The sequence below is a fragment of the Capra hircus genome, assembly GCF_001704415.2.
Source record: "Capra hircus breed San Clemente chromosome X unlocalized genomic scaffold, ASM170441v1, whole genome shotgun sequence".
Classification (NCBI taxonomy): Eukaryota; Metazoa; Chordata; class Mammalia; order Artiodactyla; family Bovidae; genus Capra; species Capra hircus.
Window position 1 is genome coordinate 11,364,119 of NW_017189516.1, and position 144,179 is coordinate 11,508,297.

A 144,179-nucleotide genomic window follows, 5' to 3' on the forward strand; every position below is an offset into this window, starting at 1 on the left:
CTTCAGTTTTCCCGGTGCCACTAGACTCTGTGGGGCTAAAAACTGATCAGTCTGAAGAAGAATAGTTTATTGGCTGCAGATTCTCTGATGCCTAAGTACCTTCAAGGGATTTTAACTCACAAGTCAAGGCAGAGGTTACAGGCAATTATCTCATACTTTATATTCCTGATACAGTCATTAACCTCACGGGCCCCTTGATGTTGCTGGAAAATTTTCCTTTCCTATCCTTTTCACCTTTGATGCCAGAGAGTCATATAGACTCATTGATTTCTTCCTCTTATCTTCTAGGAGAAACTAGCTGGCGTGGCTAGACTTTTTCAAGGCCCCACCTTTATCTCATAATGTGTAGTGCACTTGCTGAAATTTTTATAACTGCTGGGAGGAGGGTGAAGAGGACTTCCCTCCCTATTGCAGGGTAGTGGGGAATTACATTAGCTTGTATTGTCCTCTCCTAAAAACCAAACTTCACATATGGTTTGTTCAGCCTGTGGGAATGGCCAAACCAGCCATGTACATGCAGGAGACAAGGAGATGCAAGAGGGACCAAGACCTACAAGCTGAACTACGAGTTGCAAACTCAAATGTCTCTAGGTACCAGATGTACTAGAAATGAGGGAACAGGCTAAAGAGTTATAATAGAGAATGGTGTGAATTATGGTGAATTAGAGAAAGCATGTTTCTTCTAAAGGACTTCAAAGTTAGTTTTTCCAGTTAAAAAAATTCAAGCATACAGGACAGTTGAAAGAATAGTATAATACACATTTGTATATCATCTATCTCTTCAAGTCAGTAGTTGTCAGTATTTTGCATGTTTATTCTGTCTCTCTCTATAGGAATATATAGGGCTTTCCTGGTTGCTCAGATGGTAAAGAGTCCGCCTGCAATGCAGGAGGCCTGGGTTCGATCTCTGGGTTAGGAAGATCCCCTGGAGAAGGGAATGGTAACACACCCCAATATTCTTGCCTGGAGAATTCCATGGACAGAGGAGCCTGGTGGGCTACAATTCATGGGGTCACAAAGAGTTGGACACTACTGAGTACTCACAGACTTTTGTGTATACACACACACACACACACTCACACACACACACACTTATATATGGTATTTCTCTCTAACTTGACTGTTTCCACTCAACCACTAAGATTTTGAGTTTCATCTTTGTTGACATATGTAGCTCTGCTTTTTTGTATTCTATTCTATGAATATGGATAGATGTACTGTGGTTTATTTATCCATGGTCTTATTTGATGGACATTTGGTTTGTTTCCAGCTTATTTTTGCTATCATAAACCTTGTTTCTAGGACATTCTTATCCATGTATTGTAGTGCTCATGTGTAAAAGTTTCTCTAGGGCATATGCGTAGGAGTGGTACTGCTGAATCATAGGTTTGGGTCAGATTCTGTTTTACTAGGACATGCTAGATTGTTTCCCAAAGTGATTACATCATATGCTTTCAGCAGGGTGTGGGTTCATGTTGTTCCATATCCTAACACTTGGCTTTAACTTTAAAGTTTTTGCCAATTTAGTGTCAAATGCTACCTTTTGCAGTTTGAATTTGTATTTCCCTATTTACTAAAGAGGTTGAGCATTGGTTCTTAAACTTATGGGTCACATTTCTTCTGGAAACTCCTTGTTTACATCTTTTACTCATTTTCCTAATAGTTATCTTTTACTTGTTGATATGTAGGATCTCTTGACAAATTAGTATTTACCAATACTAATCCTTTGTCAGTTGGGTGCTGTGAATGTCAGTATAGTCTCTGGAACCAGATTAGGTTCAACTCCCAGCTCCTCCCTTCAATAACTGTGTGATCTCCGGCAGTAAATCTCTGTGCCGCAGTTTCCTTAACCTCTTTGATCTACATTTTTCTCATCTGTGGAGTACTTAACTCATAGACTTGTCATAGACACACATATACATGTGTGTGTGCCAATTAAAGGAGTTAATATATATATAAAGTACTTAGGATAGTACCTGGGCCCTTTTGCTCAACATATTATGCATTTCAATAGAATGCTCCTTAAAGGCAGAAATTTTGTTTTGACTTGTCTACTAATTTATCCTAAGGACCATTACTGTCCTGTTATTGGTGCTCAATAATATCTGTTGAATGGATGATCTTTATCCTTGTTTGTAGACTGTCTTTTCTCTTTTTTAAGAGATTTTTTTAAAGTTCTTAATTTTAATGTGAATGTATCCATCCTTTCCTTTAAGGTTTGCATGTTTGAGTGTTGTTTTAATAAAAATTTCCCTGAGATTATGAAGAATTTTTTTCTATACTTTATTCCAAAATTTGAAAACTTTGTTGTTTTTAAAAAATTTTTATACCTTTGGGAAAAAGAAATGCAAAAATGACAGGTTTAGTTAGTTACAGAAAACATTAAAATCACCACAAAGTTGATTTGAGTGCTTTTCAGTCTATAAATGGGATTGAGCTAAGCTTCTTAGCTCCTTTTCAAGCTCATTCTTCCATGCTCTTTGCCTCAGGGCTGACCATTCCATCCTAGGCCTTCCCTCCTCACCTTTTTTTTTTTTAAGAAATTAATTTTTACTGGAGTATTCCTCCCTGCAAAATCCCATGGACAGAGGAGCCTGGCAGGCCACGGTCCGTGGTGTCACAAAGAGTCAGACATGACTAAGTATACACACACATACATATAGCTGCTTTACCATGTTGTGTTAGTTTCTGCTATACAGCAAAGGGAATCAGCCACACGTATGCATATATCCCCCCTCTTTTTTGGATTTCCTTCACATTTAGGTCACCATAGAGCACTGGCCTTCCTCACCTCTTTTGCCTCATGTTTTCTCTAAAAATTTTTAAAGTCAGTTACTAGGATAAGGGCTTAAGTAAATCTATTTTACTTAATCTCATTAATTCATTCATTCAACAAATATTTATTGTGTGCCAACTATTGTATGCAGTGTTCTATGTACTGGGGTTTCAGCACTAAACTAAACAAGGTCCTTGTCCACATGATGCTTATATTCTAGGGAGGGATGACAACAACAAAGGAATATATTATGCCAAATCGTGAAGGGAGATGGGAGAGGGGTGCCATTTTAGGTAGATTGGTCAGGGAATGTATATAGATATCAAAGGGAAGAGCCATTCTAGACAGAGAGATCAGCAAGCACAAAGGCCCTGAAGTAGGAGCATATTTGTTCAAGGAATTTAGTTCAGTTCAGTTCAGTTCAGTTCAGTTGCTCAGTTGTGTCCGACTCTTTGTGACCCCGTGAATCGCAGCATGCCAGGCCTCCCTGTCCATTACCAACTCCCGGAGTTCACTCAGACTCACGTCCATCGAGTCAGTGATGCCATCCAGCCATCTCATCCTCTGTTGCTCCCTTCTCCTCCTGCCCCCAATCCCTCCCAGCATCAGAGTCTTTTCCAGTGAGTCAACTCTTCACATCAGGTGGCCAAAGTACTGGAGTTTCAGCTTCAGCATCATTCCTTCCAAAGAAATCCCAGGGCTGATTTCCTTGAGGATGGACTGGTTGGATCTCCTTGCAGTCCAAGGGACTCTCAAGAGTCTTCTCCAACACCACAGTTCAAAAGCATCAATTCTGTGGTGCTCAGCCTTCTTCACAGTCCAACTCTCACATCCATACATGACCACTGGAAAAACCATAGCCTTGACCAGACGGACCTTAGTCGGCAAAGTAATGTCTCTGCTTTTCAATATGCTATCTAGGTTGGTCATAACTTTTCTTGAAAGGAGTAAGCATCTTTTAATTTCATGGCTGCAGTCACCATCTGCAGTGATTTTGGAGCCCCAGAAAATAAAGACTGACACTGTTTCCACAGTTCAGTTCAGTCGCTGGAAAAAACATAGCTTTGACTATGCCACATTTGTTGGCAAAGTAATGTCTCTGCTCTTTAATATGCTGTCTAGGTGTGTCATAGATTTTCTTCCAAGGAGCAAGCATCTTTTAATTTCATGGCTGCAGTCACCATCTGCAGTGCTTTTGGAGCCCAAGAAAATGAGGTCTGTCACTGTTTCCATTGTTTCCCCATCTATTTGCCATGAAGTGATGGGACTGGATACCATGATCTTAGTTTTTTGAATGTTGAGTCTTAAGCCAGCTTTTTCACTCTCCTCTTTCACTTTTATCAAGAGGCTCCTCAGTTCCTAACTTTATGCCATAAGTGTGGTGTCATCTTCATATCTGAGGCTATTAATATTTCTCCCAGCGATCTTGATTCCATCTTGTGTTTCATCTAGCCTGGCATTTTGCATGATGTACTCCGCATATAAGTTAAATAAGCAGGGTGACGATATACAGCCTTGACGTACTCCTTTCCCGATTTGGAACCAGTCCCTTGTTCCATGTCCAGTTCTAACTGTTGCTTCTTGACCTGCATACAGATTTCTCAGGAGGCCGGTAAGATGGTCTGGCTTTCACATCTCTTGAAGAATTTTCCACAGTTTGTTGGGATCTACACAGTCAAAGGCTTTGGTGTAGTCAATAAAGCAGAAGTAGATGTTTTTCTGGAACTCTCTTGCTTTTTCTAGGATCCAACGAATGTTGGCAATTTGATCTCTGCTTCTTCTACCTTTTCTAAATCCAACTTGAACATCTGGAAATTCATGGTTCACATACTGTTGAAGCCTGGCTTGGAGAATTTTGAGAATTCCTTTACTAGAGTGTGAGATGAGTACAATTGTGCAGTAGTTTGAACAGTCTTTGGCATTGCCCTTCTTTGGGACTGCAGTGAAAACTGACCTTTTCCAGTCCTGTGGCCACTGCTGAGTTTTCCAAATTTGCTGGCATACTGAGTATAGCACTTTCACAGCATCATCTTTTAGGATTTGAAATAGCTCAACTGGAATTCCATCACCTCCACTAGCTTTGTTCATAGTGATGCTTCCTAAGGCCCACTTGACTTCGCATTCTAGGATGTCTGGCTCTAGGTGAGTGATCACACTGTCGTGGTTATTTGGGTCATCAAAGTCTTTTTTGTACAGTTCTTCTGTGTATTCTTGCCACCTCTTCTTACTATCTTCTGCTTCTGTTAGGTCCATACTGTTTCTGGACTTTCTTGTGCCCATCTTTGCATGAAGTGTTATGCAAAGATACCTTGGTACCTCAATTTTCTTGAAGAGATCTCTAGTCTTTCCCATTCTATTGTTTTCCTCTATTTCTTTGCATTGGTTGCTGAGGAAGTCTTTCTTTTCTCTCCTTGCTATTCTTTGGAACTCTGCATTCAAATGGGTCTATCTTTCCTTTTCTCCTTTGCTTTTCCCTTCTCTTCTTTTCATAGCTCTTTGTAAGGTCTCCTCAGGCAAACATTTTGCCTTTTTGCATTTCTTTTTCTTGGGGAAAAAGAAATTATACTGCCTCCTATACAATGTCACGAACCTCCATCCATAGTTCTTCAGGCACTCTATCAGATCTAATCCCTTGAATCTATTTGTCACTTCCACTGTATAATCGTAAGGGATTTGATTTAGGTCATACCTGAATGGTCTAGTGGTTTTTCCCTACTTTCTTCAATTTAAGTCTGAATTTGGCAATAAAGAGTTCATGATCTGAGCCACAGTTAGCTCCCGGTCTTGTTTTTGCTGACTGTTTGGAGCTTCTCCATCTTTGGCTGCAGAGAATATAATCAATCTGTATTATTATACTCAATCTGTATTTTTGGTATTGACCATCTGGTGATGTCCATGAATAGAATCTTCTCTTGTGTTGTTGGAAGAGGGTGTTTGGTATGACCAGTGCATTCTCTTGGCAAAACTCTGTTAGCCTTTGCCCTGCTTCATTCTGTACACCAAGGCCAAATTTACCTGTTACTCCAGGTATCTCTTGACTTCCTACTTTTGGATTCCAGTCCCCTATAAGACATCTTTTTTGGGTATTAGTTCTAGAAGGTCTTGTAGGTCTTCATAGAACCATTTGGCTTCAGCTTCTTCAGCATTACTGGCTGGGCATAGACTTGAATTACTGTGATATTGAATGGAACTCCATAAGCATTTGTTAAAATAGTAAAAGAATAGTGTTGTGATAGCTTGAGTGCCCTGAGTGATGCAGCACAGATAGCAATTCATGCTGACACATTTGCTGAACTGCTAATCCTCTAGAAACAGTGTGTCCTGTGATGCTCTGTATATGTCATATGGTGGGAGAGATCTTGGGGATAAGGAGTGAGGCAGCTCCCAGACTCTGCATATCCTCAGGGAGGACGTGTTTGCACAGATGCTTTGGGGCTGTGTCTCCAGACTGTTGGGTTTGTCAAGGGGGTGGAGTTCCCCTCCAGCTAGCTATAGGCGTGACTGCTCTGTCTTCAGAGAATGCAATGGCACCCCACTCCAGTACTCTTGCCTGGAAAATCCCATGGACGGAGGAACGTGGTAGGCTGCAGTCCATGGGGTCGTGAAGAGTGAGCAACTTCACTTTCACTTTTCACTTTCATGCATTGGACAAGGAAATGGCAACCCACTCCAGTGTTCTTGCCTGGAGAATCCCAGGGGTGGGGGAGCCAGGTGGGCTGCCGTCTATGGGGTCACACAGAGTCAGACACGACTGAAGCGACTTAGCAGTAGCAGCAGCAGCTCTGTCTTCCGACTCACCAGTTCCCAGTTCTGGGTCATCCCTAAACTCAGTTTTCTGTCAGTTACTGGGGTGGGGGTGGATAGTAGGGGGTGGAAATCAAACTGGTTATTGAAAAGCAATATTGGAAAGCAAACTGGTTATTGGAAGTTTGGAAAGCAAACTGGTTATCAGGTCATCAGAGCCAGAGATTAAGCTCTAAAAACTTCTTAGTTTTTCCTCAGACGTTATGCCTTGAGACTGTGGTGGTTTCTATGTGTGTGTGTGGGTGCTCAGTCATGGAGGGTAGCCCGCCAGGTTCCTCTGTTCATGGGATTCTCCAGGCAAGAATTCTGGAGTGGGCTGCCATTTTCTTCTCCAGGGGCTTTTCCCAACCCAGTGGTCAAACCTGTGTCTGCTGTGTCTCCTGCACTGGCAGGTGGATTCTTTTCCACTAGCACCACCTGGGAAAGTGGTGGCTTCTGTGTGTGTTCAGTTCAGTTCAGTTCAGTTCAGTTGCTCAGTTGTGTCTGACTCTTTGCAACCCCATGGACTGCAGTACGCCAGGCTTCCCTGTCCATCACCAACTCCTGGAGCCTGCTCAAACTCGTGTCCATTGAGTCGGTAATGTCATCCAACCATCTCATCCTCTGTCGCCCCCTTCTCCTCCCACCTTCCATCTTTCCCAGCATCAGGGTCTTTTCAAATGAATCAGTTCTTCGCACCAGGTGGCCAAAGTATTGGAGTTTCAGCATCAGTCCTTCCAATGAATATTCAGGAGTGATCTCCTTGAGGATGGACTGGTTGGATCTCCTTGCAGTCCAAGGGACTCTCCAGAGTCTTCTCCAACACCACAGTTGAAACATCAATTCTCCAGCCCTCAGCTTTCTTTATAGTTCAGCTCTCACATTCATATATGACTACTGGAAAAATCATAGCTTTGACTAGATGGACTTTGTTGACAAAGTAATGTCTCTGCTTTTTAATATGCTGTCTAGGTTGGTCATAACTTTTCTTCCAAGGAGCAAACATCTTTTAATTTCATGGCTGCAGCCACCATCTGCAGTGCTTTTGGAGCCCAAGAAAATGAAGTCTGTCACTGTTTCCATTGTTTCCCCATCTATTTGCCATGAAGTGATGAGACCAGATGCCATGATCTTAGTTTTCTGAATGTTGAGTTTTAAGCCAACTTTTTCACTCTCCTCTTTCACTTTCATCAAGAGGCTCTTTAGTTCTTTGCTTTCTGCCATAAGGGTGGTGTCATCTGTGTGTGTGTGTGGGCGGGGGGGGGGGGTGTCTAAAAAAGGGGGGTTTCCCTGTGACAGCCTTGGACCTTGGGGTAGCAGTGAGTCTGAAGATCTCTTCCAACCCCTAACAAGGCACTGTCCTCCTCATCTGTATCCCTTCAGACCTCTTTGCTTTGTCCCTCTTGATACCCTCTTGTTAAGCAGCCATTGTAAAGAAGTGAACGAGGGCCTGTGGCACACTTGAGCAAAGCCTTTTCAGAGATGTCTGTGCACAGATCCTATTCAATTCTTCAGTTGAACAAGTTCTGAGGGACCTTGGCCACTAATTTTGCTGTGCACTCAGATAATACTGTTGTGCTATTGGGTTGAGGTCCTGTTTTGGTCTAGAAAACACCAGGGTCAAGGATAAATCTTTCTAGGTGCTGAGGAAGCCCTCTCCCATTTTCTCCAGAGGGAAGAATCCATAAAGGAACTGTAAGCAGAGAGACTCAATCCTGTCAAAAGCCGAAATTCAACTGAGTTAATTTGAAAATCTAATTTGCTTTATTTACTAGACAATTCATTATTCAGTCAGCATTCCGCCTAACAACTAGAAGGACCCTCCCAGTAGCAGTACAAAATGGAAGGTTTTTAAAGAAAGTTGGGGAGAGGAAGTTATTAGCAAAATAAAAGTAAGGGTTATTTTAGGCCAAGACATCTTTTTATGGGAAAGGGAATTAGGAGATTGCCTCTTCCTACTCTTAGGGAGGGGAAGTGGGCAAATAGAGCAGTCCCAAGTGACAGGTTACCTCCTTGGTACTGACTAAAAATTTCAGATTGGTTGATTAGATCACATTTCTGGGGAAGGTCAAAACTGCTATCTTGGGCTTAGGATTGGCATCATGGGTTTTAGCACAAGTAATGCCATTTTGGCCTCACTTTTTCTCTTTAATATTTCTCATTGGTTATTAATAGTATACAGGAAAATTTGATTTTTGCATATACTATCTTATATTTAGCCACTTGATTGAACTCTCTTATTAAGTCTAACAATTAGTTTATTCTCTTGAGTTTTTATTTTTAAAATTAACTAATTTACTTATGGCTGCATGAGGGCTTTCTCTAGGGTCTACTCTCTAGTTGTGGTGCGTGGGCTTCTCATTGTGGTGGCTTCTCTTGTTACCGACAGAGCACAGGCTCTAGGTACACAGGCTTCATCAGTAGTTGTAGCACATGGACCCTAGAGTGCTCAGGCTTCAGTAGTTGTGGCACATGGGCTTAGTTGCCCGGTGGCACGTGGGATCTTCCCGGACCAGGGGTTGAATCAGTGTTCCCTGCGTAGGCAGGCAGATTCTTTTACTGTCTGAGCCACTAGGGAACCCCTGACAGGCAGATTCTTAACCACTGGACCATCAAAGAAGTCCCTCTCTTGAGTTTTTAAATTAAGCAATCATATTGTTTGCAAAGAACTTGTAACCTATTGGTTCCCAAACCAAATTCAGGCATTGAGCTATTATAAGGTAAATTCATATCCTAGTGCAATATAATACATTCTAATTTGTTCCTTAAAACTCATTTGATACTTAAAATACCAAAATTGATAGTGAAAATAAATGAACAAGGAAAGAAAATCCAAATATATGCTTTCAAAAGATCCTTATTAATTATGTAATAAAAATATTAAATAGAAATGCTACAGCATAAATGCTTCTTTTGGGGAGAGGTTATTTTTCCTCATGGGCTGACCTAAGATGACCACTGTGAATATATGAAAGACCACTAAATGGTACACTTTAAAAGGATAATTATGTGGTATGTAAAGTACATCTGAATATTTTAAAAAGAATAAATATAGTTCTTGAAGTTTGGGATGGCGATGTCATATTTTTTGCTAAATATTCCTCAAGTGAACATAGGCATTCTTTATTACTCTTAGGACCTTCCAAGTGCATTTTAAAATAAGATCATCTCTCTGGAAAGTTTTCATTGCCAATGAGCTGAGTATATATTGGTAAATATTTGAAGAGGGATAATTTCTATGGCAACTTGAGTAGTGACCCCTTGCTCTCCTATTTCAATAAAGTCTTCATGGCTGAGTTCCTCTGAGAATCTAACAATCTAACAGTTCAACCACCTCTGCTTTATAGCCAGGTCTTGATTTATATTTCTTGACAGCAGAGATTTATGACAACTGTAGATTACAAAAATTCCTGCTTTATTGATATTAGACACCTGTATGGAAATAGTAACCTTCCTCTTCAATGATTTCAGTTAACTTTTCCAGGAACTCCTTCAATGCTTTTGTACCAGGACTTGCAGATATTCCCTCCCCTGATTCTGATTTTGTAGCAAAATTTATTTCTCTCTTGAAAAAAAAGATGCATCTAGTCAAAGCTATGGTTTTTCCAGTAGTCATGTATGGATGTGAGAGTTGGACTACAAAGAAAGCTGAGCACCGAAGAATTGATGCTTTTGAACTGTAGTGTTGGAGAAGACTCTGGAGAGTCCCTTGGACTGCAAGGAGATACAACTAGTCCATCCTCAAGGAAATCAGTTCTGAATATTCATTGGAAGGACTGATGCTGAAGCTGAAACTCCAATACTTTGGCCACCTGGTGCGAAGAACTGATTCATTTGAAAAGACCCTGATGCTGGGAAAGATGGAAGGTGGGAGGAGAAGGGGGTGACAGAGGATGAGATGGTTGGATGGCATCACCAACTCAATGGCCATGTGTTTGAGTAAACTCTGGGAGTTGGTGATGGACAAGGAGGCCTGGCGTGCTACAGTCCATAGGGTCACAAAGAGTCAGACATGACTGAGTGACTGAACTGAACTGAACTGAAACAGAAGTATACTTTGGTCAGGATGAAATGCTTTCTTTTAATCACTCACTCTATTTTTATGTGTCCTTAAGAGAGATAATGTTTTTGTCAAAAATTATTGCTTGGCTCATTATGCATTAATGGAGTTAAAGTATCTTATTTATTTATTTATTTTTGGCTGTGCTATGTGGCTTGTGGAATCTTAGTTCCCCAACCAAGGATTGACCCTGGCCATGGCAGTGGGAGCCCTGAGTCCTAGACCACCAGGTCATTCCCTAAAATATTATTTTTAAGTTATAGTCTTTCTTGATTCTTTATTGATTTGCCATTACTTTTCTCATATATTGGGGAAAGTGAAAATTTTTTTCAAATTTGAAGAAAACTGATCAAAAAAAGTGATGAGTAAAGGGGATCAGATATTGTCACTTCCTTATTCAAAACTTTTCAGTGCTTTCCCATCTCACTCAGACTAACATCCAAAATATTTACCATGACCTCCAAGACCTTATGTAATTGAATCCTTGCCTAACTCTCCCACTCTGTTTTTATTCTTCTCCTTTTCACTCATACCTCAGCTTATTATCAATTGATGTTGTTGTTGTTCAGTTGCTAAATCGTGTCTGACTCTTTGCAAACCCATGGACTGTAGCATGCCAGGCTCCTCTGTCCTTCCCCATCTCCTGGAGTTTGCTCAAACTCATGTCCATTGAGTTGGTGATGCTATCTAACCATTTCATCTTCTGCTGCCCACTTCTTTTGCCTTCAGTTTTTCCTAGCATCAGGGTCTTTTCCAATAAGTCAGTTCTTCGCATCAGGTACTCAAAGTATTGGAGCTTCAGTTTCAGCATCAGTCCTTCCAATGAATATTGGAAGGGTTGATTTCCTTTAGGATTGACTGATTTGATCTCCTTGCAGTCCAAGGGACTCTCAAGAGTCCTCTCCAGCACCACGATTCAAAAGCATCAGTTCTTTGGTGCTCAGCCTTCTTTATGGTCCAACTCTCACATCCGTAAATTACTACTGGAAAAATCATAGCTTTGGGTGCACAAACTTTTGTTTGCAAAGTGATCTCTCCTTTGTCATATTCTGTCTAGGTTTGTCATAGCTTTACTTCTAAGGAGCAAGCATCTTTTAATTTCATGGCTGCAGTTACCATCCGCAGTGATTTTAGAGCCCAAGAAAGAATATCTGTCACTGTTTCCACTTTTTCTCCATCTATTTGCCATGAAGTGATGGGACCATATGACATGATCTTAGTTTTATGAATGTTGAGTTTTAAGCTAGCTTTTTCAACACTATTTTTCAACATCATTAGCCATTAGGAAAATTGTAGTGTAAGTGCCTGACAATTAGCTTTTTTATTATAATGTAAATGCCTGTCATCAAGCTTTTGATTACTGAAGTGTCCATTTCAAAAACATTCATCTCGAATAAACACATTGCCAGCTACACAAAGAGATAAAGAGCCAGGCTGTCCCACTCCTGAAGTTCCCCTTTTAGAAAGCTCTGGACGACCTAGATAACTGAAAGCATGAGTGACCCTGTTTTTTCCTTCCTGTACTTTGATCCACACTTTTAAGTTTTAAATTCACCAATAAAGAATGAGCTTGTGAAATCCTGAGTACTCCGTCCTTGATCCCAATAAGGGCAGAACTCCAGATTCACATTCTGTCTCCCCATCCTCCACTCCCCATGACCTCTCTGTGTGGCTGTTATGTGCTATGTACCATCCAGGACTTATGAGTAATGAACCCTGTTTTTCTAAAGTTCCCTGATGGTTCTTGCTAAGATTCATCTTACAATCATAATAAGAACCACAAGAGCTGGTCCAGTCTAGCCACATCAGCTCTGCTTAGGGAAATGTTCTTGTGGGCTCGTCCTCAATAGTAGGGCCTAGGTGAGTGCCCCTAGACATTTTAATTGAAAACATCACCATTGGTGTGCTGAAACTGATCCTCCCAATTTCAAATTAAAACTGCAGTGAGATATCACTACATATGTATCAGAATGGCTAAGACAAAAACAGTAACAATACCAAATACTGGCTAAGATGCAGAGAACCTTACTCCTTCATATATTGCTGAGGGGAATGTAAAAATTATATAGTCACTTTAGAAAATCGTGTGACAATTTCTTATAAAACTAAATACACAATTACTTATATAGCCCATGATTGCACTCCTAGGCATTTATGACAGAAAAATAAAACATGTTCCCTCAAAAACTTGTACATGGTTGTTTATAGAAAGTTTACTGATAATACCCCAAACTGGAAGCAATCCAAATATTTTTCATTGGGTGAGTGGTTAAACTTTTGCACATTCAGACCATGGAATACAACTCAGCAATAAAAAGGAATGAACTGTTGATATATGACACCTTGGATGAATGTTAAGGGCATTGGCTTCAGGACCACTCCCCACTTCATCCCCTTGCAAATATCCAAATCTGCAAATATTTAAGCCCCCTTATGTAAAATGATGTAGTATTTGCATATAACCTATGCATGTGTGTGTGTGTTAATTACTCAGTTGTGTCTGATTCTTTGCAACCCCATGGACTGTAGCCTGCCAGGATCCTCTGTCCATGGAATTCTCCAGGCAAGAATACTGGAGTGGGTTGCCATTCCCTTCTCCAGGGAATCTTCCCAACCTAGGGATTGAACCCACGTCTCCTATGTTGCAGGCAGATTCTTTACCATCTGAGCTGCCAGGGAAGCCCAACATATGCATATCCTCCTTTATATATTATTTTAAATTTTATTTTATTTATTTTATTGAGGTATAGTTGATTTATAATATTATATTAGTTCCTGGTGTACAACATATTGATTCAAAATTTTTATGGATCATATTATTTTTATAGTTATTATGAAATATTGGCTATATTCCTTGTGATGTACAATATATCCTTGTTTTTTTTTTTACTGTGGATGCATTTTATTATTTTTTATTATAAACTTATTTATTCTAATTGGAGGCTAGTTACTTTACAATATTGTATTGATTTTGCCATACATCAGCATGAATCTGCCATGGGTATATACGTGTTCCCCATCCTGAACCCCCCTCCCACCTCCCTCCCCAACCCATCCCTCTATCCTTGTAGTTAATTTATTTTATGCACAGTAATTTGTATCTCTTAATCCTCTACTTCTATCTTTTCCCTCCCCTCTACTCTCTTCCTATGGTAACCACTAGTTTGTTCTCTATATCTGTGAATCTGTTTCTTTTTGTTATATTCACTAGTCTGTTGTAGTTTTAAGATTCCACATACAGGTGGTAACATACAATGTTTGTCTTTCTCTGTTTATTTCACTAAGCATAATACCCTCCAGGCCCATCCATGTTGTTGTAAATGGCAAAATTTCATTATTTTTTATGGCTGAGTAGTATTCCATTGTGTATATATACATATATGTAGGCTTCCCTGGTTGTTCAGTTGGTAAAGCATCCACCTGCAATGTGAGACTTGGGTTCAATCCCTGAGTTGGGAAGATCCCCTAGAGGAGGGAATGGCAACCCACCCCAGTATTCTTGCCTGGAGAATCCCCATGGATAGAGGAACCTGGCAGGCTACAGTCCATGGGGCTGCAAAGAGTTGGACATGACTGAACGACTACGCATAGCACTATTTGCATACACACACACTATATGTTTGACTTCACTGGTGGTTCAGCACTAAAGAATCTGCCTACCAATGCAGGAAACATGGGTTTGATCTATGGGTTTGTTGGGAAGATCCCCTAGAGGAGGGCATGGCAACCCACTCCAGTATTCTTGCTTGGGAAATCTCATGGACAGAGACTCCTGGAGGTCTACAGTCCCTGGGATCGCAGAGTCTGACAGGACTGAAGCCACTTTGTGTGCATGCACATGGCAGTTCTATTTTTAGTTTTTTGAGGAAAATTCATACTATTGATACTTTTCCATAGTGTGTTAGTCGCTCAGTCGTGCCTGACTCTTTGCGACCCCATGGACTGCAATCCACCAGGTTCCTCTGTCCATGAGATTTTCCAGGCAAGGATACTGGAGTGGGTTGCCATTTCCTTCTCCAGGGGATCTTCCCAGCCCAGGGATCGAACCCGGGTCTCTTGCACTGCAGGCAAATTCTTTACCGACTGAGCTACAAGGGAAGCCCAAATTACATTCCCACTAACAGTGTACAAGGATTCCCATTTCTCCACATCTTTGCTGATGTTTGTTATTTGTATTCTTTTTGAGGATAGCCAGAGAGTTGGACTGTGAAGAAGGATGAGCGCCGAAGAATTGATGCTTTTCAACTGTGGTGTTGGAGAAGACTCTTGAGAGTCCCTTGGACTGCAAGGAGATCCAACCAGTCCATTCTGAAGGAGATCAACCCTGGGATTTCTTTGGAAGGAATGAAGCTAAAACTGAAACTCCAGTACTTTGGCCACCTCATGAGAAGAGTTGACTCATTGGAAAAAACTCTGATGCTGGGAGGGATTGGGGGCAAGAGGAGAAGGGGACGACCGAGGATGAGATGGCTGGATGGCATCACCGACTCGATGGATGTGAGTCTGAGTGAACTCCGGGAGATGGTGATGGACAGGGAGGCCTGACGTGCTGCGATTCATGAGGTCGCAAAGAGTCGGAGACGACTGAGCGACTGAACTGAACTGAACTGATACTGACAGGAGTGAGGTGATATCTCATTGTGGTTTTTATTTGCATTTCTCTAATGATTAGCCATGTTGAACACCTTTTCATGCACCTGATACATCAGTTCAGTTCAGTCGCTCAGTCTTGTCTGACTCTTTTGAGACCCCATGACTGCAGCACACCAGGCTTCCCTGTCCATCACCAATTCCCAGAAGTTACTCAAAGTCATGTCCATCGAGTCAGTGATGCCATCCAACCATCTCATCCTCTGTCATCCCCTTCTCCTCCCACCTTCAATCTTTCCTAGCATCAGGGTCTTTTTCAGTGAGTCAGTTCTTTGCATCAGGTGGCCAAAACATTGGAGTTTCAGCTTCAGCATCAGTCCTTCCAATGAATATTCAGGACTGATTTCCTTGGGGATGGACTGGTTGGATCTCCTTGCAGTCCAAGGGATTCTCCAGAGTCTTCTCCAACACCACAGTTCAAAAGTATCAATTCTTCAGCATTCAGCTTTCTCTACAGTCCAACTCTCACATCCATACATGACTATGGAAAAACTGTAGCTTTGACTAGACAGACCTTTGTTGGCAAAGTAATGTCTCTGCTTTCCAGTATGGTGTCTAGGTTGGTCATAACTTTTCTTCCAAGGAGCAAACATCTTTTAGTTTCATGGCTGTAATCACCATCTGCAGTGATTTTGGAGCCCCCACTCCAAATAAAGTCTGTCACTGTTTCCATTGTTTCCCCATCTATTTGCCATGAAGTGATGAGACCAGATGCCATGATCTTAGTTTTCTGAACGTTGAGTTTTTAGCAAACTTTTTCACTCTCCTCTTTCACTTTCATCAAGAGGCTTTTCAGTTCTTCTTTGCTTTCTACCGTAATAAACCTGATACATAATACCTAATACATAATACCTAATATAATGCCATGTAAGTAGTTTTTGGCTTGTGGCTAATTCAAGTTTTTCCTTTTGGAACTTTCTGGAATTTTTCTCTGACTGTTTCAAATATTTTTGACCTGACAATACTCTTGATCTGTGGTTGAATCTGTGGATGCAGAAATCTTGGATACAGAAGGCTGACTGTAACATCCTTGAAATGACAAAGCAATATAAATGGAGAACAGGTCAGTCATTGCCAAGAGACAGGCATGAAAGTGGAGGTGTGTGATTATACAGGTGTATTATGAGGGAGTTCCTCTATGGTGATGAAGCAATTCTATATCCTGATGATCATGGGGTTACACAAATGTATATATGGGATCAAACTGTGTAGATACACATACACACACACAAATGAGTATGTATAAAAATTGTGAAAACTGAATAAGGCCTGTAGTCTAACACGTGTGTCAATTTCCTGTTTTGATGTTGTCCTACAATTATATGAGATTACCATTGTGGGAGGCTGAGTAAAGGGCTAAATGGACTCTATTTTTTGCAGCTTCCTGTGAATCTACAGTCATTTCAAAATAATAACTGTTAACATTTTTAACTGTGATTTTCAAACTTTAATACAGCTCATACTTTTCCCCTTAAACTAAAAGGTTACTTTTTTGAGGTATAATTCCTATTACAACCAAGCAGGACTGTGTGAGGCCCTCTTGGGAACAGACCCTCCCTTCTGCCAGTGTCCCCTGCCTGCATCATGTTTGTAGGAGAAACTTGGCACCTCTGACTCCATAATGTAACTATGTTTTCTGCTGCTTAAATCCCTGAGTCATAAAACTCTGCTTAGCCCTGCATGTAGACATGTTAATCACTAAAGGAATTTTGCTTACAGCTTAGGATTTGTGCAAACATTGTCTTACCTGAAACTTGTCTCTCACAGGGAACTAAGAAAGTATGAACAAAAATTGTCTTATCAAGATTTACAGGAACATCATGACCAGACTTACATCAACCAAAGTCAACTGGCTAAGAGCAAAGAGTTTTCACAACCATCCTTGGACCCTTCTTGGCTCCTGGATGTCACTTATTGATCTTAATCCCCTCTGCGTCCCCTTTCTTGAGAATAAAAAATGTTTGAATTCAACCATGAATTGAGATGGTTCTTTAAGACATCAATTAGCCACCTTTTTGGTTTGCTAGTTTTCTGAATAAAATAGTTTTTCCTTGCCCCAGCACCTTGTCTCAATTTACTGGCCTGTTGAGTTGTATGTAACTTGGTTATAATATATCATAAAATACACCATTTTAAAGTGTGAAATTTAATGAATTTTAGCATGTTCGCAAGGTTGTGCAGCCATTGTGCATGTGTGCTCAGTCGCTTCAGACATGTCCGACTCTGTGACCCTGTGGACTGTGGCCTGCCAGGCTCCTCTTTCCATGGGATTCTCCAGGCAAGAATACTCGAGTGGGTTTCCCGGCTCTCCTCCAGGAGATCTTCCCAACCCGGGGATCGAACCTGAGTCTCTTAGGTCTCCTGCATTGGCAGGCGAATTCTTTACCCAATGAGCCACCTAGGAAGCCCTGTGCAACCATCACTTCTATCTAATTGCACAATATTTTCATTAGCAGTCACTCCCCATCACTTCTTTGTCCAGTCCCTGACAATGACTCTCTGTTTCTCTTTCTGTCTCTCACTGTATCTGTATATTTTGCCTACTCTGAACATTTCATGGAAATGGAAATATGCAATATATAGCTTTATTTTTCTGGCTTCTTTTTCTTAGTATAATGTTTGTAAGGCTCATCTTGTGGCATGTATCAGTACTTCATCCCTTTTATGGCTGAATGATATTTCATTGTATAGCTATACCACATTTTGTTTCTCCATCCATCAACTAATGAACCTATGTGTTGTTTCCACTTTTTTGCTATTAGAGGCTCATGTTGGAGATGTTGTGGGTTCAGTTCCATACCACTACAATAAACCAAATGTTGCAATAAGGTAAGTCACATTAAATTTTTGGTTTCCCAGTGCATGTAAAAGTAATGTTACACAATTTATTAAGTGTGAGGTAGCATTATGTCTAAAAAAATGTACATACCTTAATTAAGAAATACTTTATTGATGAAAAAGACTATTATCTGAGCCTTCAACGAGTTATAGTAGTAACATCAAAGATCACTGACCGCAGATCACCATAACAAGCATAATAATGAAGAAAAAGCTTGAGGTATTGCAAGAATTACCAAAATGTGACACAGAGACAGGAGTGAGCAAATACTGTTGGGAAAATTGTGCTGATAGATTTGTTCCATATAGTGTTGCCACAAACTTTCAATTTCTAAAAATTGCATTATCCACAAAGCACAATAAATTGAAACACAATAAAATGAGACATGCCTGTGTAAATAGTTGTGCTGTAATCATCCATATACAAATGTTTGTGTGACCATGTGTTTTCAGTTCTTTGAGTATATGTGTGGGAGTGGAATTGATGGATCATATGATGGACATGAGTTTGAGTAAGCTCCGGGAGTTGGTGATGGACATGGAAGCCTGACGTGCTGCAGTCCATGGGGTCACAAAGAGTCAGACACAATTGAGCGACTGAACTGACTGATGATAAATTTGTTTAAATTTTTGACAAACTGCCAAGCTGTTTTCCAAAGGGGCTGTACTATTTTATGTTTCTATCAGCAATGCCTTAAAGGCTCCAGTTTCTCCATATCCTCACAAACACTTGTTACTGTCTCTTTTTTTTTATTAAAGTCATCCTGACCCTCTTACACTGTTGGTGGGAATGCAAACTAGTACAGCCATTATGGAGAACAGTGTAGAGATTCCTTAAAAAACTGGAACTAGAACTGCCATACAACCGAACAATCCCACTGCTGGGCATACACGTCGAGGAAAACAGAATTGAAAGAGACACACGTACCCCAGTGTTCATCGCAGCACTGTTTACAATAGCCAGGACATGGAAGCAACCTCGATGTCCATCAGCAGATGAATGGATAAGAAAGCTGTGGTACATATATGCAATGGAATATTACTCAGCCATTAAAAAGAATGCATTTGAATCAGTTCTAATAAGGTGGATGAAACTGAGTAAGTCAGAAAGAAAAACACCAATACAGTATACTAATGCATATATATGGAATTTAGAAAGATAGTAATGATAACCCTGTATGCGAGACAGCAAAAGAGACACAGATGTAAAGAACAGTCTTTTGGACTCTGTGGGAGAAGGCGAGGATGGGATGATTTGAGAGGGCAGTGTTGAAACGTGTATATTATCATTTGTGAAGCAGATCTCTGGTCCAGGTTCGATGCATGAGACAGGGTACTCAGGGCTAGTGCACTGGGATGACCCTGGGGGATGGGATAGGGAAGGAGGTGGGAAGGGGATTCTGAATGGGGAACACATGTACACCCGTGGCTGACTCATGTCGATATATGGCGAAAACCACTACAATATTGTAATTAGCCTTCTATTAAAATAAATAAATTAATTTAAACAAGTAAAGTTATCCTGAAGTAAAGAAGTGAAGTGAAGTGAAGTCGGTTAGTCATGTCCGATGAGGATGTGAAATGGTATCTCATTGTGGTTTTGTATTGGCTATGTGAAAGTCACTTAGTCGTGTCCAACTCTTTGCAACCCCATGAACTGTACAGTCCATGGAATTCTCTGGGCCAGAATACTGGAGTGGGTAGCCATTCCTTTCTCCAGGGGATCTTCCCAACCCAGGGATTGAACCCAGATCTCCCACATTGTAGGCAGATTCTTTATTGTCTGAGCCACCGGGGATGCAAAAAGCCCAAGTTTTGTATTACCTGTCTCTAATAGTTATTAATAAGTGAGCATCTTTGTATGGGCTTCCCTGGTGGCTCAGCAAGTAAAGAATCCCCCTACAATGTGGGAGACCTAGGTTCAAGACCTGGGTTCGAGACCTGGGTTTGATCCCTGGGTTGGAAGGATCCCCTGGAAAAGGGAAAGGCTACCTACTCTAGTATTCTGGCCTGGAGAATTCCGTGGACTGTATAATCCATGGGGTCACAAAGAGTTGGACACGACTGAGTGACTTTCACTTCTTTCATTTGTTTATCTTCCTTGGAAGAATATGTCTATTCAAATACTTTGCCCATTTTTTTCCTTTGCCCATTTTTAATTGGATTGTCATTTGTTGTTGAGTTGTAAGCTATTTACATGTTCTGGATACTAGATTCTCATCAGATACATTATTTGCAAATTTCTCCCATTCTGTGTATTGACTTTTCACTTTCTTGATAGTGTCCTTTGAAGCATAAAAGTGTCCATTTTTATATAATTTTATTTATTTATTTTTGGCTGTGCTGGGCCTTCGTTGCTATGTGGGCTTTTCTCTGGTTGCAGAGAGTGGGGGCCACTCTCTAGTTGTGGTGTATGGGCTTCTCATTGCTATGGCTTTTCTTGTTGTGAAGCATGGGCGTAGGGTGCACAGGCTTCAGTAGTTGCAGCGTGTGGGCTAAATAGTTGTGGCTCCTGGGGTCTAGAGCACACATTCAATAGTTGTGGCACACGGGCTTAGTTGCTCCGAGGCATGTGGGATTTTCCTGGATCAGGGATTGAACCCGTGTCTCCTGCACCGGCAGTTGGATTCTTTACCACTGAGTCACCAGAGAAGCCCTAATTTAAATTTTAATGAAGTTCAACTTATCTGTTTTTTTTTTTCTTTTACTGTTTGCGTTTTTCATGTCATATATAAGAAACCATTGCCAAATCCAAGGCCAGCAAACTACCCTAGGTTTTCTTCCAAGAGTTACAGTTTAAGTTCTCACTGTAATCCTTTTTGAGTTAATTTTCATATATGGTATGAGGTAGGGTTCCAACTTCATCCTTTTCAATGTGAATATCCAGTTGTACCTGCATCATTTATTAAAAAGACTACTCTCCCGGCACCATTGAATTTTCTTGGCACCCTTGGCAAAAATTGACCATAAATGTAGAGTTTGTTTCTGGACTCTCAATTCCATTCTGTTGTTATTAAAAGTTTATTTAATTAACACATTATTTTCCATGAGGCTTAACCTGGGACCACTTGGAGTAGAATCCATGTCATTTTACCCACACTTATGATCTAATTTAAGTAGGGTGCAGTTCAGTTCAGTTCAGTTGCTCAGTCGTGTCCGACTCTGCGACTCCATGAATTGCAGCACGCCAGGCCTCCCTGTCCATCACCAACTCCCGGAGTTCACTCAGACTCACATCCATCGAGTCAGTGATGCCATCCAGCCATCTCATCCTCAGTCGTCCCCTTCTCCTCCAGCCCCCAATCCCTCCCAGCATCAGAGTCTTTTCCAATGAGTCAACTCTTCGCATGAGGTGTCCAAAGTACTGGAGTTTCAGTTTTAGCATCATTCCTTCCAAAGAAATCCAGGGCTGATCTTCAGAATGGACTGGTTGGATCTCCTTGCAGTCCAAGGGACTCTCAAGAGTCTTCTCCAACACCACAGTTGAAAAGCATCAATTCTTTGGCGCTCAGCCTTCTTCACAGTCCAACTCTCACATCCATACATGACCACAGGAAAAACCATAGCCTTGACTAGACGGACCTTAGTCGGCAAAGTAATGTCTCTGCTTTTGAATATACTATCTAGGTTGGTCATAACTTTTCTTGAAAGGAGTAAGCGTCTTTTAATCTCATGGCTGCAGTCACCACCTGCAGTGATTTTGGAGCCTAGAAAAATAAAGCCTGACACTGTTTCCACTGTTTCCCCATCTATTTGCCATGAAGTGATGGGACCGGATGCCATGATCTTTGTTTTCTGAATGTTGAGCTTTAAGCCAACTTTTTCGCTCTCCTCTTTCACTTTCATCAAGAGGCTTTGTAGTTCCTCTTCACTTTCTGCCATAAGGGTGGTGTCATCTACATATCTGAGGTTATTGATATTTCTCCCAGCAATCTTGATTCCAGCTTGTGCTTCTTCCAGTCCAGCGTTTCTCATGATGTACTCTGCATATAAATTAAATAAGCAGAGTGACAATATACAGCCTTGACGTACTCCTTTTCCTTTTTGGAACCAGTCTGTTGTTCCATGTCCAGTCCTAAATGTTGCTTCTTGACCTACATATAGGTTTCTCAAGAGGCAGGTCAGGTGGTCTGGTATTCCCAAGTCTTTCAGAATTTTCCACAGTTTATTGTGATCCACACAGTCAAAGGCTTTGGCATAGTCAATAAAGCAGAAATAGATGTTTTTCTGGAACTCTCTTGCTTTTTTCATGATCCAGCGGATGTTGGCAATTTGATCTCTGGTTCCTCTGCCTTTTCTAAAACCAGCTTGAACATCAGGAAGTTCACGGTTCATGTATTGCTGAATCCTGGCTTGGAGAATTTTGAGCATTACTTAGCATGTGAGATGAGTGCAACTGTGTGGTAGTTTGGAGCATTCTTTGGCATTGCCTTTCTTTGGGATTGGAATGAAAACTGACCTTTTCCAGTCCTGTGGCCACTGCTGAGTTTCCCAAATTTGCTGGCATATTGAGTGCAGCACTTTCACAGCATCATTTTTCAGGATTTGAAATAGTTCAACTGGAATTCCATCACCTCCACTAGCTTTGTTCGTAGTGATGCTTTCTAAGGCCCACTTGAATTCACATTCCAGGATGTCTGGCTCTAGATTAGTGATCACACCATCGTGATTATCTGGGTTGTGAAGATCTTTTTTGTATAGTTCTTCTGTGTAATCTTGCCACCTCTTCTTAATATCTTCTGCTTCTGTTAGGTCCAGACTATTTCTGTCCTTTATCGAGCCCATCTTTGCATGAAATGTTCCCTTGGCATCTCTAATTTTCTTGAAGAGATCTCTAGTCTTTCCCATTCTGTTCTTTTCCTCTATTTTTTTGCATTGATCACTGAAGAAGGCTTTCTTATCTCTTCTTGCTGATAAGTTCCAGAGTTCTCTGGAACTCTGCATTCAGATACTTATATCTTTCCTTTTCTCCTTTGCTTTTCGCTTCTCTTCTTTTCACAGCTATTTGTAAGGCCTCCCCAGACAGCCATTTTGCTTTTTTGCATTTCTTTTCCATAGGGATGATCTTGATCCCTGTCTCCTGTACAATGTCACGAACCTCATTCCATAGTTCATCAGGCACTCTATCTATCAGATCTAGGCCCTTAAATCTATTTCTCACTTCCACTGTATAATCATAAGGGATTTGATTTAGGTCATACCTGAATGGTCTAGTGGTTTTCCCTACTTTCTTCAATTTGAGGCTGAATTTGGTAATAAGGAGTTCATGATCTGAGCCACAGTCAGCTCCTGGTCTTGTTTTTGTTGACTGTATAGAGCTTCTCCATCTTTGGGTGCAAAGAATATAATCAATCTGATTTCAGTGTTGACCATCTGGTGATGTCCATGTGTAGAGTCTTCTCTTGTGTTGTTGGAAGAGGGTGTTTGCTATGACCAGTGCATTTGCTTGGCAAAACTCTATTAGTCTTTGCCCTGCTTCATTCCATATTCCAAAGCTGAATTTGCCTGTTACTCCAGGTGTTTCTTGATTTCCTACTTTTGCATTCCAGTCCCCTATAATGAAAAGGACATCTTTTTTTGGGTGTTAGTTCTAGAAGGTCTTGTAGGTCTTCATAAAACCGTTCAACTACAGCTTCTTCAGCATTACTGATTGGGGCATAGACTTGGATTACTGTGATATTCAATGGTTTGCCTTGGAGACGAACAGAGATCATTCTGTCGTTTTTGAGATTGCATCCAAGTACTGCATTTCAGACTCTTTTGTTGACCATGATGGCTACTCCATTTCTTCTAAGGGATTCCTGCCCACAGTAGTAGATATAATGGTCATCTGAGGTAAATTCACCCATTCCAGTCCATTTTAGTTCACTGATTCCTAGAATGTCAACGTTCACTCTTGCCATCTCTTGTTTGAATTTGCCTTGATTCATGGACCTGACATTCCAGGTACCTATGCAATATTGCTCTTTACAGCATCGGATCTTGCTTCTATCACCAGTCACATCCACAACTGGGTATTGTTTTTGCTTTGGCTCCATCCCTTCATTCTTTCTGGAGTTATTTCTCCACTGATCTCCAGTAGCATATTGGGCACCTACTGACCTGGGGAGTTCCTCTTTCAGTATCCTATCATTTTGCCTTTTCATACTGTTCATGGGGTTCTCAAGGCAAGAATACTGAAATGGTTTGCCATTCCCTTCTCCAGTGGACCACATTCTGTCAGACCTCTCCACCATGACCCACCCATCTTGGGTTGCCCCGCAGGCATGGCTTGGTTTCATTGAGTTAGACAAGGCTGTGGTCCTAGTGTGATTAGATTGACTAGTTTTCTGTGAGTATGGTTTCAGTGTGTCTGCCCTCTGATGCCCTCTTGCAACACCTACCATCTTACTTGGGTTTCTCTTACCTTGGGTGTGGGGTATCTCTTCACGGCTGCTCTAGCAAAGCACAGCCGCTGCTCCCTACCTTGGACGAGGGGTATCTCCTTACTGCCGCCCTTCCTGACCTTCAACGTGGGATAGCTCCTCTAGGCCCTCCTGTGTCCGTGCAGCAGATGGGTTGCTGCGGGTTGCTCCTCCCGGCCGCCAACCCTGGCCTCGGGTGCAGGGTGGCTCCTCAGGGCCACCGCCCCTGGCCTCCGGCGCAAGGTGGCTTCTCCCGGCCGCCCCTGGCCTCAGACGCAGGGTAGCTCCTCTCGGCCATTCCTGCACCGTCATAGCCTGGCACTCTCGGCTGCTGCCCCTGACCTCGAACGTGGGGTAACTCCTCTCGGCCGCGCTTAGTGTGCCGGGTCGCGGCCGCCCACGCTTAGTGCACCATACCTAATTTAGGGAAATGAAGCTGATTGATTAATAGGTCTCCAGGAAATGAGGAATGGGAGGTATGGTGGGTTTTCTATTAGAAACAGCTTTAGAGTGGCTTTGGGCAAATTACTTCACCTCTAGGAGTTTTGTGTGTGTGTGTGTGAGTCACTCAACCATGTCCAACTCTTTGCGACCCCATGGACTGTGTAGCCCACCAGGCTCCTCTGTCCATGAGATTCTCCAGGCAAGAATACTGGAGTGGATTTCCATTTCCATCTCCAGGGGATCGTCCCAACCCAGGGATTGAACTTGGGTCTCCCACACTGAGGGCAGATTCTCTACTGTCTGAGCCACCTGGGAAGCCCCAGCTACTGTGAAATGGAGATGGTGGCAATCTTGAGGGGTGTTAGCATTCAGAGACAGAGGCTGTGAAAATGATGGCATAGTCTCTGGTACATGGTAGGTTCTTTACTATTACTTTTTTTTTGGCTATGCCACGTGGCTCATGGGATCTTATTTTCCCAACCAAGGATTGAAACTGGGCCCTAGACAGTGAAAGGGCTGAGTACTAACCACTGGACCACCAAGGAATTCCTCTTAGTAGGTTCTTGACATAAAGTACACTCACAGCTGGTACGTGGTCTTGTAAGTGCCCTCCCTCCTGACCCAGGGTGGTTATGTGGGATCAGGAGAGATGGGCTACTCAGGTTCTCATGGTTCTGCCTGTGTCCTACACTGTGCAGCAGTTTTGATTCCATCCCGCCACCTTTCTACCAGGTGCAGAATAAAATGCGCTTCCCAGGCAGCGCGGTAGTAAAGAATCCACCTGCCAGTGCAGGAGATGCGAGCGACGCAGGTTCAATCCCTGGGTCGGGAAGATCCCCTGGAGAAGGAAATGGCAACCCACTCCGGTATTCTTGCCTGGAAAATCCCATGCACAGAGGAGCCGGGTGGGCTACAGTCCATAGGATCGCCAAGTGTCAGACATGACTGAGTGACTGAGAACATGCACACATACAGAAGAGGAAAAGTGTTCTCCACAGACCGGCTTTCTGGTTGGGTTTCAGGGAATCCCAGTAGTGAACCATACACAGTAATTAAGAAATAATTACATCTAGATTTATATATCTAGAGCTTTATTTCATAGAAGAAACAGCATATTTTTTTATTTTAAAATTTATTTTTATTATTTTTTTACCGAGTGGCACAGCACGTAGGATCTTAGTTCCTTAACCAGGGATTGAACCCATGCCCCCTGCATTGGACGCATGGAGTCTTAACCATTGGACTCCCAGGGAAGTTCAAGAAGTGGTATAATTTTCAAGAAACTTTTTGCCAGTGTAGAAATGTATCATAGCTGAGGGAATCATGCCTGCTTGGATTAGGAACTCACAGCTCAGTTCACCGGTTTACCTTGTGGTAGCCCCTAAATTGTAAGGAAAGGGCCTAAAAGGAAACAAACCATCCCTGTTCTTAAGAAGGTTTCTCAGTGGATTGCCACAAAATATCATGGAGGACAAATGCAAGTTTCAGAAAAGTATTCTTCATATGATCCCATCATCCCTTATTTTAACTAAAACAATGACAAAACTATTGGCATGTAAATGTATATGTATATGTTTAAAATTCACAGACAAATACAAAATAGCCAAACATAAAAATAGGAAACAAGATTGACAATGATGGGAAAAAGTATTTATTGACATAAATGAGATGGTTTTTAATTAATGAAAATAAAAGTAAAAATCTAAAAAAAAAAAAAAAAGCTTCTAAGCCTCAACCTAAACAGTGATGGTGTGGTGTTATTAAGGCTGAGGAGGAAGAACATGGTATTCTTTGGCTTCTTATTCCTCTGATCCAGAGTTGGTTGGAATTAGGAAGCCAAAATAACTGGCACACAGAGCCTTACAAGACTCTGTGTACTCACAAGAGACTGCTTGCTAAACTGGGTTGTTGCCCAGTCTTCCCCATAACTCTGGTTCCTTCCTCAGACTGACTCATTAAGTACTTTCTGGCTTGGCTGGCCTCATCATTCAACCCCAAGATCCTCCCCTCTTCCCAGATTCTCCTTTCCTTGTGGCCCTTCTTGGATCCCTCAATGCTTTGGGAGTTCAATAATGGGGAAATCCAACTCCTGTTAGACGATTGTCAGCTCCTGGGTCTCAGACAGACCATACTGAACTTTGTGCTCATCAAACAGCTTCCGAAGGGCATTGATGTAGAGTGCATGGTACTTGTCCACTGTCTCCTTGTTTGGCTTCTTTATCCTGGGAATTGGCAGGGGCTCCCCAACTGTGGGGCAGGAGAAGAGACAAGCATCAGACCTTCCCCTTTCAACTCAAACTACCATCCCTCAGAGGAAGTTACATACTGATACTCGGTATCTTTGGTCCCCTCTACCTCCTTTATTCTTTCTCCCCGCTCCAACCCCACCCTGTCCCATGTTCTCCAAATACCTAATCTCATGCATGCTTAAGAGAATGAGAGTAAACTTAGGAGAGTGCTGAAGGCACGTGTGTGAATAATGATGCCCTCATGGCAGCAGTTGAACTCTGTCCTCCTGTCCCTCCTGCCACAACTCCTTATCTGCGTAGTTGTCCTCCCTACCCTGCTCTCAACCACAACCACCGGAATTCCCATTGCCCATCCAGCTGTGTGCCAGGCCCCCTGGGACTTGAGGGCTGGATGGGGGGAATCAAGGACCAGGGTGGTCCAAAGATGCTGGAAAAGCTTACCAACTGTGGTAATGGGATGATTGAAAGGCAGGAATCCCCAGGATCCTCGAATGAGGCCCGGCCATGGAAGGTACAGAAATTTAGTCCCAGGATTTTTTTTGAATGTGTTCTGCAAGGTTTTTGGGAACCTTTTCCACGTGCCCTCAGGGAAGGTCTCTTGATTGTGAACTTCATTCTGTCCAAAGGAATAGGAAGGACAAGGTATGCTCTGCAAAGAGACAGGCAGAAGTGTGAGTTCTTCCAGGAAGCTCCCCACAGTGAAACCCTCTCCAAGGTAGGAAAGCTTTACAATGGCCCCATTATAGGACAAGAGTCCAAGCACCCAAGCATCTCCAGCCTTGTGTATTATCCTTGCTATGCTCCACATCCCTCCAACTGAACATTTTGAGGGGAGTTGCTGCACTTTGTCCTGTGATTGGAGGAAATGAATCACTAATCTCAGGAAATCTAATTGCCTAAATTGTACACATCCAGAGGATCTTCCTAAACTGTGTGTCTGGACATGTCACTCCTCTCTTGAAAACTCTTCCCAGAGCTCCTCACTTTGTACCAGGCACTTAGTGTGGCCTACACGCTCTCTCTGCTTTTTTCATGATCTCAGCGGCATTTTGGCAATTTGATCTCTGGTTCCTCTGCCTTTTCTAATAACCAGCTTGTGAACATCAGGAAGTTCACGTTCATGTATTGCTGAATCCTGGCTTGGAGAATTTTGAGCATTACTTAGCATGTGAATGGAGTTGCAACTGTGTGGTAGTTTGGAGCATTCTTTGGCATTGCCTTTCTTTGGGATGGAATGAAAACTGACCTTTTCCAGTCCTGTGGCCACTGCTGAGTTTCCCAAATTTGCTGGCAATATTGAGTGCAGCACTTTCACAGCATCATTTTGCAGGATTTTGAAATAGTTCTAACTGGAATTCCATCACCTCCACTAGCTTGTTCGTAGTGATGCTTTCTAAGGCCCCACTTGAATTCACATTCCAGGATGTCTGGCTCTAGATTAGTGATCACACCATCGTGATTATCTGGGTTGTGAAGATCTTTTTTGTATAGTTCTTCTGTGTAATCTTGCCACCTCTTCTTAATATTCTTTCTGCTTCTGTTAGGTCCAGACTATTTTCTGTCCTTTTATCGAGCCCATCTTTTGCATGAAATGTTCCCTTGGCATCTCTAATTTTCTTGAAGAGATCTCTAGTCTTTCCCATTCTGTTCTTTTCCTCTATTTTTTTTGCATTGATCACTGAAGAAGGCTTTCTTATCTCTTCTGTGCTGATAAGTTCCAGAGTTCTCTGGAACTCTGCATTCAGATACTTAATCTTTCCTTTTCTCCTTTGCTTTTCGCTTCTCTTTTTCTCACAGCTATTTGTAAGGCTCCCCAGACAGCCATTTTGCTTTTTTGCATTTCTTTTCCATGGGATGATCTTGATCCCTGTCTCCTGTACAATGTCCGAACCTCATTCATAGTTCATCAGGCACACTCTACTCTATCAAGATCTAGGCCTTAAATCTATTTCTCACTTCCACGTATAATCATAAGGGATTTGATTTAGGTCATACCTGAATGGTCTAGTGGTTTTTCCCTTACTTTCTTCATTTGAGGCTGAATTTGGTAATAAGGAGTTCATGATCTGAGCCAGCAGTCAGCTCCTGGTCTTGTTTTTGTTGACTGTATAGAGCTTCTCCATCTTTGGGCAAAGAATATAATCAATCTGATTTCAGTGTTGACCATCTGGTGATGTCCATGTGTAGAGTCTTCTCTGTGTTGTTGAAAGAGGTGTTTGCTATGACCAGTGCATTTTGCTTGGCAAAAACTCTATTAGTCTTCTGCCTGCTTCATTCCATATTCCAAAGCTGAATTGCCTGTTACTCCAGTGTTTCTTGATTTCCTACTTTTGCATTCAGTCCCTATAATGAAAAGGCACTCTTTTTTTGGGTGTTAGTTCTAGAAGGTCTTGTAGTCTTCATAAAACGCGTTCAATCTACAGCTTCTTCATGCATTACTGATTGGGGCATAGACTTGGAATTAGTGATATTCAATGGTTTGCCTGGAGACAACAGAGATCATTCTGTCGTTTTTGAGATTGCATCCAAGTACTGATTTCAGACTCTTTTGTTGACCATAGGTGCTACTCCATTTCTTCTAAGGGATTCCTGCCCAAGTAGTAGATATAATGGTCATCTGAGGTAAATTCAACCCATTCCAGTCCATTTTAGTTCACTGATTCCTAGAATGTCAACGTTCACTCTTGCCATCTCTTGTTTGAATTTGCCTTGATTCATGACCTGACATTCCAGGTACCTATGCAAATTGCTCTTTACAGCATCGGATCTTGCTTCTATCACCAGTCACATCCACACTGGGATAACTGTTTTTGCTTTGGCTCCATCCTTCATTCTTTCTGGAGTTATTCTCCACTATCTCCAGTAGCATATTGGGCACATACTGACCTGGGGAGTTCCTCTTTCAGTATCCTATCATTTTGCCTTTTCATACTGTTCATGGGGTTCTCAAGGCAAGAATACTGAAATGGTTTGCCATTCCCTTCTCCAGTGGACCACATTCTGTCAGACCTCTCCACCATGACCCACCCATTTGGTGCCCCGCGGCATTGCTTGGTTTCATTGAGTTAGACAAGGCTGTGGTCCTAGTGTGATTAGATTGACTAGTTTTTCTGTGGTATGGTTTCAGTGTGTCTGCCCTCTGATGCCTCTTGCAAACACCTACCATCTTACTTGGGTTTCTCTTACTTGGTGTGGGGTATCTCTTCACGCTGCTCTAGCAAAGCACAGCCGCTGCTCCCTACGCTTGGACGAGGGTATCTCCTTCTGCCGCCCTTCCTGACCTTCAACGTGGGATAGCTCCTCTAGGCCCTCCTGTGTCCGTGCAGCAGATGGGTTGCTGCGGGTTTGCTCCTCCCGCGCCAACCCTGCCCTCGGGTGCAGGGTGGCTCTCCAGGGCCCCCGCCCCGGCTCCGGCGCAAGGTGGCTTCTCTCCGCGCCGCCCACTGGGCCTCAGACGCAGGGTAGCTCCTCATCGCCATTCCTGCACCGTCATAGCCTGCACTCTCGGCTGCTGGTGCCTCCTGACTCGAACGTGGGGTAACTCCTCTCGGGCCCGCTTAGTGTGCCGGGTCGCGGCGCCGCCACGCTTAGTGCACCATACCTAATTAGGGAAATGAAGCTGATTGATAATAGGGTCTCCAGGAAATGAGGAATGAGGAGGTATGTGGGGTTTTTCTATTAGAAACAGCTTTAGAGTGGCTTTGGGCAATTACTTCACCTCTAGGAGTTTTGTGGTGTGTGTGTGAGTCACTCAACCATTGTCAACTCTTTGCGACCCCAATGGACTGTGTAGCCCACCAGGCTCCTCTGTCCATGAGATTCTCCAGGCAAGAATACTGGAGTGGATTTCCATTTCCATCTCCAGGGGATCGTCCCAACCGGGGATTGAACTTGGGTCTCCCACACTGAGGGCAGATTCTCTACTGTCTGAGCCACCTGGGAAGCCCCAGCTACTGTGAAATGGAGATGGTGGCAATCTTGAGGGTGTTAGCATTCAGAGACAGAGGCTGTGAAAATGATGGCATAGTCTCTGGTACATGGTAGGTTCTTTACTATTACTTTTTTTTGGCTATGCACGTGGCTCATGGAATCTTATTTTCCCAACCAAGGATTGAAACTGGGCCCTAGACAGTGAAAGGGCTGAGTACTAACCACTGGACCACCAAGGAATTTCCTCTTAGTAGGTTCTTGACATAAAGTACACTCACAGAGCTGGTACGTGGTCTTGTAAGTGCCCTCCCTCCTGACGCCAGGGTGGTTATGTGGGATCGGAGAGATGGGCTACTCAGGTTCTCATGGTTCTGCCTGTGTCCTACACTCGTGCAGCAGTTTTGATTACCATCCCGCCACCTTTCTACCAGGTGGCAGAATAAAATGCGCTTCCCAGGCAGCGGGCGATCTCCTTGCTGTCCAAGGGGACTTTCAAGAGTCTTCTCCAACACTGCAGTTCAAAAGCATCAGTTCTTCAGCTTTCAGCTTTTTTATGGTTCATTTCTCACATCCATACATGACTACTGGAAAAATCATAACTTTGACTAGATAGAACTTTGTTGTCAAGGTAATGTCTCTGCTTTTTAATATGCTGGTTCGATTTGTCATGCCTTTTCTTCTAAGGAGCAAGCATCTTTTAATTGCATGGTTTTAGTCACCATCTGCAGTGACTTTGGAGCCCAAGAAAATAAAGTCACTCAGTTTCCACTGTTTCCCAGACTCTTTGCCATGAAGTGATGGGACTGGATGCCATGATTTTTGAATGTTGAGCTTTAAGCCAACTTTTTCACTCTCCTCTTTCACTTTCATCAAGAGGCTCTTTAGTTCTTTGCGTTCTTCCATAAAGATGGAATCATCTGCATATCTGAAGTTACTGATATTTCTCCAACAGCTTTGATTCTAGCTTGTGCTTTATCGAGCCTAGGATGTTGCATGATGTACCCTGCATATGTCAAATAAATAGGGTGACAATATACAGCCTTGACGTACTCCTTTCCCAATTTTGAACCAATCCGTTATTCCATGTTTGGCTCTAATTGTTGCTCTTGACTTGCATACAGATTTCTCAGGAGGCAGGTAAGTTGGTTGGTATTCCCACCTCTTTAAGAATTGTCCACAGTGTGTTGTGATCCACACAGTCAAAAAGCTTTAGCATAGTCAATAAAGCAGAAGTAGATGTTTTCTCTGGAATTTTGGTCTTGCTTCTTGAGTAACCATTAACTTACAGGAGTCTCCCACATTTTTTTCCTACTTACAATCCCAGAGTGGGATTAACTGTTTAATCACTTACTTTGTCCCTTTGCTCTGTCCCTTTCGAAACCAGCCTTCTTACATGACCACTCACTATCTTATCTTGCAAAACATAAACTGGGAGTGCTGAAACATCATGGAAATTATGTAGTTATTAATGGAACTCACCGAACAATATCTTCCATTTCTTTCTTACCTGTTTTTTTTCTCTATCAACAAAAACTTCCTTTTAAATTGACAACCTCCTGCTAATGGAAAAATCAGGGAGTGAAAAATTATTTAACATATTAAATATCCTTGTTAAAGTATCAAATATAATAGGGAGAAAGGAGTCCTGGGATATAAAAACTCACAGCAAGATTGTTTCTTCTTTTTTTGGGTTTTCACCAAGGTACTATGGAAAGGCTTGATTTTAAAACAAATCATCAAGTAGTTCTCAATTGTATTTTTAAAAAATTTAGATATAAAATTCTCTGAGAGCTGCAAAAAAAATATACACACACACACACACACACACACACACACACACACACACACACACACACACACACAAAACCTGTTCAACAGCCAGACTCAGTTTCTCTATTCCTAGAAAGGCAGTTGATTCAACTCTCTGAAGTGTTTTGATACTTAATTAGTTTTATACTTGAAAAGCACTTTCAGTGTGAAGGTCTCATTCAAGAGCCACAGTATTATTAATCAGTGAATGCCAGATTCAGCAATTTTCTTGCACATTATAAATTCTTAGCAACTCTTTCAGCAAAATGCTAAATTAATGTGTCCTTATTTTCTTTCTTGGAAATCTCTTTTGTACACATTTCCAACCTGCTTTTAAAACATATCTGACAAACCATTCTTTTATCTCTCTTTCACAAAGAATGCAGCCTAAAAGTTCATGACCATGTTTTCTTAAGTATGTTTTTCTCTTATTAACACCATTTCCCAGTCTGTGTTCTTTGCAGTATCATTGTAACATAACTGATGGCATTTAATAAAATAGTCAAATGGGAAATAAAATAGTAACCTTTTGAATTGTAACTCTATTACTAATAGATTTAAATGAGAACTACATCATTTGTAAGCACATTTTATAATATAATATAACTATTGTAATTCATTGTAAAGTTTCAAATTTATACAAATGCTGTTTTCAGTGAAAAGGGAAAATGTGAAGATCATGCTTTTGGCTCCACCATGGAGCTAAGATAAGTAACTGCAAGCTTTAGAACTGATGTCTCAAATGATACGAATCCAATGAGAAAGAATGGCCAAATTTATAATTCTTGTCTCTCCACTATACGTGTAATGAAATCTTTATAACAATATAAAAAGCAGATAAATATATAAGCATGCATCTCTTCAAAAGATGGCTTGTTGCATGTTAATTAGTCTTCAGATTTTTATTTCAAAAGCAAATATAGGGGAAGGGATGATTGCTTTTTAGGTACACTCTGCTAAGAGCTCCTATTAAGCAAAGAACGGTAGTTCATTTATCTAGTTACCTGGCTCCTGATGAGTCCTGGCTCTTGCCCCTTACTACCTCTGAGAGTTTTAGCAGGATATGTGACACCTGCCTCAGCCAGAAACAGGGTTTGAGTAAAGTTAGATAAGTGAATGTATTCAGAATCTAAGTATAGTGGCTGGCACAGTGGAATTCAGAGTTCAAGTGAATGCAAATTGATATGTGATGCTATTCTTACCATGATATTTTTTCTGCACCTATCAGTGTGTGATTCATGAAAGATATTCAGTATTGTTGAATTTAAATGACAGAGCAAGACGTTTTAATTATTCATGAAAGCAAGCAACGATCACCAACATTATCATCATCATTATCACCTTCAAACATTCAAAATGTGGAAAATATGTTAACTAAATAAATAACCGGGCTGCACAAGCATGGCTGAGAGGAGCTAGCCCCCACCCAAGGCCAGGGGCAGGGGCCGAGAGGAGCAACCCCACGTCCAAGGAGCAGTGGCTATGTGGGCGAAGGAGGGCCTAGAGGAGCTAACCCACATTCAAGGTCAGGAGGGGCAGCAATGAGGGGATACCCTTTGTCCAAAGTAAGGAGCAGCAGCTGTGCTTTGCTGGAGCAGCCATGAAGAGATACCCCACGTCCAAGGTAAGAGAAACCCAAGTAAGATGGTAGGTGCTGCAAGAGGGCATCAGAGGGCAGAAACACTGAAACCATACTCACAGAAAACTAGTCAATCTAATCACACTAGGACCACAGCCTTGTCTAACTCAATGAAATCAAGCCATGCCTGCAGGGCAACCCAAGACAGGTGGGTCATGGTGGAGAGGTCTGACAGAATGTGGTCCACTGGAGAAGGGAATGGCAAGCCACTTCAGTATTCTTGCCTTGAGAACCCCATGAACAGTATGAAAAGGCAAAATGATAGGATACTAAAGGAGGAACTCCCCAGGTCACTGGGTGCCCAATATGCTACTGGAGATCAGTGGAGAAATAACTCCAGAAAGAATGAAGGGATGGAGTCAAAGCAAAAACAATACCCAGTTGTGGATGTGACTGGTGATAGAAGCAAGATCTGATGCTGTAAAGAGCAATATTGCATAGGAACCTGGAATGTCAGGTCCATGAATCAAGGCAAATTGGAAGTGGTCAAACAAGAGATGGCAAGAGTGAACATCGACATTCTAGGAATCAGCAAACTAAAATGGACTGGAATGGGTGAATTTAACTCAGATGACCATTATATCTACTACTGCGGGCAAGAATCCCTCAGAAGAAATGGAGTAGCCATCATGGTCAACAAAAGACTCTGAAATGCAGTACTTGGATGCAATTTCAAAAACGACAGAATGATATCTGTTCATCTCCAAGGCAAATCATTCAATATCACAGTAATCCAAGTCTATGCCCCAACCAGTAACACTGAAGAAACTGAAGTTGAACAATTTTATGAAGACCTACAAGACCTTTTAGAACTAACACCCCAAAAAGATGTCCTTTTCATTATAGGGGACTGGAATGCAAAAGTAGGAAGTCAAGAAACACCTGGAGTAACAGGCAAATTTGGCCTTGGAATGCGGAATGGAGCAGGGCAAAGACTAATAGAGTTTTGCAAAGAAAATGCACTGGTCATAGCAAACACCCTCTTCCAACAACACAAGAGAAGACTCTACATATGGACATCACCAGATGGTCAACACCGAAATCAGATTGATTATATTCTTTGCAGCCAAAGATGGAGAAGCTCTATACAGTCAACAAAAACAAGACTGGGAGCTGACTGTGGCTCAGATCATGAACTCCTTATTACCAAATTCAGACTCAAACTGAAGAAAATAGGGAAAACCACTTGATCATTCAGGTATGACCTAAATCAAATCCCTATGATATACAGTGGAAGTGAGAAATCATTGATCATTTAGGTATCCTAAATCTATTTCTCACTTCCACTGTATAATCATAAGGGATTTGATTTAGGTCATACCTGAATGATCAAGTGGTTTTCCCTATTTTCTTCAGTTTGAGTCTGAATTTGGTAATAAGGAGTTCATGATCTGAGCCACAGTCAGCTCCCAGTCTTGTTTTTGTTGACTGTATAGAGCTTCTCCATCTTTGGCTGCAAAGAATATAATCAATCTGATTTCGGTGTTGACCATCTGGTGATGTCCATGTGTAGTGTCTTCTCTTGTGTTGTTGGAAGAGGGTGTTTGCTATGACCAGTGCATTTTCTTTGCAAAACTCTATTAGTCTTTGCCCTGCTCCATTCCGCATTCCAAGGCCAAATTTGCCTGTTACTCCAGGTGTTTCTTGACTTCCTACTTTTGCATTCCAGTCCCCTATAATGAAAAGGACATCTTTTTGGGGTGTTAGTTCTAAAAGGTCTTGTAGGTCTTCATAAAATTGTTCAACTTCAGTTTCTTCAGTGTTACTGGTTGGGGCATAGACTTGGATTACTGTGATATTGAATGATTTGCCTTGGAGATGAACAGATATCATTCTGTCGTTTTTGAAATTGCATCCAAGTACTGCATTTCAGAGTCTTTTGTTGACCATGATGGCTACTCCATTTCTTCTGAGGGATTCTTGCCCGCAGTAGTAGATATAATGGTCATCTGAGTTAAATTCACCCATTCCAGTCCATTTTAGTTTGCTGATTCCTAGAATGTCGATGTTCACTCTTGCCATCTCTTGTTTGACCACTTCCAATTTGCCTTGATTCATGGACCTGACATTCCAGGTTCCTATGCAATATTGCTCTTTACAGCATCAGATCTTGCTTCTATCACCAGTCACATCCACAACTGGGTATTGTTTTTGCTTTGACTCCATCCCTTCATTCTTTCTGGAGTTTTTCTCCACTGATCTCCAGTAGCATATTGGGCACCCAGTGACCTGGGGAGTTCCTCCTTTAGTATCCTATCATTTTGCCTTTTCATACTGTTCATGGGGTTCTCAAGGCAAGAATACTGAAGTGGCTTTGCCATTCCCTTCTCCAGTGGACCACATTCTGTCAGACCTCTCCACCATGACCCACCTGTCTTGGGTTGCCCCTGCAGGCATGGCTTGATTTCATTGAGTTAGACAAGGCTGTGGTCCTAGTGTGATTAGATTGACTAGTTTTCTGTGAGTATGGTTTCAGTGTTTCTGCCCTCTGATGCCCTCTTGCAGACACCTACCATCTTACTTGGGTTTCTCTTACCTTGGGTGTGGGGTATCTCTTCACGGCTGCTCTAGGCAAAGCACAGCCGCTGCCTCCCTACCTTGGACGAGGGTATCTCCTTACTGCCGCCCCTTCCTGACCTTCAACGTGGGATAGCTCCTCTAGGCCCTCCTGTGTCCGTGCAGCAGATGGGTTGCTGCGGGTTGCTCCTCCCGGCCGCCAAACCTGGCCTCGGGTGCAGGGTGGCTCCTCAGGGCCACCGCCCCTGGCCTCCGCGCAAGGTGGCTTCTCCCGGCCGCCCCTGCCTCAGACGCAGGGTAGCTCCTCTCGGCCATTCCTGCACCGTCATAGCCTGGCACTTTCCGGCTGCTGCCCCTGACCTCGAACGTGGGGTAACTCTCTCGGCCGCGCGCTTAGTGTGCCGGGTCGCGGCCGCCCACGCTTAGTGCACCATACCTAATTTAGGGAAATGAAGCTGATTGATTAATAGGTCTCCAGGAAATGAGGAATGGGAGGTATGGTGGGTTTTCTATTAGAAACAGCTTTAGAGTGGCTTTGGGCAAATTACTTCACCTCTAGGAGTTTTGTGTGTGTGTGTGTGTGAGTCACTCAACCATGTCCAACTCTTTGCGACCCCATGGACTGTGTAGCCCACCAGGCTCCTCTGGTCCATGAGATTCTCCAGGCAAGAATACTGGAGTGGATTTCCATTTCCATCTCCAGGGGATCGTCCCAACCCAGGGATTGAACTTGGGTCTCCCACACTGAGGGCAGATTCTCTACTGTCTGAGCCACCTGGGAAGCCCCAGCTACTGTGAAATGGAGATGGTGGCAATCTTGAGGGGTGTTAGCATTCAGAGACAGAGGCTGTGAAAATGATGGCATAGTCTCTGGTACATGGTAGTTCTTTACTATTACTTTTTTTTTGGCTATGCCACGTGGCTCATGGGATCTTATTTTCCCAACAAGGATTGAAACTGGGGCCTAGACAGTGAAAGGGCTGAGTACTAACCACTGGACCACCAAGGAATTCCTCTTAGTAGGTTCTTGACATAAAGTACACTCACAGCTGGTACGTGGTCTTGTAAGTGCCCTCCCTCCTGACCCAGGGTGGTTATGTGGGATCAGGAGAGATGGGCTACTCAGGTTCTCATGGTTCTGCCCTGTGTCCTACACTGTGCAGCAGTTTTGATTCCATCCCGCCACCTTTCTACCAGGTGCAGAATAAAATGCGCTTCCCAGGCAGCGCGGTAGTAAAGAATCCACCTGCCAGTGCAGGAGATGCGAGCGACGCAGGTTCAATCCCTGGGTCGGGAAGATCCCCTGGAGAAGGAAATGGCAAACCCACTCCGGTATTCTTGCCTGGAAAATCCCATGCACAGAGGAGCCGGGTGGGCTACAGTCCATAGGATCGCCAAGTGTCAGACATGACTGAGTGACTGAGAACATGCACACATACAGAAGAGGAAAAGTGTTCTCCACAGACCGGCTTTCTGGTTGGGTTTCAGGGAATCCCAGTAGTGAACCATACACAGTAATTAAGAAATAATTACATCTAGATTTATATATCTAGAGCTTTATTTCATAGAAGAAACAGCATATTTTTTTATTTAAAATTTATTTTTATTATTTTTTTACCGAGTGGCACAGCACGTAGGATCTTAGTTCCTTAACCAGGGATTGAACCCATGCCCCCTGCATTGGACGCATGGAGTCTTAACCATTGGACTCCCAGGGAAGTTCAAGAAGTGGTATAATTTTCAAGAAACTTTTTGCCAGTGTAGAAAATGTATCATAGCTGAGGGAATCATGCCTGCTTGGATTAGGAACTCACAGCTCAGTTCACCGGTTTACCTTGTGGTAGCCCCTAAATTGTAAGGAAAGGGCCTAAAAGGAAACAAACCATCCCTGTTCTTAAGAAGGTTTCTCAGTGGATTGCCACAAAATATCATGGAGGACAAATGCAAGTTTCAGAAAAGTATTCTTCATATGATCCCATCATCCTTATTTTAACTAAAACAATGACAAAACTATTGGCATGTAAATGTATATGTATATGTTTAAAATTCACAGACAAATACAAAATAGCCAAACATAAAAATAGGAAACAAGATTGACAATGATGGGAAAAAGTATTTATTGACATAAATGAGATGGTTTTAATTAATGAAAATAAAAGTAAAAATCTAAAAAAAAAAAAAAAAAAGCTTCTAAGCCTCAACCTAAACAGTGATGGTGTGGTGTTATTAAGGCTGAGGAGGAAGAACATGGTATTCTTTGGCTTCTTATTCCTCTGATCAGAGTTGGTTGGAATTAGGAAGCCAAAATAACTGGCACACAGAGCCTTACAAGACTCTGTGTACTCACAAGAGACTGCTTGCTAAACTGGGTTGTTGCCCAGTCTTCCCCATAACTCTGGTTCCTTCCTCAGACTGACTCATTAAGTACTTTCTGGCTTGGCTGGCCTCATCATTCAACCCCAAGATCCTCCCCTCTTCCCAGATTCTCCTTTCCTTGTGGCCCTTCTTGGATCCCTCAATGCTTTGGGAGTTCAATAATGGGGAAATCCAACTCCTGTTAGACGATTGTCAGCTCCTGGGTCTCAGACAGACCATACTGAACTTTGTGCTCATCAAACAGCTTCCGAAGGGCATTGATGTAGAGTGCATGGTACTTGTCCACTGTCTCCTTGTTTGGCTTCTTTATCCTGGGAATTGGCAGGGGCTCCCCAACTGTGGGGCAGGAGAAGAGACAAGCATCAGACCTTCCCCTTCAACTCAAACTACCATCCCTCAGAGGAAGTTACATACTGATACTCGGTATCTTGGTCCCCTCTACCTCCTTTATTCTTTCTCCCCGCTCCAACCCCACCCTGTCCCATGTTCTCCAAATACCTAATCTCATGCATGCTTAAGAGAATGAGAGTAAACTTAGGAGAGTGCTGAAGGCACGTGTGTGAATAATGATGCCCTCATGGCAGCAGTTGAACTCTGTCCCTCCTGTCCCTCCTGCCACAACTCTTATCTGCGTAGTTGTCCTCCCTACCCTGCTCTCAACCACAACCACCGGAATTCCCATTGCCCATCCCAGCTGTGTGCCAGGCCCCCTGGGACTTGAGGGCTGGATGGGGGGAATCAAGGACCAGGGTGGTCCAAAGATGCTGGAAAGCTTACCAACTGTGGTAATGGGATGATTGAAAGGCAGGAATCCCCAGGATCCTCGAATGAGGCCCCGGCCATGGAAGGTACAGAAATTTAGTCCCAGGATTTTTTTGAATGTGTTCTGCAAGGTTTTTTGGAAGAACCTTTTCCACGTGCCCTCAGGGAAGGTCTCTTGATTGTGAACTTCATTCTGTCCAAAGGAATAGGAAGGGACAAGGTATGCTCTGCAAAGAGACAGGCAGAAGTGTGAGTTCTTCCAGGAAGCTCCCCACAGTGAAACCCTCTCCAAGGTAGGAAAGCTTTACAATGGCCCCATTATAGGACAAGAGTCCAAGCACCCAAGCATCTCCAGCCTTGTGTATTATCCTTGCTATGCTCCACATCCCTCCAACTGAACATTTTGAGGGGAGTTGCTGCACTTTGTCCTGTGATTGGAGGAAATGAATCACTAATCTCAGGAAATCTAATTGCCTAAATTGTACACATCCAGAGGATCTTCCTAAACTGTGTGTCTGGACATGTCACTCCTCTCTTGAAAACTCTTCCCAGAGCTCCTCACTTTGTACCAGGCACTTAGTGTGGCCTACACGCTCCAGCCTTGCCTACCTGGCTAGCTTCTTCTCTCCCCAACGCTTTGTCACAGTCTGCTTAGCCATACTAAGTGTGCTAAGTTCGCACTCGTCTATGAGTCTTTGTACATCCCACTCCCTCTGCCAAAAATGCCTTCCCCCTGTCTTCACATGGCTTATTCTATTTCACCCTTCACTACTCAGCTCTAGTTTCATCCACTTGAACGAGCTCCAGTTCTTTGACCTCCTCCAACTTCTCCCACCCCCAACCCCTGCATCTAGTGCTTGCTTCTTTGCTATACTAACACTACCCCAACTCTGTACTCCTTCCTGGCTGACTCCCAGTAGACAGCAAGCCATTTGAAAATGTCTTATCGATCTCTGAACTCCTAGGGCCTGGCATAGTGCCTGACATATTGTCATAGGTCCTTGCTAAATACCAGAGTTATTTCTCCCCTTTGGTCGGACTGACAACTCCTACTAATATTTCAATTCACAATTCAGATGTCACCCACTTATGAAACTTCTACTTTGGGTGGAAGGCTTTCCATCAATTGGTGCTCTCATAGTGCTTTGTACATATGTCCATCATGACACATCTTTCATTCAATATTGATTGAGTTCCTTCTATGTGCCAGTGCTTTTTTCAAGCCCTCAGGATACATAAGTGAACACAGTGGATTAAAAAAATAATCTCTGTCATCATGGAACTTATCTTTTATTAAGGGAAGACAGACAATAAATAATAATGAACAAATAAAAAGCCATATATGTAAAGAAATAAAACTGATGACATATGAAAAGATAATACGTACAATGGGAAAAAACAGAGCAGCATGATCAGGATAGACTTTATTGAGAATAGACATTTGAGCAAAGACCTGAAGGAGGTAAAAGAATGAGCCAAACAGCTATTTGGAGGAATAATGTCTTAGACAGGGGAAACAGCTGGAGCAAAGACCCTAAGAGAGGAGCATGTGGCTTGTTTGAGGAACAGCAAGGAACAGCTCTAATGGAGGGAGCAAGGGGGATAGCAGTGGGTGAACAGATCAAAGATGTGGCTAAGGACCAGATCATTTAGGGTCTTGCAGGCCCTTTAAAGACTTTGGTTTTGCTCAGAGTGAAATGGGAGCCATCGGAGCACTTGGAGTAGTGACATGATCTCATCTGACTCATGGTGGATAGGATCATGCTGGCCACAGTTAAGAACAGACTCTGGAATGTGAGGGAGGCAAGGATAGAAGCAGGGAGAGCTCTTAGGAGACTTGCAATAATCCAGGGGAGAGACGATGGGGTGGAAAACCAGGGGGTGATAGTTGAGATGCTAAGGGGTTGACTTCTGGATATATTATGTAATTATACATGACTATGTCTGTTTTCCATTGGACCAGGAGACCTTTAGGGCAAGGACCAAGTCTTATTTAGTTTTACATCCTCAATGCTTAGTACCATGCCTGACACAAAATAGCTGTTCAATAACTGCCTTCTACTTTTCAAACCAGATTATGTGCTGTTTGGGGGCTGTATCCATATCTTCTGCATCTTTGCAAACCCCACAGCATCAAGTTCAGTGCCTTCCTTCCCCTGGATAGTTTCTCTGGGCCTCACAGTGCATGGGGTGATATAGTCTAAAGTCCCACTTCCCCAGACCCCCAGCCTACCAGGTAATGTGCAGAAGATAAAGGTCTTTTACTGTTCTTTCTCCAACTTCAAGTTTTAACAGAACCCATCAGAATGTGTCTGAAGGCCCAAACACCCTTAAGGCGCAGTGTGAGGGAGTAGAAAGAAGCAATGAGAGTGAAGAGGGAGCCCCTTCTAACACATTTCCAAGAGAGGGCACCATTTTGGAGAGGTGCTACAGAGTACTTAGGATGCCCTGACGATAGGGCACTAGAACCTGGGGACCCACCCTGTCTTTAGTGCCACCTTCACAAAACCTTTACGCTGTTTAAGGAAGACAGTAGAGGCTCCTGGGTGGCACAAGAGGGCTTCAGCAGCTCCACCCACCACAATAACCACAGCATTGCCTGAGCCTTTCTGGGTCAGCAAATACTTCAAGGCCAACTCACTCACTGGGCACACACCTGCAAAACCAAAGAGCCAAATGACATACCGATGTGGTGCTTGAGGAGGGGTAAGGTGTTCCTTGGGGCTCTTCCTGCTCGAAATAGTTCTGTCTCCTGGCTGTGATTGTTTCCAATCTTCTGTCTTTGACCTGCCCTCCACATCTTGGGTTAGCCCTAGCCTGAGGTCGGTCCTTAGGGCCAGCTGCTTGCCTTGGGGCTCTGTGCTACTTCAGTGGGAGCTACATTGAGTTCTTCTGCCTGCTTTCTCTTAGTTCTATAGCTTGTAAGCCCATCCTTTCTTCTCTACCCCGGGAACCATAGTGGTCTCCCACTCTCCCCAGGCTGATGTCACTTGAGACTCTAGAGTTCTCTTTCCTGAGGGTAATCAGGAATGGCCACCACCAAACTGCTTCCTTCTTAGAGTAACCTGGTAAAGGTAAGCCATTCCCTGGGGTTTCTAGAGAGTAGGCAGACCCAGGATCCTGTCCAAGCCAAACTGGCATGTAGATGAACTGTGGAATGAGGATGACATCCTGTTGCTCAACAACAGTCACAGAGTCTTTCCTTACCTCTGCTTCCCATCTCTGCCCTGTGCTTACTTTCTGTTCTCTCCTGGGATGGCAGACATTGGCTCCAGGCCACAGTCCTTAAGATCCAGATTCATGCCAACCTGAGAGGTGAGCAGAATTATCCCCTGGGACTCCAGTGGTCCCACTTGGCCCCTCCAGAGATAAATGTATCTTACCTTTTTGTTTGGCTTCTGTTGTTTTCTGGTGTCCAGAGGATGGATATTCACCCAGAGAGAAGGACATTTGGCACAATACCCTGGCTTGAAGCCTGGCGTGAGGAAGTTGCCCTGGATTCTGATGGATGCCTATCCTTTTATCCCTTGATATCTTATACAAATTCGAAGGGGTTCTCAGGAAATGAAGGTCATGGGCCAGGAGGGTACCAGCTAGTGTGAAAGTCTCAAAAATGTTTTTGAGTTGCTCCTGGATGAGACTTGCTATATAAATGACTGCCCCAAAGAAGCCAATTGACATCCCAGAAACAGTCTAGCAAAGTATATCTGAGCTGTTCCATTCATGCCTGATTTTCCGTACATTTGGTTTTGATATTTGACTTTTGCCTTTTCCTTTCCACTTTGGCTTTGATCCCGAACCCCAGGCTTCTGCTTCCTCCTCTGAAAGGATTTTTGGCAACTCTTATGAATGCCTATAACTTACCCTCCTACCTAATCAAACCCTGCCTCCCGGATTAAACCTGAGGCTCAGCCACATATTCCTGTCACTGGCCCAGTGTGCTCGGGACTCATTTTCTACTAAGTGTTCTTCCAGCAGAGAGTGAGTACTGGACTGACTGTCAAGGCTTATTAAAGTTGGAGCCCCAAGGTAGGTCAGAGAATGGAATGATCTCTTATACTCACCCATTGACATCACATATTCTCGCACAATTGGGATCCAGAAGATCCCTTCCAAGGTCGCTATATAAGGAGTGATGGCTGGGAAAATCCGAGCAAAGCCAGTGGTCTCAGTGGCAAAGTTGATGAAGATACCATAAGGGAGTATGCCATGGGGGTGGCTGGCAATGATATAGTTTTGTCTGGGAGAGAGGTCATGAGTCTTCACCAGCTGTTAGTGGGAGATTGAGTCAGAGCAGTAGATAGAAGGAAGAGAGGACATGTGGACTCAGAGGCCAGCAGGTAGCCTGTGTTTCCCTTGGGGAGCCCCTAATCCCTATTCACTGGGATATTGTCACTCTCATAGAATTGCCAGGGTTATGATGCTCGGTGAGGCTGACCTGAGTTTGCCACTGTGAGGCAAGGTGCTATTCATTCATTTCCCCACCTGCCCATCCATCTTGGGACCATACTCTATATTATGCCTCTGGGCTTTGACCTCCACTGTTGGCCACAAAAGCCTTTGAAAATATGGGGCTGAGTGGGGAGGGAGAATCTGGGCAACAGGGAATGAGGCCCTTCAAAGAGGAAGGGTCATTACCATTACTGGGAAGTAATTTCGGAAATATTTCCAGATTGTCCAGTTTCGTACCCAAGCTGAACGTCTACCACCTGCAAGTACAGAGGGAAGGGAAGAGTGGGTGAGGTCTTGCCAATCCCTCTACTTCTTCTGGAGGTGGAGGGATCTTCCTAATGTCCTCGGGTCAGGAGGGGGTTCCTTCTCACATTTCCATGTTTCTTGGACATAGAGCTATAAGGTCTATCCCTGAATCCAATCCCCAAGAAGACACAGGCAGCCCCTGCTCTTCTGGAGCTGCCAGAAAGGTGAGAGAGAAATAGCATGAAGCTGGGAGCACCCGCTCAGAAACCAGCCTCTTAATTCTTCCTGGGCAGCCTGGCCGAGCCCTCTGTTCCTGCTGAGCTTTGCACCCCTGCCTCTCTTCTCTTCCCTCTCTCCTTTGCCCTTCCTCCTCTCTCCCTCACTTCCACTCCCTGCCCTCCTTTCCCTTTCCCCTTCTTTCCTCTCCTCACCTCTTCTCCCCCTGCCTCTCTCACTCTTCCCTTCCACCCTCACTCCGTCCCTGTGGTTTCCTCCTTGGCACAGACAGGGATCACTGCTCTTCCCCTGTTTCTTACCTTGACTGTGGGTGTTCCAGTCATAGGCGAGCCAGGCTAAGGCGAGCACAGACACCATCCAGAACTTAGTGAACACCAGAAAGTAGGGTATAAGGATAATAGGAATAGCTCCTGAGGGGACACAAGGGGTTCATGCCCTTTAGTTCCCTTCAAGTTTAATACACATCTCATTACCCCAGTCTCTGCTCTGTAGTGAAGAAGCAGGTCAAGGCCAGTGTGAGACTGTTTTTCCCTCATCCCCCCACCCCCCATCTCCCTCTTAGCTCTGCTGCAGTCCAGGATGACCTCTGAGTCCCTGAATCTGGGCCCCCTTGATGGCTGCGATCTTAACTGAGGAAATGGCAGAACCATGGCATTCTCAGAGTAGGTCCTCACCTGGGGTCAAAGGACAGCACTACTTGGCAACTGAAAGGAACAGCATCTTGTGCCAATGGCTGACATCCCCATTCTGAGACCTCAAGAAGTCCTCAACCCTCCTTCCTTTGTCACACTGCTCTGTCAGCACATTCCAGTGGAGAGGGGCTGCCTGCACTGTATAGGCTGTTTGATGCTGAGAGGAAAATACATATTAGAAACTGCTTTACTGTGTTCAATTTCATCCCATTCAAAATGGGTCAAAAGTTCAGAAGGGGGAAAAATCATTTCTGTTAGCAAAGGGTCACAGCAGATTGTGAAATGTGAATGTGATACATCTTACAGCCGTGGGAGTTGAATTCCATTTTAAAATCTGCATCCATGAGACAGAGGGGCTCGTACCCATATTGTGAATTTTAAAAAATTCGGCTAAAGGAATCACTTCATTGACCAGATAACCATATCACAGTAGATAAAAAGTTTCAGAGAAGGGGAAGAAACTCAAGAGTTACCAAACAGTGGATATGTCTCTTGCATCTTGTATTCTGATGGAAATAACAAGAAAAAGATGGAATGGGCATTTCAAAAAAAAGTCATGTTGTGGGGTAGAAGAAATCTTAGTGATAGGCTGAATTCCCCTTATAAGATCTGGCTGAGATGGCTGTTGTAAGCATGCTAATTAAATAAGAAATAGTAGGGGGAGGAATTTTATGGGAAGCTTGCCATGGATAAAAATCCTGCTACCTCTGACCCTCATAAAAGATGAGAGTAAATTTGCTGGGTAAGCCTCAGAAGAAAACTTAGATAAAATTAAATATGAATCATTATTAATTAAAGGGAGCCTAGGTATATAATTTCTTTTATATCTTACTTCTAATAAATTTAGTTTGTATCACCAGCAATTAGAAGAGTGCTTTGCATGCAGTAAGTATTCAACAAATATCTATAGATTGACTGAAAGATGAAGAAATGTTTTCTCTTTTCAATATTAGGTAAACTTAAATGATTAGTGTTTAGTCAGCATTTGTGTTGTTTAAATCCAATGTTGTTTTGAAAGTATAGATGGGTTAATTTCATGCCTTATATCTAATCATTTTCAGTAATCCACCAGTCCTAAAAGTAGTCTACTGAACTGGTCTATTCCAGTTGAGCTATTTCAAATCCTAAAAGATGATGCTGTGAAAATGTTGCACTCAATATGCTGGCAAATTTGGAAAACTCAGCAGTGGCCACAGGACTGGAAGAGGACTGGAGTTTTCATTCCTATCCCAAAGAAAGGCAATGCCAAAGAATGCTCAAACTATTGCACAATTGCACTCATCTCACATGCTAGTAAAGTAATGCTCAAAATTCTCCAAGCCAGGCTTCAACAGTCTGTGAACTGTGACCTTCCAGATGTTCAAGCTGGATTTAGAAAAGGCAGAGGAACCAGAGATCAAATTGCCAACATGCACTGGATCATCAAAAAAGCAAGAGAGTTCTAGAAAAACATCTACTTCTGCTTGATTGACTATGCCAAAGCCTTTGACTGTGGATCACAACAAACTGTGGAAAATTCATAAAGAGATGGGACTACCAGACCACCTGACCTGCCTCTTGAGAAACCTGTATGCAGGTCAGGAAGCAACAGTTAGAACTGGACATGGAACAACAGACTGATTCCAAATAGGGAAAGAGTACATCAAGGCTGTATATTGTCACCCTGCTTATTTAACTTCTATGCAGAGTACATCATGAGAAATGCTGGGCTGGAGGAAGCACAAGCTGGAATCAAGATTGCCAGGAGAAATATCAATAACCTCAGATATGCAGATGACACCACCCTTATGGCAGAAAGCAAAGATCTAAAGAGCCTCTTGATGAAAGTGAAAGATGAGAGTGAAAAAGTTGGCTTAAAACTCAACATTCAAAAAAAACACAAAAAACAAAAAACTCAACATTCAGAAAACTAAGATCATGGCATCCGGTCCCATCACTTCATGGCAAATAGATGGGGAAACAGTGGAAACAGTGACAGACTATTTTGGGGGCTCCAAAATCACTGGAGATGGTGATTGCAGCCATGAAATTAAAAGACGCTTGCTCCTTGGAAGAAAAGTTGTGACCAACCTAGACAGCATATTCAAAAGCAGAGACATTACTTTGCCAACATAGGTCCATCTAGTCAAGGCTTTAGTTTTTCTAGTAGTCATGTATGGATGTGAGGGTTGGACTATAAAGAAAGCTGAGTGCTGAAGAATTGATGCTTTTGAACTGTGGTATTGGAGAAGACTCTTGAGAGTTCCTTGGACTGCAGGGAGATCCTACCAGTCAATCCTCAAGGAAATCAACTGGAAGGACTGATGCTGAAGCTGAAACTCCAATACTTTAGCTACCTGTTGTGAAGAACTGACTCATTTGAAAAGACCCTGATGCTGGGAAAGATTGAAGGCAAGAGAAGTGGACGACAGAGGATGAGATGGTTGGATGGCATCACAGACTCAATGGACATGAGTTTGAGTAAACTCTGGGAATTGGTGATGGACAAGGACGCATGGCGTGCTGCAGTCCATGGGGTCACAAAGAGTCAGACACGACTGAGCAACTGAACTGGACTGAGAGCCATATCTCAATAAACATCACTCCCCTTGTGAAATCTGTTAGAACTGCAGATGTGGCACCTCAGAGGACCATAAGTGTCCTTTGAGGGCAATCTTGCCAGACCCAACCTGTTTGAATATCATCGGTGTCACTTATGGTGACAAAAGGGAGATTTAAAGAGATAGGAGAAACACAGGCCAAACATGGAAGGGCTTGACTTTGTGAAACAAGGAGTTCCGTGAAAGAAAGCAAGGGTGTCTGAGGCAAGAATAAAGGACACATTTGTGTATGTGTATGTGTGGCACTATCTTAGACATTATGGCCTTGACACAGAGATGCTTCCAACCTGTTATCCATGTTCAAGTGAGTAGTTTTGGAGTGGATTATCAAGGAAGAAGTTCACATAAGGCAGGCTCTTAATTTAGTTTGTACTGAAGATGGCTAAACCATTCTAATAGATATGTAGCACGGTATCTCATCATCGTTTTTATTTTGTTTCTCTTATACCTAATCATGCTTAACAGTTTTTTATGTGTTTAACTGTCTTTTGTATATCCATTTTAGTGCAGTGTCTATTAAAATATTTGGCTCATTTTTCAACTAGATTGTTTGTTTTCTTTGTGAGTTTCTTTATACGATCTGGATACAATTTCTTTTATTTGGATACAAGTCTTTTATCAGATATGTGATTTGCAAACATTTTCTCCAGTTTGTGTTTATCTTAAAAAAAAATTTTTTTTTTGGCCATGCAACAAGGCTTGTGAGATCTTAGTTCCCAGACCAGGGATTGAACTCAGGTCCTCAGTGAAGCACAGAGTCCTAAGCACTGGGATGCCAGGAAATTCCCTGTGTTTATATTTTTATTTATTTATTTATTTTTTAATTTTTTTAATTTTAAAATCTTTAATTCTTACATGCGTTCCCAAACATGAACCCCCCTCCCACTTCCCTCCCCATAACATCTCTGTGGGTCATCCCCATGCACCAGCCCCAAGCATGCTGTATCCTGCGTGAGACATAGACTGGCGATTCAATTCTTACATGATAGTATACATGTTAGAATGCCATTCTCCCAAATCATCCCACCCTCTCCCTCTCCCTCTGAGTCCAAAAGTCCGTTATACACATCTGTGTCTTTTTCCCTGTCTTGCATACAGGGTCGTCATTGCCATCTTTCTAAATTCCATATATATGTGTTAGTATACTGTATTGGTGTTTTTCTCTCTGGCTTACTGTGTTTATATTTTTATTCTGTTAACAGAGTCTTTCTTAGAGCAAAAACTTTTAATTTTGATGAAGTCCAATTTATCATTTATTTTTCTTTTACGGATTGTGCTTTTGATATTAAATCTAAGAACACTTTACTTAACCTCAGGTCATGAAGATTTTCTCTTACGTTTTTACTACAAGTTTTATGTTTTACTTTTTAGATCTGTGATCCATTTTGAGTTAATCTTATAAGGTGTGAGGTTTTGGTCAAGATCCATTTACTACATATGGATAACCAATTGTCCCAGCATTGTTTGTTGAAAATACTATCTTTCCTCCGTTTAATTGCTTTTGCATGTTTGTCAGATATCAATTGGCCATGTTTGTGCAGATCTGTCTGGACTCTATTCTTCTTTTCGTGTTTTTTTTTTTTTTTCCTGTTGTGTGTGTTTTTTTTTTTCTGGACTCTGTTCTGTTCCATTGATCCATGTGCTGATCTCTTCACAAATACATCACTGTCTTAATTACTATAGTTTTCCACTAAGTCTAAAAACCAGATAGTGTGATCCCCTAAATATTCTTTTTTCAAAATGGCTTTAGATATTATAGTTCTTTTGTTTTTCTATATAAATTTTACAATCATCTCGTCGATGTTTATACAAACACCTGATGAGGCTTTTCAAATTAAACCTTTTATTTTGAAAAAGACTTAAATAGAAAATTTGCAAGAATATTTTAATAAAATCCCACATAAGCTTCATCTAGCTCTCTTTATTGTTACCATTTTGCATTTGACTTATTCCTAAATATAAGTATATAAATATATGTTTGTATTTATAGTCCATTGCAGAGATCACAGTGCTTTGCTCCTAAGTAACTGTGTATTTTCTAAAAATTAAGGCACTCACAGTGCCATTATCAAATTTGGGATATTTAGTTTTAGTATTTAGGAAAAACTGTTATCAAATGCACTCTGTTGGGATTTTTATTTGAGCTGTGTTACATTTATAGATCAGTTTTGGGGAGAACTGACATCTTTGACGGAGAAGGCAATGGCACCCCACTACAGTACTCTTGCCTGGAAAATCCCATGGATGGAGGAGCGTGGAAGGCTTAAGTCCATGGGGTTGCTGAGGGTTGGACATGACTGAGCGACTTCACTTTCATTTTTCACTTTCATGCATTGGAGAAGGAAATGGCAACCTACTCCAGTATTCTTGCCTGGAGAATCCCAGGGATGGGGGAGCCTGGTGGGCTGCCGTCTATGGGGTCACACAGAGTCGGACACGACTGAAGTGACTTAGCAGCAGCAGCAGCAGACATCTTTGAGTTTTCCAATCCATGAACACAGTACGTCTCCATTTAGGTCTTTAATTTTATTAGCATGTTATAGTTTTCAGCCTACAGATGCTGTACAGGTTTTATTAAATATATTCATAAGTATTTTATTTTTGAAGGCATTTAAATGGTATTGTTTTTAAATTTTTATTTTCAATCATTCTCTGCTAGTATATAGAAACATGGTTGATTTTTATGTGAGATCTTGTGACCTGGGACTTTGTTAACCTCATTTGTTAGTTCTTAGAGGGATATTTTTTAGTACATTTTTAAAATAGACTTAGAAATATGTAATCGAACGGGATTTTCTACACAGATGATCATGTCATCTGTTAATTAGTACAGTTTATTTCTTACTTTTCAATCTGTATGGTTTTCTTTCTTTTTCTTCTTGCTTTATGGCTAGGACTTTTAGCATGATGTTGAATACAAATGGTGAGTGTGGACATCCTTGCTTTGCTCCCCATATTAGGGAGAAAGCTTTCAGTTTTTCACCATTAAGTAGCTGCAGGGTTTTTTTTTTTTTAATAGATGCTGTTTATCAAGTTGAGAAAGTTGCCTTCTATTCCTAGTTTGCTGGGAGATTTTGTCATGGATTAAATTTTGTCAAGTGCCTTCTCTTTCTTTTTTGCTTAAATCCAAGATAGCAAATTTTATTAAGAAAAAAATTTTTTTCAAATGTTTTTTCTACAACAATTGATATAATTGTGTATTTTTCTCCCTTAGGTGGTTAATATGGTTAAAATTGTTTTTCAAATATTTACTTTTGCATTCCCGGAATAAAGCCTACTTGGTCATGGTATATTACTCTTTGTAATATATTGCTGAATTTGATTTGCTAGTATTTTGTTGAGGATTTTTGCATCTATATTCATGAGGGATATTGGTCTGTAGTTTTCTTTTTTGTATTGTTTTGTCTGGTTTTGGTATCAGGGTCTGGCCTCATAAATGAGTCATTAAGTGTTCCTCCCTCTTTGATTTTCTGGAAAAGATGATGTAGAATTTGTGATATATCATCTTTAAAATGTTTGGAAGAATATGCCACTAAAACCATCTAGGTCTGCAGATTTCTGTTTTGGAAGTTTACAATGTTCCAAAATTAAAATTTAATTTAATTAGTAGTTATAGGTTACCTGTTTCATTTTGGGTAAGTTTTGGTTGTTTGTAGTTTTCAAAGAAGTCATCAAATATAATTGTTAACTTGTTTATTTATTTTTTCAGTTTCAGAAGTTTTCACTTTGAAGCTCCATTGATAGGTACATAGACATTTAGGATAGTTAAGTCTTCTTGGTGAATTGACCCTTTTACCATCTACTTTACCTTGGTTGTGACTTTAAAAAGATAAACACATGGAGCCTCAAATTACTAATGATTACTAGCTTTGGTTAAAGATGGTACCAGTATGAATCTAAGTGGGTCCTTTCTTCAAATCATCTCTGATTCACCTTTCTTACTAACTTTCTCATATAGTAACAGCAACATTTATTGTATACTCATTGTGTAAAGCTAAGTATTACACATGTGTATTTTATTTAATCTTCATAAAGACCCCATCAGGACAATAAGCATTCTCATTTTGTGGACGAGGGACCCAGGTTCAGAGAGGTTCAATAACTACTTTAGGTCACACAGCTAGCTGGTGGGTGAGCCAGAGTTGAGAACTCACACTCTTCCTCCAGAGACTGAGCTCTCCCAAAGGCCTCCATCTCAACACTAAGACCAGGAGACTGTACTCTTAACTACTGAGCTCGAATCATTGCTTTCCTTTAGTCAATTATTACTTTCTGTCAGTTCTGTCCTTCAAACGTCTTTCAAATTATTCTGTTCCATACCTCCGTGCTACCACCAGTCCAAGTTACCACCTCTCTTTCTAAGCCAACTGCCAATGTCTTGTAATAGGTTCCCTGCATCCATTTGAGTCATGATGCAACCAGAAGGCTAAATGCAGATCTCTGTCCTTCTACAGCATATAACCAAGAACATGGCTGGCTTGTGAAAGAGACATTTCTGCGGCTCAGTGATTACTTAATGTATCAAAAGTGGTGATAAATATGAGAACTGATGGGGTTGGTGGTAATTTAATAATTCAATAACTCACATGGCTTCTGGTGACTCTTAGGATTAAGTCCAGTCTTGTAACCTTGGTTCTGAAGGTCCTCCGTGAGGGAGCGCCTGGCCACCCCCTTGCGCTCTGCATGCCACCAAACTGTGCTATTGTAGATTTCTTCTACCTATTCTGTTCTCCAGCCTCCAGGCTTCTGTGCATGTTGTCCCTTTTGCCTGGAAGACTCTTCCCTCAGCTTTTTGCCTGGCTAGTTCTTATTCATATTTCAGGCCTCAGGATAAATGTCAGTTTCAACATTTTGGAGATATCTTCAACTTCTCTCCCTTTCCAAAAAAAAAAAGAAAATCTCTCCCATTCATCCTTCTGCCTCTGTCTCCATTGCTACTGCTGTGGTCCAGAATTTGATCTCCTCTGGTCTAGACTGCAGTCTTTTGTCTATTCTTGCCTGCTGATCTCTTCCCCCTACTCTGTTTTCCATGCTTCTGCCAGATTTATTTTTAACTAAGCACAGTTGTAGTGTTGTTTGCCTCCTATGAAACCTTCAGTACTGTCCCACTGCTAACAGGATAAAGTCTGAACATGTTAGTCAGGCATTTAAGGCCCTCCATGGACCGGCCCCACTCACCTTCCTAGCCTCATCTCTCAGCACCAGGACTCATACCCCATATGATCTAGCATGCGGTCCCCAAACAACTGTAGGGACATGGGGTGATCTGAAGTGGTTCATAGATGGAAAGTTATTTTAATATGTAGTGAATCAAAGTGAGTTCATGGTAGTGGTATAAAGTTTCCTATTAAAATATATTAATTTAGGTTATAGGAGTGAATCAGTTTGGGGAAAATGTTAAGTAATAATAGGATAGGTGGTACTCAGCTGTGGAAAGAACCAGAAGGTGGGATGCAAATGACTGAAGAATGGGAAACAGAGGTTCAACCACCTTAGTCTACTCTTCATTCCCTCAACCCACCATGCAATTTCACATCTCCATGTCTTTGGTGATGCTGTTCCTTGTTTCATTTGCTGTTTGTTTGGTTAGCAACTTACCACACAGTAGGCCCTCTGCCTACTAGACAGTAAGTTTTTTGAAAACAGCCTTTAGCACCGTGCCAAGCACAGGGAGATGACTCATGATAAATATATTTGTAACATTCAATTGAAGTGCACAGAAGTTTGATTTCAAAATTCTCCTAGTAGCAAGTGAATGTTAACCGGGAGAGAAACCACCAGTGCCCTTGTTCTAAATTAGGAAAGGAGCTTCTGATGTTCCAGGGTGTGCGTGAGTGTGTAAGGTTATGGAAGCCTGTCATTTCCAGAATAAAATGAAAACTAAGATTTTTAATCAGTTGGCTCAAACAAAGCCTTCAGAAATCCAAGAACATGACTGGTTTGTCAAAGGCGAATTCTGTGGCTTTACAATCACTACATTGCATTTGTATAAGAACCAACGGGAGTGAAGAAGATAACTTGATTCAACACACATAGACTGAGCACACATCACATGAAGTCCCTGTGCTAGAAGCAGTGGGGGCAGGGTTGAGGCACTGAAGGAGGAGGATGGAGAATACGGAAGTGATGAAAAGAATGTCAGTATGGTCACCGATGCCTTGTATGGAGGGAGCATTTATTGTCAATAAGCACTCTGTTCAGCACCTAATGTGTGTTATTTCATTTAATACTCTCACGACCCTGAGAAGTAGATAATTTTATTATCTCCATTTTACATATGAAGAAACTGAGGCTCAGAGAGGTCATGTATCTTCACTCCATGCTTTGGGAGAAAAAATAGGTAGTATTTGTTGAGTCTTTAAGAACCAAAAACTATTTTAAGCACTTTAAATATGCTTGATTAATTTTAAGTCATATTAAAACATAAAAATAAAGTTCCTGCCTTCCAGAAACTCATAGTCTAGAGGGGAAAATTGATACCATAAATAACAGATATATCCCAGAGGGTGAGAATGATACAGTCAGGGTTCAAATGTCATTATACGAGAACCATTCTTTACTACAACCTAGAAAGGTTTATGGGCAATCTAGAAAGGTTTCTTGCAGAAGGTACGACTTAAATTGAATCTTGAAGGAAAAGTAGGATTTTGACAGATGGATTAGTGGCAAAAGGGCCTTCCACAAGCAAAGAAGAGCTCCAACAAAGGCCTAGATAGGGAAGAGTTCAAGGTCTGTGAGTAACATCATAACTTGCAAAAGTACAGGGAGTATGGGAAACCATGGAATAGCAGATGATGCTGGGAAAGAAGCAGAGGAGCTCAGGTCTGATGCTTAAGGGAATGAGAACCCAGATTCTCATGAGAGAAAGAGCATGATCATATTTGTCCATCAGAAAGATTGTTTGAAATGACTTTGGGAGCAGGAGAAACTGAGGGAGGGAGGTCAGCTAAGAGCTGCAGTGTCTTAGATGAGAGATAGTGAGAACCTGAAATAGGCTACTATTTCTGAAATCAATTTGAAAGATACTATGGAGGCAGAATTTTCAGGGTTTGGCAGTTGATTGTATGCAGGGGAGTGAAGAAGAGGTAATAGGGAGTGATGCCTTGAAGGGGCCTGTTTAAATGCTGGGAAGGTATCAAAATTTCTATTTGCCTCATTTTCTAGGATCTGGTTACTCATTATTCTTCTTGAAGGTGCAATGAAATCAGAGTCTAGGGTGCTTGTCTGAGAAGTGGTAGTCACTCTTCTGTTGATCAAATTGATACATGGCAGAAACCAATACAATATTATAAAGCAATTATCCTTCTATTAAAAATAAATACATTTTAAAATGACCAATAAACACATAAAAACATTAAAAAATGTCTTATGAGGTGGAGTAGTTGGGCTCCAAGTAATGTCAATTCCTATAACCCCCCAAAATAAAATGAACACCTGTTGAGGGTTTTCTTTGATTATCAGAGTGGTCTTGGGAGCTCTGTTCTACAGTGGTGGAGGGTGAATAACTTACTTGCACAAGGTCACATAATAAGTAAAAGGCAGACTTAGTCTGTTTGACTCCCAAGACTATGTTCTATTTTTTGTAGTATCAGCAACCAGAGAAAGGAGGCAGGTCCATGAAAAAAAGGATTTCCAGGAGAGGGAGAAACGAATAAGAGGTAGACTTGTTTTACTGAGGAGAGGTCTTTACTGAGGAGAAGAAATGTGGAAGAATCAACTGTGTCAAGCCTGGTCTTGCAAGAAATATAATATTGACAAGGCATGACTCCTGTTTTCATGAAGCCTATTGGGTAGAGGAGACAAAGGGTGTAAAGGCTGCTGCTGCTAAGTCACTTCAGTCGTGTCCGACTCTGTGTGACCCCATAGACGGCAGCCCACCAGGTTCCTCTGTCCCTGGGATTCTCCAGGCAAGAACACTGGAGTGGGTTGCCATTTCCTTCTCCAATGCATGAAAGTGAAGGCTGCTACTCAACCAATTTTTACAAAGTGCAGAGATTTTCAGAGACAATGTAGTCTCAGGTTACCAGGAAAGGGTTGCAGAGAAGGTATGACTTGAGCAATATTTCAAAGAAGGGATTGTCCATAGATAGTCAGGAAGGGTGATCAGGAAATTTTTTAAGTGGAGGAAATAGAGCAAAAGTAAAGGAGTGGGAGAGTAAGTATCCTTCCCACTTGTTCTAGGAAAAAGATACCTGGAATACAAGCTTCAAGTAGGGGGATGAGCTGGCAAAGAGTTAAAACCAGAGAGTGGAGGAGGTCCTCAAATGCCCCGGATGACACATTTTTACTTCATCAAGTAGGCAAGGGAAAATCAGTGACTATTTTTGAGCAGTAGAGGGCTGTAATCAAAGACACATTTGAAGGACTCTTCTGGATGTAAGCAGTGGAATATATTGGGGAGGATGGAGAGTAGAGGGCCAGGAAAGAGGATATTGCAATAGTTTAGATAGCTGGTGATACAAGCCCAGAAAAAGAGAGACAGATGGAGAGCCATCCTTTAACTGGAAGCTGGGCCTCAGAGAGGCTCTCAGGAGCATTGCTGAGTTCCAAAGGTCATGAACATTTGTTTTCCCCCAGACCATCTTTTTTTTTTTTTTAATTTTTATTTTTACTTTATTTTGCTTTACAATACTGTATTGGTTTGCCATACATTGACATGAATCAGCCACGGGTGTACATGAGTTCCCAATCCTGAACCCCCCTCCCACCTCCCACCCCATATCATCTCTCTGGATCATCCCCGTGCACCAGCCCCAAGCATCCTGTATCCTGTATCGAACATAGACTGGCGATTCGTTTCTTACATGATAGTATACATGCTTCAATGCCATTTTCCCAAATCATCCCACCCTCTCCCTCTCCCACAGAGTCCAAAAGTCCGTTCTATACAGCTGTCTCTTTTGCTGTCTCGCATACAGGGTCATCATTACCATCTTTCTAAATTCCATATACTGTATACTAACACAGACCATCTTTTCATTCCTCTCTTCTCACTTCTTTCCTCCTTCTTGTCCCTCTGCCTTTTCTCGTTCTCTCTTCCCTACTTCCTCCCCCACCCCATTGCAAGTCATCAGTCACGATTCTGACCATCATTCAGGAAGGAGAGGTGCTGAGGACGACTCTGAGCAAGACAGAAAGAATGAAGGAAAGAGTGAGAAGGAGAAGACAGAAGGGAATTAGGAAGGAAGAAGGGAGGGAGGAAGGAAGGACACTTTTTTTGTATGGAGCATTTATTGTGAACCAGCCTTGAGAGGATGGGGATATGGAGGCTTAGAAGGGTTACAGTACCTGTCTAAATTCACACAGCTAGTTGTTAACCAAGTTTGACAAACTGCAGAACCCATGTCCTGTTTACTGTGACATTGCTGCCCTTTCCTGCCTTCCCTGATCCTGTTAACCTTGTGTAATATTCTCTAGTGGCTTCATTGTGTCTGTTCATTTCACTTAACACAATCTTACAGTGTAATGATTCACTTATGTATTCAGCACTGACACCTGGAATGGTAGAATGGTGGAATGAATGATTATTTTCTCTTTGTTACTAGATAGAAAGAGCCTATACTGGACTCATTGTTGTAGTGTCACAAGGACAGCCAAAACCTTATACTTTGTAATTGCTCTGTAACTGTTGGACAGATTTGACTGTCTTAGGCATCTCTGTGGGTATCATACACTGTTACATGTTTTAGCTACCTTGATAACCTCCAAGATCCAGGATTTGTGTTGTAATTTCTAGCATAATCACTAGAAGAAGGGAAAGAGGATGTATAGTAACCTAAACTAACAGAAGACAAGTGGAATGATAATCGATTTAAAAGAAGTCAAGACAAATGGCCACTGAGTACATGAAAAGATGCTAAAGTTCACTAGTCATTATGGAAATACAAATCAAAACCACAATGAGATATCATCTCATTTCATTAGGATGACTACCAAAAAAAATAGACAATAAAGTAGTGTTGGTGAGGATGTGGAAAAATTGAAACTCATGCACACTGTCGGTGGAAATGTGAAATGATGTAGCTGCTATGGAAAACAGTATGACAATTCCACAACAATTTAAAAAATGGAATTACCATATGACCCAGCAATTCTACTTCTGGGTATATAGCCAAAAGAATTGAAAGCAGGCTCTCAAGGAGATATTTGAACACCCATGTTCATAGAGCATTATTCACAATAGCCAGGAGGTAGGAAAAACCAGAGTCCATTAATGGATAATGAATAAACAAAAAAATGGTATATACATATAATACAATATTATTCAGCTTTAAAAAGGGAGGAAATTCTGTCACAACATGGATGAATCTTGAAAACATTGTGTTAAGTGAAAGAAGGCGATCACAAAAGGACAAATAGTACATGATCCCACTCATATGAAATGGGACAGAGAGTTTTTCATTCAAGACACATAGGTGCCATAGCTCTTCTAGGATGGCTGGAAGCTGGTGAGATTGGAGGAAGGGGGTGTTACCAGGAGGCTAGTCCTTATCGTTGTGGATCTTTATGTATTCAGTGCTGAACATACCCTTTATCCTAGCTCATGTCCTTTGAGAGGGGAAAAGGAAGAAGGAGGAAAAATACTCAAGAAATGTGATTTTCTGGGAGAAAAATGAACATTATATTGAGAAGCTCTCTCCAGAAGAGCCAGAACAATCTAGGCACTTGTGTTCGAATACCATACAGAGGTTTTCCAGGATGGGACTGATCCCACACCTAAAAGGCTCAGCTCATACAGCTCTTCTCTGGGCCTCTTTTCCTTGCTCTCTCTGCCCATCTTTGCCCACTCTTTTTGGGGTCCAGACTTGAAATGACAGATGCCACCACGATGTCAAGTCTCTTAGGACATTCCGGTGACCCCCACTTTCCTAACTAAGGGCTGGAACTTGTTAAGGGGTCTTTTTGAGGAAGTTAAACATAGATGCAAAGGACAGCAACAATAAAAAATGAAACACTAGAAACATAAATTTATAGAAAAATCACTTCCTTCTCTTAATGCAACTAGAATCAAGTTATTGATAGGCTAAGGGCTTAGTGTGATTTGATTTCAATAAGGCTCACTAAGTCTTTATCTTTGGGTGGCCATGGACTCCTTTGTTAGTCTGGTGAAACCTATAGATCACTTTTCTGAATATTATTTTTAAATGCACAAAACAAAATACACAGACTCACAAAGGAAACTCATCATAGTGAAACACAGTTATCGAAATATTGCAAAAAATGTGGTACAGTAACATGAATTCTTGATTTGTGCAGTAGATAACCACACCTAATGGTAGTTCCAATAACTATTGGAATTCAGAAGTGGTAACAAGCATAAATGAACTTTTGAGATGCCTGCAACAACTGGCATGTGAAATTTAAATCTCTATGATGTCTGTTACCAACAAATTGTGGTTTGCTGCCTACATTCATCTATTCAATATGAAGTTAGTGAAAATAAAGAGGTAATTTTTTCCTTCCAAATTCAACATTGTCCCTCCGCATCTCATTCTATGTCTATGTGCATGCTAAGTTGCTTCAGCTGTGTCCGGCTCTTTGCAACCCCGTGGACTGTAGCCTGCCAGGTTCCTCTGTCCATAGGATTCTCCAGGCAAGAATACTGGAGTGGTTGCCATTTCCTTCTCCAGGGGATCTTCCTGACCCAGGGATCGAACCCGTGTCTCTTAACTCTCCTGCATTGGCAGGTGGGTTCTTTACCACTAGTGTGACCTGGAAGGCACTAGTGTCTGTAGGTCTCTATTTAAGAACCTCAGCTCTACGAGGACATATATCCTCCCATAAATTGGACTGGTCAGCCTCCTATCCTGTCCCATCCTTCAGGATGAAATTTTTCCATGCCCAGTTTCCAAACTTGGCCCCGTAATCGGCTGCCCGCAAAGACCTGGTTTCTGACTGGGAAGGGCTTGGAACTCTCAGCCCATTTGCCCAGCACTGATGACTGTGATTTTTTGAGTCTGTTGAAGAACTGGCCCCTTCTCAAAATTCCATCTAATGAGTCACTCAGGCAACCCCCAGCTTTTCCATAATTCTCTCATCGTAATAAAGAAAATCACCTTACATCTGCCCAGTACCAATTCTGCCCCTGTCCCCAAACAAGACTCTTTTCAGCTAGTTCACAGAGGGGCGGTCCTGAGAGAAGGCTGGGGTGGACTTTAAACCAGAACAACTGCGGCTTCACTCCTGGCCTTTGTGTTCCTCGGTTGGGAGGAGAGATACCTAGTGAACTCAACAATGGCCATCTCTCTGGGTGGAGAGGCACAGTCCTTCCCAGAGAGAGGAGACCGACCAAATGATCTCTTTAGAACCCTCTCAATCATCTGGAGATTCCTGCTCTCTTTCTTCATCTGTTCTCTGTGCTCTCAAGGCCCTAGGGTTCACTCACCTAAAAAGATGTAGACTGGCACCCACTGCAAAACAGAGAGGGTCTGGAGGATTTCCTGAAGATTCAGCTGGGAGAGGAAGGCCATGGCCATAGTGCTGTTCTGTTGTGGCAGGAAGCCCAAACAGAAGGCCAGTGCCTCTAAAGCTGAGCTGATTACAGGTGCTTTGCTTTAATCTCATTACTGAGTCCTTTTATCTGCTGGAGGTTTTAGTCTTGACCTAACCTTTTCTCCAGTCTTCCCTGTTCTCAGCCCCACCCTGATATCCTTACACACACATTCATCTCCCTAATATGCATCCTTTCCCCACGGGTACTCAATTGCCTTGCCTTGGGGTGGTTCTAGCTCTGTGTGTGTGGGAGGGGTTCCCCGATAAATTAGTGCAGGAAAAGGGAATGGCTTAGGCCTCAGACAGGATCTCTGAAAAGGAGTCTGCTACTTTTCCTGCTTAAGGAAAAGCACCTGGTGATCACACTTGTTTCTGCCCTGGTGGATGTGCTTTGACTCTGCCTGGCTTCCGCTGAGAGCTACCTAGTTGACTAGAGCCTTTTTCTGAGTGAATATCTAGACTTCTCAGATTCCTCCTTGCGCCTCTGTTCCCAGGGTCTCTGTACCAGCAATCAGTGGGAGAAACACTGCACAGAATGCAGACCTGGCTTCCAGTCCAGGTTCCACCAAGTTCCTCCCAAGACACTAGGGGGAATCATGCCATCTCTCTGTTGTTGGAAGGCAACCCAGCAGTTAAGGGCATGGACTTTAGAGCCAGATTGTTGGCGTTCAGGTCTCAGCTCTTCCGCTTACAAGTTGGCGAACCTCCGTGCTTCGGTTTCCCTACCTGTAAAATGGGGATAATAATAGTACCTACTTCATCAGGTTGTTCTGAGGATTGAGTGAGTGAATGTAAAGCACTTAGCACAGGGCCTGGCACACGATAAGTACTATTATGTTTCCTGTTATTAATATTCTCATTAAATTAATGTCTATTAAATATCTATTATGTTTCAGGCTAAAAGAGTTAGTTAGAATTAAAGATTGTCTCCAGATCCCAGATCCGTGGATCATTTTTTTTTTTGGTAACTTAAGTGATTATTGTTAGCCAGGTGCTGTTCTATGTGTTGAGGATTCAGTGTGGAAGAAGATGGGCATCATTCCTGCCTTTATGGAACTCACAGTCTAGTGGAGGAAACACATTAAAAAATCATGAAACTGTCTATACACTTGAATTTGTGATAAGTGTCCTACTGGAAAAGGCCAGTATTTCTCAACAGGAGGCTTTGAATGTAGGCTCTCAAAAATATCTTTGTATGTAATTAAAAAGGTTACTGGGAATACCAAATACAAAGATAGTATCAAGTGTCCTATCAGTGCAAGAAAATGTTAATTCCTTAGCCTTGTCCAGAAAGGTTAGTGAAACTGTGTCTCCTTCCCCATATCCCACTCTGGTTTGGGGTCCTTGATTAGACTGACTAATATCAGTCTTCAGAGTTGGGCTTAGGGAATGTCTTTGATGCACTGTGGGATGCACTGGCCTTTCCCAATGCACTCTCTATGGCCATGTTCCCCAATGTACCCTCTATACCCCTCCTCCTCTTTCTTTTTTCCCTCTCTGTCTAGCTGAGGTTTTCAAGCTGCTTCTTGGGGCTATTAATACTTGGCCACATACAGAGTGAGATGTGTTAGAGCACATCTGCTCAGAATTTGTAGGGGAGGAGGGAGCAAGGTACAATGCGGGGCTGGGCTCTTCTGGGGGAAAGCACAAATGTGGGGAAGGTGAGAGCAACCTGTATAGATGAGTTCCCAATGTTGATTGATAAGGCTGCTTACAAATCAGGTCTCTACCCCGCTTTACTTTCAGATGGGCAAATGAAAGAGACCTAGAAAAGGCTCACATGAGGTGCTAGAGGCAGGGCAAGGACACACAATTTCCATCTCTGTCTCTCTAATGTCTGGCTCAGGGCCTGGTACCATGTAGTCATTCAAGTAAACACTCTTGCAACAAATAATGAGGTCTAGTCTCTTGGTTTCCTAGGCAAGATGGACTGGCAGGGCTGGGGCATGACCTTGATTGGCTACACTTTCCCCCACAAAACAAAGAGCATAGTGTCTGAGCTGGAACCTTCTGAGCCAAATGGATAAGCACAACATAAACACCAGTGTATGTAGTAAAAGCAAGAAGAGGAGAAGTAGGTGAGTGACAAATCCTGAACAACAAGCACTCATGATTTCCCAATGACAATCCAACCAACAAACAAGCAAAACCTTAGCTGTCTTGGAGTAAGCAAAGGAGAGGCAGCTGAGAAGCACAAAATGGCCTATAAATTCCATTCATAAACATTTAGGGCTGATATGATTCTAACCATCAAGAAACACACAGTCCAGCATGTGAGGTGGGCGTAATCACAGACACCTATATGGGGAGCTGTGGGGTATGCGAATGCAGGTGAGGGAAGCATCCAGCAGCCTGAGGAGGGCAGGGAAGTCTCTGTGGAAGCGATGGTGGTGGGATTGTTGCAGTGAGGAGAAAGGGCAAAAAAGGCATGGGGAAGGGTAGTCCAGCAAAGACTGCAGTTAGTGTGCCAAACCAGAAGCTAAGAAGCTTTGTAGGAACAACAGGAAAACAAAGCAGACTGGAAGGAAAAGAAGACCAAGGGGACCAGGTAGCTCAGAAGGGGAGGAGTGGAAGCCAGGGAATCTGTGAGAAAGAAGCAACAGCTCTAGGGTTCTTCTTCCTGATTTCTGAAGTTTCACCCTCAGCCTTCAGAATGACTCATTTCTAGAAAGCTTTGGACAGCTGAGGTTTTGTCATAACAGGCTCTCTTCTGATTGCTTCCCTTCAGTCACGCCCTCATTTGGTGCGGTCCTGCAATTTCAGCAATATCGGAATTGCTGTTTGGTCACTCAGTCAGTCAGAGTCTTTGCGACTCCACGGACTGCAGTATGCCAAGCTTCCCTGTCCTTCACCATCTCCTGGAGCTTGCTCAAACTCATGTCCATTGAGTCGGTGATACCATCCAACCACCTCATCCTTTGTCGTCCCCTTCTCCTCCTGCCCTCAATCTTTCCCAGTATCAGGGTCTTTTCCAATGATCTGGCTCTTTGCATCAGGTGGCCAAAGTATGAGAGCTTTAGCGTCAGCATCAGTCCTTCCAATGAATATTCAAGACTGATTTCCTTTAGGATTGGCCGGCTTGATCTCTTTGCAGTCCAAAGGACTCTCCAGAGTCTTGTCTAGCACCACAGTTTGAAAGCATCAGTTCTTCAGTGCTCAGGCTTTATGGTCCAACTCTCACATGTGTACATGACTACTGGAAAAACCATAGCTTTGACTATTATGCACCCATGTTGGCCATGTGATGTCTCTGCTTTTATATATGATGTCTAGGTTTGTCATAGCTTTCCTTCTGAAGAGCATCTTTTAATTTCGTGGGGGCAGTCACCCACCATCTGCAGTGATTTTGGAGCCCCCCAAAATAAAGTCTGTCACTGTTTCCATTGTTTCCCCATCTATTTGCCATGAAGTGATGGGACTGGATGCCATGATCTTAGTTTTTTGATGTTGAACTTTAAGCCAGCTTTTTCATTCTCCTCTTTTACCCTCATCAAGAGGCTCTTTATGTCAGCTTCCAAAATGTTTACTGATTTTTATATTTCTATTATTATTTTAAAATTTTGAACAACTTTTGGTTCTGCATTTTCTATACCTTATGATTTTTATTTTATGGATGTGATAGCTTTGCACATATCTTTGAGTATAGTATTTATAATTTTTTGATTCTTCTATTCTCGATATCCTTGCAATTATTTCTGCATTGTAATATGTGTTTACTTTGGTTATTGCTTTTCATAATGAAAATTTTACAAAAATATCTGGTGATGAGTATTTTGATTTCATAAAGACTTCATAAAATTCTTATTACAAAAAAAAAAAGAGGCTCTTTAGTTCCTCTTTGCTTTCTGCCACTAGAGTGGTATCATCTGCATATCTGAAGTTGTTGATATTTCTCTTGATTTCAGCTTGTGATTCTTCCAGCCCAGCATTTCGCATGATGTACTTTCATAGAAGTTAAATAAGCAGGGTGATAATATATAGCATTGACATATTCCTTTCCCAATTTTAAGCCAGCCTGTTGTTCCACGTCCAGTTCTACCTGTTGCTTCATGACCTGCATACAGGTTTCTTAGGAAACAGGTAAGGTGATATGGTATTCCCATCTCTTGAAGAGTTTTCCACATTTTTTTGTGATCCACACGGTCAAACTTCATTTAGTGTAGTCAATGAAGCTGAAATAGACGTTTTTCTGGAATTCTCTTGCTTTTTCTTTGCTGAATAGGAGATCCTATCTAATACCAGGCATTGTGTTAGGTACTACACAAGGGACATATCGATACATAGTCCCTTCTTTCACCAACTTTTTATTGGGGTTCTACTACAAGCGTGGAATTGTTCTAGGTTGACAGTTGTGTGTCTGGTGGGTCATGGGGCTGGCAGGGTGTGAGAGAAATGCACACAGCATCAATACAAGGATTAGGGCCATCAGAGAACTATGAAGAAGACAGAGGGGAAGGCTAGTAGCTGTGTGACCCTGGACAAGACATTTCCCCTCTCTGAGTCTCCTCTGGAAAAAGGGACTAATCATATTTATTTGCTGTGAGGACTAGTGGTAATGTTTGAAAAGTTCTCAGGCAGTGTGTGACACCCAGGAGCTGCTTCATGGTACTGGCATTCAGCTATGGAGAGGTGCTCTGACAAGCAGAGATTCATGTTGATGTATGGCAAAACCAATACAATATTGTAAAGTAATTAGCTTCCAATTAAATAAATTTAAATTTAAAAAAATAAAAATAAACTCTGCCCAATCAAGCAGAGAAGCAGAGAGCATGATCTGTCTTGAGGTGGCCTGGGAGACCAAGAAGTCTGCAACTTTGCTTTGGCACAGGGACTACTTTCATTTGGTGGGAGCCTCAGGTTTGTGGAGGGGAACAGAAGGACAGAAGACTGGACTTTGGTGAATGGGGATGTTTTCCTTATAAATCACTTTATGTCTGGAGATCAGCAGCTCTATAAAGAACCTATATGTGTGTTGGTCGCTCAGTTGTATCCAACTCCTCCTGACCCCATGGACTATGGCCCACCAGGCTCCTCTGTCCATAGTATTCTCCAGGCAAGAATACTGGAGTGGGTTGCCATTCCCTTCTCCAGGGATCTTCCTGACCCAGGAATCAAACCGGGGTCTCCTGCACTGTGGGTAGATCCTTTACCATCTGAGCCACCTGGGAAGCCCAGAAAGAACCTACTGAAAGTAAATGAACCCAAGAGTAGTGGCTGGAGAAGGGGACAGAGGGGGCCAGAAATTGATATTTCAAAATGTCTTGGAAGTCGTGAGATCATTTCTCAGAGCAGGCAGGCTGGGGAGAATGCAGTATCAAGTGTCTTGATTCAGGCTAGAATGACCTAACATGTCTATTTGCCAGAGACTGAGGAGTTGCCCAGGACACAGGACCTTCAGTGCTAAAACAAAGGCTCACTGGGACAGCTGGTCTCCTACATCAGGCCTTGGTCACTGTCTCCTGGACTTCAGCAGGCTGCTCCCTGCTGCCCTCCTTTCCTTTGGTCCTTTGCTGCCAGAGGATTGCTGTCAAACAGAGCTCTTACCCTCTGCCCTATTTCCAACCCTCCAAAGGCTCCCATGGCCTCTGGGATCAAGTTTGAACCCCAAAGCCTGGCCTCCAGAGCTCTTTCTACACTGGTTTCTGCCCTCCTTGAAAGACTCATTTCCGGTAACTTTCACAACACACCGGATACAGTCTCTTTTCCCCAACCAGGAAGTGCCCTTTGCTATTCTGGGCCTTGGCCCATGGTGGTCTATTTATTAGCCTAACTCTTACCCATGCTTCAAGGTTCAGTGAAAATGTCATTGTCTGAAATTCTCCACCCTGTTCTCTCCTCTGGATTCCCAAGGTACATTATACATATTTTTAGGAGAACACATATTAGGAAGTTAGTGTAGATTCCAGTGCTATATCAAGCTTCTAGTGGGATGCTCCATGTACAGTAAGTTTTTGGCATATATATCTTGGATTATCAGCATATTCACATGATTCAAAATTTAAAAGCGCCTATTGGAAAATTCAATGAAAAGTCTCCTTCCCACTCCTGGCCTCTAACAACCCCACATCCCTCCTCCTCCGGGGATATTTTGTGTGAATCCAAGCAAATAAGGTAATTTGCTTTGTTAAATGAATAAAGGAAATAGCAGGAGAAACCTGGAAACAATCCAAATGTTCAAAATCTGGGCCTGGCTAAGTAAGCTATTATATAGCAATCTTATAGACTAATCAGCAGTCATTAAAATTATTATAAGGCAGACTCTATAGTATATGATACACTAAGATTTCAAAGTCAAGTATAAAGCAGACCTCTTCACTGATTATACTTTGTGAAAATGTGGTCCCTTCAGTGATAGGATGAAAGTAGGTCTGAGAGAGAAATGATTGCTGCTTTAAGGTGAAGGGATACTAGGTTTTCTTTTATGGAAAGTTGTTTGAATATGAAAAGAAAGAGGCTGCATTATGGTGAATCTGCCTGACAAAGAAGCATGATTCATGATGGGATTCATTCATTCTGCAATTCATTCTGCAGACACTGAATGCCGGCTTTGTGAAGGGGAGAAGGCCAGACACAGTGCCGAGCTTCTCAGGAAGAGAACTAAATAGGCGAAGGGGCCCTAAGAAGCTCTAATGGAGCCAGAAGGGTGGGGAATGAGGAGTGGGATGAGTTCATTGCCAGGCTGTTGAATTTGCATTTTTGTTCATCAAGAGGCACTGTGTGGTAGATGATAGGATATAGGTCAGGGAGCTCAGCAGAAAGATCAGGGCCATCAGCACACATGTGGTCAGTCACGGAGAGTGGAGGTGGGGTGAGCTCACCTAGACAGAAGGTAGACAAGGAAAGGAAAAGACAGGTTCCATAAAGCTGGTGACGAGCCTTTCTGCCAATCTCTCAATGTCTGAGCCCAGGACAAGGGCAGCAGGATAGCAGACGTGCTATCTATCGCTGAGTGTGGAAGGGCCTCAGAATTCAGGCAGAAATCTGCCCTCCCGGCCCCTGGCTGAAAAGTCATGTGCTCATGGCCTGGGACTGGTCTCAGTTGTCCAGGAGGGCCTGGTAGATCAAAAAGGGGAGGGGGCTTTGACTGGCTTAGAAAATATGTAGGAACCCCTAGGTGAGAGGGTGGAACAGAGGGTTTGAAAGATTTACTTGTACCAACATCAGTTAGGGCTGGGAGGGGAGAGCAGGTGGGCCTGGCCTTGGGAGCAGGAATATTCTACAGGCTGAGGGATGTGGGGCCCCAGGAAGGGGAGATTTATGAGTCAGGGATGTTCCCTTGGTGTGCAGGTCTCAAATGTACCCTTGAAGGGCCTGGCAGGCAAAACTGATGGAATTGTTGCTCAAAATTTAGAGAGAGGAGGGGAGTGGTTATCACTAGAGCAGGGTGTCTCACCCACCTTCATATGTCCTCCCTGCTTTGTACTTCCTAGGGAGCATGGTGGACTGGAAGGATGTGGCCTGTGGAGTCAGGCCCACCTGGAATCCAGGCCCAGCTCAACTCTGAGGACCAAGTGATCTTCGAGAAATCCCGTCTCTGAGCTTCAAGTTCCTCATTTACAGATTGAGGCAATAATATGATCTACCATGGGCTTTTGTTGTATTAACTCCTTGTATACAGTAGGTACTCAATACATGGCAGCTATTTTTATTCATGCTCCCACACAGGAATAGGCTAGCCTAAATCATTGCTGTGTTGTACTCTCTTGGAGGGACTTATTGCCAGGTGGAGCGAGAAACTGAAATTAAGACTTGGTTTACCATCCTTTCACATACATTTGTCAAGGGTGACCTGGTGGGCAGATAAGCAAAATCCAGTTCTCAATTTCTACTGCATGTAACAATTCTTTCCTATGCTGGTCATCTCCAGCACACGAAGAAAAGCATGTCACAAACCTTTTTGCTGGTGGTGATATATGTGTGCTCTGTCACTCAGTCATGTCCAACTCTTTGTGGCCCCATGGACCATAGCCCACAAGGCTCCTCTGTCCATGGGATTTCCCAGGCAAGAATACTGGAGTGGGTTGCCATTTCCTCCTCCAGGGGATCTTCCCGACCCAGGGATCGAAACTGCATCTCCTGTGGCTCCTGAATTGGCAGGCTTCCCTTGTCACTCAGCTGGTAAAGAATCTGCCTGCAATGTGGGAGACCTGGGTTCTATCCCTGGGTTGGGAAGATCCCCTGGAGAAGGGAAAGGCTACCCACTCCAGAATTCTGGCCTGGCCTGAAGAACCCCATGGACTTATAGTCCATTGGGTCGCAAAGAGTTGGACATGACTGAGTGACTTTCACCTCACTTCACTTCACTTTACTTCTTTACCACTGAGCCACCTGGGGAACCCCAAAGCAATGGGGGCATAGGGGTTATAGTTGTGAAACACTGAATAAAAAAAAATACATCCCCTCCTCTGGCTTCCAAACTTACAAATAATTGTGCCATGTTTTATAATTGTTCAAAGTGCTTTTCCATATTTGATTTCATTAACTCCTCATTCTGGCCTGTGAGATAAGTAGGCCAGATACTGTTAGCATCTGACCAAACACACATCTCCTTTCTATGGAGTGTGAGGGAACTGAACCAAGGTTAAACTGTACCTTGGATGAATGGGTGAAAAGTAATATGAGGAAACGACATGCAGGTGTAGGAAGGAGCTGTTTTGCAAGGAGGCAGTGGTCACAGTGCTATCTTGGGTGTCCGACAGAACCAGGTGGCAGTGAGTGTGTCTATTGTGCTGATGAGCAAACTGGAGGCCCACAGCAAGCAGAGGAGGATTTTGACTTTCAGAAGACACAGAGAGGTGGATCAAGTTTCAAAAGCTTTATCCTTTACATGTTGTTTTAAATGACAGCAGTGACCCTGGTGACCTGGGTGGCCTGGGTCACCTGGCTAGGGAGCAGCAGAGCCCAGAGGATAGACTCTAACTCAGAACACTTAACTCCAATTTCTTGAGCTTGGAATCTGCTCACTCAGTCCCCTGCCCTGTATTTCTTACAGGGATGTTGAAAAGAATGAGTGGAAAGGACAAATCACCACATAATGGCTTTAAAAGAAATAGTGCTCAGTATTCACCTTTTCTAAATAATTGTCCTCCATGTGAGAGCTACAGAGGGCAGATACTTTGGCTGCACTGATATTTGCACAGTCCATGTATTTATTTAGCTGTGTTACTGAACTAAGTCACTCACTGTATTTCCCCACGCTGGTTTCCCTCCCTGTAAAATGAAGGCATCATCTCCTGCCCGACAGACTATGAGAATGAAATAAGCAGCATAGATGAAATAAACATAGTGCAACCTACTATTATTAATATCTGTGGAATGCTCTGAGTCCTGGCTTCCTGGAGTGCACCAAACAGAACTCACTCTAGGACCCTGAAATGCCTTGTTATGGTGAGAAGGTGTTTTTTGTTTGTTTGTTTGTTTTTAGCAACCCAGTTGGCAGTAGCAGAGGACTGGGGAGGAAAATGGAGGAAGATGGGTTTGCTCACCGCCTCTGTCTTCTTATCCTTCATCTGAGGGGGAAATGGCAGGGGGGAGGCAGGCTGGCATAACCTTTTGTTTGGTGAGTCAGCTAAAAAGGAATTTCTAGAGTTCCAATAACGTGTAAGTGGTGGTTTGGGCTTGAATTTTTAAAGCTGCTCCCTTTTTAAGCCCTTTTAAGATGCCTAACAAAAGCACAAGCAATTGGGAAGCACATGGAAAATGATAGAAGCAGAGCTTCTTACTCATGTGAACTTGAAGAGATCATTCAGCTTCTCCGGGCTTGTTTTCTCACCTGTAAAATGGGGACAATGCCACCTATTTTGCAGGGTCACTGTGAGTGTTAATAGCATGTGAAAGTGCTGGCTCCAGTACCTGGCACAGAACAGAGTTCCCCATATTTATCTGTCCCATTTCCTTTCCCGTCCTAGTGGACAGATTGTAGTCACTGGGCTCAGATGAAAACACTTCAGTCTGTTATACATTGAACTCTTACAACAATCCCATGAAACAGCTCACCTGCAAATGTAAGAAAACAGAGGAGCAGTTCAGAGATTATATTGCCCAAGGTCACACAGCTTTCAACTTTAAAGCCAGGATTCAAAACCACCTTGTCTAGTTTGCCTCTTAGATATCAGAATGTGAGGGGGCTTAATCAAGCTGATCTTCTGAAAAGACCATCTTTAAATAGACTCGGACCAAGGGGAAAACCCTAACCTGGCCCATTTGGGGAATGAGCTCAGGGTGGAGTTTGGAGGGCAGGAAATAGGCCATTGCTAGAGGCAGCCTGGCAATAATTGGAAGAGAACTAAAAAAATGAATGTTTGCTTCCCACATCCTTGGAGAAGTTAATCTGTGCTCCACCAGTTTCAGGAGCTTATGTTGTGAGGGTGACATGAACCCTTTATTAAGCAATTTACAAATGTATTATTGGTAGTTTTCTGTCATCTGCCACTAAACACAACCTCCTACTCATCGCCTGACAGCACTCCACATAACACCCTGCAAAGGAAAGGGAACTAAGTCTCCTTTTCAAACCCCTCTCCTAAGCTAGACTGCAGGAGCTAGAATAGGAAGGCTGAGTCATCTTCTTAACAGAAAATCTAAGTGTACCAAAGCCACATAGAACAAAAGTATGTTTTCTATACAGATCATTTGTTTCAACACATGGTTGCTGTTCTAGGGTATCAACTCAGGAGCTGAGGGTGTCTTCTCTTTACTGCAGAAAGCAGGTACTTTTCCTTGTCATCGTTGCCGTCCCCTCTTGTCCACTCCGTTATTGGCATGACTGCAGGCACCTTATTACCAGCAAAATGACCACCACAGCACATTGACTGCTTGGGACCATGCCAGGTATGCATAGAACAGGCAAAGAGGGCCAAAATGATCTTCTAGCAGCCCGCTTAAGAGTTAGGCTATAGCCTCAACTATTCTTTACCCTAAGGGTTTCAGATAATTCTAGAGTAAAGGCCCCAGTCTCAGATGCACACACAAGGATGGCTCTCATAGTGCTTTATCTGTTTCCTCATTTCTCATGGCTGAGGCAAGGAAGACTGGGTAGATAGGATTATTATGATCAGTTCGTTTATAGCTAAAATTCCTGAAAACAGGGTCATATGACAGGAAAAGTCCTGGCTTTTGTGCTCATTCCTATAAAGCAAGTGTTGGGTTAGTTCACAGTACCAGGGCAGGAAGGAGAAAGCAAGCTCCAGCTAGCCTGGGCAGCTCTGATGCTGGGTAACTCACGGCCTATGTCGAAGAGAGATGACCAGGATCTTGCCATAAGCACAGGGACCCATAGCTGACCCCCTTCCCCCAAGTCTCCCAAAAAAGCAGCTGATACCATTATTTCTGCACAGGTGCATGTGATAGAAGGGAACCTTTATTTCATTATTTTTTTTCAAGATAATTCATACAGCCTTGATTGATTATACAGAGTCATTTCTCAGTCTTTTCTTTCCACTTAAGAAAATTAAAATATACCATGATGAGAATGATTAATGCCAAAACAAGATTTCTGGCTTATCATTTAGGGTACAAATACACACTTCATTGCTTGACATTTTATTGAACACTAAGCAAGACTAAGCATCTCTGCCTTCGTTGTACACAGCTGAAGCAGAAGACCAGGGATGGGGAGACGGCATAGTTGTCCTTGGCAGGCAAGATGTAAGCCCCTGTTGTCCTGTCTTGTTGTGGGGAGGCTAACCCATGTTCTGCCGGTTGCCATAACCTCTAGGATGGGTGTCCTTCCAGTCATCCCACTCTCGAGCTTTGCGGACTGCCTGATCATCCTCTTCCTCCTCATGCTCCTGATCTTCTTGTTGCTGAGCTGCTCTTTTAAACTCTGCCCAATCAAAAATGAGAAAGCAGGGGTGAGGAAAGGAGGGACTGTCATGGGCCCCAGCTCCACTCTGAATGCGACCACATAACATGAAGACAAGGAAAATATAGCTAGCTGTCTACCCTGGGACAAGCAGAATTGGGGACAGTACTTAATATTACTTAACAGGTGACATGTAAGACAAAATTCTCTGAGCTGTTTTCATAAGAAGGCAAACACATAAAAGTTGCCCCTCAAAATGAATTATATTTTGGGAAAGAATTCTTGCTAAAATGGCTAAGCCCTCACAACAGAAAACAAATGCCAACTGACCAACAAAACCCCAGCAAACCAAAAACACTGAAGTATTTCCGTAGTATAGTGGTTATCCCACTAGCATGACAAAACATTAAAGTAAAAAATATTTGATTTTATGATTTGTGATTTGACTATAGGTGACTGCTCCTCCTCCTTCCATTTCCTTTATTACAGTTCAACAATTTTATGTGTAAAACTGGATATCACAGGGCAGTTGAACCCACCAGAAAATAATGTATGTTATTTTGCACATGTTTGGAACAGGGTGTGAGGTCCAAATGGCACTTGTCATGCAGTGTACACTCAAAAGAAATGAAACTAAATGCTCCATTTCTCTTTTGCACTGAATTTTTCTTTCTGCTGTAAGGGGAACATTTCCTAGCTACCTTGAATTTGCCCATGAGAAATACTCTCATCAATATGATAAAGAATGAAATATGTAGGGAACCTGATCTCTTTTAAGAGTCTTGTGTTCTATTTAACCCTTTTATTGTAAAATAAAAGATACTGGAAATCACACAAAAAATACATATAACTTAAACTTTCATAAGGAGGCTATACCTTTATAGCCTCCTCTTGGGTCAAGAAATAGATTTTCTGTACCCATCCACAAGGCTTCTCTATGAGCATCCAAATCATATCCTCGCCCTCCAAAGGTAACCACTATATTACCTTTTATAGTAATAACTTCTTCGAGTTTATTATCCAAGCATGCATCCCTAGACCCCAGAGTTGTCCATTTCTACACTGATTTTTTACTCAAAGATCTTTGGTACAGAGTTGTGCAGCCATCACTACAATCCAATTTTTAAAATTTTTATCACCCCGGGACTTTCCTGGTGGTCCAGAAGCTAAGACTCCATGCTCCCAGTGCAGGGAGCCCAGGTTCGTTCCCTGGTCAGAGAACTAGATCTCACATGCTTCAATTAAGACCCAACACAGCCAAATAAATATTAAAAATTGCTGTCTCAAAAAAATTTTCTATCACCCCTAAAAGATTCCTTGTACTCATTTGCAGTTAATTCTCATTACTTCCTTCCCTGGAAATCATTAATCTACCTTCTATCTCTACAGATTTGCTTATTCTGAAGATTTCACATAAATGGAATCAAGTAACATGTGGTCTTTTGTGTCTGACTTCTCTCACTTAGCATTATGTTTCTGAGGTTAGTTTTACCCATTTAAAAATATTTTGATATATTTTTAATTTACAGGTTTCTTCTTCAATCCCTTTCTTTCTTTACAAGTTATCTATCGAAGAGGCTGGAGCATTTGACCTGTAGTTTCTGAAAAAATCTGGATTTTGCTGACTACATAGTAGTGATGGAGTCCAACATGTTTTTCTGTATTTTTGCAGATTGGCAAGTGGTTACAGAGCTTGATGTGACTCAGGGTTGATTCCTTCCACATGAAAATAGGTGGTGTTGGCACACAGTATTTGTGTCTCACATGCTGTGATGTTAGCAGCTGTTGATGCTCAATGTCTATATTCATTAATTTTCCTGGGGTTTCAAAAAGGTGATACTCTTAACTTTAAAATTTTTTTTTTTTACTAAGTAGAATGCTTTTATAAAGACAGGCTTCCCCTCATCTACTACTATTTAGTCACCCAGAAAAAAAGGACAAGATAAATGCCTGATTCTTTCACTTTAATTTACCATTTCTCAAGGCACTAAATTAGCTCCTTACCATCCTTTGAAATTGAACAATTATTCTTTTTAAATACAGTTATGGACCCATGGATTTGGTGGGACTCATATTTGGTGGGTTTCAATGAATTGCAATGACTTCTAAAAGATGTTCCAACTTTTAAATTTTAGAATAGTTTTAATTTACAGAAAAATTGTGATAGTACAGAGTTCTTATATATCTGTACCCCATTTCCCTTTATTGTTAACATCTTACAGTACTATGGTTTGTGTGTCATAACTAATGAACCAATACTGATACATACATAATTAACAACTAAAGCTCATACTTTATTCAAATTTCCTTAGGTTTCACCTAATGTCCTTTTTTTTTTTTCCTCTTGGTTCCAGGATTGCATCAAATATTCCATATTACATTTAGTCCCCTGTCTCCTTAGTCTGCTCTTGGCTGTGACAATTTCTCCCTTTCCTAGTTTTTGATGACTTGGACAGTTTTGAGGTATACTCAGGTATTTTGCAGAATGTTCCTCAACCTGGCATTGCCTGATGTTTTTCTCATAATTAGACTAGGGTTATGACTTGGAGGAGAATAACACAGACAGGCTCCCTCCTCATCACAGCAAATCAAGGCTATATACCTTATTACATGACTTATTACTGCTGATGTTAACTAGGATCACTTAAGGTAGTGTTTGTAGGGTTCCCAACTGTGAAGTTACTGCTCCTCCCTTCTTCTACATTATAGTCTTTGGAAGCAAGTAACTAAACACAGCCTACTTATGAAGTGAGGAGTTATGCTTCACCTCCTTGAGACAGGTGTAGACAGGTATATACACACAAATTTTGAATTTTTCTGTACAGTTTAGTCATTTATTTCTATCACTATACACTCATGGATACTTGTTTTATAATTTTTGTTATAATCCAATACTGTTATTTTCCTGCTCACATTCTTCCAGTTTTGGCCAGTGACAATTCTTTCAGCAGGCTCTGTGTCACATTAAAACCTCGATAGTTTGTTTGCTCTTGTTTTTTCAGAGTTTCTTCATTTTCTAGAGTACAAGATATTTCAGGTTCATCTTTTACGTTCCCTGCTCCAACACTAGAATTACCCATTTCTCTAAAGAGCCCTTGGTTCCTTTAATTGGAAAATGGTATTAGAACCCAAGTTTTGGGTACTAGATGTACTCGTTGCTACTGGCAATTATCCTTTTGGAAGCCAAATTGTCTGGCCTGTGGAAACATCTTCAAATTGGCTTCTGAGACTTTTTGATATGACTGTGGTAGTCTTTTAAAGCTTCTTTCCTATCTTCTATGACAAGATGTTCCAAGTTAATCTTATTTCCAGACCTGGAATTAGCTATCTCTCTAATACATCCTGGTTTCTTTGAATGGGAATGGTATTTCAAGAACACAAACTGAGTTACTAGGTGTGCTCACTGCTTCTGGGCTGTTCATTATTTCTAAGTCTTTTCAGTGGATAAAGCAAAAGTGTGTCTGTGTATGTTTACTTTTAAATAAAATTCCTTATGAGTTCATATTCAAGACTACAGGGCTGTTTTGTTTCTAACTTAAATTCTTTTGAAGTACATCTGTATTCTTCCACACTAAAAGTCTTAGCCCTCAAAAGACAGACGATGATGGAATTTGAATAATTACTCATAATTACTCAGTTATATTATCTCACAGTACACAGTCTTGGAATAACAATAATACTGCTACCAATATAACTGCTGAGAATAGTTCATTTTTTTTCGCATGTGCTTTCCCCATTTCTTCATTAAAAAAAGTTATGCTATATCTATGTTATCAGAGCCCAGGGTATATAGGTATTAATACTCTACTCCCTCCCTTTTAAATCTCATTTAGTCTTAGTTCTATATGTAACTATTTATTTAATGTTAACCACCAGTCCTGATATCAGTGTCTTTTATTTTGGTTGTCTTATGTTCATTCTTCAGCAAGTTTCTCAGTAAGGGATTATGGAACCAATATTTCCTGAGTTCTAGCATGTTGATAAATACCTGTGCCATTTATACCTAAAAGTCATTTTTACCAGATATAATGTCCTTGACTTACATTTTTTCCCCTTGAATATCTTAAATGTTACTCCATTTTCTTCTAGTACAAAGTATTGGTGTCAAAAAGTTTGAAGATGATCTAATTTTCCTTCCTTTACAAACTACCTACTGTTTTTGCTGAAGTATCCAAGACATTTCTTCTCTTTAAAAAGAAAAATCTAGTAATTTTATTAGAATGTGAATTTTGTTGTTGGTCATTCTGGGTCAAAATTCTCAGGTATTGTGCTTTTTAAAATCAAATGTTTTTTTTTTTAGTTCCAGGAAAGTTTCCTCAATATTACTTTTAAGCATTTATTTCCTTTCCTTGCTTTAGTTTTCTTTTTCAGATAATCTTATTCCATATGTCTCTGCTAACTTTTCATGTTTCACTTTTTCTAGAATTCTGTTTATCTTTGTTTCTTCTTGATTTAAAAGTTTCTTACTTTAGAAAGGTATTTTCTGTTGTGTTCACTCACTCGTTTTGTTTCTTTTTTCTTATTCAAATTGAAGTATAGGTGATTTACAATATTATATTAGTTTCAGGAGTTTAGTTCAATCACTCAGTTGTGTCTGACTCTTTTTGATCCCATGGACTACAGCACGCCAGGCCTCCCTGTCCATCACCAACTCCCGGAGTTTACTCAAACTCATGTCCATTGAGTTGGTGATGCCATCCAACCATCTCATTCTCTGTCATCCCCTTCTCTTGCTTTCAATCTTTCCCAGTATCAGGGTCTTTTCAAATGAGTCAGTTTCAGGAGTACAAAATAGTAATTCAGTATTTTATAGATTATACTCTATTTATAGTTTAAAAATATTGGCTGTATTTCCTGTGCTATGCAATATATTCCTATAGCTTATTTGTTTTATCCATAGTAGCTTGTACCTCTTAATCCCCTACCACCTTGCCGTTCCCTCCCTTTCCTCTCCTCACTTGTTACTACCTGTTTGTTCTCTATATCCCTGACTCTAGTTCTCATAGATATATTTATTATTGGATTATTTATGTTATTAGATTATTTATTAATATATATTTAGATTCCACATATAAGTGATATCATACAGTATTTGTCTTTCTCGACTTTTTTCACCAAGCATATTACCCTCTAGGGGCCATCCATGTTGTTGCAAATGGCAATATTTCATTCTTTTTAATGGCACTGCATATATATATACATTGCATATATATATCATATCTAATTGCATATAAGATATAATACATTGCATATATATACCACATCTTATCTATTCACTTATTGAGACTTTAGGTTGCTTCCATATACTGGACAATGTAAACAATGCTGCTATGAACATTGGGGTGCAAGTATTTTTTTTGAATTAGTGTTTTCATTTTCTATGGATTAAAAATCCAGGAGTGGTAGCCATAAAAAGGAATGAATCTGAGTCAGTTCTCATGAGCTGGATGAACTGAGAGCCTGTTACACAGAGTGAAGTCAGAAAGAGAGAAACAAATATCATATATTAATGTAGATATATGGAATCTAGAAAAACGGTACTGATTAACCTATTTGCAAGGCAGGAATAGAGACGCAGACATAGAGAACTGACTTGTGGACACAGTGGGGGAAGGAGAGGGTGGACGAATTGAGAATAGCACTGAAACATATATATTACTGTATGTAAAAACATATTTAAAACAGCTAGCTAGTCTGAAAGAGATGGGCATACCAGAGCACTTGACCTGCCTCTTGAGAAACCTGTATGCAGGTCAGGAAGCAAGTTAGATCTGGACGTGGAACAACAGACTCGTTCCAAATAAGAAAAGGAGTACGTCAAGGCTGTATATTGTCACCCTGCTTATTTAACTTATATGCAGAGTACATCATGAGAAACGCTGGGCTGGAGAAAGCACAAGCTGGAATCAAGATTGCCGGGAGAAATATCAATAACCTCAGACATGCAGATGACACCACCCTTGTGGCAAAGTGAAGAGAAACTAAAAAGCCTCTTGATGAGAGTGAAAGTGAAAAAGTTGGCTTAAAGCTCAACATTCAGAAAACTAAGATCACGGCACCTGGTCCCATCACTTCATGGCAAACAGATGCAGAAACAGTGGCTGACTATTTTTCTGGGCTCCAAAATCACTGCAGGCAGTGATTGCAGCCATGAAATTAAAAGACACTTACTCCTTGGAAGGAAAGTTATGACCAACCTAGACAGCATATTCAAAAGCAGAGACATTACTTTGCCAACAAAGGTCCTTCTAATCAAAGCTATTGTTTTTCCAGTGGTCATGTATGGATGTGAGAGTTGGACTATAAAGAAAGGTGAGCACTGAAGAATTGATGCTTTTGAACTGTGGTGTTGGAGAAGACTCTTGAGAGTCCCTTGGACTGCAAGGAGATCCAACCAGTCCACCCGAAAGGAAATCAGTCCTGGGTGTTCATTGGAAGGACTGATTTTGAAGCTGAAACTCCAATACTGTGGCCACCTGATGCGAAGAGCTGACTCATTGGAAAAGACCCTGATGCTAGGAGGGATTGAGGGCAGGAGAAGGGGACGACAGAGGATGAGATGGTTGGATGGCATCACTGACTCGATGGACATGGGTTTGGGTGGACTCCGGGAGTTGGTGATGGACAGGGAGGCCTGGTGTGCTACGGTTCATGGGGTCGCAAAGAGTCGTACACGACTGAGCAACTGAACTGAACTGAACTGAATGGGAAGTTGCTGTACAACCCAGGGAGCTCAACCTGGTGCTCTGTAACAACCTAGAGGGATGGGATGGGGTGGAGGTAGAGTAGGAGGGAGGTTCAAGAGGGAGGGGACATAGATATATACTTATGGCTGATTCATACTGCTGTGTGGCAGAAACCAAAACAATGTAAAGCAATTATCCTCCAGTTTAAAAAAATGAAATTAAAAATCCAGGAGTGGAATTTCTGTATCATATGGTAGTTCTACTTTAATTTTTGAGGAACCACTACACTGCCTTCCATAATAGCTGCACCGATTTATATTCTTACCAACAGTGTACTGGGCTTCCCTGATGGCTCAGCAGTAAAGAACCTGCCTATAGTGCAGGAAACCGGGTTTGATCCCTGGGTTGGGAAGATCCCCTGGAGGAGGGCAGGGCAACCCACCCCAGTATTCTTGCCTGGAGAATCCCATGGACAGAGAAGCCTGGCAGGCTGTAGTCCGTAGGGTCTCACAGAGTCAGATACGACTGAACCAACTAAGCAGCAGTAGCAACAGTATACTAGAGTTCCCACTTCTACACATCCTTACCAACACTTGTTATTTGTAGACTTCTTGATGATAGGCATTCTGACAAGTGTGAGAGGGTATTTCATTATGGTTTTGACTTGCCTTTCTCAGATGATTAGCAATGCTGAGCATCTTCTCATGTACCTGTTTGTTAACTGTATATCTTCTTTGGAAAAATGTCTCAGGTCTTCTGTCCATTTTTTTTAACAGGCAGATAATTGCTTTAGTGTTGTATTGATTTCTGCCATACAGCTATGTGAATCAGCCATAAGTATATATATATCCCCTCCCTCTTGAACTTCCCTCCCACTTCCCACGCCAGCCCACCCCTCTAGGCCATCACAGTGCCGGGCTGAGCTCCCTGTGTTACACAGCAGGGAGCTGTCTATTTTACACATGGGGGTGTATATATGTCAGTGCCACTCTCTCAACTAGCCCCATCCTCTCCCTCCCCTGCTGTTTCCCCAAGTCAGTTCTCTACATCCGCGTCTCTATTCCTGTCCTGCAAATAGGTTCATCAGTACCATTTTTCTATATTCTGGAAGTACGGGTTAATATAAATATTTGTTTTCCCCCTTCCGACTTCCCTCTGTATAGTTCCTTACTTCTTTTTTTAAAATTTATTTAATTGGAGGATAATTGACTTATAATATTGTGTTGGTTTCCACCATCCATCAACATGAATCAGCCATAGGTACACATGTCTCCTCCCTCTTGAAAACTCCCTCCCACCTCCCACCCCTCTAAGTTGTCACAGAGCACTGGGTTTGAGCTCCTTGCATCTTCTGTCTATTCTTAAATTATTTTTTCCATATCGATTATATGAGCTGTCTATGTAGCCTGGATATTAACCCCTTATTGGGCATATCATTTACAAATATTTTCTCCCATTCTGTAGGCTGTTGATTCATTTTGTTGTTGGTTTCCTTTGTGGTGCAGAAGTCTTTAAATTTAAATCAGTTTCGTTTGTTTATTTCTGCTTTTGTTTCCTCTGCCTGAGGAGACAGAGCTTTAAAAATATTGCTATGATTTATGTCAGAGAGTGTGCTGCCTTAGCCTTCATTTCTGAAATGATTCTTTCCTCTTATTGCCCCAAGTTGTCACTACATTTCTGAATTTTTCTAATCCTGCTATGTATTGTTCTTCTATGTCTTCTTTAATTTTATTAATGTCTTCGAACTAATTTTTAAACAGTATATTTTAGATTTGTTGTTCTTTGAGTGTGTCTTTCTGGAATGCTTTTTTTCCCTTTTTAAAAAATTGAAATATAGTTGATTAACAAAATTGTTAGTTTTAGGTGTACAGCAAAGTGATTCATTTACATATATCTGTATTTTTTCAGATTATATTCCTTTATATAACTTACATGTGGAATCTAAAAAATAATACAAATGAATCTACATACAGAACAGAAACTGACTTACAGACAGAAAACAAACTTATGGTTACCAAAGGGGAGAGGGAGGGAGGGACAAATGAGGAATATGGGATTAACATATACATACTACTTACATAAAACAGATAAGCAACATGGAATGCTTTTGATTATTTTTTCTCCTTATAATAATTTTGTGTGGCATTTGATCTTGGTAATCTCCCATTCATTTTTCCTACAGCTTTCTTGAGATATTATTCACATACCATAAAATTCACCCATTTAAAGTACACAATTCAGTGGTTTTTAGTATATTCAGAGTTGTGCAACCATCATCACAATCTGTTGCTCATTCTTCAGTGTGCTAAGCTTTCCTGAACTTTCAGAAAGAAGTATGGTTCAGAGTGGCTTTTCTAACTTCACAGAGGCACACTTTCTGTTTTGAATGTATGTTAAAGGAATATAATGACTTACTTGATTAGAGTCTTGGTTGTGGTCCTCTCTCCCATTCTCAGACCTTCTCTTTCCTCCTCCTTTATTGTCCCTGTTCTGCTCATCTGAATTCTATTCTCAACAATTTCTCCTCAGTGTGGGACTGTGTGAGTAGGGAGATCCGGTGCCTCATTTTCAAGAGTTCATTAAAGGTTAGACAGCTCCATCCCTTTCAGACCTTCTGACAAAAGATTCCTTGTATTCATTCAGTTTTTATTGGAGGGTAAAACCCCTCCCATTTCAACTACTGTTCTTAAAATGAACTGCCACACTTATTTTTTTTTAATTAAAAATTTTTAATTCAAGTATAGGTGACTTACAATATTTGTTTCAGATGTACAACACAGTGATTCTATATTTGTACAGGTTATGCATCATACAAAGGTATTATAATATTATTGACTATATTCTTGGTACCATAAGTTACATCCTTGTGCCTTATTTATTTTATAACTGGTAAATTGTATCTTTTAATCCCCTTCACCTATTGCACTCTTCCTCCCATTCTTCTCCCTTCTGGCAACCACTAGTTTGTTCTCTGTATCTCTGAGTCTGTTTCTGGGTTTTGGGGCGCTCATTTTTTTTTTATATTTTAGATTCCACATATAAGTGAAAACATACAGTATTCATCTTTCTTTGACTTATTTCACTTAGCATAATACCCTCCAGATCCACCCATACTGTCACAAATTGCAAGATTTCATTCTTTTTTATGGCTAAGTGGTGTTAGGAAAACAAGATAGCTATATGTAAAATAAAACTAGACCATTTTTTCACATTGTTTACAAAAATAAAGTCAAAATGAATTAAAGACTTAAATATAAGACCTAAAACCATAAAACATCTAGAAGAAAACATAGGCAGTATGTTCTTTGAAGTCAGTCTTAGCAATATTTTCTTTTTTGATAAATCTCCTCAGGCAAGGACAACAAAAACAAAAGTAAACAAATGGGACCATATGAAACTAAAAAGCTTTTGCACAGCAAAGGAAACCATCAGCAAAACAAAAAACTACTGAATGGGAGAAGATATTGGCAAATGATATGTCTGATAAGGGGTTAATATCCAAAATATATTAAGAACTCAGACAACTCAATACAATTTGATTACAAAATGGGCAGAAGATCTAAACAGACATTTTCCAAAGAAGACAAACAGATGACCAACAGGCACATGAAAAGATGCTCAACATCACTAATCATGAGGGAAATGTGAATCAAAACCACCTCAAATGCAATGAAACAGCACCTGTCAGAATGCCACACTTATTAGCGAATACTGTTTGCTGTTTTGGAATTCTCCCGTTTTCAGGTCTTTCAGATGGTCAACTCTTTCTGCTTACACAGATGCCCATTACTAGCTGATCTTGTGGTTATGATGATCTTCCCTTACCTGTTTTTGAATTTCATGGGAACACACTGTCACTTAGTTTTGTTATAAATATATCTATGAATTTTTTCTTTTGTGTTTTTATTGAAGTATAATAACATACATGCAGAAAAATACACAAACACAGGATAGCTAAATCAGTTTTCACATCTGAACATATCCATATAATCAGTGCCCAAATTAAGATACAAAACACTACTAACTCCTCAGAAGTTGCCCTCAGGTCCAATTTCACTCATAATCTCCCACTAAGGGTGAACATCATACTGGCTTTTAACCAGCATACACAAGTTTCACCTGGGTCTGAACTCTATGCTCTTCTGTGTTTTTTTTCCCCTCAAATTATGTTTGTAAAATTTAACAAATTAATATTTGTTATTACTTATAACTGAAGAACTATAGTCTGTTTAACTTTATTGTTAACAGTATTTCACTGTGCAGATATGCCAAAATTTATTTATCCATTCTATAATGTATGGGCATTTAGAGTAGTGTTCACTCTGGGGTATTACAAATAATGGTGCTATGAGCATTCTTGTACAAACCTTTTGAAGATAGAAGGCTCTCATCCCTCTTAGGTATATACTTGGGAGTGAAACTGTCATGGGAGTATATATATGTTCAACTTTTGTGCAGCACTACTACCACCAACCCTGATACCCAGGCTGTCTTTATTGTTTCCTTTCTTTTATATACTTTAGGCTTATTTTGTTCTTGTTTTCTCCAACTTCTTAAGGTAGTATCTTAGTAACTGATTTTACCTTTTTTCTAATATAACTACTGAAAGTTATACACTTCCCTCTCAGCACTGCTTCAGTTGTATCTCACAAGTTTTCATGTATTTCACTATTATTCAGTTACAAATACTTCCTAATTTTCTTTGTGATTTCTTTTTTGATGGGTTATTTAGAAGTATGTTGTTTAACTTTAAAAAATTTAGGGACTTCCTAGGTACGTTGTTGTTTAGTCACTAAGTTGTGTCCGACTCTTATGACCCCATGGACTGTAGCCCACCAGGCTCCTCTGCTCATGGGATTTCCCAGGCAAGAATACTGGGGTGGGTTGCCATTTCCTTCTCCAGGGGATCTTTCTGACCCTTGGATTGAACCCATGCCTCCTGCTTGGCAGGTGAATTCTTTATCACTGAGCTAGCTACCTGGGAAGCCTGGTTTAGTCGCTAAGTTGTGTCTGACTCTCCCGCAACACCACAGACCATAGCCTGCCAGGCTCCTCTGTCTCTGGGATTTCCCAGGCAAGAATACTGGAGTGGGCTGCCATTTTTTTCTCCAGGGGATCTTCCCGACTCAGGGATTGAACCTGCATCTCCTGCATTGGCAGGTAGATTCTTTACCACTCCAGGGAAGTCCCAGGTATGCTGTTATTGACTGCTAATTAAATTAGATTGTAGTCAGAGAACACAGTGTAATTTCTATCTTTGAAAATTTATGGACACTTATTCGGTTGCCTACAGCATAGTCTAAGTTGGTGAACATACCATGTGCACTTGAAAAAAAGTGTATCTTGCAGTTATTGGATATATTTTTCTGTAAATGTCAAAGAGGTTAAGGTGGCTGCCAGTGCTGTCCAGATCTTCTATGTCCTTACTGATTTTCTGTCCAGAAATTTTTCAGTTACTGAAAGAAAAGTATGAAAATCTCCAACTATGGTTGTAGATTTGTCTATTTCTCCATTTAATTCTGTCAATTTTTCCTTCATGTAATTTGAAAGTTGTTATTAGACACAAACACATTTAGGATTCCTGTGTCTTCCAGATAAATTGACCCTTTTATTAGCACTAAATGTCCTTTTGAAAGTCCAGTAACACCTTTTGTCTTGAAGTCTACCTTATCTGGCATTACTATAGCTATTGCAACTTTCTTATGTCTATTGTTAGCATGGTATTATTTTTTTAATCATTTTATGTTTGACCAATCTGTACCTTTATATTTAAAATGTATCTCTTGATAGGAGATCAAGAGGGTGGAGAAAGATGTGGAGCTCACCTTTCCCCATGAAAACATCAAAAATAAATCTACACGTGGAACAATTCTCACTAAAAACTGGAAATTGGCAGAAAGATTCCTGTACAATCAAGGTTGTAAGAAAAGATAAACGGAAGTCCATAGAGAAGCCTGGGCTCCACTCATGAGTAGAGCACAGGTGGACTTCCCCCAGGCAGGACAGAGAAAAGTTTGGCTTAGGCTACTGCTTTCCTGCAACACACTGTGCACAGCCATGCTATGCTCTCCAGCCAGAGCTGAAAGAATGCTCCAGCCCTGTTCACTTCATGCCACAAGTATGGTACTGGAACTAGGGCGGCCAGGATCTGGGAAAAACTTGACCTTGAGATGGAGAGGTGACCTGGTCCTGAGGCAGAGCCCAGGCTGGGCAGCAGTGGCAGGATTTACTCAAGAGGCATCCCAGAAGCACCCTAGACTTCTGATGGCAACATAGCTGCTGGGTTGCCCACAACCACTTTGCCGCATGGGTGCCCCACTCCAAGCTGAGAGAATGCTCTGGCCATGCCCACTCCATGTCACAGTGTGGCACTAGCCCTAGGGTAGCCACAACTGGGGAAAAGACACAACCATTGGCTGCATCTTAAGGAAGCTGCAGACCTCTACAAAGGCAGAACATTGGATCTCTGTAGGCACACAAGCCCTACTTGGCTTGGCATTCTCCTCCTTTATGGCAATGGTCCCAAGTATGGGGAGCAGGGAAAACACAAACTTAATGGGAATGGAGCCAGCTCAAGCTCATCCCTCAGGACTTCCACTCCCACAACTTGGGATCAGACTCAGTCCCTGACAGGGTGGTGACAGACACTGAGCAGAGAGGAAGTCCCACTTCCCACCCTGTGCTAGCACCTCCATCTCCAGCCACACCCTCTATCAAGGTGATAGCTGTGAGCATACCCTGAGGAAAGACATGACTGGTGTCCACATCAAATCCATCTCCCATGAAAGGCACTGGGCATACACAGTCTGCAAAGGGATGCTCCCACATAGGAACACCCCTTCCAGACCATAGAAGTACCTGTTTATCTAAATTCAGAGGCACAGAAAGTTAGGTAAAATGAAAAGGCAGAATAATTGCTCTCAATTGAAAGAAGAAGAGAAAATCCCCAAATAAATAATGAAATAGAAACAATTTACCAGAAAAAGAATTTGAAACATTGGCAATAAAAAATATTAACTGAAATAGGGCAAATAACTGATCTGAACACTGATCATTTTAACAAGGAATGATCATATATTAATGACCACAGATTATATTTAAAAGATTCAATCAAAAAACAGATAATTTCATATCTGAAATAAAAACACTACAAGGAATGAATATCAGACTAAGTGATACACAAGAAAACACAAAGGATCTGGAAGACAGAATAATGGAAATCACCCAATCAGAAGAGCAGAAACACAAATGAAAAAAAAAAGAAATGTAAGGAATCTATAAGATCTTTGGGATAACACTAAGCTCACCAATATTCACATTATAGGAGTTCAAGAAAGAGAGGAGAGAGAAGGGGATCAAAAATGTACTTGAAGAAAAGTATGGCTGAAAATGTCCCCAACCTGAAAAAGGAAACATATTCAGGTACAGGAAGCAGAGAAGGTCCCCCCTACAATGAAACCATACAGACCCACACCAAGACATATCATAATTAAAATAGCAAAAGTTAAAGATAAAGCAAGAATTTTAAAGGCAGCAGCAAGAGAATAACAGAGTCACATACAAGGGAATCCCCAAAAGGCTATCAACTGATTTCTCCACAGAAGCTTTGCAAACCAGCAGGGAATGGCATTATATATTCTAAGCCTTGAAAGGGAAAAAACTGCAACCTAGGACACCCTACCCAGCAAGATTATTCCACTTATAATTATTCCATTTACAAGGAGAAAGAACTTCTTAGACAAGTAAAAACTTAAAAGAATTCATCAATATTAAACCTACCCTAAAAGAAATAGTGAAAGGTCTCTCTAAATGGAAAAGAAGAATCTATAGGAAAGAGAAAACCCCACTAGGAAAGACAATATATAGTAAAGATCAAAGATAATGAGCCAGTGTGTAGATTAAAAGACAAAAAAATTGTAAAAGCAACTATAACTACAATAAACAGATAAGTATGAAGATGAAAAATATGACATCAAAAACACAAAAGGTAAGGGAGGACAGTAGAAATGTAGATCTTTAAGAATGCATTTAAACTTAAATGACTACCAGTTTAAAACATGTAGATATAATTACATGTTAACTAACATATATGGTAATCACAAATAAAAAATCTACAACAGATACACAGAAACCAAAAAGAAGGAACCCAAGCATACTACAAAAGAAATTGAAACCACAACAGTAGAAACAAAAAGAAGAAATGAATAGAGAAGAACTACCAAAAAAAAAAAAAAAACCCCTGGAAAATAAGTAATAAAATGGCAATGAAGTACATACCATAATCATAGGACTAAATGCTCCTACCAAAAGACATAGGCTGACTGGTTAAAAAAACAAGACATTTCAATATGCTCCATGTGAGAGACTCGCTTCAGGGCTAAATACATACATAGACAGAAAGTGAGGGGATGGAAATAGATACTTCATGTGAATGGAAATGATAAGAGGGAAGCAAGACTCATTTCAGACAAAATAGACTTTAAAATAAAGCTATACCAAAAGAGAAATAGCAGCATTATAAAATGCTAAAGGGATTAATAAAAGAAGCTATTACACTCGTTAACATATATGCACCCAGTACAGAAGCACCTATATATATGAAGCAAATACTAACAGACGTAAAGGAAGAAAATAACAATAATACAGTAATAGTAAGAGACTTTCACAACCCACTCACATCAAATGGACAGAGCATCCAGACAGAAAATCAATAGGGAAACGGTAGTTTTAAATGACACAATATACCAGTTAAACTTAATAGATATCTATAGGACATTATATCCAAAATCAGTAGAATATACATTCAAATACACATGGAATGTCCTCCAGGAGAGATCACATACAAGGAGAGGTCACAAAACAAGTTTCAACAAATTGAAGAGGACAGGGGACTTCTCTGGTGGTCCAGCAGTTAAGAACCCACCTTCCAATGCAGGGGGTGCAGGTTTGATTCCTGGTCAGGGAACTAAGATCCCACATGCTGCAGGGCAACTAAGCCTACATGCTGCAATTACTGAGCCTGCTGCGTGCCACAACTACTGAGCCCACACACTATAGGGCCTATGTGCCACAACTAGAAAGAAGTCCATGCCCCACAACAAAGGGTCCATGAGCCACAAAGAAGAGCCTTCGTGCCGCAATGAAAGATCCTGTGTGCTGCAACGAAAGATCCCACATGTTGCAACTAAGATCCGATGCAGCCAAATAAATAAATATGTTTTAAAATTTAAGAGGACAGAAATTAAATCAACCATTTCTTTCATCACTACAGTATGAAACCAGAATCAATCACAGAAAGAAAAATGGGAAGAGAACAAATACGTGGAGGCTAAACAACATACTACTAAAAAAACAAATGGGTCAACGATGAAATCAAAGTGGAAATCATAAAATACTTTGAGGCAAATAAAAATGGAAACACGACTTTTCAAAATCTATGTGATATAGCAAAAGCAGTTCCAAGAGGGATGTTTAAAGCTATACAGGTCTTCCTCAAGAATAAGAAAAATCTCAAACAACCTAACCTATGACCTGAAAGAATTAGAAAAAGAAGAATAAAGCCCAAAGTCAGCAAAAGGAAGGAAATGATAAAGATCAGAAAGGAAATATATAAAACAGAGACCAAAAGAGCAGAAAAGATCAATGAAACCAAGAGCTAGTTTTCTAAAAAGATAAAATTGATAAAACTTTATCCAGGCTCATTAAGAAGAAAAGAGAAAGGACCCAAATAAACAAAATAAGAAAACAGGAGAAATGAAAACCAAAACCACATATATACCAAAAGTCTTAAGACGATACTGTGAACAGTTAAATGCCAACAAATTGGACAACTGACAAGAAATGAACAGATTTCTAGAAACTCTACACCTGCCAAAACTGAAACAAGAAGAAACAGGCAATCTGAACAGACCTATCATGAGACGTGAAGTTGAATCTGTAATTTAAAAACTCCCAGCAAGCAAAAGTCCAGGACCAGATGACTTCATGGGGGAATTCTACTGAACATAAGGAAGAACTAATACCTGTCCTCAAACTTTTCAAGAAATTGAAAAGGAAGGAACACTCTCAAATTCATTCTACGAGGCTACCAACACCCTGATACCAAAACCAAAGACACTACAGAAAAAGGCCACAGGCCAGTATTATTTGATGAAAATAAATGTAAAAATCTTCAACAAAATATTAGCAAATCAAATCTAAAAATATATAAAAAGGATCATACACCATGGTCAAGCTGAATTTATTCCACGATCACAAGGATAATTCAATATATGCAAATTAATATGATATACCACATTAACAAAAGGAAGGCTAAAAATCACATGATCATCTCAATAGATGCAGAAAAGCCATTTGACAAAACTTAACATTAATAATAATAACTCTGAAAGTGGGTATCAAGGAAACATATCTCAACATAATAAAGGCCATTTAAGACAAACTCACAACCAATGTCATACTCAGTGGTGAAAAGGTGGAAGCTTTCCCACTAAATTCTGGATCAGGACAAGTATACCCATTCTTGCCACTTCTGTTCAACATAGTATTGGAAGTCCTAGTCACACCAATCAGACAAGAAAAATTTTTTAAAAGTATCCAAGTTGGAAGGGAAGAAGTAAAATTGTCACTATTTGCAGATGACATATCATATCTAGAAAACCCTAAAGTCTTCACCCATTAGAACTAATAAAACTATTAGAACTAATAAAGGAATTCAACAAGGTTGTCAGATACAAGATCAATACACAGAAATCTTTTGTGTTTCTATACACTAATAATAAAATATCATAAAGAGAAAGCAAAAAAAAATACTGTTTAAAATTGCATCAAAATGAATAAAATATCAAGGAGTAAACTTAACTTAAAAGGGATAAGCTACCCACTCAGTATTCTTGGGCTTCCCTGGTGGCTCAGATGGTAAAGAATCTGCCTGCAAAGCAGGAGGCCTGGGTTTGATCCCTGGGTTGGAAAGGTCCCCTGGAGGAGGGCATGGCAACCCATTCCAGTATTCTTGCCTGGAGAATCCCATGGACACAGAAGCCTGGCGGGCTACAGTACATGAGTTGCAAAGTGTCGGATATGACTAAGCACAGCACACAAACTTAACCAAGAAGGGGGAAACATACTATACTCTGGAAACTACAAAACATTTATGAGGGAAACTGCTGGGAGCCAGCGTGAGGAACTCCACCCATAGCAAAGGTCATGAGGAAGGAGGCTTCAGCATACGCAAAGGCATGATCAAGCCTCAGGAAACCCCCTGTTCCCGAGCATCTACCCCCAAAACCAGAGTCTACCTACTTTACTCTTTCATGCTCTCACCTATACCTCTGACTTTACGGGGGGCTGACCCCCATTACCTCTCTTGGAGAAGAAGTTAACTTACAGCTCCAAGTCAATAAAAATTCCTGAGCATAACAAGAGTGTTTCAATTTATGAACTCCTCTGAAGGTTATCTAGCCTGCCTGTACAGGTTCGTCTGGCCACATGTGATTGTTTACAGCCTCCCAACCGTGAGAGGCACAAGATGTTTTAGACTTACTAAGCAGAGACACTACTTTGCCGACTAAGGTCCGTCTAGTCAAGTCTATGGTTTTTCCTGTGGTCATGTATGGATGTGAGAGTTGGACTGTGAAGAAGGCTGAGTGCCAAAGAATTGATGCTTTTGAACTGTGGTGTTGGAGAAGACTCTTGAGAGTCCCTTGGACTGCAAGGAGATCCAACCAGTCCATTCTGAAGGAGATCAGCCCTGGGATTTCTTTGGAAGGAATGATGCTAAAGCTGAAACTCCAGTACTCTGGCCACCTCATGTGAAGAGTTGACTCACTGGAAAAAACTCTGATGCTGGGAGGGATTAGGGGCAGGAGGAGAAGGGGATGACCGAGGATGAGATGGCTGGATGGCATCACAGACTCGATGGACGTGAGTCTGAGTGAACTCCAGGAGTTGGTGATGGACGGGGAGGCCTGGCGTGCTACAGTTCATGGGGTCGCAAAGAGTCGGACACGACTGAGCGACTGAACTGAACTGAAAGGCAGATTCTTTTGGGAAGCTGGAAATTGTTAGTATAGTGGGTTGGTTAGGAATTATATTGGTGAGGACTTTTTCATTTGTTGTGCCAATAATTGCTGCTAATTCCCTGCCCTGGGTGTGACAAGAGTGTCTCAGGTCAAACCTCTCTGCTGACAGACTAGCTTGTATGACAACCTCTCAACCATAAACAGCACAGAGAGCTTCGAGTATTTTGAAAATCTTAATTAGCATAGGGCTTTTTCTCATTGTTGAGTCAATGATTGCCACCAGGCCTCCATATCCTTAGGCACCTGGGAATATATTAATCAATGTATTTGGAATATAGAAAAAGAAATATAGTAGTTTTTGATGTTAGCAATACTAGATTTTTTGAGTTAATGAATTTTCTCTTTTATAATAGATCACTGTACTTTGTTATAAATCACTGTGTCCTTGCTATGCAAAAATGTAATTTTATCAGTATCTTAAGACTAAATAGATCTTAAGGGGAACATTGGTGAAGGGTTTTCATTTGTTGGGCTGATGTTTGCTGCTAAATCTCCATATTCCCTGCCCTTATAATGAATATAACTAGCATATAGGAGAAATAAGTATTAACCTTTAACCATATAGGAGAAATAAGTATTAACCTTTAAGATTAATCATGTTAACCTTGGGTTAAATAAATTCCTTTCTTGATTGTAACTCACTACACCCTCACCCTATAGGAATGCAACTTTATTTGGAGGGTGGTGCCTGGTTTAAGAAAAAATACCCTAGGAAAAAATAAGTTTTTTGGTTATCAGAAAGAAAGGATCATGGAGTGTCAGCAGGCCTCATGGCCAGAAGATGATGTGGAATCCCTAAGACCTTTTTTTTATACATTGATGTGAAGCACCTGATTTTGATAAAGGTCAGGACTGCTGACCCCCGGGTGACTCTGTATTCATCCCTATGTATAACAAAAGGTATATAAGCAAACCTAAAAATAAAGAAATCAGATCAGTTTCTGGAAAGACTGATTCCCTCATGTCGCTTCTTTCTTGCTCTCCGTTTTTCTGGCTGAATTCCCATCTGGAGCATGGGTGCCCGCCACGTCTACTTACTTGCCCCAGTTTTTAAGTTCCATACGAGAAGGAGCCCAAGGAGGGGCACCTTCCGATATTCAAGTGGCACTGGTGGCCCAATGTAAATGGTGCAAATTCCTTGTCTTGGAATTTTATTGGTATCCCACGTAAACCAAGTTATTCAGCCTCTTTTTCTCTCCTACTATTTTCTGGCCGAATTCCCATCTGGTACGTGGGTACTCACCAATCCTACTAATTTTGCCTGGGCTTCTAAGATCGGACCAGGGAGGCCTCAGTACCTCCTCTCCTTCGGGAGAATGGAAAGACACCTGTGGCCTACGTAGGTGGTGATTGGTATTCCATGTAAACCAAGTTATTCAGCCTCTTTTTCTCCGCTAGTTTTCTAATCTCTCTCTATCTGTAATTAAATAAGTTTTTTCCTAGGACGCCGATTCTGTCCCCACCTTCGAATTACCCTGGATCCACCAGGGAAGGACCTCGGCAAGTGGCGCCTGAACAGGGCTGTTTTAAGAATTAAAAAAGGGGGAGATGCCGGGAGCCAGTGTGAGGAATTCCGCCCATGGCAAAGGTCATGAGGAAGAAGGCTTCGGCATATGCAAAGGCATGACCAGGCCTCAGGAAACTCCCTGCTCCCGGCAGGAAACTAATAATGATACAAAGAAAGGGAAATATATCCCATGCTTGTGGATTGGATGAATTGTCAAAATGGCCATACTATTCAAAACAATCTACAGATTTAATGAAATCCCTATCAAAGTACTCAGGGCTTCCCCAGAATGGCTCAGTGGTAAAGAATCTGTCTGCAATGCAGGAGATGTGGGTTCGACCCCTGCTCCAGGAAGATCCTCTGGAGGAGGAAATGGCAACCCACACCAGTATTCTTGCTGGGAAAATCCCATGGACAGAGAAGCCTGGCAGGCTATAGTCCATAGGGTCACAAAGTGTCAGACACGACTGCCTGAGTGAGCACACAAATCAAAATACCCATGTTTTCACAGGATTAGAATAAACAACCCTTAAATTCATATGGAACCACACAAGACCCTGAATTACCAAAGAAATCTTGAGAATGAAGAACAAAGCCAGAAGTATAACCCTCCCAGACTTCAGACTATACTACAAAGCTATAGTAATCAAAACAGGGTGGTACTGACACAAAAACTGACAAATAGATTGATGAAATAGAATAGAGAGCAGAAAAATAGACCCATTCATCTATGTTCAAATAATCTATGACAAAAAAGGCAAGAATGCACAATGAAGAAAAGACAGTCTCTTCAATACGTGGTGGTTGGAAAATTGGACAGCTACATGTAAAATAATGAGATTAGAACATACCCTCACACCATATACAAAAATGAATTCAAAATAGATTAGAGATGTAAATTTAAGACCTGAAACAATAAACCTCCTAGAAGAGAATATAGGCAGAACACTCTGGCATAAAAATTGTGGCAATATTTTTTTTGATCTGTCTCCTAAGTAAAAAGAAATAAAAGCAAAACTAAACAAATGGGATGTAATTAAACTTAAAAGCTTTTGCAAGGCAAAGGAAAATATTGACAAAACAAGAAGACAACCTACAGAATGGGAGAAAATATTTACAAATGAGGTGACCTATAAGGGGTTATTATCCAAAATATATAAACAGCTCATATAATTCTTCATCAAAAACAAACAACCCAATGGAAAAATGGGCAGAGACCTGAATAGACAATTGTCCAAAGACATACAGACAGCTAAGAGGCACATAAGATGCTCAACATCATTAATTATCAGAAAAATGCAAATCAAAACCACAATGAGATATCATCTCCCACCAGTGAGAATGGCTATCATAAAAAAGTCTACAAATAACAAATGCTGGAGACAATGTTGAGAAAAGGGAACCCGCATGTACTGCTGATAGGCATGTAAATGATACAGCCACTGTGTAAAACAGCATGGAGGTTCCTAAAAAACTAAAAACAGAACTACCATATGGTCTAGCAATACCACTCCTAGGTATATATCTAGAAAAAATGAAAACACTAAATCAAAAAGATACATGCAACCAAATGTTCATAGCAGCACAATTTTCAATAGCCAATTATACAGAAGCAACTCAAGTACCCATCAACAGACGAATGGATAAAGAAAATGTGGTATATATATACACATACACAATGCACCCAGCTATAAAAAAAGAATGAAATTCTGTAATTCGCAGCAACATGAATGTACCTAGGGGGTATTATGCTTAGTAAAATAAGACAGAGAATGACAAATAATGTATATCGCTCATATGTGGAATCTAAACAGTAATACAAATGCATGGATATGTAAAACAGAAACAGACTCATGGATATATAAAACAGAGGGACAGGGGGCAGAGGGAAGTGGGGAGGGACAAATTAGGGTTATGGGATTAACAGATACCACCTACTATGTATAATATAAATAACCAATAAGGATATACTATGTAGCATAGGGAACAAAACTCATTATCTTGTAATAACTTATAATGGAGCATAATTTACAATAATAATGAATACTGTACACCTGAAAATAATATAATATCAACTATAATTAAAAAAAGAAAATGTACCTCTTGTAGACAGTATACAGGTGAGTCTGATAATCTGATTTCTAATTTGAAGGTTTATTCCATTGATATTTAATATAATTACTGATCAGCTGGATTAGAATCTACCATTCTATTGGTTTTCTGTTCATTTCCTATATTTTTTGTTGTTTTGTTCATTCTTTCTTGCCTTCTTCCCTTTTAATTTCTCCATTGACTTTATATCTTTGTCTCTTTGCATTATTTTTCTTTTAAATAGACCTTATTTTTAGAGCAATTTTATTTTTTTTCTTGGTCATGCTGTGCAGCTTGTGGGATCTTAGTTTCCCAGCCAGGGATCAAAACTGTGCCCCCTGCAGTGGAAGCACAGAGCCCTAACCACTGGACTGCCAGGGAATTTAAAGCAGTTTAAGGGGCTTCTGTTTCAAGATGGCAAGTAGAAGGACATGTACTCATCTCCTGTGAGAGCACCGAAATTGCAACTACCTGCTAAATAACCACTGACAGGCAGACACTGGAACCCACCAAAACAAGATACCCCACATCCAAAGACAAAGAAGAAGCCACAGTGAGACAGTAGGAGGGGCACGATCATGATAAAATCAAATCCCATACCTGCTGAGTAGGTGACCCACAAACTGCAGAAGAATAATAACAAAGTTATCCCACTGTTGTGATGGTTCTAAACCCCACGTCAGGCTCCCCAGCCTGGGGATCCAACAAAGGGACTGGGAATCCCCAGGGAATCTGGCCTTGAAGACCAGTGGGATTTGATTACAGGACTTCCACAGGACTGGGGAAACAGAGACTACAGTCTTTGAGGGTACAAACGAAATCTTGTGTGCTCCAAGACCTAAGGGAAAGGACCAGTGACCCCACAAGAGACTGAACCAAAACTACCTGCTAATGTTGAAGGGCCTCCTGTGGATGCATGGTTTGGCAAGGGATCATCACAGGGACAGCGGCAATGGCAGCAGCAGGCTGGGAAAGTCCTGCTTGGTGTACACCCTCTTGGAGGTCACCATTAACTCTACCATAGAGCCCACAGACCCCAGGGCTGGGTCACCTCAGGCCAAACAACTAACAGGGAGAGAGCGCTACCTCACCCATCAGCAGATAATTGGATTAAAGCTTTACTAAGCAAGGCCCTGCCCACCAGAGCAAGACCCAGTTTTTCCCATTGCCAGTTCTTCCCATCAGGAAGCTTACATAAGCCTCTTAGCCTCATCCACCAGAGAGCCGACAGAAGAAGCAGTCTTATAGCAGCTACAACCAAAATCATATTACAGAAGGTTAATCATGATGAAAGAGCAGAAAATTATGGCCCAGATGAAGGGACAAGATAAAACCCCAGAAAAACAACTAAATGAAGTGAAGATAGGCTACCTTCCAGAAAAAGAATTCAGAACGGTAGTGAAGATGATCCAGGATCTCAGGAAAACAATGAAGATGCAAGAAATGTTTACCAAAGACCTACAAGAACTAAAGAACAAACAAATGGAGATGAACAATACACTAGAAGTAATCAATAGCAGAATAACTGAGGCAGAAGAATGGATAAATGACCTGGAGGACAGAATGGTGGAAATCACTGCTGTAGAACAGAATATAGAAAAAAGAATGAAAAAGAATGAAGACGCCTAACAGATCTCTGGGACATTAAACACATCAACATTCATGTTATAGGGGTCCCAGAAAGAGAAGAGAGAAAGGACCTGAGAAAATACTTGAAGAAATAATAGCTGAAAACTTCCATAACATGAGAAAGGAAATAGTCAACCAAGTCCAGGAAGCACAGTGTGTCCTAGACAGGATAAACCCGAGGAGGAACACACCAAGACACACAGTAATCAAACCGACAAAAATTAGAGACAAAGATAAAATATTAAAGGCAACAAGGGAAAAATGACAAACAACATAGAAGGGAACTCCCATCAGGCTATCAGCTGATTTCTCAATAGAAACTCTACAAGTCATAAGGGAATGCACAATATATTTAAAGTGATGAAAAGGAAGAAGCTACAACCAAGATACTCTACCCAGCAAGACTCTCCTTCAGATTTGATGGAGAAATCAAAAGATTTCCAGATAAGCAAAAGTTAAAGATAATTCAACACCACCAAACCAGCTTGACAACAAATGCTAAAGGAACTTCTCTAGGCAGGACACAAAAGAGAAGGAAAAGATCTACAGAAAATAAACCCAGAACACTTAAGAAAATGGTAATAGGATCATATATATCAATAATTACCTTTAAATGTAAATGGATTAAATGCACCAACCAAAAGACACAGACTGGGTGGGTGGATGAAAACATGTGCATGTACACACTTCCACTTGCCACATCCCTTGGCTTGACCCCCCTCAAATTCTATGTAATTATTTTATATAGTTAAGTTAATCATGTTCCCATTATGGTGTACAATTGTAATTACCTTTTATTTTTTGGTCTGGCTACTGATGTGAAACTGATAAGTATCTTTTACTATTGTGATTATTTAACTATTACTCACTTAATACCATTGTATCATGATTGGTCAACAGAAAAATAGAACTCTGTGTTACCAGAACTACAATTTAATGGAAAAACCTGCAATCACTTTTTAAAAGCCATGCAATGCATATCAGAATTATCTTGAATTTTTTTGAAAAATACAAATGCCCAGGTATTGCTTTTTTTCTCCAGAGCTCCAGATATGTTTCTAATGAGTAGTCATGCTTAAAAACAACTGAACTATATGATGATCTTTTACTTTTATCTAGCTTTACTTTTTCTATTTCATTGAATATGAAATATTGCTCCCATTTCATTTAGTTTATGTTTTCCAATTTCTCCATCTTTTTGATGTTCTTTCTCAAGTGTTTATCTAGTAGAAAAGCTTTTGTATACATATATAAATACGTAAAATATATACATTTTATAAAACTTATGAATTTTTGCCTAATTAAAAAATTATGACATTTTGATTCCACTTGTTTGACTTAGCATGAATAGAATGCTAGATTTCTATTTAAAAAAATAGATATGAAACACACAACAACAAAGGTTTACTGCATAGCACAGGGAACTATAGTCAATATGGTTCCTGGTGGCTCAAATGGTAAAGAATCTGCCTGCAATGCAGAAGACCCAGGTTCAATCCCTGGGTCAGGAAGATCCCCTGGAGAAGGAAATGGCAACCCTCTCTAATACTCTTGCCATGGACAGAGGAGTCTGGTGGGTTACAGTCCATGGGGTCACAAAGAGTTGGATACAAGTAAATTACTTTCACTTTTCACATGATGGAAAATAATTTCAAAAATAATGTATGTGTGCATGTATAACTAAATCACCTTGCTATGTGCCTGAAAAACATTATAAGTTAACTATATTTCAATAAAATATATATATTAAGAAAAAGAATAAAGCAATTTAAGTACACAGTAAAACTGAATGCAAAGTACACAGTGGCTGTGTACCCTGTCCCACACAGGCACAGCCTCCCCAGACTATCAAGCATCAGAGTGGTACATTTGTTATAATCAATGAACCCACAATGATGCATCATTATCATGCAAAGTCCATAGTATACATTAGGGTTCACTCTTCGTGTTGTATAATCTATGGTTTTGGGCAAATGTATAATGGCATGTATTCACCATTACGGTATCATTCTGAATAGTTTCTCTGCCTTAAAAATCCTGTGTTCTGCCTATTCATCCCTCCTTTCTTTTAATCCCTGTCAACCACTAATCCTTTTACTGTCTCCATAAGTTTTGCCTTTTCTAGAATGTCATACAGCTGGAATCATACAGTATGTAGACTTTTCAGATTAGCTTCTTTCACTTAGCAATATGCATTTAAGATTCCTCCATGTCTTTTTAGGTCTTGATAGTTCATTTCTTTTTAGCAATGAGTATTATTCCATTGTTTGTATATACCACAGCCTATCCATTTGCCTACTGAAGGCATCTTGGTTACTTCCAATTTTTGGCAATTATAAATAAAGCTGCTATAAACACTTGTGTGAAATTTTTGTGTGGACCAATTAATAACTTTTCAACCCATCTGGGTAAAAAGGAGCATGATTGCTGGATTGCAGGATAGGAGAATGTTTCTGACAAACTGTCTTCCAAAGTGTCTGTACCACTTTACATTCCCATCAGCAATGAAGTTCCTGTCACTCCATTATCCATGCCAGCATTTGGTGTTGTCAGTGTTCTGGATTTTGGCCATTCTTTTAGGGGTGTAGTGGGGTTACTGTTGCTTTAATGTGCAATATCCTAATCACATATGATTTTAACATGATTGTGCCCCTCCTACTATCTCCTTGTGGCTTCTCCTTTGTCCTTGGATATGGGGAGATGCTCTACACAGTGAGCAAAAACAAGACCTGGAACCAACTGTGGCTCAGATCATGAGCTCCTTATTCCAAAATTCAGACTTAAATTGAAGAAAGTAGGGAAAACCACTAGGCCATTCAGGTATGACCTAAATCAAATTCCTTATGATTATACAGTGGGAGTGACAGATAGATTCAAGGGATTAGATCTGATAGAGTGTCTGAAGAACCATGGACGGAGATTTGTAACATTGCACAGGAGGCGGTGACCAAAATTATCCCAAAGAAAAAGAAATGCAAGAAGGCAAACTGGTTGCCTGAGAAGGTCTTACAAATAGCTGAGAAAAGAAGCAAAAGGCAGAGGAGAAAGGGAAAGACAGACCCAACTGAATGCAGAGTTCCAAAGAATAGCAAGGAGACAGAGGAAAGCCTTCTTAAGTAAACACTGCAAAGAAATAGAAGAAAACACTAGAATGGGAAAGACTAGAGATCTCTTCAAGAAAATCAGAGATACCAGCGGAACATTTCATGCAAAAATGAGCATGATAAAGGACAGAAATGGCAAGTACCTAACAGAAGCAGAAGAGATTCAGAAGAGGTGGCAAGAATACAAAGAACTATACAAAAAAGGTCTTAATGATCCAGACACCACAATGGTGTGGTCACTCACCTAGAGCCAGACACTCTGGAGTGTGAAGTCAAGTGAGCCTTTGAAAGCATTACTACAAAGTTAGTGGAGGTGATGGAATTCCAGGTGAGTTATTTCAAATCCTAAAAGATTATGCTGTTCAAGTGCTGTACTCAATATGTCAGTAAATTTGGAAAACTCAACAATGGCCACAGGACTGGAAAAGGCCAGTTTTCATTTCAGTCCCAAAGAAGGACAATGCCAAAGAATGTTCAAACTACCACACAATTGCGCTCATTTCACATGCTTATAAGGTAATGCTCAAAATTCTTCAAGCTTGGCTTCAACAGTATGTGAACCAAGAGCTTCTAGATGTACAAGCTGGATTTAGAAAAGGCAGAGGAACCAGAGGTCAAATTGCCAACATCTGTTAGATCACAGAAAAAGGAAGAGAATTCCAGAAAAACACCTACTTCTGCTTCATTGACTATGCAAAAGCCTTTGACTGTGTGGATCACAACAAACTATGGAAAATTCTAGAGATGGGAATATCAAACCACTTTACCTGCCTTCTGAGAAACCTGTATGCAGGTCAAGAAGCAACAGTTAGAACTGGATATGGAACAATGGACTGGTTCAAACTGGGAAAGGAGTATGTCAAGGCTTTATACTGTCACCCTCCTTATTTAACTTATATGCAGAGTACATCATGCAAAATGCAGAGCTGGATGAATCATAAGCTGGAATCAAGACTGCCAGGAGAAATATCAGCAACCTCAGATATGCAGATGATACCACTCGAATGGCAGAAAGCAAAGAGGAACTGTTGATGAAGGTGAAAGAGGAGAGTGAAAAAGCTGGCTTAAAACTCAACATTCAGAAAACTAAGATCATGACACCTGGTCCCATTACTTCATGGCAAATAGATGGGAAAAAAATGGGAACAGTGGCAGACTTTATTTTGGGGGGCTCCGAAATCACTGTGGATGATGACTGCAGCCATGAAATTAAAAGATGCTTGCTTCTGGAAGAAAAGCTATGTCAAACCTAGACAGCATATTAAAAAGCAGAGACATCACTTGGCTGACAAAGGTCCATATAGTCAAAGCTATGGTTTTTCCAGTAGTCTTGTACAGATGTGAGAGTTGGACTATAAAAAAAGGCTGAGTGCCAAGTGATGCTTTTGAATTGTGGTGCTGGAGAAGACTCTTGAGAGTCCTTTGGACAGCAAGGAGAGCATACCAGTCAATCCTAAAAGAAATCAACCCTGAATATTCACTGGAAGGACTATGCTGAAGCTGAAGCTCCAAAACTCTTGCCATCTGATGTGAAGAGCTGACTCATTGGAAAAGACTCTGATGCTGGGAAAGACTGAGGGCAGAAAAAGTGGGTGAAAGAGGATGAGATGGTTGAATGGCATCACCGTCTCAATGGACGTGAGTTTGAACAAACTCTGGGAGATAGTGAAGGACAGGGAAGCCTGGTGTGCTGCAGTTCATGGGTCACGGTCAGACATGACTTAGCGACTGAACAACAAATGGCATACGATGTTGAGCATCTTTTCATATGCTTATTTGCCATCTGTATAATCTTCTTTGGTGAGGTGCCTATTAAGGTCTTTTGCTCATTTTTAAATTGAGGTGTTTAATTGAGGCAGTAGTTCTGGGACCCACTGTTCCAAATGGGAAGGTGACAACAAGTCATATCATTGTTCTTCTATGTGTAATATGTACTTTATCTCTGACCGCTTTCAAAATTTTACTTTTGTTTCAGCAGTCTGACTACAACATGCCTATGTGTGGTTTGCATTGTATTCAACATGCTTGCTTGGGGCTTACTGAAATTTCTGAATCTCTCAATTTGCCTTTCACAGATTTGGGGAAAATTTCAGCCATTATTTCTTCAAAAATATTTTTATGTCCCCTTATCTCTCTTTCTCCTCTCTTACTATTCCAAATGTACACATGGTAAACCTTTTTACATTTTTCCACAAGTCATTGAGACTCTTCATTTTTTTCTAATCTTTTGATTTTCAGATTGGCTAATTTTTATTGATCTATCTTCAATTTAACCATTTCTTCTGTCATTGCCAATATGCTACTGTTGTTTAGTTGCTTAGTCCTATCTGAATCTTTTTCAACCCAATGGACGGTAGCCCATCAGACTCTACTGTCCATGGGATTTCCCAGGCAAGAATACTGGAGTGGGTTGCCATTTCCCTATCCAGAATTTGCTATTATGCTTATTCAAATTTTAAAAAACTGAAATATAGTTGACATACAATATGTTAGTTTCAGGTGCATTACGGTGGTTTGACATTTGCATATATTATAAAATGATCACCGTAAGTCTGGTAACCATCTGTCCCCACAAAGTTATGATATTATTGACCACATTCCTTATTCTATATATTACATCCCTGTGGCTTATTTATTTTATAATTAGAGGTTTGTAGCTCTTCTTTTTTTAAGATTAATTATCTGATTGTAGATTATTTGTGAATTTTTTTTTTTTACTATCTCTAGTTTCCAAATTTTATACAAGGAAGAATGCCCTTTTCTGCAATGAGAAAAAAAGAATATTAATTAAACATCTCTCTTATCCCGTAGGGTAAGTTTGACCTTTTAGACTATAAGATTATGGAGTTGCTAAGTCCATCTGTATGACAAAATTATTTACAGAGTCTTAGCTAAGACATAGACCTTACACCTATCATAAGATTTAACTTAAAATGGATCATAGACATAAATGTAAAATATAAAACTATTGAAGGTAACATAGGATAAAATCTATATGACCTTGGTTTCCCTCCAGTAGGTAATGAAGACCATAGAAATTTGCTGCCAAGTGAGAGTCACGCTCAGACTGGTGTTGTGTAGAAGTTGCCTGGACAGACTGGCATAAGCAAAAATGGCCCAAGATCATGCAAGGGGCAGTCTCTGCAATCTTTTCTCTATGTGTGTGCACAAGTGAGGTTTGTAGCTCTTAATCCCCTTCACCTATTTCACCTCTGCAACCTCCCTCTCCCATGGCAACCACCCATTTCCCCCTCTGTATCTATGAGTCTGTTTTAATTTTTAAACTTCAGATATTATATTTTTCAGTTCTGGAATCTTTTGTGTATAGTTTCTACTTCTTTGAGATTTATTACCTTTTCATTCATTACAAGCATATTTTCCCCTATGCCCGTGAGCATAGAAATAAGCTGCTTTAAAGTCCTGTCTGCTGATTTCAACATCAGAATCACCTTGGGGTTGGTCTCCACTGACTGCTTTTCCTCTTGAGCATAAGTCACATTTTCTTTTTCCATATAGTAGTTTAGAATTGAATCCCAAACTTTCTGAATGATATGTTAGAGATTCCGAATTCTGTAAAAAGTACTGATTTTTTATTTAGCTATTTCTCACTTAATTTCTCTAGAATGAAAATTCCAAGTTCTCTTTCTCTGTATTGGGTAAAGCTGGATTATCCATTCATTATTTTAGACTTACTGAGGGTGCTTGGAATCAATCCTATGCATGCATAGTTTAGCAGTCTGCCAGAGATTTGGGAAGGGTTTATATAGAGAATTAGGGCTCCTCCTCAGTGGTTTCTCTCCTGGGATATCTCCTCAGTTTTCAGAGGCTATAATCATCCTGAATCTGTTCTCTCATTCCTCAAACTATAAGACTGCAGGTTTCTATCCAAGTTTTATTTATCTCCATATTACAGCAACTGCAGCCTGCCCATGGATGAAAAGCTATAAAAACACAGAAAACCCTTTCAAATGAGCACTTTTCTCTGTGCTATAGTGGAAACGGCATTAGAACTGGGAATTTTAGGGCCTGTATTAAAATTCTAGCTTGGCCACTTTCTAGCTATGTTTACTTTGGGTCACTTCTCAGATACCATTTCCTCATTCTAAAATGGGAATAAGAATGTTTGCTTTATGGGGTTGTTAAGAATATAAAGTCAGATAATACATGAGATATGGAAAATAGGCTCAGAGGGGCTATGATTGTCCTATTAAGTGGTAGGAGTCATTGGTTACTCCAGATCTGACCATGCTTTTTCTGCTATATCATACTGCTTCCATCTAATGACTACCAACTCTACCTTTCCCTCCCAAAGACACCTGCAAGTACCTAGTATGATCTAATTACCAAGGTGAGCTCAAAGAACACAGTAAGCTAAAGTTCTTACCCACAAGAAGATCCAAGTACCATTACCTTCTCATTGGTGACTGCCCTGCCGTCTGTGTCTCCTTTTGGTCACTCTCAGGGCCTCCAGATAGCTGTTTTGTTATATTCTGCTCAGCCTGTAACTGTTATCTATAGGAGGGGTTGGCCTGATAACAACCTACTCTGCTGTTACCAGAAGCAGAACTGCTAACTGTGGATTTTTGGCTTTGCTATCTATCTGTTCAGTCTGTTTTTATGCCATGATATATGGAAAAATTAAAAAACTATGCTGCTTCACTGCCTCCATCTTCCCAGAATCACATGCTATTTACTTTAATAATAAATGAAATAAAATATTCACTAGAATCTGTTATTCAGAATCTTTGTCCAGATTTCTTTTGCTCTAAAGGGCAATGATACGTGGTCTGAATTTAACTGCTAGAGCGTTAGGGACCAGTAGTGTAGTAGTATAACTACTTGCCTCCCACCCCTTCATACCTGACGTTGTCTTGGCTATTCCCTGATCTGGTAATGCTCCAAATTTCCGATGCTGTTCATACCAGTCATTCACTGTCATAGATGCCAGACTTGGATAACCAGCTCCAAATACTCTGTAAGAATCACACTACATTTAGAAAAGTAAACATAAATAGCACATAAAAAGCCTCTTCTGTTTAGTGGTAAAGCTTGTATCTGTTTCCTCCTTGCTCCCTTATCCAGCTATCCTCTGAGGAGTTGTGTAAATTCCTGTGAGGACAGTGAAGAGAGACATCCAGGGAGGAGAATTAAAGGCAAGAGCTTTCACAAGAAGATAAAGGCCCAGACTTATCTCCCAATAAGCAATCTCAGAGGCTAATGCCCCACAGAATGATGATATAATGGAAGGAGTATTTATTCTTGGTGGGTCTAAAAGATACACAGAGGAAGGAGATTCTTCTGCAACCTTATGGAAGAGGTTCATCTTTAATCTCAGAATTAAAACCTAGATAGGCAAACATGACCATTTGAGAATTGCAGCTGAAGCAAACAATGAGAAACAGCTTTAAGGGCTACAATTCTTCTTTAGATTCTTTTTTCCTTCTTTCTGTATTTCATTCATTAATTATTTGTTTTTGTTGGCTTCTTTTTGAGCCTGGTTTTAAGCTCAAGTTTGTAAGGGAAATGTCTGATGATGAGAGCTACAGAGAAAGTATTGGAAGAGATAATATTCCTTTGATGGAAGAATAGTTTCCCCAGGTGAAGCCATGACCTTTATTTAACAATGCCCATTCTGTTACTCATGCACTGTAAATGAACCATAAAAATAGGGGGCTTGCAAAGGCAACCCACTTTTTAATACCACCTACTTGGCTTGGGCCATGTTCCGAGTGAGAACAAATGGTTTCATTGGAGGCCTGTCCTGACGAGATGACTGCGAAGTTGATGCCTAAAAAGGAAATTAATTATCATAAGTGTATTTGTCATTGTGCCCACCCCACTATGCAGGTTCTTAAGTCTTTAGGTGCTTGAAAAACCCTGTTTATCAGACTCTAAGATATATTAGCAGAATACCAATGGTGGAGGTTGGTTAGCTCTCCTGAGATGGCCCAAGTATCATGCTGGAAAGGGAGGAAGAGAAAGCTCTTCCAGGAACCATTTCACAAGTGAAAAATTACTTGACTTTAAAACTCTCCCCTCCAAAGAGGCAGATTCCAAAGCTTTCTTCCATGTTCCACCTAAACCTCTTGAGCTGAATTTGAAGCCCCTTTCCTCAGCCTGGCTTTCAGGGCTAAAGCTGAATTATTAAGACCTTTCTGCTAAAACCCTGTCCAATGTAATTATGCTATTAAATGTCAAGAGCTCCCTAGGGTGTTTTAGAAGTGGATGTTCCTAAATGCAAGAGGGGGAGGAAGAATGGGTTAGTATCTTTCATATACAGGTGTACAGAAATGTTTCAAGGAATCTTGGCTGTTCAGGGGCATACCAAAACAAACTATGGTCTAAGAAAAAATGTTCACTTTGTAACATCACTTACATAGCCAATCCCAATCCCAAATGAGAGAGAATAAAAACAAACAACAAAGAAGGAGACAGGAGGATCCAGAATAGTCCAGCCTCATAGTAATGGGTTTGAAACCCATTCATCTAGATATAGTCAAGGGGCCTTACAGCTTTAGAATATTAATTGTTCGTTCTTTGATCCCTTAACATAAGGAACTAGGTTGATGTTACCCTGAGGCAAAAGCTCCTGGGCTAATTAGTACAAATCAAATTAGCAAGAGTTCTCTGAGGACTTAAATGGCTGCAGCTAGTTGATTAATACAACTCAATTCATGTTATATCCTGAACCAAAAAGTAACCGGTAGCAGAGCCAGATATTTTTTTTTCTTTTCTATAATTCTTCCCTCTTTTTTTTTTTTTTTTTAAACAAACCCTTGTGTTGAGGGCTGACTTTCAATAGATCACAGTGAGGCAGCTGCTCTGCTATGTATGAAACCCCAACACAGAGCCCAACATTTTGAAAAATCAGCTCCAAAACATAGTTATGGTCTTCAGGTACAGCCAAAGTGGTATTATACCAAGTTTTCTTTACCATTATGCCTAACATTTTGTGCATAGAGGTCCTTGCTGTGTTTCATACTTGGGTGACCTATGGTGTCAGTATATCACTGTGTAAGGTTAACTTTTGATTTCTCCCCCAAACAAAACATATTTCATGTCTTTTATCTTCTTTTTAAGTTTTTTCTCTCTCTTCTCCAGTCCCACTTTTCTTCTTCATTCCCATCCTATCCCTCTTCCTGTTTATTACAGTCAAGCACAGATTTTCAAGGCACACCTCCCTATGCCTTCCTTCAGCAGTCATGATTGCGTGTGTGCTAAGTTGCTTCAGTCATTTCTGACTCTTTCTGACTTTATGGACTCTGGCCTGCCAGGCTCCTCTGTCCATGGGATTCTCCAGGCAAGAATACAGGAGTGAGTTGCCGTGCCCTCCCCCAGGGGATCTTCCCGACCCACAGGTCAAACCTGCATCTCTTATGGCTCCTGCACTGGCAGGCAGGTTCTTGACCACTAGCGCCACCCGGGAAGCCCCCAGTCATGACTGCTCACAGCCCAAAGCAGTTTTCACTTCGGAGAAGACTCCCCCTCTCCTGGCATGTCACAAAATTACAGAAGACTAGAACTGTGTTACAGTCAGAAAGCACTAGGGAACACTACTATAAACTAGAGAGAAAGCTATCCTAGAGAACCTTCAGCCTTCCTCCACTAAGGTTAATAAAAACAGTGATTTTATGGAAACATGAAAGGATTTTAATTTGATTACTCTCCTGTAGAAGATTCAAATCTCTGACAGTAGCTTTTTGAGCTGTTTAGGCAGTGACCAGGCTTACCTCTTTTGCAGAGTCTTTTTCTCTCAAGATCTTTATCTCCTGGTCAATGCTCTCAATCTCTTCTAAGCTGATACCAATCCACCTTCGAAGGTGAAGGAGGTAATATTCACGAACATGCTCATCATCTGCTTGACCACTTTCCACAGCAGATTTCAGTGCAGACAACCTATGCTCCACCTCCTTCTTCTGCTTGTATCTGTTCCACAGAAAAGTATTTCCCATGAACTTAAAAATAAAGAAGTGCTCCTTGAAAAGAAGGCCAAAATATGATTTTACCTTTGCAAATGATCAGGTCGTAAGGATGATGATTTTCACTTTGGCAAAAATAATGATTTTATACCTCAGAATTTGCCATCAAGGCCATTCTCACAAGACTACAAGGCGAGGAAGGGATCAGTAGAGGCGGAGAAATACATTCTAAAGCCAGAGAAATATAGAGGAAACCTGATCTGAGCAACTGTTCCCATCATCTTTCGAGATGGGAGTACTTTAGTAATTTTATGACATCAACCTTTATTAGGTCAGGTGCTTAGTATCATACAATGTCCATTTGGGAATTACAGCTTCAAATAATCATAGACTTTTTATTTACCTGCCATTGATGCAGGAATTCCTAAAAAATGGTCATCTCTTCTTTTCTTCTGGGCAAAATGTTTCCAGCTCTTCTGACTCATCCTGTATAATTTAAAGACTCATATCCACCCTGCCTGCCTTTTCCAAGATGCATTCTAGTATGTCATCTATCACTCACTGGACAACTATTTACTGAGTACTTATTGTGTGACATGCACTGTTCTCAGTGCTTGAGCCACAACAGTACTTACAAAAGAGTCCTTGCTCTCCTGAGGCTTTCATTCTAGTGTGAGCAGTCAAAAAGAAATAGATGTCAGGTGGTGATAAGTCCTCTGAACAAGCCAAAAAAAAAAAAAGGCAAGGTAAACTGGATAGAATGATGGTGTGAAAGTAGGGGTGTTCAGGAGAGACTTCTCTAAAGAGGTGACACTTGAGCAAAGACTTCAAGGAAATAAGTACAGAAGCCATGACAGGATCTGGAAGAGTGTTCTAAGGGGAAAAAGCAAATATGAAGGTCCTTGGGTGGGAGAGTGCTGCCCTGACATGTTTGAGGAATAGCAAGGAGGCCAGTGTGGTTGGCATGGAAGATGATACAAAATGAGGTCAGAGAGATAGCCAGGGCCATATAGAACCCAACAGGCTAATAAGACATGAAATATCAGATGTCAAAATGTTTTGAATGAGAAGAGAAAGTCACTGGAAGCTTTAAAATAGAATACATGATGTGAAAACTTTTTTAACAGACTACTCTGACTGGACTGTGAGAGGCTGGGAGGCAAGGGTGGAAGCAGGAAAATCAATTTAAGAGGGTACTGCCATAATCCAGGTTGAGAGTGACTTGAAATAGGGAGGTGGTAAGATCCAGATGTAATTAAAATATAAAGCAGTATTTGTTGATTTATTGGATGTAAGGGCTTGAGGGAAAGAGGAATAAAGGAAAAACTCCACAGTTTCCAAGAGAAGTATCTTGAAATACCTATGTCTAGAACTCCACTCCAGACCTCCGGGATCAGATGCTTCTCTGCAAGTGTTCACTCAAATCTGGAATTCTTAACTTGACTTCAATGGACAGAATTTGGGGAGGAAGGGTGTCTTTGAACTCCCTCCAATTACGTATAGAACTCTATTTATACGCTTTTTTTTTTTTTTTTGCTGAGAAGACGTTAAAGGAGGTCCATGACCCACAAAAAGTCAAGAACCACTGCTCTGGAAACATTCTTTATTATAGAAACTTTTAGGCTCTTCTATTCCTTTTAATTAACAAGTGGGTACTTTATGCAACGTTACAAATAAATGTCACAGCACCATCATAGGTGGCCTTCTGAGTAAAACACTACACAGGTCAATCCTAGTTCATGAATGCTATTACAGACATCGCTTGAGAACATTAAACTCTGATGCCACTCCTACCCCACCCTCTTTCCTGATGTATCTAAGTCAGGAAAAAAAAGAATACCAGGACCTTAAATGTATATAACCTGGGGTAAATTCTGCGTTAGTCTGCTGGGCCTCTGAACAAGGTTCTTATGCTTCCTTTCCTACCCTCCACACATATGCAGTCTAATTGCACTCTCTGGTCTTTCTTCTCTACTTCCTTTGCTCCTACGACTTTGTTCCTAGTCATCTTTGGGACTTCTAAGCTCCTGAATACCTGATCTTTGAGGCCAGTGTTTTTTAAACCTTTCTTAGCAGAAGAATCCTTGCTTCTTATGAGAGCTTATTTTGAACTCCAATAAGCAATAAAAGATAAAACTACCTTGGTTAAATCAGAGAAAGGCTCCCAACATCTCTCCTACCCAAGCACTGTGACGAAATCTTAGGGCACTGTCCTAGACCTTCATCACTGTTCTAGATTTCCCATGGTGAGCCACTACATGCAAACAATCCTTATCACCCAGTGCCTGTCACCCTTCTGACTCTGGGCAACTTTCATCATTCCCCTTTCTGTTCCCAAGCTGCTGAAGAGAGCTAACCAATTACAAATTTGTTGTCAAATGATTCAACGACAAATTTGTATGATTAAACTTCAGTGCAATGGTCACTCTTGTTCAGTTATCATCTTCTTCATCTTTTGTGAAATCCATGCCACCATCATGCTAATCAGATGACCAGTCAATATCAATTTCCCTTTTTACCTTCAAATCTTTATAGTGTCAGCTTTCCTCCTCTTCTCTTGCCTTTAAGGAGGCACTGTTGTCTTTACCAAGGAAATGTCTTTACCATTCCACTATCAATCCAGTCCCCATCCACATTCTTTCAGGCCTCACTCAATCAACTATCCTCCCTGTCATTTGCAGTTACAATTTTTCACTCTACCAGTGCCTTTCCCCTAACCTGTTCTGTCTTTTCAAATGACCACTCTTCTCTCTGTTCTAAACAACACTAGAATTGGTAATTTGAAGACCTGAGTTTAAATCCTAGCCTGACCACTTACTAGCCATGTAACTTTGGACAAGTCAATACTGAGAGCCCATTTCCTTATTTCTAAAATGGGATAATATCTGCTTCATGGCACTGTTAAGAGGATCAGATGACCAATACTCATGAAAGTGCTTTGTAAGCAGCAATATAAATAACGTTAGCAGATGAGAAAAATTAAAAGTTGAGAGGGGCTAGATGATGCCCCATCTATTAGGTGGCAGAAATTGGATGGGTCACCCCAGGTCTGACTCAAAAGCCCAGGATTTTTCTGCTACACCATATTGCTTCCATCTTTCTGATGATCACTCTGTCCTTCCCAAAGATACCTCAAGTACCTACCATGATCCAAGTACTGGGTTGGGTACCAAGGATATACAATGACATAATTACAATACTAAGGATACAATTAGTCATGGTCTCTGACCTTTAGAAGTTCCAAGCCTAGAGAATAACAGATAGTTATGCCCAGATAAGTAACAAAAACTAAATGCTATAGTATCTGGGAGGGGAGACAGGTAGGGAGAAACTTCAAAGACATGACATTTGTTCTTTATCTTCCCCGGGCTTCTTTCTATAAGTACTCCCATCTGTACCTTGTTGAGTCTCTTATCTCTGACTGCCCTTTTCTTTCTCATCCTTCTTCTTTAATTTGCCCCAAGGTTTTATCCTTGGGTTTTTTCTCTCTGCATGTTTTTTTTTTCCATCTAGTCAAGGCTATGGTTTTTCCAGTGGTCATGTATGGACGTGAGAGTTGGACTGTGAAGAAGGCTGAGTGCCGAAGAATTGATGCTTTTGAACTGTGGTGTTGGAGAAGACTCTTGCGAGTCCCTTGGACTACAAGGAGATCCAACCAGTCCATTCTGAAGGAGATCAGCCCTGGGATTTCTATGGAAGGAATGATGCTAAAGCTGAAACTCCAGTACTCTGGCCACCTCATGAGAAGAGTTGACTCATTGGAAAAGACCCTGATGCTGGGAGGGATTGGGGGCAGGAGGAGAAGGGGACGACAGAGGATGAGATGGCTGGATGGCATCACTGACTCGATGGACGTGAGTCTGAGTGAACTCCGGGAGTTGGTGATGGACAGGGAGGCCTGGCGTGCTGCAATTCATGGGGTCGCAAAGAGTCGGACACGACTGAGTGACTGAACTGAACTGATCCATATCCATCGATGCTCCTGAATTTTTATCACTAGCTGCAAAACAGTCTCATAAGTTTTAGTTACACATTTCCATCTGTTTATGGACACAGCTGTCCAGTGGTCACATCATGACCTAAATTCAGTAAGTCCTAAACTAGACTCATTATTTACCCAGCTTCTACTTCTCCACTTCTGTCAAAAGAATGTAGGTTCAATTAATCAACAAGACTTACACTTACTCCTCAAAGATGGGAATTAAGAGTAGAGAAGATACATGAAGAAACATGCTTTGAGAGAGACAGAGAGGACATACTACTTAGGTGTTTTATGTAGGATGACCTCAGTGTGTAAATGAGGCAGAGGATGGAGGACTTACAGAAATTGAATAAGGATTTAAACAATTTGTTTTCTAATCATATAAATGCTTCTTGCAAAAGTAGTATCTGACAGTTGTAACTTATCATCTCTTCCCAGTTGGAGTACTATTATAACATGTTAACTTGTCTTTCTGCATCCCTCTTCCTTTTCAGTGTTCTATACACATCACTTCCCTAGAGTCCTCTGACCATACTACTTTTAGCTTCTGCCAAACCAGACTCTTCTCCATTTCCTGTACATACCTCAAAGTACCTTGCCTTAGGCTTTTTTTGCTCATGTTGTCCCCACATGCCGCTTGTCAACAAGACGTTTTTTGAGCACCTTCTATATGCCAGGCCCTGTGCTAGACACATCACAGAGAACAAGAGAGAAATGGCTACTGCTCTCATGGAGTATACATTTTAGTAGTGAAAAAAGACAAAGCCCAGAAAGACATAAATGAAGAGCATTTCCCCCTAAGAGAACAACACGTACAAAGATTCTGTAGAAGGAAAGAGCTGGATCTGTTCAGAACTGAAAGAAGGCTATTATGGCAGGAGTCCAGTGAACAGGGGGAGTACAATATATGATGAGACCAGAGAGAGACAGATGCAGATCATCCACGTCTTTATAGCTAACAGCTTGGATATTTTAGATAAGACATGCTGCTGGCCTAAGTGAAGGTATGACAGTGGAGAAAGAGATAAACAGAAGGACATTAGGTATATTTTGTAGCTGGAACTGGTAGGCCTTGTTGATGGACTGGATGCGGCAATCCAGAAGGGAAGAACTGAAGCCAACTCCTAGGTTTCTAGCTTAAAACAACTGGGTGAATGGCAGTCTCTTTATTGAGATCCTTAGGACTTGAGTGTGAGGATACATTTGGGGATTAAAAAGCCAACAATTCAATTTATGGCAAGTTAAGTTTGAGGTGGCTGTGAAACATCCACAAACAGTGCTGGAAGCACGAGTCTGAAGGTCAGGGAAGGCCTGAGCTAGTATATAAATATAGGAGCCATTAACAAAAACATAATGTTGATATCTCGTCTGTTGGGCATTAAAAAAAAAGTTCAAAGATCAAGCTTTTAACCAAAGAAATACAAATCAAAACAATGAGGTATCTTTCTTGTTTGCCCATCTGGGGGGGGGGGGAGGGATATACTTTGAAACTTTGTTACTATGGAAAGCAATACTGTTACCATCAAGAGTCTTAAAATATTCAAACCCTTTAATCTAGGCACTTACTGGTCCTTCTAGAAATCTATTCTAAGGAAACAGTGAGAGATACATTTATGTTTCTTTGTAGCATGACTTAGAATAACAAAATCAAATAAAAACCTCTACTCATTAACAGTCTAGGCATTTGACAATAAAAGATTAGCTTAAATAATTATAAGACTGATACTATTTAACCATTAAATATCTTGGCTTCAAAAGACAAAGGAAATCACAATAGGATGTCAGGTTTTAAAAAAGAAAAAATGGCATTCCTCCAAATGTATTAACTAAAATAACTATATATCTGAAAGGAAAGACATCAGGAAGTTAACGAAGATCATCTCAGTGCTAAGATGAAAGCTTATTTTTAATTAAAAAAAATTCTGTTTTCCAACTTTCACGAGTATTAATTACTTTTACATTCAGGCAAACCTGTAATTTACATTTTTAACCAAGCTTCTCCTCATCTTAAATGCTACTACATTGTGAAATCTTTCCCTTATCCCTCCAACCAGATATGATCACTCCCTGGTCATTCTCTAAAACACCATTTGTATCTCTCTACTGCGTTTAGTTGGTTTTTTTTTTTTTTTTTTGATACATTGCAATTATTTGGATACCAAATTCACTGTTTAAACTGGTATAAGCCAACAGGCTACCTCTACCTTCTTACAGAGGACATGACACTGAATTCCACTTCATATCAGTCTATCCCATTTCCTCAAAAATCATTCTGTTGCTCACTAGCTCTTAACCGTACTTTATAATTTAAAGCCCTTACCACTAAAGTCACATTTTTATTTACTGTCTGTCTCCTCCACCAAAATAAGAACTCCATGAGGGCATGGACTCTGGTTCTCCATTACCTAGAACAGTTCCTGGCACACAGTAAAGGCTCAATAAATATGTTAAATGAATCAATCAATTTTCAGCTCTCTAGACCAGGCCTCTCCAGAGTTTCATGCTACAGATACCTCTACTTGGATGTCTTCTAGGCACCTTAAATGCAACATGTCTCAATACAGAATTCATACTCTCCCCTATCTACTCTTCCTCTTCTATTCCCCATCTCAATGAGTTCCACAGTCTTCCAACTACGTCAGAAACATAGACATCTCCCATGCTGCTTCCTTCTACCCTACCTGCCAAAACAAACTGATCACCAGGTTTTCTGCAGATTCAACCCTATAAATAAATATATCCCCCCATCCCTTCTGCCATTGGGATAGTAAGGCCTCCATTACCTCTGTGACCTAACTGGATCTAATCTTCTCCCTCGGAATGCTTCCTAACTGCTGCCAGATTATGCAAGTTAAAGTGCAAATATGACCTTGCTACTCTTTGCGGTGGGATTGGGGGGGGGACCTCCAGTGGATCCCAAGTCACCAACCAAAGTTCAAGCTCTTTAGCATGGCCTAATAGTAGGTAACATAGAATATTTACTATGTGCCAGATACTGTGCCAGCTGTTTTACATGGTTTATTTTATTAATGCCTCTTAACCCTATGAGATAGCTACCATTGTTACTTATACTTCACATATGAGGAAACCTGAGGCTCAGGCAGGTTACACAAGTTACCCAAAGTTCAATGGCTTATAAGTAGAACTGAGTCTCAAACCCAGGTCTCTGACTCCACCACCTGTACTTTGCTACAAAGATCTAACAATAGCTGACTGAGTGCTTACTGTATCAGACACTGCTGAGTTTTTAAAATTCATTTCTCTTCTAACTACTTTATAGGACCTATTATCATCCAGTGTTACACCTGGGGAAATTAAGGCAGTGAGAGGCTAAGCAATCTACCCAAAATCAGAATGATTAAATGCTGGAGCTGGGATTCAAACCTCCTTCCCAAGTTCCCAGAACAAAGTTGTTCCTTCACCTTCCTCACACCCCAAGCTCTCCCTGGTTTGAACCCTACAACATTTTTCGGTATTCTTTCCCCCTCTTCACCACCCACTTTGTGTTCCAGCATCACCTAACTGTTTACAGTTGTTCTTCACCCCAACACTGTGGTCTTTAATGCCCCTGTAGCTGTTCTACTGCTATTATCTCTGCTGGCTAAAGCCATCCTTTCCTCTTCCTCTAGATAATACTCCTATGCATCCTTTAGCAACTCACCACAGGAGTCACCTCTGCCAGGAAGCCTTCTCTTCTCTCCTGCTCCCTCTTTGGTTAGGTGCCCTTTTTCTCTGCTCTCCCAATACTTTACACATTTTCTTATCACATCATTCTATAATTTATATCATTGCTATGCTTCTTTTCCTCACCAGATTGTATGCTCTTCCAAGGAAGAGACCACCCACATTCATACAAATGCCCATACCCAATTTGAATCCCCACTGCCTAGCATAGCTCCTAAACACTGTGAGCACTTTCACATGATGAAGCTATGCCAGTATTAAGATTAGTTCAGGATGTTACACACCTGATCCAGTATTGTTAGAACAGAGCTTCTCAATCAATGGACCAAAAATGGACTATAGTTATAAGATATCTGTGCCTTTCAGAGATACTTACCCCACTGCGAAGTGAAGTGAAGTGAAAGTTGCTCAGTCGTGTCCGACTCTGCGACCCCATGGACTGTACAGTCCATGGGGTGCCCCACTGTACCGTGTGAATATTGCTATGCTGTGATGTGGGAGAGATTGGGAAACACTGCTAAAACTATATTGTTGCTGTTGGCAACCATAAGGTGCTAGAAGTCTGGCAGGGATGATCATTTCAACCAAGACAGAGGCTTCTTGAAAAACTGAGAGTTTGCTCTTACCAGGGCCTATGCTCAATAAGAACCCAAAGAATACATACACCATTGTTTCCCACCCCCCAGGAAAAAACATGCACCCTTCCCCAATAGCACTGCCATTAGGCAGTCCTCAAATGACCCACCTCTCTATTTTAGCCTGTCTGTGAGATGCCATAGCAACGATGCTAGGATAGGCCATGGAGGAATTAGCAGTGTTATTTTCAGCTGAGTTGGTCTTGGTTTTGGGCAGCTCAAACTCTGCCACATGATAGTACTGGCACTGCGTTAAGTAGTTTAAAAAGTGTTCTCGAGCCCACTGCAAATGATCTAGACGCTTGCTGGGGTTGACTTGTTTCAGGGCGAACGCTCCTTGAAATGCTGGCACCATCAGGTACTTCAGGTCGGTGGACGCGATTTCCTCCAAATCTTCATTTTGGCTGCAAAGAGCAGAGTAGGCTGTGAAGTCTGGCTAGGCATTCCAACTGTGGCCCTTGCTTCCTGGGGGAGGGGAGGGCTGGGATCGGGGTGGGACAAAGGGAGGCGGCACCTGGAACAGCTGCCGGCTTTCTTCAATGAAAGTGGCTGAGCACTCACATCCAATGCCTCTGCAAATAACCGAAACTAAGGAGGAGAGTCGTCGGAAATTAACTATCTTGGAAGAGAGGTAGAGAATGCAAGCAATGTACACAAGATCGCAGGGGGAGGTAGGATAGAAAGGCTCCCAGTTTCAAAGGTCTCCTCCACCCAGGCTCAATGGCTCCACCTTTGGTGATCATCATTACCTACGTTCTCTGCCTTGGGTTGCTACCCTCTCGCCCATACCTGAACAACTCGAGCTGCGACAACATTTCTGCAGCCTTCTTCAGGAGATCCAGTCCCTTGAACACCTTATCTTGGATTATTCGGGAGCCGGTGGGTTCAGTTGAGATTTCCACTTCGTCCAAAAGCTGCTTGCTGGTTTCGAACAGCTCGGGGAGCCGCGGTAACAGTAACTCGTCTTCGACTGCTGCCATTTTAGGGAGGGAGGAACCCGGAAAACCTCACTTCCGGGGTCAAAGGCAACCCTGGGAAAGCTGAGCTAGGCGAGAGATGAAGAAACCGGAAGGGGCGCCGCATTGGTCCAGTAGCTCCATTGTTACCTAAGCGTCTGAAAATTTCCGTAGGCTGCTGTTAACTCAGCCTAGCAACCGTTTCCATGGACTCATTTTGTTATGCTGCCTATTACAAGTAGTAGACATCTGTTACTGAAACACACACGCAAATAAAAAAGCAAACCCCAGGCGCTGCTTTTCGCGTGACTCCTCGTCGCCGACCCGGCCCTGGACTGTGCCATCGGCTCTGAGGATCGGGTGTGACGAGGCTGAATTCGGAGCCAGGGCGGGCGCGAGAAGGCAGGAGCAGGAGCACTCCAGGAGCCGGCCAGGCGAGCGCCTTACCTCGTGAGGCGCTCCCTGGCCACAAGGGCCAGGGCGGTCAGGGGCTCCGAACTCCGCGCAGCTTGCCGGGTTCGCAGGTCTGCGCGCGTGAGAGCGAAGGGCAAGTAGCGCCCCCCTCCGGCTTCCGGCAACCCAGCAGCTCGAGCTTTGGGTTCCTACCTGCCAATCCTCGCCCTTCCTCTTCCCCGTGACGTCACCCCTCTTATACACAACACACACACACACACACACACACACACACACACACACACACACACACACACACACACTTACCAGTTACTGTCACCCCTTTACACACATACACAATCAAAAGTCACCCCTCCTATACACACACACACACACACACGTTTTCAAAAGTCACTTGCTCTGAAAACTTCCTTGAGCCCCTTTCCCCTGCCAAATGAAAATTTTTGGTGCATCTCTATCAGAACACCTACCACATATTACAGCTAGTGATTTACAAATCTATCTCCCTTACCTGTATGAGTCTGATTAATCTTTGCGCTCCTCTGGCTAGCCCAGTGCCTGGTACTTATTACGTGCCCAATGTCATCATAGGAATAGAAAAATAAGTGTTCGGTTTGGAAAGCAGATCTGTTAAGCAGAACGGCGCTGTTCAATATGGTAGCCACTTGCCACATGGGGCTATTGAGCCCTTGAATGTGGCTATTTGAATTGAGATGTGATGTCAATGTAAAATATGCACCGGATTTTGAAAAAAAATTATGAAAAAATAATACAAAATATCTCAATTATTTTTACACTGACTACATGTTGAAATGCTAATATTTTGTGTATATATTGGGTTAACTATATTATTAAAATTAATTTCACTTGTCTTCGCTTTTTAAATATGCCTACTCGAAAACTTAGAATTACATATCAAGTTCACGTTTGTGACTCACATTATTTTTTTAATTTTAAAACTTATTTATTTTTAATGGAAGGATAATTGCTTTACAATATTGTGTTGATTTCTGCCATACATCAACATGAATCAGCCATAGGTATACATATGTCCCCTCCCTCTTGAACCTCCCTCCCACCTCCCACCCCTTCGCATTCTACTGCACTGATATAAAAATATAATTCTAGGACTTTGAGAGAAGAGATATCATTGCTTTGAACAAATCAATAAAATATATTCTGATTACCTTAGGATTTCCTTGGTAGCTCAGCTGGTAAAGAATCTGCCTGCAATGCAGGAGACCCCGCTTTGATTCCTGGGTCAGGAAGATGCCCTGGAGAAGGGATAGGCTACCCACTCCAGTTTTCTTGGGCTTCCCTCATGGCTCAGCTGATAAAGAATCTACCTGCAATGCAGGAAACCTGTGTTGGGAAGATCCCCTGGAGAAGGGAACAGCTACCCACTCCAATATTCTGGCCTGGAGAATTCTATGGACTGTATAGTCCATGGGGTCACAAAGAGTTGGACATGACTGGAGACTTTCACTTCACTTCACTTCACCTTAGGACACACCCTGAGTTGTCCTAGGAGATTTAAGTTAATTAAAATGTATATTGCCTGCCATGGAAAATAAGATTTTTAACTAAATATAGTTTAAACTGTCATTGAGAAGAAAAATTTTTCATGTAAAAACAACTAGAGGGCAATATAGGACAGTATATAACTAGGGGATATGTTGTATTGCCCAGATTGTTGGAAACCCAAAAAATGACAAATCATTCTATGCTAGGAGTAGTCTGAAAGCTTCTTTGACATGACATGCAGTCATAGAATTTCAAAGTTGGAAGGGAATCTCAAAAATTAGAGGAAAAAAAAAAAACTTGAGATCAGATAAGTTAAGTGACTTGCCCAACCAGTTGTGACAAAGCCAGTGTCTTCTAAGTTCAGGTGTCTTTACTCCATCTACCTTAAATTGAGTAGGATTTTAAAAGATGGAGAGATCTTTTATATGGGACAGAATGAAGCCCCAAGCTAAACCAGTGCTGCTGCTGCTGCTAAGTCGCTTCAGTGTCCGACTCTGTGCGACCCCATAGACGGCAGCCCACCAGGCTCCCCTGTCCCTGGGATTCTCCAGGCAAAAACACTGGAGTGGGTTGCCATTTCCTTCTCCAGTGCATGAAAGTGAAAAGTGAAAGTGAAGTCGCTCAGTCGTATCTGACTCTTCGCGACCCCATGGACTGCAGCATACTAGGCTCCTCCATCCATGGGATTTTCCAGGCAAGAGTACTGGTTCAGTTCAGTTCAGTCACTCAGTCATGTCCTACTTTTTGCGACCCCATGAATCGCAGCACGCCAGGCCTTCCTGTCCATCACCAACTCCCAGAGTTCACTCAGACTCACGTCCATCGAGTCAGTGATGCCATCCAGCCATCTCATCCTCTGTCGTCCCCTTCTCCTCCTGTCCCCAATCCTTTCCAGCATCAGAGTCTTTTCCAATGAGTCAACTCTTCGCATGAGGTGGCCGAAGTACTGGAGTTTGAACTTTAGCATCATTCCTTCCATAGAAATCCCAAGGCTGATCTCCTTCAGAATGGATTGGTTGGATCTCCTTGCAGTCCAAGGGACCCTCAAGAGTCTTCTCTAACACCACAGTTCAAAAGCATCAATTCTTCGGCGCTCAGCCTTCTTCACAGTCCAACTCTCACATCCATACATGACTACTGGAAAAACCATTGCCTTGACTAGACGGACCTTTGTTGGCAAAGTAATGTCTCTGCTTTTGAATATGCTATCTAGGTTGGTCATAACTTTTCTTCCAAGGAGTACTGGAGTGAGGTGCTATTTCCTTCTCCAGTGAGTACTTGGCAAGAAGGAGAAGGGCATGTGTGGGTTGAAAAATCTCCCCAGGTGATTCTAATAAGCCTCCCCTTGCAACACTTTAGAAGCTGAGGAGGAAAGGAAGCTCTGGTGAATTACCAGTCTGATTTGTCTGGCACTTCTAATGAGTCTGGTAAACTGAACTTTCAGGGTCTGCCTTGACAAAGAATACAAAGAAGAAAGATACTGTACTTGTGAAGAAGACTTAGACACAGTAATTGTGAGGCTAAAGATAATTCATTCCTGCACATTTGTTTGAATTAAGACATAGATTTACTGTTGCCTAAGAGAAAAAAAAATACAGAATTTGAATTTGGTCTTGAGCTTTGTAAGCCATTTTTCTATGGCTTTCAACATACAGTCTTCATGAGAATTGCCAATCACTTTCAAAGTGCATATGATATATTCACATCATCATTTTAAGTATTGCATTGCATCTTATTTTGAGATACTACCAAGATTAAAAAGTGGTTAGAAAAAAGTAATACTAAAAATGAGCTGTTTATTGTGTTTCTGTGTGTAAACATTTTATCACATTAAATCCCTGTTGTGTATGGGAAATTTTTTTTTAAAATCCCAGTTTAGGGGATCTATAAGGGCCCTTAGAAATCTTATAAATGTAATATTAAACTTTGTGTAGTAGCAGAACTTTTTCCAAATTGAATTTTAGACAGGACCATAATTTCTAAAAGGGCTGCTGTGTTTGAAGTGGGTACCCAGAAGCCTGCCAACTTAACCCATCTTTCCCCCAGCTTCTGCAGTGGCACCCAAGGCACCAAAGCACCTCTGAGGGACTCAAGTGCATGTGTGTGTGCTAAGTCGCTTCAGTTGTGTCCGACTCCATGTGACTCTATGGATGGTAGCTCCCCAGTCTCCTCTGTCCATGTGACTCTCCAGGCAAGAAGACTGGAGTGGGTTGCCATGCCCTCCTCCAGAGGATCTTCCTGACCCAGGGATCGAACCCACGCCTCTTACGTCTACCTGCATTGGCAGGTGGGTTCTTTACCACTAGAGCCACCTGGGAAGCCTGAGGGACTAATCTACTAATAGCATAGCCCCCTCATTTAGCAGATGAAGAAACCGAGACTCTGAGAAGTTAGGTAACTTGCCCAAAGTCACAGAGCTAAGATGACTAACTGGGCAACAGTATATAGAGTAAGTTGAAATCGAGAGAAACTAGAGTCCAGGAAAATAGTAGGAAGCATTTTAAGTAATCTATGCATGAATATAGAAAAGAGATGAACTTTTTAAGTATTCCCAGTTGTGACTCCCTGTTTGAAATGATGGATATTCATTTGTCATGTTTGAATCAACACAGATTTGTTATCTTAGATAAAATTTGTGAGTCATGAGAGAAGTGTTGTAGTCGGCCTTTTCCCGCCTGTCTGAATTGGGGCACTTGGCAATTTATATCTTTGACCTACTGCTGTTTTGTCTTGAGTTAAGAATAGTCCACTGATATTCGTACCTGTAATGCCCACAGTAACACTAGATGAGATCAAATTGTGAGCAGCATAAAGCCAAGAGTAGGTTGTAATTTGCCAAAAATTGTTTATGGAATAATGACTTAATCCTTAGTTTTCAAACTATCTTCACTAAGTATTTCTGAGGTCTGACTTTGCCTGACTAGTAGCAAGATGTTCATTGAGCCATGAAAGGAAGAACTCCAGTATGATGAAGACATAATTAAATGAAAGGGTGAAATTCGTACTTTTATATCCAACTCTGAGGAATGTGGTACAGCAGTTAAAAACACCCTGGAGACCGATATTTGAGACCTACCTCTGTGACTGAGTAGCTGTGTGACCTTGTAGAAGTCCCTTCCTTCCTTCTTTCCACATGTGTTATGTGCTACCTGAATCCTGTGTATATGTGTGTGTTAGTCATTCAGTCGTATCCAACTGTTTGTGACCCCATGGACTGTAGCCTACCAGGCTCTTCTGTCCATGGGATTTCCCAGGCAAGAATACTGGAGTGGGTTGCTATTCCCTTCTCCAGACATCTTCCTGACCCAGGGATCAAACCCTGGTCTCCCGCATTGCAGGCAGATTTTTTTTTTTTTAGATTTATCACAATTTTATTACCAGTAGTCAGTGAGGGGGGGGGGGAAAGCTTCAGGTTGTTACTTCTGCTTTTTCTGTGTCTTAGTTCATCTACTTTATTTCTGTCCTTGCTTTTTCTTCTTCATGAGAACAGCTTTTTCTCCAATAAACAAACCTTTAGAATTCTGTGCACTTTTTGAAGCAAGGTTAAGTCCATACTTAGGTTTACTGACATTCTTCAAACTAGGAATTGAATTTTGTTTTAACTTTTCTTTATGGACAGAATGCATGACTCTGAGTCATGTGGGCAGATTTTTTACCATCTGAGCCACCAGAGAAGCCCACCTGAACTCTAGACACTGAGAATTCAAAGAACAAGACACTGGTTTTGAGCCCTTAAGGGATCCATAGTTCAGTGGAAAAGACCAGTAAACAAACAATCAAATAGGAATTTGGTAAGAATGTAAGGAATAACTTTAGCTCGGTTGGGGGGGGAGGGGGGAGGGCACATCCTGTTAAAGGGCAAACTCCATCCCTGACTTTCTGATATCTCTGCTGCTGATATCCTTTTCATTCTGTTCACCCATGGATCCTAAGCTCCACCTTCAGCAGACCCTCGTAGTTCTCTAAAACTATCGTGTCCTCTTAGGCCTTCATGTATTCGCATGGTGGTGCCTTCTGCCGGCAGAGTCCTTCTCTCCCTTGTCTGCCTGGCAAATTTTTATTTAGTACTGACAACTTAACTGAAGGAAGCATTTCTTGATCTTTCACCTGCAGGTGAGGTGCCCTTCTCTTATCCATCTCCCTATGATAGTACTGGACTCTGGTTTTCTTTATCCACAGTCATGTTTCACTAGCCTGAGGTCAGGGAGAGGGTCTCATTCAACTTTGTTTGCCTCAGCACAGCACCTGATACCTGTTAAGTAGGGACTCAATGTTAAATGAATTACAAAACAATAAAAACCTTACCTTCTCTGAGTGCTCATTTACTGTCAGGTGACTGTGCTGAGTGTTTTATATGCATTTTCTCAATGAATCCTTACAACTGCCATAAGAAATAGGTGTTGCTATGTCCTTATTTTACAGATGAAGAAATTGTGGCTCAGAGAGATTAAAATAACTGGCTCAATAGTGTTCCCTTATCATGGGATTTGAACCCAACTCCACTGAATCCAGATCCTATCTCAGAGCCCATGTTTTTAACCACTATCCTACACTACAAAAGAAGGGGGAAATTACATCCCTAGAGAAGAAGGAAAGGGGGAATGGACATGTAACAGATTGTGCTAAAAAGTAAAAGGAAGTAAGGTTGCATCAGTAGGCTGACCCACATTATGGAGGATGCAGAGTCAGCCAGAAGTGCGTAGAACTTGATGTGCTGTAAGCAATAGGGAGGCATTCGGTTTACTTCAATACTTATTAAGGACCTATTATGCGCCAGCCACTGTGCTAGCAGCTGGGATATCAGTATGTATAGTCTTTGTTCCTGGGGTACTAACTGCTAGGTGAAGGAGAGAGACAATCAGTTCAGTTCAGTTGTTCAGTCGTGTTCGACTCTTTGCGACCCCATGAATTGCAGCACGCCAGGCCTCCCTGTCCATCACCAATTCCCGGAGTTCACTCAAACTCATGTCCATCGAGTCAGTGATGCCATCCAGCCATCTCGTCCTCTGTCGCCCCCTTCTCCTCCTGCCCCCAATCCCTCCCAGCATCAGGGTCTTTTCCAATGAGTCAGCTCTTCGCATGAAGTGGCCAAAGTATTGGAGTTTCAGCTTCAACATCAGTCCTTCCAATGAAGACCCAGGAATGGTCTCCTTTAGGATGGACTGGTTGGATCTCCTTGCAGCCCAAGGGACGCTCAAGAGTCTTTTCCAACGCCACAGTTCAAAAGCATCAATTCTTTGGCGCTCAGCTTTCTTCACATTCCAACTCTCACATCCATACATGACCACTGGAAAAACCATAGCCTTGACTAGACGGACCTTTGTTGGCAAAGATTGCTTTTGAATATGCTGTCTAGGTTGGTCATAACTTTCCTTCCAAGGAGTAAGCATCTTTTAATTTCATGGCTTTAATCACCATCTGCAGTGATTTTGGAGCCCCCCAAAATAAAGTCTGACACTGTTTCCACTGTCTCAGTGTAAAGTGGTATATGATTTTATAGTGATACATGGTAGGTATGACAGAAACACCAAGAAGGGAAACTTATTCAAAGGGTTCATAGACTCTCAAAAGAGATGATGCTTGAGTCTTGAATAGGGACAGGATGTATAGGGAACTTGAAGTTTTTCAATATTATTGGAACTTACAGTTGGAGGCATCAAGAGGTAGGTAATTAATTCATTCAACATGCATTCATTGGATGTGTGGATGTGCAAGACACTGTTCTAGGCGCTGGAGTGAATGAAACAGACAAAACCCCTGCTTCCATGGATTGCAAGGCAAGCAGGAGCTATTGCATGCCCATTTGTAAGGCACTTATTTCCAAAAAACTTAGATAATGTCTTAGCTGCCCCCCATACAGTAGCTCTGAAAGAGCCTACAGTAGGTATACTAGTCAGTCTTTCCAACGTGTGAGGCATACTGGTGATATGAGAGATGAATTTAGGTGCTATATGGAGAAACATTTAAAACATTTAAATAGCTCTAAGTGAACTCCTAGCAGCTTTCTAGCATGATAGAAAGCTTTACCACCTGCTGTTCCCTGGGTGACTCCACCCCTTCCCCATCTGTTGCCATGGAGATGAGTGGCTTCATTTCTCTAATTCCCCTACCTCCATCCCTAGATGAGGCTCAGAGTGTCCCCACCCCATCTCCATGGAAAGAACTCTATGCTCCCTAACCTTTCTTCCAGATCACATCCTGCTTTCAGGCAGTCACCATAGAAACAGAAATCTTGTCCCCATCCTTCCAGGCATCTCCATGGTGACCCTCAACCCTACCCCCAGGACATAACCAGGATCAATCCTTACTAGAGGTCTAGAAATCAGGGTGAACTGGAAGGAAGGTAAGGGTGACTCCCTGCTGTGGCTGTAATCTTTGTCTCTTTCCCTCTGGCTTTGAATGAAGGTATGGTGGCCCCCCTCTCAACAAAGGGAGTAAGGAAACTACAGTTTATAAAATACCAATTAGGTGCCAGGCACTGGGCTAGGCACTTTACATACTCAAATCAGCCATTTTAAGTTAGAGTTTAAGGAAGAGAGGCCCACAGAGAGGGAGGCACTTGACCTTGTTTCCCCTGCTGAGCCTCTTATCATCCTCTCTAAAACTGGGAACCAAGAGGATTTAATTCTATCCTTCTTCTCTGCTGTATGACCTTGGCAAATAGCCTCCTGTCTCTGAGCCTCATTTCCCCCATCTGTAAAGTAAGAGTATTAGACTAAGCGTCATCTTGACTATCCCCTTATTAATGTCAGAATATAAGTAGTTCTGATCTTTTCTTGAGGAACTGACTTTTTTGGGTATCAATGCTATTAAATCTGTTAAGGTGTTTTTGTTTTTTTTTAAAAAAACTGACATAGTGGAGATCTTCAAACTTTTTTGATCAAATACTCTGAGTTTATTGTTTAGAATCTCGAATGGTTTCTTCTAAGATTTTTGTTTGTTTTGCGATCTCTGTTTTAAAGTAATTCACAGGAAGCTGCAAGGAGGTCTTGTACATCCTTTACCCCACCTCTGCCAGTGTTGGCATCCTCTCTATCTACAATACAGTATCAAAACCAGTTAATGGACGCTGATACAATCCACAGAGCTTATTCAGATTTCACCAGTTTCACATGAACTCATCTGTGTATGTGTGTAGTTCTAATGCAATTTTATCAAATGTGGAGATTCATGTATCCACAGCCTGGGTCGAGACACAGAGGTGTTCAATCATCGCAAGGAATTCCTTGTGTTGTCCTTTTATAACCTACTTCCTTCGCTTCATTCTTAGTCCCTGGTGATCATAAATCTGTTCTCCATGTCTATAATTTTGTTATTTCAAGAATTTTATAAAATGGAATCACATAGTATGTAACCTTTTAGAATTGGCTTTTTTCACTCAGCATAATTCTCTGGAGGTTCATCCAAGTTGTTAGCTATATCAAGAGTTCATTCTTTTTACTGCTGAATAATAAGTATCCCATGGTATGGATGTATCAGTTTGTTTAACCATTCACCTGATGAAAGACATCTGGATTGTTTCAGGTTTTGGCTGCTATGAATATTCATGTCTCTTTGTGTGAATCAAACATGTCTTCCACATAGCAAAATGTTTAATTTTGATGAGGTCCAATTTATCATTTTTTACTTTTATGGATTGTGCTTTTATTGTCAAGCCTAAAAACTCTTTGCCTAGAGTCAAAAATGTTTGGTTCCAAACATGTTTGAGTCCTAAAGATGTTCTCCTATTTTTTTCTAAGAGTTTTATAATTTTATGTTATACATTTAAGTCTGCAATCCATTTTTTTTGTAATTCATTTTTTTTATAAAGTTGGGATTTATTTTTTTTCCCTATGGTTGTTCAATTGCTCTACTACCATTTGTTGGAAAGACTATCCTTCCTCCATTGAGTTGCTTTGTACCTTTGTCAAAACTCAGTTGGAAAGATATGTGTGGGTCTATTTCTGGGTTCTTTTTTCCCACTACTCTATGTGTCTATCACTGTCAGTACTGCAGAGCACCGGCTTTCAAGGCAGAATGCCTAGTGCCACTTGCTAGCTTGGGTGAACCTGGGCAACTTACCCTTCCAGTCTTCCACCATCTCACTCAGTAGGTATGTAAAACAGGTCTTCAGAGCCCCACCGGATCTAACCCCGCCTACCTCTCCATCAGTGAGTATGTGAGTAAGTGAAAGTTGCTCAGTCGTGTCCAACTCTTTGCTACCCCATGGATTCTCCAGACCAGAATACTGGAGTGGGTAGCCTTTCCCTTCTCCAGGGGATCTTCCCAACCCAGGGATCAAACCCAGGTCTCCCACATCGCAGGCAGATTCTTTGCCTCTCCATGTTTATCTCCTATTAGTGGTGGTGGTTTACTCACTAAGTCATGTCTGACTTTTGTGACCCCCATGGACTGTAGCCCACCAGGTGCCTCTGCCCATGGGATTTCCCAGGCAAGAATACTGGAGTGGGTAGCCATTCCCTTCTCCAGGGGAATCTTCCTGACCTGACAGAGGGATTGAACCCACGTCTCCTGCATTGCAGGCGGATTCTTTATCACTGAGCCACCAGTGAAACCCCTTATCTCCTATTACTCCTCCCCTTATTCACTCTGCTCCAGCCACACTGGCCTCCTGATTGCCCCTCAGTCACATCACATATGCTCCTACCTTAGAATCTTTCCTCGGAGAAGGCAATGGCACTCCACTCCAGTACTCTTGCCTGGAAAATCCCATGGACGGAGGAGCCTGGTAGGCTGCAGTCCATGGGGTCATGAAGAGTTGGACACGACCGAGTGATTTCATTTTCACTTTTCACTTTCATGCATTGGAGAAGGAAATGGCAACCTGCTCCAGTGTTCTTGCCTGGAGAATCCCAGGGATGGGGGAGCCTGGTGGGCTGCCATCTATGGGGTCGCACAGAGTCGGACACGACTGAAGCGACTTAGCAGTAGCAGCAGCAGTAGAATCTTTCCTGGGCTGTTTCATTATCTAAAAACCTTTTTTCCACAGACATCTCTATTGCTACCTCCCTTATCTCCTTGAAGTCTCTTCTGAAGTTTCATCTTCTCAGTGAGACTTTATTTAAAATGGCAAAGCCTTTGCCTCTCTCATTTCCCTGTGTTTTCACCATAGCGTTCATCACCATCCTGGTAGCCCACCTGGTAAAGAATCCGCCTGCAATGCAGGAGACCCCGCTTTGATTCCTGGGTCAGGAAGATCCCCTGGAGAAGGGATAGGCTACCCACTCCAGTTTTCTTGGGCTTCACTGGTGACTCAGCTAGTAAAGAATCTGCCCGCAATGAGGGAGACCTGGGTTCAATTCCTGGGTGGGGAAGATTCCCCAGGAGAAGGGAACAGCTACCTACTCCAGTATTCTGGCCTGGAGAATTCCATGGACCGTGTAGTCCATGGGGTCGCAAAGAGTCGGACACGACTGAGCGACTTTCACTTTTCCTTTTTCACCACCATCTAATTAATACTCAATGTCATCTACTTATTTATTTTTGTCTGTCTCCTACCACTAAACTATGAGCTCAGTGACAGCAGGTATTTTTGTTTTGTTCAGGGCTATACTCCCAGTGCCTAAACTGTGCCTATTGTTGTTGTTTAGTTCCTAAGTCGTGTCTGACTCTTTTGTGACCTCATGGACTGTAGCCTGCCAGGCTCCTCTGTCCTTGAGATTTTCCAGGCAAGAATACTGAAGTGGGTTGCATTTCCTTCTCCAGGGGATCTCCCTGACCCAGGGATCAAAATTACATCTCCTGCATTGGCAGGCTGATTCTTTACCATTGAAGTCATAACATCAGCAACTCAATGGACATGAATTTGAGCAATCTCTGGGAGATAGTGGAGGACAGAGGAGCCTGGTGTGCTGCAGTCCACGGGGTCACAAAGAGTTGGACATGATTTAGCAACTGAAAAACAACAAAACTGTGCCTAGTACAAAACACCTTTGTAAAATGAATGAAGAAATGAGTGGATAGATAGATGAATGAATGAGTGAGTGAAAGAATGCTGTGAGCCAGGACCAGCAGTCTTTCTGCCTCGTGGCTTGTGCCAAGACAGAACCCCAGCCAGCCCCATCCATTTGCCTCTCTAAGGTGACCACCAGGTGGCAGCTGGAGCCTGAACTCTGGCTTATTTGCTCGCCCCCCCGCCTCTGCCCCTTGATTTTTCCCTGCTGGCTGTCAGTCTTGCCCAGGACTGTTTGACCTTCTCTGTCAAGTCTGGGCCAGGGGATTTTGTGTGAGCTGTTGAAGCAGGCAGCATTAGCGCCTGAAGCCTTGCATCTTTTTCTCCTAAGAAAGGTACTAGTTTCTTTCCAGAAGCCACAGATACTAGGCACTGGGCTGCTCCAAGGTCATTGTCTGCAGCCTCTAGGACATCAGGGCATAGGGATCTAAAGATATTTTCTCTTTGCTTTAAAGCAAAGAGCCATTCAGCTTCAGTCTTTACATACCATGAATAAAACTTTAAAACATCAAAAAAAAAAGATATTTTCTCTCCACTTCTGCCCAGCTTCAACAAGCCTCTGCCTTAAGGGATGTTTAGGGGTAAAGGCTAGGTGCTTTTAGTGCCAGGGTGAAGCCTTTTGAATCAGCCTGGGTTTGGATCTCCACTGTATTAACTCTTATTAGCCCTGTATCCTGGGTGATGTTGGGTAACTGACCCAGATTCTTCAAGCCTTAGTTTTCTCAGCTGTAAAATGAGGATAATAATGGTTCCAAACTCATAGGGTGGTAGGGAGACTTAATGGGATAATGCTGTATGCATACAACATTAGCAGAGTGCCTGGTATGGAAGAAGGCTCCACTGAAGAAAAATCAGGGTCAGGGATGGGGATAAATAAGACCAGACTTGACAAGAACTGACTAGCGAGTGTTAGTAGGGTGCCGCTTAGGTGACTAGAAGACTGAAGCCAAGAGAAGGGGGGAGATCAAGGAAGGCTTCACATAAGAGACCATGTTTCAGCTGTAGCTCATAGGTCAGGTCAAAATATGCCAAGCAATCAAGCTGGAAAGAGAATCCCAGCAAGAAAGAATGGTAGATGCAAATAGAGGCATAAAACAATATGTGTATATCCCAGAGTACCTGTAAGTAAAGTATGACTGAATGATTGTTATTTTGTGGGGAAGTGACAAGAAATAAAGACAGGGGCCAGATCCCAAAGGGCCTCATGAGAAGGAGAGTGGGACCTAATCCGGCATGCAGTGGGGAGCCATCAAAGAGTTTAAAGCAAGGAAAAGGATGGTTACATTTGCTGACTTGGCGATCCAGCTACCTTGAAGAAGGGCAGAGACTGGAGGGAGGTGAGAGATGAGCTGGGCTCAGATGCGAGAAGTTGTAGTGGGGATGGAGACCAACAGATGAAGAGTATGGATTCTTTTCAGAGGGAGAAATCAACAACCAAGTTTTTCTAAAAGCTTGCCTGAAAAAAGGAGTGCTAGGGCCAGGGAAGGAAATTATGGTACAGGTTGTTGTTGTTGTTTTTAATATAGGTGAGACGAGGCTCCTCATTCCCCACAGCACCTGATACTAATTAACGGAATAACTGGAGGAAGGGCCACCCAGCCCTTTACCTGCCCAGTGGTAGAGGCCTATCCCTGATTCAGCATGGCTCCCACCCTCTGACTTCCCTCTCATCTTGGAGCCAGAGTCCCATGATACAGGGGCTGAAAGGCTGGTGAATTTACTCAGAGCCTGCATTTCCCTTCCACTTAAGGAGTTTCCCTATAGCAGTCCCCAAGGACTGGAGGGAAACTCATAGGCCAGTCCAGGAAGGTATCCCAGTTTGTTTATTTCCTGGCATTCGGAGAGGTTAGGAAAGTCCAGCACTTCTCCTCTGTTTCCTTTTCACTTTCAATCACCTTCATCCTCTCCTCTGCATTACTTTTACCCAGGGCGTATTGTTGGTTCTTGCTTTTCCCATCTTTTATCAGCACTTCCTGCCCTGGCATGGGAGTATTTAAAATTACCCAAGGTCCAGCCCAGGTTCACAGTTTGGAGGAGAACTAAAGGAACCCAACTGCAAGGCCCAACTAGAACTCAGACTGCTTCTGGCCTGGCTGTCTCTCCCCCTCATGGGCAGTAGTAGAAATTCTGCCCCTCTGCCCCAAGGCTATCTTCCCTGTACTGGAGACTTTTGCCTTTCTGGCCCACTCGGGTGAAAATATATGAGTTTGTCGTGGATAAGAAAGGGACAAATGAATACTTATATGTGGGTACTTTGTGTTGAGTGCTTTATAGATGTCATCGCGTTGTATCTCCACAACAACTCTATGAGGGAGGTATTACCATCCCTATTTTATAGATAAGAAAAGTGAGGCTCAAGGCAATGACAGAATTTGCCTACGATTGTTAGGCTAGCTAATGGTAAAATCAGGAATTGGACTCATGTGTTTTTACCCCAAGATGAATTTTTATTCAGTAAGTTATTTGGGGGAGTAGTGTCATGGGGTGGGGGGGTGGGAGGAGAACTTCCCTGGTTGACCTTTCTCCCAAGACAAAAGGCTAGAAGTAGGTTTTTCCTGTCCTGGATGGGTGCCCCATCCCCACGAAAAGAGTAACCAGGGGAAGGCAGGGTCTATCCGTGTATAAACAGTCTATACACGGATCCATCGTTGCCTCTCCCTCTTCTTTGCCCCTACTTGGTGAGTTCCTGGGGAACAGGGTGAGCGGTCAGATTCAGACTCAGGTTTGCTGTCGGCTTAGACAAACCTGTTCCCCTCTCTGAGCCTTTCATTGTTCCAGCTATAAAATGAGAGTGTTGTCAGAGAGAAATAGTCTCGAAGGTCTCTTCCAGCCCTAACATTCAAGGACTGTATTGATTGTATTGTACTGTAGGATCGCCTGATTCATTCATGGATGGAAACAAATTTCCTGTTGCCATAGAGAACAAGGGCTTTTTGAACTAGAAAAAGATACGCTCAAGGAGGCAAGATAAATAGTGGAAAGGGCATAGGTTTTGAGTCAGCCAGACTTGGGTTAAAATCCTGTACACTGGACAGGTCACTTTACTTCTCTGAGCTTCTTTCATTATCTATAAAGTAGGAACAACCACTCCTATTTCTTGGAGTGAGGTAATGTTATGTGGCAATGTCAAGGGAAATGCTCAAGACCTTGTGTGCCTCTGTGTGTGTGTGTAAATGGGGTTTAGCTCTTTCTCCCCAACTCCACCCGACTCTGTCTATTTCGCAGGATATTCTTTTCTCTCCTCCACCCTGACGGCCAGGCTGAGTGTTTCTTGCCAGGATCTTGGCTTCCAAACTTTTCTGGCAGGGCTAACATAGAGTGTGGAACAGCTCGACCTCTCTCACAACCTCGTAAAAGTCCTAGAGGGGATGGTGCAACCAAGGCTTGGACCTCAGGGGTAGCCAGCTGGAGCTTCTAGCCTCAGAAGCCCTTGGCCAGCTTTGTCAGCTCAACTCCCTCACCCTGGCAGCCAGTCTCTTGGACCATAACCATCTGGCTAATGACAGAGCACTCGAGTTCTTGTGTTACCCTCGGGTTCTGGACCTCTCAGTCAACTACCTCATCAGTGGCATGACTGCTTACCAGGTGATCAAACTCAGCTCCCTGGAGAGCCTAAATCTCTCAAACAACCACATGATATGCCTGGCTCGGGGCATCTTCTCAGATCTTCTTCTCTGTTGGACATCAGCCTGAGCAACAGCTACACCCTGGAAATTTGCTGGCTTGCCCATGGTGTAGTAGCTCACCTCAGCCAAGAATTCTCTTCATTGCATTTCCATCTTCAGCCTCCCAACCTGTGGCAGCTCCACTGGAGCCCGGTGGCCTGCAGTTATCCATAGCTGAGGGCATACAAGTTTCAGGTATAGACCTGGGTCATAAGTGACTGAGTACTTCCTACTTCTACCCATCCAAAACCATCTCCTCTATTTTAACCTGACAACTCCCTGGTCTTTCTAGAATCAAGTCCCCTATCCCCAGCTTAGGGGGTTGCAGTTGGTACAATGATATAATGTTCAACCTGAAAGTATTATCTTGGCATATCACACTTGACCTAAGTAGGCAGCATCCCCCAAGAGATTTCCCTGGTAGGCTTCCTGCCCTTCAGCACCTCATAATGGCCTGGAACCATTTCCAGAATGTGACAACCCATGGCACCACTAGTTCTGAGGCCAGTCCCTACTTCTCCACTGTCCATTTGCCCTTGATATCTCTGGACAAATATTATTCATTTAGTCTTCACCCACCTGATTATTTGAGATTATGTGGACTGGGGGAACAAGGGGTTGCACCTGTGTTGGGGGCACATAAGCCAGAGGGGAGAGCCCCTCAAAAGCCCCCTCCACAAAGTCTTTTCAGGGCAGTCTTCCTAGTGAAGCGTCTGGGCCTTCATGGAACAAGCCCAGGGTCTCACATTCAGGAGTCTTCCCTCACCACCATTTGCTCCCTGGCTCCCTCAGGCAACATGGAAAGTGAAAGTGTTAGTTTCTCAGTTGTGTCTGACTCTTTGCGACCCCATGAACTGTAGGTTTCTCTGTTCACAGAATTCCATGGAATTCTCTAGGCAAGATAGGCAAGCACACTGGAGTGGGTAGTCATTTCCTTCTGCAAGGGATCTTCCTGACCTGGGGATTGAACTTGGGTCTCTTGCATTGTAGGCAGATTCTTTACCATCTGAGCCATGTGGGAAGCCCTCAGGTAACATGGTCGGGCAATGTGGGGATGACTTTAACTCCAGGGACCTTCTGAGGCCTGCGCTTCTCTCCATGGAAGCTCTTTCTGAAGGGCATGAAGGACTCCCAGTCACAGCCTCCCTGCCGACAGGAGCTCAGTGCCTTGACTTCTCTAGCTTCAAGCAGAGTAGCCTTCCCAAGCAAGGGCCTTGGCTGCTCTCTCTTGGCCAGTCTGGACCTTCACTACCAGAGCTTGAAGGCTATGAAAGGGGTGACCCTGAGGGCCATGCCTGACCACCTCACAAGCTTGGCTGCTTCTAGCAATCTTCTTCACTGCCAGATGCTCTGCTTTGGGCCAGACTTAGAGGAAGGCCAAGAGTATTTATCTTGGCAGTCAGAAGAGCACCTGGGTTTGATAAATGGGTGATCACGGTTCACCATGTATGAGGCATAAGGGTCTTTTGGCTATGTGGACCTGGCTTGTGGTGACTGGTCTGTTGGTCATCTGCTACGGTCTGACCCCTGATTGAGAAAGAGTCACTGCTTGACTCTTGGTCTGCAGTTTCCACAGCAAAAATGTCAGCCCAAGGCCTGAGTAGGAAACTTTGGGGAAAGACTGTGGTGGTATTCTTTTGCAAGACATGGATGGCCCAGACTCCTTGGGGAGGGGTAAGAGAATTGGGAAATGTGTGAAGGAAGATGAACACAAACACGCCACAGGGGCTTCCTGTGTACAGAGGGAGACACATTTCTCTTTGGTAACAGAAGTGTGGATCCCCAGAGGACTTTAAAAGTATCATGTTTGGATCTTTAAGCCAGTGTGCAGCCAGGAAATGGAGATGTGCAGCCTGCCACAACTACGAGAGCCCTTTAGACGCATTCCCCCCTCTTCCCTTCCTGAATGGTCATGCAGCCTCTGCTTAGACATCCCTCTTCCTCCCTGGGAAGCCTGTTCTAGACATGGACCACTCTGACTCCTAAGACAGACTTTCCCCCCTTGTAGTGATTCCAAGTGTGCATCCATTCCTGGGTTCCAGCTCTGCCCTCTGGAGCCGCATACGTCTGTTCTCTTGGGCTCGGACAGAAGTCTGAAGACAAGTGACCCACGAATCCTCTCTTCTCCAGGCTAAAGAGCCCTCTTTCAATAAATCTTCATGGTATTAAACTGTCACAAAGTGTAACTTCTCTGGGTTTCAGTTTTCTCACCTGTAAATGGGAACTAAACCAGATAATACATGCAAAAGTCTACAACAGCATTAGCCATATTGGAAGCAGTTGGTGAGTGTGGATTATTATTATTAAACTCATATTTCTAGATTGGATCACTCTTTGAAGGCAAGAAGCTGTGCCTTATTAATCTACGTGTGATACTTAGTCCAGCGTCTACACAGTAGGTACATAATTCGTGTCAGCTGTGAGATGGTGATATGGCCTCGATTCCCTGTTCCATTCTACTCACTCTTCTCTGGACATAGTCTGGTTTGTTCCCTTTAATGTATGAAGCCCAGAATTTAATACTGTGATTATTTCAGGTTTGAGTTAAGTTACAAGCATAAAATCTTAGAATCTCACATCAGGGATAGATAGACTTTAAAAGTCTGTTATCTACTCCATGAAGTCTAGCTTCATCTCCCAACTCCTCCATCTGATTCTACCAGCCCCAGGAAGTTGTCCAATGCATGAATATCCCAGTTAGCCAGGTTCTGGGAGGACAGCAGTTTCTGTGGCAGCTCAAGCCCTGTGGCCTCAACACATACCAGAAGAAGAGTTAAGGGCTTAACATCCTGACTGGGCAGTATCTGTGCTTTGGGCCAGATTCCTTCCTCTTTATTTCTAAGTGAAAAGTGTGGGTTTGTCAAAGGGAAAAAGTGGTGTTTCTGTATCTGGGACTGTGAAGTGAGCAGTGAAGAAAGAGAGACAGAGAAGAGAGAGACAGAGAGAGATGAGAGAGCAAGAATCAGAAAGAGCAGAGAGAGGAGTGAGTGGGGGTGGAAGAGAGAGGGAGAGAGGAGAGAGACAGACTAAGAGATAGTGATACAGAGAAACCAGAAGAGACACATGTACACACATAGAAAAGAAGTGAAAGAGAGAGAAGGACTGAGAAAGAGAGAAAAGAGAGAAAGGAGAAACAGACAGTATCTACATATTAATACACACACACAGAGTTGGAGATGGGGACTGAACATGAGAGAGACGCACACACAAGCCAGCAAGAGCAAGCGAGCATGAGATTCAGGCTGTGTGTAGAGCCTGGAATCCTCTCCCACCTGAATGATGGTTCTGCAGCCTTTGGGGCAACCCAGAGATCAGCAGCCTAGATTTTTCCACCTGGAAGAACTCCAAAGGTCAGTTGCAGGCCCTCTAACTAGCTAGTTTCTGATCTCCCTACTATTAGGTGGCCCCTGAGTGTGGTGCCTTCAGGTCTTGGTCACAGTGCTCTCTCTGAGAGCACTCATATGGCCCTTCTTCCAGCTACCCCATGGTAGAAATATATATACAGGCATCTCAATTGATGCTGACCCACAAGGAGTGTGCCAGTCTCCCAGACCAGAGTGATGTTAAGGTGCTTGGACCCACTGTCCAGACAGAAATCACCTATGCCTACATTCTGGCTGAGCTTGGACTTGCTGCTACATATTGTCCCAGCCACCACCAGATCTGGTCCATGGCTCCCAGCGCTTTCATTCTCAAAGAATCCACCAAACATTTGGGCAGGAGTGGGGATAGGGCCTACGCTGCATGAATGGAATCCAAAGCCAGGCCTAGGCTCACAGAGAGGAACTAGAAAGAAACAGCCGAAAGGCTGCTCCTGTGATTAACCAAGCAAATAGGTAACCAGGGCAGAATGAATAATCGACAAACACATCTACATTATGTACAAGAATAAGGGTAAATGCTTACCTGACAGCAGAGAGCGAACAGGAGAATAGGCAGGGCAGAGTCAACAATTTGGCCACTCTTCTAACTAATCACGAGAGGCTCTCTGGATAAGGTGGGATTTCAGATTGCTAAGCATGTCTGCCCTCTCTGTAATGTGATTAAAATTGGTTTAGAAATTTGTGCTATATTTCAAGTGAGTGCTGTGCTTAAAGTGTAATTGCATTTGGCCGCGTATTTGACATTCTTGAAATTAGAGCAGCTTGCATGCAATAAGGAAATTTGTCTAGAATGGAATTTGATTTTTAAGCCAACACACAGAAGAGCAGTTACAATCTGAGCCTCTGATGGATGGTTCCTTCAGGGCTGCCTCTCGGCTGGCTCTCTCTGTGCTGAACTTCCTGTTCATTCTGAACTCTTCTCCAGCGCTCAGTGGGAGGGGAGCTTCTTGACCTCCGACTCCAGAAACCACATTTCTCCTGGCAGTCACAGTCTGAGCTATCATGACTCCCCAATCTAGGCCTCTCCTACACATCTGCCAGCCTGGGACTGTACACCAGGCGGGGCAATTAAGGACTTTATCTTTGTTACCCAGGACTTAGGACCTTGATCTGGTATCTGAAACACACAGAGCTGGTGCTATGTTTATCCTGGCTTGCTCTTCTATGTCAGAACCCCAAAGAGCTGTTAGAATCACTGGATAATTCAGCAGAGGCTGAATGGTGATGGTGATGAGAAAGGAAAGACAAAGAGAGAAAGGAGAGAGAAAGAGGGGAGGAGATATTTCAGGGTATCTCAAACCATTCCCAGAATGGACTCTGGCTAGTCAGCCATGGCCTTGCCATTGGGGGTTTACAGGGGAATAGCCTGCCTGTGTGACACTAGAATCCTAAGACTGAGGGGGGACTACAGGCATCATCTAGTCAGTCAACAATTATTCTGAGGACATACCATGTGCCAGGTGCTATGCTAGATGCTGAGGTGATAGAGCTGAACAAAACAGGCCCTGTTTCTCCCTCAGGAGCTTCAAGCCTAGCAGGGAAAACAGTCTATATACAGAACTGTGTGATCCTTTCATTACTTGTTGGTGTGCAAAGTGTTCTGGGAAAGTATAGCCTAGTTTGATTGTCTGGAAAGCTTCCCTGCAGAATTAACGTTTAAAGTTGAGGCCAGCAGGAGGGGAGGTTATCTAGGAGAAGGATGGGGAGAGGGGATTTGTACAGGAGCGAGCAAAGTTCAAAGTACGTCATGGATTAATTAGCTTCACAAAGAGAAACCGTTCCTCAGGCCAGCAGTCTTGCAAATGACTGCTTCTGATCACAAGAAGAACAGACTGTGACAAGCCTGGCATAGAGGTATGACTCCTTCAAACATGCCCATGGACCAAGTGGATCAGCTATGCATTTGGCAGGCAGACAGCAGCTTTACTTAATGTTCTTCTGGTCTTATTTTTGTTTGGGGGGCATGGTATCTAGAGGCCTCCAATTTGATACCAGTCGGAAGGATAGGGCAGGCCTCTGTGTATCTCACCTGTCCTTAGTAAACATGTTCTACCAAACCAAGGGAAGGGAAGAAACACTTATGAGCACAAGCTCTGCGTCAGGTGCTTTTACGAAAAGTGAAAATGTTAATCGTTAAGTCGTGTCCGACTCTTTGTGACCCGTGGACTGTAGCCCGTCAGGCTCCTCTGTCCATGGGATTTCCCAGGCAAGAATACTGGAGGGGGTTGCCATTTCCTTCTCCAAGGGGATCTTTCCAACCCAGGGATCGAACCCAGGTCTTCTGGTGGCTCTGATGGTAAAAAAGGCGCTTTTACAAATACCTCGTTAAATCCTCATAGTACACTGAACTGGTAGGTACTTTTTTGTTTTCACAGATTAGGAAACCAAAGCACAGAGCAGTGAAATAACTTGCTCAAGGTCACAGAGCTAGAAAGTGGGGGAGCCGAATTCCAACCTAATGGGATTGATTTCCAGAGCAAGCTTTTCCTGCAATTCAACAGTCTCTCTTCACCAGCTGGATGTTCCGATGAAGCAGGCCACCTGGGAGCAGAACCACCTGGGTCCTTCTGGTTCTCCATCTTGGGGCTTACCATCATGACTGGCCACATTCTCATCGCACCTGTGAAGGGCCAGCCTCAGTTCCTCTAAGTTCTCATCAGCCTTGACCCAGCACACAGAGGAGCAATTTAAGGGGGATGGTGTGGAGAGATAGGCCAGTAGAGGTCTCACTTGACACTCCCCAGAGGAGAGGGTCCCCCTACTACCGCAGTGTCCAGGGCAAAGTGTGAGACAGATACACCCTGGAGCCTTGGAAGCAGCTTTTCCTCCCCTCAGGGGAGGCAGCTAATTCTCTGAGCCCTTTTCCCTTCTTGGCATACTTGATGATTCCCATTTGTGGCTCCTTTGGCTCTGTGCCCAGGCTGTGTGCAATGATGGGCTGCCCACTCTTGAAAGTTAGCACCATTCCTTTCCAGGAGGTGCTGGTGCTGCCATTGTGAAAAAGGGCTGGGGCTGTGAGAAAATGAAGTGCGCTGTCCTGTCTCTTCTGTGGGATAGCTGGACTTGACTCTCCAGTGCTACTTCCCAAGGGACCAAGGGGGTTGAGGGGGGTTTCCTGTCCCTGGTCATAAACCTGGGATTAAGCCTTCTGCCATATTGCCATTTTTCTTACTGGATGGGCCTCTTGTGGAAGAACAATACATCTCACTGAGCATTGTGACTTCTGGCACCTGACCCTGACAGAGAAATCAGGCCGTGAAGTCTTAAAGAGCCCACAGTCCCTGAAGACTAACTTATACTCAAGAACAGTGTTTTTCTGACAGCTAAAATTCTTGCTTAGGGGAGAAAAGTCACTCAGGAAAATAAAGGCTAACCCAAAAACATGCTTAGGGAATAGAGAAGACATTAAGGTGTTGCTGAGTGGGAGGTGGCTGTGGTGAGTGGGATGAAATGGCACTTTGTAAGATCTCCTCCATCTGGGAGATTCAGATCAAAGGCAAATATTCGCAGAGATCATTTGATCTGGCTTGAGTGACAGCTTGAGAAATCATTTCCCCTTCCAAGGAGTTTCTCTCCCCAAAACTAGGGACAGAGTGCTCAGCTGAGACTCTGCCGTCAGGCCTTTGCCCAGTTCACCTCTTACCCCTCTGAACTGGGCCCTGTGCTGTAGTCTACTGGCCAAAAATGCCCACAGCAAACCTTTTGTTTAATGTGCATGTAGGAGGGTATAGTGCTAATTAGCACCCAGTGCTTATTGTGTTGAATGAAGAAAAATGAACCCTTTGTTTCGAAGCAAGAAATCTGAGCAAAGTACCAAGGAGGGCTTTACTTCTGCAAGAGAGAGAGGTGCTCTAGGCCCAGGGGGTCTGGAGGCACCTGAAGAGTAACCGATTTAGCTTTTTGTTCCCCCTCAGAACCCCTGGGACCTCCACCAAACTGACATCAAGATTAGAGGCTTCTCACAAAGAATTACACACACATGCAGAGCGGATGAAGACTCACACAGCTCCTGAACTGGTGGCTGCTAGGTGTCTACCCTCTGTATTTGGTGCTATGTGCCTGCACGCTCAGTCGCTTCAGTTGTGTCCGACTCTGTGACCCAGTGGACTGTAGCCTGCCAGGCTCCTCTTCCATGGGATTCTCCAGGCAAGAATGCTGGAGTGGGTTGCCGTGCCCTCCTCCAGGGGACCTTCCTGACCCAGGGATCCAACTCGTGTCTCCTGTGGCTCCTGCACTGCAGGTGGATTCTTTGTAGCTGAGCCACTGGGGACACCCTCTATTTGGTGCTATGCTGGGTCTCAATCCAAATAGGTTAGAATTCATTGTTGTATGTCTGCCTTCTCTCACCCACTTTTATTAATGCTGATGGACATTTGAGTTTGCAACCCTTATTACAACTCTGGCACGAAACAATGAATGATAATCGCACTGGTAAATATAACCACAGCAACAACCCTCCTATTTGTATAATGATTTAGATTCATGGACTGGGCTAATCATTAGCACCTGGAAGCTTGTTAGAAATGCAGGATCTCAGGCTTCTGAACAAGAATCTGCATTTTAACAAGATCCCAGGTGATTCGATGCACACTAAACTTTAAGAACCACTTGTTCCGTAGACCATGGACAACAGCCACGGGCACTTGGCCAGAGTTCTTGGGCCTCTGGATTACTTGCCATGTTTCTTGTTTTGTCACCTTCCATCACTGACTCTATACCCTAGATCCTAAACAGCCAATGAGTCTGTTGTTGGCCAGCTAACAAGCTGGGAACTAGAGCAGAGTAGCAGACTTTGTAGGCAGTCTGGGAGGGGAGAGATAGAAAGGAGAGACACACGTGGATCCACACGAGGCCTATGAGAAACTCAGAGTGCTCCCCAATAGGTATTCTCTAGTGTATTTCGATGGGCTTCCCTGGTGGCTCAGTGGTAAAGAATCCACCTGCAATGCAGGAGCCGTAGGAGACACAGGTTCGATCCCTGGGTCAGGAAGATTTCCTGGAGGAGGGCACGGCAACTCACCAAGAATACAACCCACCAATACAACCCTGTATTCTTACCTGGAGAATCCCATGGACAGAGGAGCTGGCAGGCTACAGTCCCCAAGACTGCACAGAGTTGGACATGACTGAAGTGACTTAGTGTGCACACATGCAGTATATTTAGATATGACCTGGTTACCAGATATTAAAGCAAGGTTAAGCATACCAATGGTTATGGAATGAAACCATGTTGTTGGACAAAAGCACAGAACAAGTGTTTTAGCTATAAAGGTTAACCAGACATTGAAGTGTTCTCTACTATCAAGCTATCATCCAACTTCAGCTTGCACTTCAGTGTCCGGGAGCTCATTACCTCACAAGGTATCTATTTTGATTCATGGATGATCAGTTCTGTTAGAAAGTCAATTCCTTGTGTTGAGCTGAAATATGCTTTCCCACTGTTTCTATCCATTTATAAGCCCTAGCTCTGCCCCTTGGGACTCCCACCCCACCTGCTCTTCTCTTCTCCAAGCTAACAACTCCTCCTTCAACTGCTTCTTATGGGACCTGGATTCCAGCTCTCTTCCCAGCTGTCTGGGCTCCCCTTAACTAGAAACCTAGCAGGATTAAGTTCAAAGGTGCAGAAAGAGAGACCAAGAGGCTAAGCAGCAGCCTGAACCCATGGCTGAAGGGAGGGGTCTGAGTGTATGTCCAAGAGACTTGGCTTAGAATCTAAGGGCAGGCCTTTAGTCAGATAAATAATAAAGGACTTTTCTTCATTTGAGAATATTTTAGAACCTGGTACTTTCCACCAGAGGAAAATCAAGGCAGGTTTTAAGCAGTTAGTCCTTGATGCATCCTGGATGCTATCCCCCCAGAGAGGGAATGCCAGCACTTCCATCTCTCTGCCCCTCCCATTCCCCCCACTGAGGCTTCCCTCACTAAATCAGCAGGGTGGAGCTCCAGTGCACTTGGTCAGTGACTGCCTTTGCCAGCCAGGAACCCCAGTAAGGCCAGCCAGGACAGGGAAAAGCCCTCATTCTGCCACCTTTCTCCGTTCTCCTCATGAGTGCTTCTCTGGTCACAAGACTGTCTTTTTAACTCTCTGGGTGATTTTCATGAATCTGCCTGAACATTCCATTGCCTAAGCTGTTCTTCATAGATCACACTTTCAGTGGCCATGGGCCCTGCAACTATGGTGAATAATAAAAATGGCAACAATAATAGCTATTATTTATTGAGTGTTAAGTGTTCATTATGTTTCAGACATTTTACATACATTAGCTTATTTAATCCTCACAACAACCCTCCGAAGTGAATACTATTATTAGTCCCATTTTCCAGATGATTAAATTGAGGCACGGAGAGGTTAACTAACTTTGCCAAAAGTGGCATGAGAGATATATAGTATTATTTAGACAAGATCGGGCATGTTCAGGGTGGTATGGCCATAGACTCTAGTACTATTTAGAATCCAGCTCCAAAGCCTACATGCTAGCCACTGTTACTGTAGAGGAAAGATTTCCCAGTGTATCCACAGACCACCTCTATCAGAGTTACCTGTAGAGTCTATTAAAAGGTTGCAATTCTAGGGAAAACTATCCCTTCATGTTGTCTTACACGGTGGACCCATCTTTGCTTCATTTTCTGAGGCCTGTGGATTTTATAAGCCAGTATGTCTCTCAAATTCAGGGGCTATCAGAACCTCCTTCAGAGCTTATTAAAAACATAGGCACTGGGGCTCTGCCTCCAGAGAGTCTGATTCGGCAGGCCTGAGGTGGGATCCAGAAATGAGCAATTGCCATAATTTTCACTGTTATAAACACTGAGTAATCGTCACTGCAGGTTTTCTCCAGCTCTCTTTACCCACTCCTGGCCTCCTGGCCCAGCAAAGGCTCTCACCATCTCCTGATGTTGGGCTCTCTCGGCTCTCCACTGCGTAGACCTCTCCTTTCTTCAGATCTTAACAGGTGCCTTTCTCTGGGCAAAACTGTACCAATATGGGTTCTTGATCCATCCCCTCCTGGGCTTCTGGGGAGGATTAAGCACCTTTGCTCTCTTTCCCCTCCTCTCTCTGGCTTCTGACTCCTCAAACCATAAATGCACTCAACTCTGCCTAGACCAACAGAAAAACAAAAAACAAACCTTCCTGCTTCCTACATGAATTATGTTCTCATTACTATCAACTTCTAGAAAGAGTGAGGCTTCCCTGGTGACTCAGATGGTCAAGAATCTGCCTGCAATGCAGGAGATCCGGGTTCAATCCCTGGGTCAGGAAAATCCCCTGGAGAAGGGAATGGCAACCCACTCCAGTAGTCTTGCTTGGAGAATTCCAAAGAGTTGGACATGACTGAGCGACTAACACTTTCACTTTTCACTTTCTAGCAAGAGTAGTTTATAACCTCCTTGGACAAGTTACTTAACCCACTCTGTACATTGGCTTTCTCAACTGTAAAATGATGATTATGATAGTGAATACATATAATGAGGATTATGATAGCACATACTTCATATGGTAAGGAAGGATTTATGTTGATGTATGGCAAAACCAATACAATATTGTAAAGTAATTAACCTCAAATTAAAATAAATAAATTTATATATTTTTTAAAAAGGAAATATTTAATTTAGTAATATATGCAAAGTGCTTCAAGTAATTCCTAGCACATGGCAAGTGTTCAATATAATAATTATGAGCCATGTACATGGTAGCTATTATGATTATTCACAATAGCCAACAATCTAATCTCAGTCCTCATCCTGAAATTCTGTGACCTTCAATTCTGTTTGACTTCCCTCTTTTTAATATTATTTACTGAAGAATAATACACATATAGAAAAGTGCCCATTTCATAAGGGTACAACTCCATGAGTTTTTTCAAATGAATATACTTATATTACCAGTGCTCAGATTAAGAAATGGAGTAGTAGTACCATTACACTCAGAAGCCTCCCCCCACTCTTAGTCACTTTTCCCATTGTACAAATTAATTTTTTAAACATTTTTTGTTTTAATATAATACCTAAAAATTTAGAACAATTAATTTTCTTGTAAATTATCTATTTACTTATATGGTCTCATTTTACAAATTACTTTGAAGCTTCATTTTTCTGAGTACTTAAAATATGAAGCTACTTTTAGGAAAACACTGAATTTTTAATTTGAATTATTCATTATAATGATTTTCAGTGTTTTAAGAAAGAGTTTAACTTTTAATCATGTTAGCTT

General features: G+C 41.9%; 2 protein-coding genes across 3 annotated transcripts; both read right to left on the reverse strand.

The window, feature by feature from the left end:
* Positions 1-39,287: 39,287 nt before the first annotated feature.
* Positions 39,288-60,997, reverse strand: DGAT2L6 (diacylglycerol O-acyltransferase 2 like 6). Its single transcript, XM_005700706.2, has 7 exons — positions 60,850-60,997; positions 45,472-45,582; positions 44,876-44,946; positions 44,302-44,506; positions 42,719-42,893; positions 40,253-40,464; positions 39,288-39,811 (listed from the first exon to the last, which is right to left on the reverse strand). Exons 1-7 carry the CDS (start codon positions 60,938-60,940, stop codon positions 39,657-39,659), a joined length of 1,020 nt encoding a protein of 339 aa, XP_005700763.1. The 5' UTR covers positions 60,941-60,997; the 3' UTR covers positions 39,288-39,656.
* Positions 60,998-72,293: 11,296 nt separating this feature from the next.
* IGBP1 (immunoglobulin (CD79A) binding protein 1) lies at positions 72,294-117,576 on the reverse strand. 2 transcript variants are annotated; one of them, XM_005700707.3, is made up of 6 exons: positions 116,866-117,576; positions 116,187-116,480; positions 107,587-107,782; positions 105,565-105,644; positions 104,717-104,829; positions 72,294-72,780 (listed from the first exon to the last, which is right to left on the reverse strand). In XM_005700707.3, the coding sequence occupies exons 1-6, from the start codon at positions 117,054-117,056 to the stop codon at positions 72,638-72,640; spliced, it is 1,017 nt and encodes a 338-aa protein (XP_005700764.3). In that variant the 5' UTR covers positions 117,057-117,576; the 3' UTR covers positions 72,294-72,637. The 2 variants fall into 2 exon arrangements, with proteins under 2 accessions (XP_005700764.3, XP_017899379.1); XM_018043890.1 differs by lacking the exon at positions 72,294-72,780 and adding an exon at positions 83,071-83,270.
* Positions 117,577-144,179: the final 26,603 nt, after the last annotated feature.

Excerpts from the sequence above, each read along its gene's own strand:
- DGAT2L6 (XM_005700706.2), bottom strand. The coding sequence starts at position 60,940 with ATGGCCATGGCCTTCCTCTCCCAGCTGAATCTTCAGGAAATCCTCCAG. Across the intron at positions 44,947-45,471 it reads CTGGAACACCCACAGTCAAG|GTGGTAGACGTTCAGCTTGG; the intron begins GTAAGAAACAGG and ends CTGTACTTGCAG. Across the intron at positions 40,465-42,718 it reads AAGGTGGCACTAAAGACAGG|AGCATACCTTGTCCCTTCCT; the intron begins GTGGGTCCCCAG and ends GTCTCTTTGCAG.
- IGBP1 (XM_005700707.3), bottom strand. The coding sequence starts at position 117,056 with ATGGCAGCAGTCGAAGACGAGTTACTGTTACCGCGGCTCCCCGAGCTG. Across the intron at positions 116,481-116,865 it reads TCGCAGCTCGAGTTGTTCAG|CCAAAATGAAGATTTGGAGG; the intron begins GTATGGGCGAGA and ends TGCTCTTTGCAG. Across the intron at positions 72,781-104,716 it reads AATAGCCAAGACAACGTCAG|AGTTTAAAAGAGCAGCTCAG; the intron begins GTATGAAGGGGT and ends TTGATTGGGCAG.